General features: G+C 40.5%; 7 protein-coding genes across 14 annotated transcripts; 4 read left to right on the top strand and 3 right to left on the bottom strand.

The window, feature by feature from the left end:
* Positions 1–4,848: 4,848 nt before the first annotated feature.
* Positions 4,849–29,903, top strand: LOC148070447 (LIM domain and actin-binding protein 1-like). 5 transcript variants are annotated; one of them, XM_087800049.1, is made up of 10 exons: positions 4,849–4,905; positions 10,094–10,233; positions 10,735–10,780; positions 14,962–15,366; positions 16,464–16,518; positions 16,579–16,676; positions 17,667–17,748; positions 18,227–18,258; positions 18,328–18,461; positions 28,913–29,903. In XM_087800049.1, exons 2-10 carry the CDS (start codon positions 10,112–10,114, stop codon positions 29,802–29,804), a joined length of 1,866 nt encoding a protein of 621 aa, XP_087656175.1. In that variant the 5' UTR covers positions 4,849–4,905; positions 10,094–10,111; the 3' UTR covers positions 29,805–29,903. The 5 variants fall into 5 exon arrangements, with proteins under 5 accessions (XP_087656175.1, XP_087656172.1, XP_087656174.1 ...); XM_087800046.1 differs by lacking the exon at positions 28,913–29,903 and adding an exon at positions 23,004–24,221; XM_087800048.1 differs by lacking the exon at positions 28,913–29,903 and adding an exon at positions 23,004–24,221 and having other exon boundaries at positions 17,670–17,748.
* A 90-nt stretch (positions 29,904–29,993) lies between these two features.
* spryd3 (SPRY domain containing 3) lies at positions 29,994–40,643 on the bottom strand. Of its 2 annotated transcripts, none has more exons than XM_087800052.1 (11): positions 40,531–40,643; positions 39,720–39,866; positions 39,516–39,591; positions 37,276–37,400; positions 36,852–36,984; positions 36,502–36,690; positions 33,360–33,509; positions 31,497–31,554; positions 31,310–31,429; positions 31,112–31,239; positions 29,994–31,034 (listed from the first exon to the last, which is right to left on the bottom strand). In XM_087800052.1, exons 2-11 carry the CDS (start codon positions 39,845–39,847, stop codon positions 30,900–30,902), a joined length of 1,242 nt encoding a protein of 413 aa, XP_087656178.1. In that variant the 5' UTR covers positions 39,848–39,866; positions 40,531–40,643; the 3' UTR covers positions 29,994–30,899. The 2 variants fall into 2 exon arrangements, with proteins under 2 accessions (XP_087656178.1, XP_087656179.1); XM_087800053.1 differs by lacking the exon at positions 40,531–40,643 and adding an exon at positions 40,498–40,519.
* A 1,780-nt stretch (positions 40,644–42,423) lies between these two features.
* LOC148070449 (phosphatidylinositol 5-phosphate 4-kinase type-2 gamma-like) lies at positions 42,424–48,682 on the top strand. The gene is made up of 10 exons (XM_087800564.1): positions 42,424–42,570; positions 42,651–42,748; positions 43,402–43,498; positions 43,815–43,952; positions 45,205–45,351; positions 45,769–45,807; positions 47,904–48,017; positions 48,079–48,328; positions 48,398–48,501; positions 48,602–48,682. Exons 1-10 carry the CDS (start codon positions 42,424–42,426, stop codon positions 48,680–48,682), a joined length of 1,215 nt encoding a protein of 404 aa, XP_087656690.1.
* A 4,248-nt stretch (positions 48,683–52,930) lies between these two features.
* Positions 52,931–74,539, bottom strand: LOC148070450 (arf-GAP with GTPase, ANK repeat and PH domain-containing protein 1-like). Of its 2 annotated transcripts, none has more exons than XM_087800569.1 (20): positions 73,792–74,539; positions 72,202–73,399; positions 63,561–63,619; positions 63,394–63,481; positions 63,248–63,333; positions 63,036–63,177; positions 62,098–62,232; positions 61,890–62,011; positions 60,202–60,357; positions 59,195–59,278; positions 59,008–59,112; positions 58,781–58,940; positions 57,356–57,484; positions 56,914–57,051; positions 56,776–56,835; positions 56,100–56,251; positions 55,850–55,940; positions 55,517–55,739; positions 55,154–55,457; positions 52,931–54,175 (listed from the first exon to the last, which is right to left on the bottom strand). In XM_087800569.1, the coding sequence occupies exons 2-20, from the start codon at positions 73,313–73,315 to the stop codon at positions 53,894–53,896; spliced, it is 3,630 nt and encodes a 1,209-aa protein (XP_087656695.1). In that variant the 5' UTR covers positions 73,316–73,399; positions 73,792–74,539; the 3' UTR covers positions 52,931–53,893. The 2 variants fall into 2 exon arrangements, with proteins under 2 accessions (XP_087656695.1, XP_087656694.1); XM_087800568.1 differs by having other exon boundaries at positions 59,195–59,281.
* Positions 74,540–78,111: 3,572 nt separating this feature from the next.
* Positions 78,112–85,579, bottom strand: cdk4 (cyclin dependent kinase 4). Its single transcript, XM_087800666.1, has 8 exons — positions 85,396–85,579; positions 81,302–81,521; positions 81,096–81,231; positions 80,863–81,030; positions 79,638–79,747; positions 79,274–79,324; positions 79,075–79,210; positions 78,112–78,695 (listed from the first exon to the last, which is right to left on the bottom strand). Exons 2-8 carry the CDS (start codon positions 81,517–81,519, stop codon positions 78,600–78,602), a joined length of 915 nt encoding a protein of 304 aa, XP_087656792.1. The 5' UTR covers positions 81,520–81,521; positions 85,396–85,579; the 3' UTR covers positions 78,112–78,599.
* Positions 85,580–87,253: 1,674 nt separating this feature from the next.
* mettl1 (methyltransferase 1, tRNA methylguanosine) lies at positions 87,254–98,965 on the top strand. Of its 2 annotated transcripts, XM_087800668.1 has the most exons (8): positions 87,254–87,369; positions 88,537–88,609; positions 89,810–89,905; positions 90,569–90,684; positions 90,752–90,936; positions 95,376–95,489; positions 97,070–97,171; positions 98,162–98,965. In XM_087800668.1, exons 3-8 carry the CDS (start codon positions 89,826–89,828, stop codon positions 98,276–98,278), a joined length of 714 nt encoding a protein of 237 aa, XP_087656794.1. In that variant the 5' UTR covers positions 87,254–87,369; positions 88,537–88,609; positions 89,810–89,825; the 3' UTR covers positions 98,279–98,965. The 2 variants fall into 2 exon arrangements, with proteins under 2 accessions (XP_087656794.1, XP_087656793.1); XM_087800667.1 differs by lacking the exons at positions 87,254–87,369; positions 88,537–88,609 and having other exon boundaries at positions 89,720–89,905.
* Positions 98,966–108,935: 9,970 nt separating this feature from the next.
* On the top strand, positions 108,936–113,386 carry cyp27b1 (cytochrome P450, family 27, subfamily B, polypeptide 1). The gene is made up of 9 exons (XM_087800422.1): positions 108,936–109,136; positions 109,553–109,743; positions 109,859–110,049; positions 110,493–110,693; positions 111,045–111,208; positions 111,282–111,448; positions 111,521–111,602; positions 111,704–111,901; positions 112,566–113,386. Exons 1-9 carry the CDS (start codon positions 108,936–108,938, stop codon positions 112,677–112,679), a joined length of 1,509 nt encoding a protein of 502 aa, XP_087656548.1. The 3' UTR covers positions 112,680–113,386.
* The last annotated feature ends 3,817 nt before the right edge of the window (positions 113,387–117,203 follow it).

A 117,203-nucleotide genomic window follows, 5' to 3' on the forward strand; every position in this document is an offset into this window, starting at 1 on the left:
TAGTTTATTTTGATTGTTTGTGAGCGATGCTGATCATTGGGATAAAAACTATTAGTTCAATTGTGTTGTGAAGCCTTTAGTTCTTCCGCCATTGGCGTTGGAGTTCAGCTGATCAAAAACAACCGCAACCTAAAACTTTAATAATACCGTCAAAAGATAAACAATATCATATGAAACATGATGACTCGGTCCATATAAGTGTGTCAACTCAACATCGACGACCTGTTTTTTTTCCATAGTCAACGCTTTGCGGCCTTTATGTGATGACCAAATTCTTACCGTAGTTGTGTTGATAATGCTAACAGCAGCTAGCTGGCGCCCTCTGCACAGTTCAGCACAACAGCCTAACCTGCTCGTTTAGTGACGAACCATAGACCCAAACAAACTAATAAATCGCATTCGTTTACCAACGGTTATTGTATAGAGTGCTTTTTTTAGCATTATGTTTTCGGTAATCATACGCTTTGAGAGGCTAGCCTTCAGATAAAGACGTTCGTGATGGCCGTCGAGTGCCTCCCCTCCCGACAATCGAGCTAACATTGCTAACACTGATGCTAACGCGTTAGCTTCCACATTTCGTGACCCTTTTTCCGGGGGTTTTTCCACTACTACAATGGACGCTAAAATGCTTTTTTTTTGCCCTGCGTTAACGGTTCACTACATCGCGTAGAAGTTCCCGAAGTGGTAGATATTTACCGTTTTTCCCTCAGTGGTCCAACGTTTGGTGGAGCATGTAGTTTACAAACACAGGAAACGCCACAGTGCGTTCTACACTCCCCCACACAGCAGCCGTACAGCCTCCTCAAGCGGAGACACAACGCTCATCTTCTCCCACTTGTTCCCGACTACACCCGGCGGTGGCCACGCGAATATTCCCAAAAACCCACTATATAACTATTGCAACATTGTATTTGAAGGGTAAAAAGGCTAGTAGTTTAGCAGTAGATCAAGACGAAGAAGGGAGCGACGATGAAAAAAAGGAGTGAACGCCGAGCATTAGCAGCAGTGGTTGCTATGGGGGCCGAATCTCTTTCTGATTGGTTGAATGACCGTAATGGTTGATCTCATTGATATGCAACAATACATGATCGTGTATTTTTTGCTTTTATTTGTGACAAAACATACAGTTGAGTCATCCATCAGACGTATTTAATAAATATATATTTTTCTGTGAAGTTACACATCAGGTGATATGTTATGATATCATCTGAGCTGTTCAATATTCATTATCATAACATCCAGTTCTTTATTTATTTCTCACGTTAGGGCCCTTTTCTTTGGGCGAGGAGGGCAGGGGACACCCTGAACAGGAGGACGCCAGTCTGCCGCAGGACACACAAAGACATACACAACCATATGAATCATTCGTCCTCAATCTCAATTTCACCGTTTTTAACTATTAGTGAAATAGGCAAATCTTCAATCTCAAGCAAATAGCAGAAATATATTTGCGTATAAAGTATAAATTGAAACTAAAACCTTTTTTTAAACATGTGGGCTGATGATAATACAATATTTGACACATTCTTTGGTGTCCCTCTCTAATAATAATAATAATATTTTTTATTTATATAGCGTTTTCAACCGTAGTTACAAAGTGCTTTACATAAAAGCAAACAAATACAGTAAAAAATGATAAAACACTGAAAAATAAAGCAGAGCAAAAGCCCATTGATAAACCCAAGGGTTATTTCTTCTTTTATTTGTGGAAACATACAGTTGAGCTATCCATCAGACATATTTAATAAATATATAGTTTTTTTTTCTGTGAAGTTACACATCAGGTGATATGTTATGATATCATCTGAGCTGTTCAATATTCATTATCATAACATCCAGTTCTTTATTTATTTCTCACATTAGGGCCTTTTATTTGGGCGAGGAGGGCAGGGGACACCCTGAACAGGAGGACGCCAGTCTGCCGCAGAACACACAAAGACAGACACAACCATAGGAATCATTCGTCTTCAATCTCAATTTCCCAGTTTTTAACTATTAGTGAAATAGGCAAATCAGTTATTCTCTCTCAGTCAATCTTTTTTTTGTTTTAAGATATTTGTTTATTGATTTTTTTTTTTACATAAACAACCAGTACAGCTCAACGGTGTAAATGGTATGATACACAGACAAAATAAAAAATATGAAAGAAGAGATGTCCATCAGAAGAAGGGAAATAACATTTTTGCGGCTGTAAAAATAAAAGTATATATATATATCCACAGACACTCAAACATATACAGTATGTTCATAAAAAATAAGGTAAGGTAAGGTAAGGTAAAACTTTATTGATTGTTTTTTGATTACATTTTTTTTTTCCAATAGCCAGCAATTTTTCATAAACAATACAAAATAATAAATAAAAATAAAATAAGAAGAAGAACATAAAGAGAAAGAACAAGATGACACAATCTAAGTCTAAAGATAAACACAAAGAACATAGGTCAAAGAAAAACAACAAAGACAAAGGATACAAAGACTAACATAGAACAGAACATCCAGATACTCTCACTCCACTCCTGCCCCCGAACTCAGAATTGTACAATTTAATAGCCCGAGGAATGAATGAGTCCCTGAGTCTATTTGTTTTGCACCTGGGTAGGAGCATTCATGCACTCATTCTACTTCTCTGCTCACTGATGATGAAATATGAAAAGATGTAAAGATACACACTTGTATAATTAACAGAAAAGACAAAAAATAAATAAAACAAAAAACACAAAATAAAAACAAAACATGTCTGGTCCGCACATACACACACATCCCACCCCACATCCTGTAGATAATGGCATTGTCAATCTAAACAAGCATTTATGCTAAACTATTCTCTTCAATCTTAAGCAAATAGCAGAAATATATTTGCGTAGAAAGTATAAATTGAAACTAAAACTTTTTGGCTGATGATAATACAATATTTAACACATTCTTTGGTGTCCCTCTCTAATAATAATAATAATCATTTTTATTTATATAGCTCTTTTTCAACCGTAGTTACATAGTGCTTTAAATAAAAGCAAACAAATACAGTAAAAAATGATAAAACACTGAAAAATAAAGCACAGTAAAAGCCCATTGATAAACTTAAGGGTTAAGACATCTCAACCAGTCTTGGATAGAATGAACTGCTCATCTTAGCTCTATATTAAGAAATGAAACCACTTTTAGATGTGTTGAATGGATAAGATAAATAGATAGATAAATAGAACTTTATTCATCCCTCAGGACGTCTCCTTCGGGAAATTGTTTTTCCAAATAGCACATAGCAATACAGATGATAATTCATAAAAATAAAAATAAGAACAAGAACAAAGTTTCTATAAAAATAAAGTACAAGATGACGCAATCTAGACAAATAACAAAGACAAAGGATACAAAGGTTAACATGGAATAGAATGTCATGATACTTTATACTTTCGCTCCACTCCTGCCCCCAAACTCAGAATTGTACAATCTAATAGCACGAGGAATGAATGAGTCCCTGAGTCTATTAGTTTTGCATCTGGGGAGGAGCATTCAAGCTCCATCTGCTTCTTTGCTCACTGATGAAAGTGCTGAGAGGATGACTGTCATCATCCATGATGGACAGTAGTTTGTCCAGAGATCTCCTCTCAGCAACTGTCACCAGTAAGTCCAGCTTTAACCACAGAGCCAGCCCTTCTGATCAACCTGTCCAACCTGTCCAACCTGTTGACACTCCTCTTGGACACATTTCCACCCCAACACACCACAGCATAGAACACTGGCCACCACAGACTGGTAGAACATGCAGAGGAGCTTCCTGCAGATGTTAAATGACCGGCGCCTCCTCAGAAAGTACAGTCTACTCTGAACTTTCTTTTACACAAGGTCTGTGTTGCAGGACCAGTTTACTGTCCAGCCACACACCAAGGTACTTATAGTTGTCAACTATCTCCACCTCATAACCTCTAATGGACACTGGATGTGGTTTTGTCCTGGACCTCCTGAAGTCCAAGACCATCTCCTTGGTCTTTGAGGTGTTCAGCTGCAAGTGGGTTCCTCTCACTCCAGTCCACAAAGTCACATATCAGACTCCTTTACTCGTCTTCGCTGTTGTCCCTGATGCATCCAACAATGGCAGTGTCATTTAAAATAATCTACAGAAGAGCATACGACCTTTAACCCCAGCTCGGGCTCTGAGGTCTGTGGATCAGAATCTACTGATGGTTCCTCGCACATGGTTCAGGACCAGAGGAGAGAAATCCTTGCAGACTGTTGCTCCTAAGCTTTGGAACGATCTTTCTCTCTCTCTGTGTTTGATGATCTACTGACTCCTTCAAGAAACATCTTAAGACGTTTTTATTTGTTCAGGCTTTTCCTTGATTTTCTGGAACTCCTGTTATGTTATCAGTTTTATCTTGACCTTTAAAGTATAAACTTTATTGAGTATTGTTTTGATTGTTTAAGCGCTTTGTGACCCTGGTCTGGAAAAGCGCTATATAAATAAAAATTACTTACTTACTTACTTAACTAACAGTATATCTTTTCCAGTGATAATGTGTCAGTTATTGATCCAGAATCACCAGAATCATATAATAATGTTACTATGTTTGTGGAAGGATGAAAACTGTATTTTTCTTCCAAGTAATGTTATCAATCCTTTTCTCGGGAAACTAAAAAACTTCCCTATAAAATACTATAAAATACCTGACTATCTCAAAAACAGACGATTCTGCAGGTACACATATAACTCCCGAGCGTCGGGGGAATTCCAGTATGAAGGTGTTCGACTGCTGGCGAGGGAAGTTAAGCACGTGACCATGTCCAGCCAATGGCGGGCGGATCTCGCCAAGTCCCGCCTCCTCCGGGCCACACCGGGCGGCGTCTGGCTGGCGAGTGTCAGGTGTCTTCTGGTTTACCTGAGAAGAGGTTCCAAGGAAGTACGCACAGGTAAGACATGCCTTAAAACACGATGATTAAGTTTCTAAAAACACGTCAATTATTCATTGGCGAAAATAAACGGGAGTTATTTATCAGTAGAAAGCGCCGAATATCGTTTGTAGCCTTGTTACAGATGTTTATTATTCGAATAGGATATGCGGTATTATATCTCCGATTTTCTCCGTAATATGCCGAGTTTAAACGAGCTCAACTCTTCCGGAATCGTTAACCCAGTACGTTAATGAATCATAAGTTACAAAACTATATCTTACACGCCTGTTTGTTCGCTTGGCTGATGAAATAGTGACAGTTTTTTTCTTTACTCTTAAGTTTGTCCATCAGTATCAAGTGTATTTCGATTCATTTCAATTCATTGCCACTTCTTCTTACTGTCTCACTGCACCTTGTGTCAGACAGACTGCCGGGGTCAAAGGTTAGTAGGCTAACTGTATGAAAAGTGACAAGCTCTAACCCAACTTATGAAACGACTCTAAAAAGTTATTTCATTTACAAGAAATACATGAACATAGTAGATACACATAGAACATAATATGTGGAATATATTGTAAGATGACATGCCTCAGCTTATGTACATGAAAGAGTTGTTAAAAACTGCTGACGTATGATAAGATAAGATGATCTTATAATTCTCTCCTACGATAAAATTCCCTTTTTTTATTGAATTATTTTCTTACACTGCACCTTTCGGAGCATATAGTCCAAACATAATGTTTCAAAAAATGTGTCTGTTGCCAGTTGTTTGTCGTGCTATGTTGTTTAGAATTCTTTGGGAGAAATATTAATTTAAATACACAAAAAGTGAGTCTCGGGTTCAGTGGCTTCTCTACTTTAGATCTGAGTCATCATTGCTGGTTTTGTGGTTAAACCTGATACACGTTCAGGTGTTTACACATCACAGCAGATCAATAGACGACGACAACCAGTTTACCCGAAGGTATCTTAATCCACATCACAATGAAGTTTCAACAGTTACTCACAGAAAGGTAGATACATGAGCTAAAGACTATAAAACCAGGGCTACAGAGAAAATCATTTTATTTGATGATTTTTAGTAGTATAAGTGTACTGATGTAAACACCTGTGCTCTCCACAACAAGAAAGCTGCTTTAACGACAACAGGGCATCAGTCTTCCAGATCTATGGTCCACCTCAGGGCGTCTTCCATCCTGCTTCGTGATGTTGCTTGTGTTTTGTATTGTTTGTTGTGCTGTTGTATTGCTGTCATTCTGAGCTGTGCTAAAGGGCGCAGTCTAAAAATGCCTGTTTTTTTTCTTCACCTTCCCTCATCTGTTTTTTCCTGCTTTTCTTTCTTTCCAAGATTTCACCAAAGATGGCTGCCATGGTGATTACTGATTTTTTTTTAAAATATATAACGCAAAACAAAAATAATTTTGATAATACAGTGTGTGAATAATAGAATTGAGCAAATTTGGCAACTTTACTCAACTATGGGGGTAAAATCCAACAAGGCTGCATAAGTTAAGGACAAACTTTTTTATTTCAATATTCTTTTTCTTTCAATTATCTTAAAATGCATTTTTTTCAAATTGCTTGTATTGATGTAAATAATAAACATGAACACAAAAAGGGAGACGCATATACATCCGACACAGCAACATGAAATATTAAGAAGAAAAATAAAAATGTTCATAAAGCTCATTTCCAGCGGCTTACTATTTACCAAAGGTAAGTAAGTAAGGAGTAAGGTAAAACTTTATTGATCATTAAATTAAATTGTTTTTTTTCCAATAGCCAGCAATTTTTCATAAACAATACAAAGTAATAAATAAAAATAAAATAAGAAGAAGAACATAAAGACAAAGAACAAGATGACACAATCTAAGTCTAAAGATAAAAACAAAGAACATAGGTCAAAGAAAAACAACAAAGACAAAGGATACCAAGATTAACATGGAACAGAACAGATACTCTCGATCCACTCCTGATGAAAGCATGTATTTTTCTTTTTTGTCATGAATTCCATTAATGGTACCGTACAGTCTACACGTTCAGTGATAGAGGACTCGTATTAGTTCCTATTCCTTTGATTTCAAATGTTATTTCCAAATGTTTTAACCAAAATATATGTTAAACTTGATAGCACAATTAGCAGAATTGTGATTTATTCTGCACTGCAAATCATTTTATGTTGTTAAGTACTACTGTATATCCCTTAAAGGTCAACATGCCTAGTTAGCTTGTCATAACTTCTCTCCAGAAATGAGCCTGTTTCCTTCGTGTCCTACAGTCATAATACTTATAATAATATTACATTGCTCTTATATAGTACTTTTGGACAATAAAAGTCATGGAAGCCATTATTAATTTTTTTTTTTTTGGCAAATAGCTTTATTTTGGACTCACCCAAAAACTCCACCCATCATTCAAGCCTTTGCTTCTACGGCTTAACCAATTTGCGACTCCATCGTGACGTGGGAATATATCGAAACAAGTTGTTTTCAAAATTCTCGCCACACCTGACAGAGTTATATTTTATCATACAAGACCTGCGTAAAATACGTACTCGTCACTTTGACGCAATGACATACAGTAAAATGTACTGATGTGTAACTATTTGAGACCATTTTCTTTACCCTAAAAAACATTAATTAAAAGAATTTAACGGCATTAATGCCGTCTGATCATTCTCTACTCCAGGAGTGGCACGTTTTATTTGATTTTACAGGGATTTCCTTTAAGTATCACACAAGAACTGTGGATAAAACATGAAAATGTTATACAAAGTACAAATGAAAATAAGGAAAAAGATAATTAGAGTTAAAAGTAAATTGTCAATTAACTGTCAACATGATCAGTTTAATAGTTTAACTCTGACCTGTCCGTGTTGTCTTGACCCTTTAAGCATATATTTTATTGAGTAGTTTTCATTGTTTAAGCCCTTTGTGACCCTGGTCTGAAAAAAGCGCTCTACAAATATAAATTACTTACTTACTTACTCAGGAAGACTGCATCAATACAGACAAAGGGCTGAGTAGCGGTAATAATACAAACATCTGGAGCAGAGTTGGTGCTTGAAACTTGCTTAAATATTTTACAAAACAATGTGTATTTGATACTTTGATCTGATGCAGTGCTGCTACTTCTAGCTACATAGCAACACCAATAATTATGTCTGAGACAGGACATTTACTGGGAAGTGATGTAGTTTGTAGGGAATTACTATAATGTCTAGTGTGTCTTCAAAGTAATAAAGTGGTTCAGATGACACAATAACAAAGTAAATGTGCTTTTTAATCCAGAGATGTAAAACAAGAAGAGCTTACTAAGTGTTATAAAGCTTAAGTCAATTAAAGGAATCAAGTTAATGCAGCAGTCCGACAACAGCTCACCATGGCGTCATTTAGTACTGTCTAGAACCATTTCGTAAACATCCTCTCTCTGTTGTAATACAGATCAAGTTTGGGCCTGTTGGACTACAAGCTTCGTAAAGTACAGTTTCTGTCCTTGTGTATTGTGTCATGCTCAAGTATGTTCTGTCGAGCCCCACTCATCCTTCACAGAGGATGTTGCAAACTCTTTGCCTGGAGCTTTTTAAAGGCAAATAAGAACATTTTATTGGAATCTCAATATGACCAACATTTCAGTATCAATACCCAACAACTAACAGTAACTAACAGCGATACAAATGGAAGTTTAAAAATCCGGTTTGTGTTATTCAATTTTCCCTATCCCCCAGACTTCCTCAAACGATTTTTGATGTCACTACTGTAGATCTTGGTGGTGTGGATCAGCGAGGATTGCTCACTTTTGTTGTTCAGCTTAATGATTTATTCATGTGTCCACTTATCTCAACCTAAAGAATGCCTAATAACAATGGGGCTTCCTCGGTCACCCATCCTGGGTGGGTCCCACCTCTCACCTCTGCTACCGTGATTGTCACGGAACCTTGTCCAGGTGGATTGGTGTCGTCTGCTAATAGATCTAGTCACGTCACAAGATTTAACACCACTAACTTTCGTAAGCATCTAGAGAAGCATCACGACAAAAATATTAACAGAGAAAAAAGAAAGACAAAATGTAGTTAATTTTGCTGTTCTGTAGAGACGAGAGAAACTTTCAGTTGACTGCGTAAAAGTCAACAATAACAAAAGTTCTTGTCAACGTTTCGTTAAATTGAAACCTCACAAACTTCAGGACGATCAATGATGACAGAAAACTACATTTAACAAGTTCAGTTGCAGAAATTATTTTTAAATTGAAGAGCAAATTTTTGCCTGGTATGGACATCTGTCTCTACCTCCTGGGTATTTCTGTCCTGGTTGCACCTTTTTGAAGTTCTGACAATTGACTCACCAGTCTCTGTGGCATATTGATTTAAGCATTCAGCCTCCTCATTCAAAATGGGCTCCTTCATCTTGCCCATCTCGTGATTCTTTAGAATCATCTAAAAAAATCACTGTTGCTCATTGGTCTCAGTGATGCAGTGGGTATGGATTCTATCACTGCATTTATATTGGCTAGAATATCTGGAGGTACTTCACTTATCTCTGCTAGTTGGTGTTGACAGGCGCTCATCTTAGCCTTTATATTTTCTCCAAAAGGGGGCTGGACGTTCTAGCATGGTATCTGATCACTGGTAGGGCATAGTTAATAATTGCCCTGACCTTGTTTCTGCCGTTGAGTTGACTCTTAAGGACCTGCCTTTCTCACCTGAGGTAACTAGAAGTTGCCACTTTTTAGTAACCCTAAAAAGTATGTGCGTGGGATGTACTTTACATCAACTAAATGATCCTTGCATTCGCATTGGATATGATCTCCGGAGGTACTTCACTACTTGCTGTCGGGGTTCACAGGTGCTCATATTAGCCAATGCTGGTGTGAGGGAACCAAACTTAATCCTTTTAGAAGAATTCCAACAGAGCCATGTTTGCATCTTGTGTACATTGCCTTCTCTATCTTGTTCCTCTAGTCCATTATGCCTCACCGCTGGTTCCTCAGAATTTGACGAAGACCCAGATTACCTGGGCGACCTCTCAGAGGACCCACACTGGAAGTGTGGAAGATGTAATTTGACTCACCTAATGCCCTTAGAATGCCCACTACGCTATTCAGCTATCAGAAACCGCACATTTACAAACCAGGAAACTTGGGAAAGCTCAGAGGTTTGTTTGTGACTATTTGTTTTGACATGTTCCTTGTGCTTGTGCAACAACAGGAGTCCACTACGACAAAGATGGAAAGCGGTCCTTTCAACCGGCGGGGCTGGGCGACACAGTCTTTACGCGTCACTGCCAAAGAGATTTCACTGGTGGGCGTCAAAGGAAGAAGCAATGCCATTGCCGAGCGCTTCTCCAAGTGAGTCGCATGAATGTCTCTCCAACTTGGTTGAAAGTGAACAAATCAAACTGTACCTTCAAGGGAATATAAGTCTGCTAGGAAAGCACCTAGAGAGTGGACTCCTCTGCCAAGGAGCTAATTTGACAGCTTACCGGTTAAACCAGAGCAGGAAATGATATATGTTGGAGAATCAAAGCTAAAAGTCTTAGTTTAAAACTTTCATACAACTGTTGAATATTGAAGAAAGAGGAACTAAAGATAAATTTAATCAGAAAAAGAAGACCATATTTGGGTCATCAAGATGAACAAATTAACGATTTCAAACTTGAGTCTACAGACCAACAAAAACCTGTTGTAATAAATTCATTAAATTGGATCATTTGTGGAAGGAAAGACGACACAGTTAAAGTTCACAAACTCAACCAGAACCAGCACTGCATATGTAATCATAAATCGTACAATAATAATGGTACAAACTAAAGTTTCAGCTCTAACAAGAGACGTTTCGGCCCTTTCCAGGTACCAGAAGGCTGCAGAGGACTCGAGTGCAGAAAAGAAAAAAGGAGTAAGTACTTTCTTAAAGTCGCTTGAAAGTTACAGGAATGTTTAAAAATGATTAAAAAAAAAAAAATCTTCGTCATAAAAGTCATATTTTCAATTGTTAAGTTAGAGCTCTTTCTTTGTGCCAGCCTCGCCTTTATGAATGGATAGATGTTTACAGGCTGCTTAATACATCTGTCCTCTAACAGGCTTGCTACTCTAAATTTGTCAAATTGATACAACGGAAACCATGAGAGGCTTTTACGCACACACACCAACGCACACGCACACACGCACACACCCACACACACCCACACACACGCACACACAAATCAATGTATTTTCCGGTATGAAGAAATAATAAATATTCATAAAAATAAAGAGAGTTTGCAACAAAGCTATATGAGTTGAATCAGAAATAAACAGTAAAAAATATAGAATGTTTAGTATTGACATGTATTTGTACTTGATCAGTTTTATAGATACACATCAATAGTTGAAGGGCTGCGTTCTGACTCGAGTCCACTTTTATTTGTTCTTAAAGAAGTTTGTATTTACTGTATGTTATTTGATAATTGACTGAATTCATTGGCTATCATATCCTGACCTACTCTTGTACAATGTGTGGTTGATGGATGTTGCTACTTTAATTCTTCTAGCAGGGCTCAAGAGGAAGCATTGGTTATTTCTTGTCATTCATTTGTAATTCTCTCAACACTGTTACACATATTTATGATGTATCACTTCTTGTCTGAAGCGGTGTCTCACATGAAGGTATCCAACACGGTCATGTTTGTCAAAATTACAGTTATTTTGCTAATTCTTATTTATTCTTATTAAACTGATTAAAGGTTTACAGTCCTTCATACTCAATAACACGCACGTCTCGCCCGTGCTAAGGACACACTGTCTGGATAAAATGTTTTGTCCTGGGACCTCATTGGTCACTTGTTGCTGTAATCCTCCTTGAGTGTAATCTCCCTGCAATTGTCTGTGCGGCCCCGACACAAGGAAATCTCCTTTGTCTCTGGTAAGACTACTAAAGTTACCCTGAGGGGAATTAGGTGGATAACTGATCGGCTCATATCATGAAGACTCTGAAGGTAAAGTTTGTGTCTGCACTCTGCAAAGAGTGTTTGCTTCATCATGTGTTATTTGCAAGAGGCAGAAGGGCGGAAAGCTTGTTCTGTCATTGTTTAATGTTCCCACGATTGATGACAGACAGCCTTTATTGTGATGCCAGCTGAGGTGTGAGAGGTGAGTCAAAGAAATCTGAAACATCTACAGGCCTCCACGGGGTATCTTCAAAAAGTCTTGTATTTATGACTTGAAAATGTAATATAAATGAATAATATGCTTGACCTACATTTTATTTTCCATAATGGTAGTTTATCTGAGCAGCATAGTGGCATTAATGAATAGAACACGTGACACTTGTATGGTCCTTTCTCTTACAATGATAATCTTCAGTATCATATTTTGTTTGCTCTCACAATGAACCTTAAGAAAACGTCTGTATGACAGTATGCAGTGAAATTGAATGGGTGTGCATGTCTGACCAGCAGCACGGTTTCAAGTCATTTCTAAATGTGATTGATTTAAAATGTGTGTACTTGCTGGTCACAAGCAGTCCAACTTTGCCAACAGATGGTATTTGGGTGATTAACAAGAAAAATACAATTCATTACAAAGATTAACTTTCATGTTTCTTAAATCAACTCAATTAATCTAATTATTAAAATTATTATTTTGATGCTACATTTCGGTTTTTGTAAAAATTACATTTTTTTTTATGTACAGATCATGTCTGCAGTTCTACATGCCACACTTTAATGTCTAAATGTTCTTTCTGCTACAGAAACACTGTTTATTTTCAAGTGGAACTAGGCGATATCACTAAAACCCATGCCTAATGTCTTATTGGCACCATTAAAAAATTAAAAACTCACTGTTTGTTTAAAATCACGTGGTGTCAGCCTGTGGGAAATTTTGACATCTTTCAAACCAGATGTTTTTTGTTTATTTCCTGACTTATCTCTCTTTCTAAATGTGAGTTCTTCTCCTAGAGCAGGTCAGAATTCTCGTTGCAGAGTTTTGTATTAACTGCAGGCATGACTGCACCTTCCTGTTATGGTTTTACTATTTATTTCCCTACTTGTTTCTGTGAAAAACCTTGAAAGTGGTGCTTGAATTTCAAGATCTTATTATTATTTTGACACAGTCTTGCTAACCTTTTAGCCTAAGCAATTTGTTAAACCACCAATAAGTCTACGTGACTTTCAGTGAGATCATAAGGTTGACATATAGTCAACAAACAGTTAATTTCTTCAACATGTACCATTTCCTGCTCTGGTTTATGGGTATTCTGGCTTTGTCCTGATGTTAAAGGGGTTGGACTAACGAGTCGCTTTAGTCTGGCCGTGAACATCTGGGAGAACTTTCTCTCCCTCAGTGGCTGTCAGGACAAGCCTGCTGAGGAGGACACACAAGTGGACTCGCTTCTCTTGGTGCGTTGGATTAATTCCGGTATTTCCTTTCATTCACAGAGGTGACATTCTTTTGTCTCTTTTTTTGCTCCAATACAATCATGTCTGTGTTCAATTCTTGCTACAAAAGCTGTCATTGTGTCACAGAGTTTTGTTCACCCTTGGACTGTTGTCATTTTGGCTTGTTTCTTTTTCTGTATGTGAAGAAAATAGGCCAGAGTTGTTGATGTGAACACATTATATGATGGGTTTATTTTTCAGATTTCTATTTAGATCATAACTTTTCTTGAAGCTTCACTAAATTGTCACTTTGTTCACTGAAACTGTTTAACTGACATGTCCAGATCCCCTTTTAATTTGTCATTCCTCTTTTTTGTGTGAATTAAGGAAGTGTTTTCTGTACACACGGCAGTCATAATGGTCGTTCTATTGTTCTGTTCTTGTCATGAATGGTCAAGAGGAACGTCCTCTGGGTCTCTAGAAGTGATGAGGTTGTTGGAATGTTGCATAAATATCTGCCTGCAGGCTCAAACTGGGCAGCGGCCACAATCACAACCAGCTTTAAACAGCTGTTAAGATCATCTCGGCCAAGACTAGACTCGTTCAAATCTTCCAGCTCTGTGCTGTCTTTACGAGTTATGGTTTAAACAAAGTAAGAAGTGAAGATCAATTTTTCCTTTTTAAAATACAAAAATTTGGAATATTCATAGACTTTGAAGACTTCCCCTTGGCCTTCCTGTGCCGAGTAGTCGCTCCAAAAATTTAAAATAAATGCATAAAAATGTGTTACTGGATGCTTAATCCGCCTCTAAGTACTCTTTACTGCAACTGTACCTGAAATATTGTCTCCGTTAAATCTGAGATGATTTTAACACAATCATAAAAATGCAATTTTCCAATAACAAACTGCTGTTCTGACAGTATCTGCTACTTTAGAAAAATACAACAACCTCTAAGGACAGTAGAGAAGTTACAAAATTGCAAAAAAGTACATATAATGCCAAGATTTTACCTGTGGAAAAAGATGTTCCTTTATTTGGCTGCAGAGCTAAATTAGTTCATCACCCCTGAGTTAGAGAAAAATGGCAGTAATGTAAATTTGGTTAAAATATTAAGTGAAAATGTGAACGATCTGAAAAAAGTCAAGATAAAAATGGTACACAAATGTTAAGAATATGTGGAGAATAGTGTTATGGTAAAGCTGTAGAAGACAGCAATGTTCCAGGAGTGTTTACATGAGTTTAAATGACAGTTTGAGCAGATCTTACACATTCAAGATGTCTCTTTCTTGCTTTACACAATCTGAATGTTGATCTACTTGGTTGTTTCTGGCTATTAAATCGTTAATACGTCCAGAGTTGTTGAGCAAGACTGTGATCTTGAAATCGTGCTGTGACTCACCAGAAGTAAGTGAAGTGAAAGATATAAGGCGTGGTGGGATGTGGTCAGCTTTTCAGATGTGAGTTCTGAACCAGCTGAAGCTTTGTTGTTTTAATCGGAACCTGTGGTAACTGTGGCACCGTCTGAGATGAACGTGTGAACAAGATGACTATTGGTCACTGGTCTATGAGCGCAGCAGCTTACATCATGCCTATCTCAAATCATAGAGCAGGCCACATAAAATGACTTGTCGGGTCTTATTTGGCCCCGGGATTTTACAGTAAACCAAGTTTACACAAGTGTATAGCTTTTCATGATTTCTTGTCTTTCTGTCCAACAGTCCTTTGAGGGACCTGCAGCCCTCATGAAGTCCAACAACTTAAGTGCTCTGAAGAAGCGCTGGGAGCAGGCAGGAACCCCTGAGCAAGGCAAGCCAGTCGTGCTCCCGTCTCCTGCCTACTCTAGGGGTCGGGGTCCACCTCCGGCCTTGGCCAGACATGTGTCCAACAGTGAGCATCCCTTGCCAATAAAGAGTCCAGGTCTGCCCCCCGTCAAGGAGGTTCCTGCTCAGACCAACGGCGTCCAGCAGCACTCTGCAGACCGAGAGGTGCTGAGTCAGAGAAATAGCCTGGAAAAGCCGGAAAAGCAAGGTCCACTGAGTCCAAGCGCATCCTATGAAAAACCCAAAGTTCCTATGAACAACCTGAGGATGAGGTTTGAGAGTACGGAGGAAGAAACCGGAAGGGTGAGAACATGTTTTTTTGGGCACACATAAACGGGCTCCACCAATAATGGTTAGAATATATAAATGTAATATTCCCCGTCCCTCATACTTATTTATAAGCTCTCAAGTGTTTCATTTAAAAGTCCAGAAGTCTGAGTTAAGGAAAACATGGTTCTACCATCTTACAAAAATAGAGATACACGTGAATGTAGTGAAATGTTTCATGGTGGAAACTTTGATAAGCTAACACTTGGATGTGGTTCCATGAATGGATTCTGGTCCTCGGACTCTCCCTCCTGTCTGAACCACGCGCCTCTCTCTTCTCTCTCCTACTGCAACTCAGGAATGTTCCCACATTCCTCACTTTCATTCTTCAGACCACCTTTATCTCTTCACCCCTCTTTGTTTCTCACTCTGACAAGCTCCAAAATTACATGAAAAAAAGGAGGATCTCACTTTGGAAATGCCCAATTCTTGGACAGAAAATGAGGAGAGAAAAATCATCTTCTTTTTAGTCGGTTTCGTTAGACAGTTGGAGTATGACTTTTAGCAGCTGTTGTGCAGTAGAGTGATACTTGAGCTGTTTTTTAGTGATGAGGGCTTGTTGTGAACTGCACACACAGATTCCTGCGGTCATGTTGATCTGCATTGATAAATGATGGATCATTTCCTGTTGAATAACCTTGTCTGAGATCAAACGGTAAACTTGAGTGTTTAGTGAAGACGTGGGGGATTAAGTAATAAAATAGTTAATGTGTAGCTCAGAGACTGTCCCTAGTAGTGTTCAATTATTGTTTGACCTAGAGAAGAATGCTTGGTGAATGAGTGCAGACACGCAGATCAAAGCAAGTGTCCAAGAACGACACGGAAATAAACTCTAAACGATGGAACAATCCTGAGCTAGAGATTCTAATAAAGTAGAAAAATTCAATTAATCTCGGGTATTGCTTTAGTTCAGCAGACCATAAGTCATTTACACTTCACGCTCGCCCAGTCTGGCAGAACGCTAATGTTAAATATAGAGTATTGTGCGATAGAATGACAGGAAAGCAGTAAAAAGTGAGTAAGCGCCGATAATACTGAGCTTACGATAATAATCTTCACGGTCATCTCTCCAGGCTGGCCGGGCGATAACTCGCAGCACTTCCTCTGACGACACGGAGCCACCACATGGTAATAAACTCACACACTCGCGTAAAAACGACAAACCTAAACTGAAAACCTTCTCTTCAGGTCCTGCAGTGTCCGGCAGGGCTCTGGACAAAATGTTGCTGAAGGATAAGATGGCAAAGTACCAGGCGGCCGTTTCCAAACAAGCAACTACCCAAGCTGTGAGTCTTTCTTCATATGTTGAACTTGAGAGCAGCAGACAATCGGTCTATCGGTCAGGAGTAAGATTGACGTTTGAATGGCGAATGGATCCATTATGTCAGAGGTGGAGGGCGAGGTGACTGTGAATGTGTTTATCTTCACATGTTGTATTGTATACGTTTCAGTTTTTTAATCATAGTGCTAAATGTGGACAAAACTGAAACTCTGGTTATTGCTCCTGATGATAAGGTTCCAGGGTTGAGTCAGTACTTGGGTGACTTAGGTCAGTCTGTCAAACTGAGCCTGAGAAACCTGGGTGTTCTATTTGACAAGGACATGTCTCTAGTTCAACACTGAAGGAAACTGAACAGAAACTGTTTCTTGAACTGAGAAAAATCTCTAAACTTAGGAAAATTATGTCACAACATGATCTGGAGCTTGTAATCCATGCGTTTGTGTCTTCTCGTTAAGACTATTGTAACAGTTTATTTCCATGTCTAAACAAGAAGGAGCTGTCTATCCTGCAGTTGATACCAAACTCTGCAGCAAGAATTTTTACCCGCTGTAGTAGAAGAACTCACATTCCCCAGATCCTTTAAACTCTTCACTGGCTGCCAGTTTCTTTCAGGATCCATTTTAAAATTACTTTCAGATCTATTCATGTTCAGACTCCTCCTTACATCAGTGATCTGATCCAGCCTTACACCCCAGCTCGGGCTCTGAGGCCTTCCAGGCTGTTGCTCCTAAACTTTGGAATGATCTTCCTCTCCCTCTGTATTTGATGGATCTACTGACTCCTTCAAGAAACATCTTAAGACATTCTCATTTGTGCAGACTTTCCCCTGATTTTCTAGGACTCCTGTGTTCGTCTTGTGTCTTTGCCTTTGAAGTATATATTTTATCTCTGATGGACACTGGACGTGTATTGGTTTTGATTGTTAAAGCGCTTTGTGACCCTGACCTAGAAAGGCACTTTACAAATAAATTTTACTTACTTACTTTTTTCTCAGCAGGTTGTGACTCCAGACATGGCACCGACCAAAGCAAGCCGTCCTGCGAGCCTTAATCACACCCCTCCAGCCAACTCTACCAGTGAGTAATTAAACGTTACATTAAATGGTCTGACGCAGTTTCAAAGTGTAGGCGTGTGGTGTTCATTCATGTATATATCTTTAATAATTGTTTTACACCACATTCCCATCAAAACAAACCTAATAAAAGCTGAATTTGTGCAAACTCTGCGTATATGCAGTCATGTGAAAGGGATTAGAGGAGTCGGGGATTAGCAGTGACTCCTCTGTGTAGCATGTGACTAATAAGCAGAAATTAAAACATGCCTAAAAGCACTGTGTTCGTCAATACAATATCATTATCTAAGTGTTTGATGTCAATGAAGGATTCTCTCTGACGGCTTGAAATAAATAATTTGAGGCTAAAAGAAGCCTTTAATGTTTATTAACTGGACAGTGAATACAGTTTCAAGACATTCAACGATTTGTCATTCCATTAATGGCAAAACTAGAATTTGAGCTGCAGCAGAATAACTGAAGTTTTGTTTTTCATGTTTCAGGCGATGGTGCTGAGCGGCCCAAAGCTTCCCGCGTGAGTTAACACGGAGTCGGCTTTCTTCATCCACGTTCAGGACTAACACATTTTTTCTGTCATTCTCAGATTTTCTGTCCCCCGGTGAAGGAGTCGTGCGTGGGCTGTAAGAAGACGGTTTATCCCCTGGAGAGGCTGGTGGCCCTCAAGCAGATCTACCACAAGAGCTGCTTCCGCTGCGTCCACTGCAGCACCAAGTTAAGGTTGGTTGAGTTTCCAATTGAAACACGCTCATGACGACATATTTGGCTGAGCTTTAATTCTAGCTCCGCAGCGCACGTCATCATTAGCAAACACATATTTACTCTAACTGCCATTTGAACGAGGCCACTGTCAACAGTGGTGTGATGGTAAATATTGCTCCACCTTGTGCACATTCTGGTAAAATAATTATTAGATAATGTGACACGGATGTCATCAATCCCAGAAGTCTTCACCTCCAAGGGACTCGTTGTATAAACATAGCAGGGCATGATAATAGCTGGCTGGAGGAGGAGTGAAGACCATTATTATTTCATAATGGACTGCGCTCTCGTAACCTCTGGTGCCCAGATTTCAGACGGGGGAGAACTTTATAAAGTAATAAGTTCAAAACATGGTCATAATGAAAAACCTACTGCATCTTGGAGAGGAAGACTTCAACATTTAACATTGCTGAATGAAAATATGACTTAAGCTATGCACTATTTAAAATATTTAACATATTAGCACTTTTGTTAACTTATTTGTATTTATACTTTATATACATTAATTATTATATGCAATATTTATGTTATTTATTATTCTGTTTATACTATATTGCGCTATTTTTAACTTATTCATATTTATATTAATATTTTTTATATTCATCTCACTGCTGTGTTTTCAGTGCAATGTCAATAAAAGAAAGTCCAAAATCTAAAACATTTGAAACGTGTGAATCAGGAGAGTTGGATTTCACAATAGTTGACCTTTAGTGTTTTAAGCAGAAACTATTTTAGTTTCCTGGATGTAACTCCAGTTCTATTAGTACAAGCCCTGGATTCAAATTAACGACAACAACATTCACTTTCAAGTGATGTAATTGTCTATAATTGTTTTACCTGTCCAGCGTTACTCACTGAGGGATTTTCAACGCGCCAATGTCAAAGTGCAGGATGTGTTATAACCAAAATAGCAAAAGGAGGCGCTGTTGCCTCATTTTACTTAATAAATTTGTTTAATAATAGCACATATCAGTTTATTTTCAATGTTTATTTTTATTCATCACAATGAGGGGATGAAGAGAAAAATGAAAAGATGAGTTAAAGAGAGAAAACAAAAATGTTGATGATGGATACATATAACTTTATTGATCCCTCTGGAGGTCTCCTTCGGGAAATTGTTTTTCCAATTAGCACACAGCAACACGGATGATGGATTTAAAAATAAAAATAAGAACAAGAACAAAGTTTCTATAAAAGGAAAGTACAAGATGACACAATCTTAAGTCTAAACTCCTGTGTTGTTCTCAGTATTATCTTGATCTTTAAAGTGTATATACTTTTTTACTTTTTTTTACTATTTTGTTTGTTTAAGCGCTTTGTGACCCTGGTCTGGAAAAGCGCTATATAAATAAATATTACTTACTTACTTACTTAAAGATAAAGAACATAGATCACAATATGTAATCATTTTCCCACCCCAACACACCACAGCATAGAACAGGACACACATTTAAGAATGGAGGTTTTCTATCAAAACGACATAAAGAACAAACATCATAGATCAGTTAGTTCACCCCCCCTTTTTAATCATGATGATGGTGAGACACTGCGATTCACCTCAAGAACACACTCGAATTGTATTTTATATAATAAAAGAGTTAAAAGATTCCAAAGAAATGTCACTCAACTGTGTTGTTAGTTCCTTGAAATAAAGGATCCAAGACGATACTCTTAATGATTACATAATCTTATTTAGAGATTACTGTTCGGATACAAATTGTTTGCCTGCATAGTGTTCTACAGCGCCATCTGCTGGGGACACGGCGCCATCTTCTCCTAATGTAGAGACATTACTTATAATCAATACTAACGTTTTAAAACAAATAACGAATTAGTTAGCCGTTGGAAACATTAATTAATCCTCTTAAAATATTGTAACTTTTCGTCCTCCTCACAATGACCAGACGATTGTCTTGCACAGGTCGCTTCTTTTATTTGCAGTACTTTACAGAAAGGGTTATTGTTTTGGCCACAACCCACGCCGCTCGTTCTCAACACCAAATGTTGTAAGCAAACTCTCTTCAACAACACCTGCGCATGCGCACACACCCAACTTCTTAAAGTGCCCCGCAACATAACTTAACACAACAAGTCAGGATCGTTGCCCCCCCAACAGTTAGTTTCTCGACCCCGAGGAAACGATTAAGTCTCTAAAGCGAGGAGGCAGCTGACGATGCCTTCTAGGCCGCTTGGATCTGGCCGAGGGACTAGGAGTCTCAACAGTCTGGGGGTCCGAGCTGCTCTGGGTAACTGTTGGTTCACTCTGGGGCCCCCTATCCACAGCAGCAGGTAGTTTCACTGAACGTTCCCCCTGAAAGGAGGGCTGCAATTGTCCCCTGTACTGAGCCAGTCTGTCTCTGTGTAGGACCACCTTCCTGCCTTTAGGGGGTAACTGCACTCCATAAACTACCTCCCCAACCCTCTCTAAGACTCTGCAAGGACCAACCCAGTGACTGTCCAATTTGGGGCACCGACCCTTCTTTCTTCTGGGACTGAAAACCCACACAAGCTCGTCAGAACAGAAATGTCTCCCTTTAGTGGTCAGGTCATAGTTTGTCTTTTGGCGTATTCCTGCCTTCTTCAACTGGTTTCTTGCAAACGTAGGAGCCTTCTCCATACGGTCCTGCAGTTTCCGGGCGTAGTCAGGACCGGGTGCTGCAACTGGTGTCTCTGGTGGCACCCCGAATGCCAGTTCTGCCGGTGTCCTCAGCTCTCTACCCAGCATCAGCAGTGCCGGTGTGCAAGCTGTGGAATCCTGTACAGCAGAATGGTAGGCTAAGAGGACGAGAGGTAGGTGCACATCCCAGTCACGCTGATGCTCCGCAGTAAGAATGGCCAGCTGCTGAGCCAGAGTCCTGTTGAACCTTTCCACAAGGCCATCACTCTGGGGGTGCAGGGGCGTACTACGAGTTTTTTGTATCCCCAGGCGTTTGCACATGGCAGCAAATGCCCGGGAATCGAAATTTCTACCCTGATCACTGTGTAACGTGGCTGCAGTCCCAAATCGGCTAAACATGCCTTCTACCAAGGCGTAGGCCACTTGGTGAAATAGTCCATCGCTGCTAGGACATAGCGGTCGCCTCGTTCAGAGCGGGGAAAGGGGCCCATCACCACCGCAGAGGCCCATGGGCTATAGGTTCAATAATCCCAGCCTCCAGCATCTGCTCCAACTCCTTGTCAGGAGCTTCCTGGTGGGCCAAAGGAAGTCGCTGTGGTCGCACCTTGATTGGTCTTGCATCCCCTTTGTCGATATAGTGCTCTACCAAGTGCGTCAACCTGACCTCACAGTCATTTAGAGCAAAAATGTCTTTAAATTCCAACAGCACCTGCCACAGTCTATCCTGCTGAACTTAGACAAACCCTCGCAGTTCAATGCCCAGATTTACCTCACTGCTGTGATCCGCTCATCGTCCTTAAGATCGAATGGGGTTCTCATTTTAGCAGAAACGGCAGTGTTGGCTGTGTGTGGGTGGCTGTTCTCTGGGCTACTGTCTCCCCACTTACAGAGGCCCTTGGCCGTTTTCCTGCTGTGAAGCGAACCTGGGGCATTGTCTGAGCAGATGTCCAGGTTGTCCACACCCCCAGCAGTTCTGTAGCCGGCGGCGGGGACGCAGAGTAGAACCTCCAGCCTGCAGAGCCGCTGCTTGGATCACTTCCTGCTGCCATTCTCGGTCCTCCATCCCTCTGCCAGGCACTGCCAGCATTCTCAATGATGTTGACCCATTCTTCTCATCAAAATCTCTGCTTAGCATCTCTCTCTCCACAGCTAATTCCAGAGCTTCATTCAGCGTGGCAGGACGAGTGAGAAGCGTGTGGATCCGCAGTTCTTTAGGACTGAGAGCCTGCAGGAACTGATCTCCTGCAGGAACTGATCTCTTTCTGTACTGCTGGCGGCATGACATCATAGGCGTGCTTGCACAAGTACTCAATGTCACTTGCAAGGATGGGGAGGGGTTCACCAGGTCGTCTGCGTCTGTTATGAAACTCCGAACGCAGGAGGACTGACTGTCCATGTTGTCCAAACCGCCTCTGTAGCGCCCCCACTAGGGCCCAGTAGTCGCCTCTTTCCTCACGACTCAGCAGCAGCAGCTTCTTCTGAGAGTTGTAATACAGCGTCTCTTATCTGTCGAGCTTGGTTCCGTTGTCTCGCATCAACGTCCATCTCCTCTCTCTCACTCTTCACTTTCCTGTACATACTGGCGGCGTTCAATGTACGTTAGTGAAGTTCGTTGCTAATAGCCATTAGGTTCCCCTCAGGAGCAGGTTCGAATAAGTAGGTTCTGACACCAATGTAAGGTTTGGTCCTCCTCACAATGACCAGACGATTGTCCTTCACAGATCGCTTCTTTTATTTGCAGTACTTTACAGAAAGGGTTATTGTTTTGGCCACAACAACTGAACACAAGTCAGGATCGTTACAATATGTTTACTCATGAGGTATGCATGAGAATATGTTTTAACTTATCAAAATCACGTGACTCTTCTGTTTTCTGCCTCCAGTCTAGGGAACTATGCCTCCCTGCACGGCGGCGTCTACTGCAAACCTCACTTCAGTCAACTGTTCAAAGCCAAAGGGAATTACGACGAAGGCTTCGGTCATCGACCCCACAAGGAGCTGTGGGAGCCACGAGCTGACGGAGAGGACGGAGAGGACGGAGAGGAGGTGGTGAAGACCAGGTCCGAGCCAGAGAAACTGGCAGTTATGAAACAGCCCACCAATCTTCCCTCAACCAAAGCCCCCATCCCCTCTCAAGAACCCTCCACCCCAGTGAAGGTCACAGACATCACTGCCAAACTGGAGACCAGAGTGCAGGGGGAGAAGTCTTTGGAGAAACCTGACACTCGCAGACTGAGGGTGGCATGGCCTCCGACCTCCAATGACGAGAGGAGCCCTGCTCCGGGAGATCTGAGTCCGGTGGCAGAGAGTGTTCCCTCAGTCCGAGCCTGGAAGGCCAAGTGGCCCCCGGGGGACGAAGTCTTGCCGTCTTCCTTCCAGAGCCCAGACAGAGCAGAACTGAAAAGTCTGAGGAGAAGCTCCTCACTCAAGGAGCGCAGTCGACCATTCACCTTGATAGCTAGGCCGACCCCTGCTACAGGCCTGGGGGCCCGTGAGCCTCGTCGCCCTCTCAAGCTGGAGTGGAGAGCATCCGTGGATGAAGAACCAACCACAGAGGAGAAATCCACCAACGCTGATAAACAAACCAAAAGGAAGGAGCAAAGGAGCGAAGCCATTGTGGAAAACGTCTCTGCGTACAAAAAGGCGGTGGAAGAAGGTTCTCTCAGAAGCCCCTCCCCGGATATCTACAGCTCTCCTTCTCCTCCTCCGCAGCCGGAACAGAAGCGTGCCTCCCAAGACGTGGGCTTCTGGGAGCAAGACAAGGAAGGCAGCGATGCCGAGGGGATGAGCGCCGAGGACATCATCAAGAGGAACCGCTACTACGAGGACGACTCCGACTCCTAAACTGTCGTCCAACTCTTCTTTCACGCTACTTTGTAAACATAGATCCATATGTGCCGTTTGTTGCAATAGCTGCCTTCATTATTTAACCGTCGAACAAGAGTGGAGTGAAGGCCTTGTTCATTTCTGTTCTTCTCTCTATGTACTGGCCTGTAAATGATCATTCCGCCACCAGCAGGAAGTGTGCCCTGTGGTCAACATGTAAGGCACACCCCTGGTGTCCAAATAACAAGTTGAATAAACTGATTAATATTTTACAATTTGCTGATGAGTAGAGTTGTTCTTTACCTTCGCAAACATGTCCTCCCTTTTTTGAATGCAATTAGCAAACTTTGAGTGACTTTTATTAGCTTCATGTTGAATTTTGAAGTTTGAGTTTGTGCTTGTGCGCCACATGCAATGACATGGTAGGCGGTATTAGGCTCCCCGGGATCGACTTGCACATGTAAATGAGTGACTTTAACACAAACATGGGTTTCGAACACATCTTAAGACCACATGTAAAATAATCCACACAGAAATGTTCAAATATAAATCACCTTTATTAGTGTAAACTTTACATCTTATTGTACATTTTACAACCCAGACCTTAGGTTGACTCTAAATCACAAACTTTTTTGGCAAAGCTTGAAAATGTAATTGACGACAACAAAACATGGGAAGAGGGTACAGAATGGCTAAAGTAAAAAAGAAAAAAGCAGCATTGATCATTACAATTAGTCTTTAAACAGCTTTTGGATACATCTGGAAACTTCTCAACACCTTCACCGACCCTCCGAGTCCATGGCAAATCCCAGTGAGGCACTTTGGTCATGGGATGATTTATCATGCTCTTTAACACCACCCGATATTCTTATAGCAGGTTTATATTTGAGTGAAATTTTTGTGTCGGAAGCCCTCTAACTGCTTCGATATTAGTTTATCCTTGAGGCCCCGCCTCATCTCTGAGAAAGCTTAATGAACTCGCCACCCAGCTGGGTTCAGTCCACTTCCTATAAAGGAAACACCCGCCGCACTTCCTCCAACTGAAAACTCAGCAAGAAAGGCGGCTGCTGGGCAACGAGGTTAGAGGGATTCGCACCAATTAGTAGAACCTGAGATTATGAAGATAACTCAGGGGTTCTACTTCATATTGGTGCTACGCCCTCTAACCGCTTCGCTATTGATTTATACCCAAGTCGAAGCCCGACGGGATCAATGTACCCCCAGCTAGACGCCGCTCCTGACAGCAGCATTACTAGGGCCCCACCGGCCCAGGATCCAAATCAATCGGGGCCTCGGGGGAATGGAATCGCTCAAAAACAGTATGAGCTACTAATCCAGTTGCCATGTCGAGGAGATAGGCTCTAGCGAAGGCTGAGGTGGATGCCCAAGAGGCTTCCAAGACAACACCCTGCAAAAGAGCCACTGAAACTGCCACACCACGGGTGAAATGTGCCCCTAATTCGCTAGGAGCAGATCCACCCGCTGCCTGGTAGGCCTGGATAATGGCCGATCTCACCCAATGAGAGACCTCTAAGGGAAGACCGGCTCACCAGGCCAACATCTACCGTGACAAAGAATAGGGCATCAGAGCGGCCGAATGAGGTCAGGCGCCGCAAAACAAAACCCGCACAGGACACAGGTGAAGACGATCTTGACCCGGTTCCAAGTGTGGCGGCGGTTGGAAGGCCCGCAGTGTGAGAGTTGTTGCCCGGAAGGACCTGAACCTTCGGACGATGGAATGCTGGGATCGGACGCATTCCCCCTAGTGGGGGGCAATCAGAGGCCCTGTGGGAGAATCAAATGTCTATTTAAGGTTCTCCTTTTTGGCGTAGAGGTCCGCCACTGTGTGACCGAACCAAGACCACATCTTTGCAGCCACGACTCGGACAGACCCCATTCGTCCTGGACAGCCCCCTTTGACAGTCTGTCTGCTACTACATTCAGAGCACCCGGGACATGCTGAGCTCTGAGAGAGAGCAGGTGACGGTCTGCCCACAGCCAAATCTTCTTGCCACACTCAGATGGGCTGGGGATCTGACTCCACCCTGGCGATTCACGTAACCGGTGGAGCTGTCTGATAGCACTAGGACGTTGGACTGTGACAGTTGGGGAGAGAGAGGTGAAGCAGGACGTTGTGAATTGCTTTCAACACTAGCCAGTTGAAGTACACCGGTCTGTTACAGACACTGCTGACTTAAGTCTGACCTGAGGTGCCTCCCCAACCTGTCAGGGATGAGTCTGTGAACACGTGTGTAGTGTAATATATGACACAACCTAACGGAACTCTCCTTCTGAGGTTGGTTAGAGAGTTCCAAAAAACTTGATGTCCTGCAAAACCAAAGCGGCAAGGTTCACTTTTCGACCTCCGTCCCGCTTAAGGTCTAGCGTGAGACGACCAAACCATCTCTGGAGCTCCCTCATATGCAGCAAGCCCAGCCGCACTGCCGTGTGAGCTGCTGCCACGAGCCCCAGGAGGGACATAACAGCACCTGCTGCCGTCCTTCTTTCTTCATGACGGCAAGCTTCCAGCAACTTTGTTGTCAGTCGGAGAATGGGCTGGATATTCGGGTCCGTATCCTTCCTCCCTGTTCAGCAGTACCCCCAGGTAAACTAACTGCTGGACTGGAGTCAGAGCGCTCTTGCTGAGGTTCACCATGAACCCCAGGTTGGCAAATGTGCACTGGAACCCATGTGCTCTTATTGGTTCCAGTGCCGCCTCCACACACTTGGTGAAGGTCCTGGGTGCCAGAGAGTAGCCGAATAGCTACAGTAAATAGCTGACCCACTCCCTGTTCCGCCACTCCAGAGACAAACGCGGGGTTGACGGTCAACTGGAGCGCATAGCCCCGCCTGATTACTTCCCTCTGCAATCTGGAATGAAGTAAAACCAGGCGACTCCAAGCCGAATAATGTTCCGTCATGACGAACTTTGGGTTGTCCTCCGGCCCGCCCCCGGCATTGTCATAGGGTGGGCCGTTGACGAAAGGGCATCACAAGAGTCGCATCTCCATCTCCTGAACCAACAGCGCATGTACTAGAGCTGGATTCACTAGAACCCCCACTCTCATATATAAAAAACAGCTCTGTGGGAGAAACGCGCAAGCGCGCGTGAGAAACCTCAAATGCGTCTTGCATGTACCCTCTTCCCCCCGGAAGTCTCCCCAGCTCCCCGAGCACTCCTTGGTGTCATCGGAGCTGACAAAACCCGATATGTGGAGGGATGTGCTGGAGACTATACCAAGAGCTGATGTGAGTTCAGAACAGATCGCGCGCAAGTCTGCACCGCATCACTCACCGCATCCAGTACATTCTCAAGCTCTGCTGGCGGTCCTGACCTGCTCGCTTGTGAGATCCGACTGGCACACACCTCTCCAACTGCCTGACCAGCAGATCTTTCTCTATGCAACTCTCCTTCCTCCTCCCTCATATGCAGCAAGCCCAGCCGCACTGCCGTGTGAGCTGCTGCCACGAGCCCCAGGAGGGACATAACAGCGCCTGCTGCCGTCCTTCTGTCTTCATGACGGCGAGCTTCCAGCAACTGTGTTGTCAGTCGGAGAATGGGCTGGATACTCGTGTCTAGGAGGCACGCATATCCTTCCTCCCTGTTCAGCAATACCCCCAGGTAAACTAACTGCTGGACTGGAGTCAGAGCGCTCTTGCTGAGGGTTCACCATGAACCCCAGGTTGGAAAAATGGCTCAACATCTTCTGTGTGTGAGCCTGACTTTCTGCCTCTGACCTGGCAAGGATCAACAAGTCGCCAAATAGGTCTGATCCTCACCCCATTCGTCTCATTGGTTCCAGTGCCGCCTCCACACACTTGGTGAAGGTCCCGGGTGCCAGAGAGTAGCCGAACGGGAGTCGAGTGTATTGACACACTCGATCCTCGAGGGTTAGATGCAAGTACTTCTGATCTCTCGACTATCAGAACGTGAAAGTACGCGTCGGTCAGGTCGATAGATGTCATCCAATCTCCTGGACTTACATCTGTCAGCAGTCGTTTTACCGTCAACATACGACACGGGCGGGTGGCTATAAACCTGTTCAAAAAGCTGACACACTTGCTGTTCCGCCACTCCAGAGACAAATGCGGGGTTGACGGTCAACTGGAGCGCATAGCCCCGCCTGATTACTGCCGCCAAACGTGACACCATCCATGGTGCCTGGATTTTTTGACAACGCTGTGAGGGAAGGAACAACCTCCGGTTAACGCTGCAGGAGGGGCCATGTGGTTACAAGAGATACTTACCTGGATCGCTCTCGCATACCTCATGGCCGACTCCATGCAGCGTGCCAGTCGTCCTCCTCGTCGCGGTCTGTTCACGATAGAGGGACGACTCGGCTCGACTCATCAGGGCCCAACAACCTTTTTCTTGTCATCACGTTGGAACGTGAGCTTGTCGAGTGCACCGCACAGGACTGCCATGTTGTTTGTTTTTCTTAAACAACATTGCATTAACCTGTCTTGATCATAATCATGATCCCGTCACTGTCAAAAGCCGTGGGAAGTGCTCGGCAGGCCACATAATCAGTCATCGTGTGATTTGGGCCTAGGCTAACGAAGCAGACATGTGTGTCTCCCTCCTTCAGGGAGTCTTAGCACTTCATGCACAAACATTTGTTCAATTCAATATTTATCCACACTCTATTGGTGTCTAATTGATATTTACTGTAAGAAAATTTAAGTATAGAGTATATTATATAATCTTATTTAGAGATTACTGTTCGTATACAAATTGTTTGCCTGCATAGTGTTCTACAGCGCCATCTGCTGGGGACACGGCGCCACCTGCTCCTAATGTAGGGACATTACTAATCAATACTATAATAGAACGTTTTAAAAATTTTTTTATTAGTTTGCCTTTGGAAACATTTCTTAATCATCTTAAAACACCTTTACTCATGAGGTCTGCATGAGATTATGTTTAAACTTAGCAAAATCACGTGACTCTGTTTTCTGCCTCCAGTTTAGGGAACTATGCCTCCCTGCACGGCAGCGTCTACTGCAAACCTCACTTCAGTAAGCTGTTCAAAGCCAAAGGGAATTACGACGAAGGCTTCGGTCATCGACCCCACAAGGAGCTTTGGGAGCCACGAGCTGACGGAGAGGACGGAGAGGAGGTGGTGAAAACCAGGTCCAAGCCAGAGAAACTGGCAGTTATGAAACAGCCCACCAATCTTCCCTCAACCCAAGCCCCCGTCCCCTCTGAAGAACCTTCCAGCCCAGTGATGGTCACAGACATCACTGCCAAACTGGAGACCAGAGTGCAGGGCGAGAAGTCTTTGGAAAAACCTGAGACTCGTAGACTGAGGGTGGCATGGCCTCCGACCTCCAATGATGAGAGGCGCCCTGCTTCGGGAGATCTGAGTCCGGTGGCAGAGAGTGTTCCCTCAGTCCGAGCCTGGAAGGCCAAATGGCCCCCGGGGGACGAAGTCTTGCCATCTTCCTTCCAGAGCCCAGACAGAGCAGAAGTGAAAAGTCTGAGGAGAAGCTCCTCAGTCAAGGAGCGCAGTCGACCATTCACCTTGATAGCTAGGCCGACCCCTGCTACAGGCCTCCTACTACTACTACTACTACTACTACTACCTGCTACTGTTCCTGCTCCTGCTCCTGCCCGCGAGTCTCGTCGCCCTCTCAAGCTGGAGTGCAGAGCGTCCGTTGATGAAGCGCAAACCAAAGACGAGAAATCTACCAACGCTGATAAGCAAACCAAAAGGAAGGAGCAAAGGAGTGAAGCCATTGTGGAAAACGTCTCTGCGTACAAAAAGGTGGTGGAAGTAGGTTCTCTCAGAAGCCCCTCCACGGATATCTACAGCTACCCTTCTCCTCCGCAGCTGGAAAAGAAGCGTGCCTCCTAAGACGTGGGCTTCTGGGAGCAAGAAAAGGAAGGCAGCGATGAAGAGGGGATGAGCGCCGAGGACATCATCAAGAAGAACCGCTACTACGAGGACGACTCCGACTCCTATGTAAATGAGTGACTTTCAACAGAAACATGGGTTTCGAACACATCTTAAGACCACATATAAAAAATAATCCACGCAGAAATGTTCAAATATAAATCACCTTTATTAGTGTAAACTTTACATCTTATTGTACATTTTACAACCCAGACCTTGGGTTGACTTTAAATCACAAACAGGGGTTTATCTTGGAGCACAAATGTCAAATAACGTCCTGTGTTTTCTTTTTCTTTTTTGGCAAAGCTTGAAAATGTAATTGACGACAACAAAACATGGGAAGAGGGTACATAATGGCTGAAGTAAAAAAGAAAAAAGCAGCATTGATCATTACAATAAGTCTTTAAACAGCTTTTGGATACATCTGGAAACTCTTCTCAACACCTTCACCGACCCTCCGAGTCCATGGCGAACCCAGTGAGGCACTTTGGTCATGGGATGATTTATCATGCTCTTTAACACCACCCGATATTAATATAGCAGGTTTATATTCGAGTGACATATCTGTGAAATTATTAAGTGTCAATTTAAAGAATCAAGTGCCACAAATGATTTCACACATACCTGAGAGCAGCAGTGTTCTGTATGGCTTTATCTAAATTAAACTTGAACAATAACTTGTTTCCTCCACTCTGTCGTCCCTTTTTAAAACCAAAATAAAGTTCTGAATTAAATTTCATTGTTTTGTCTCAGCTTTACGTTTTCCTTTTTAAGGTGGATATCTTTGTTTGCAGAGCTGCTGGCAGCGACACTCCCCTCCCCCTCCACCAGGTGTCAGTAAAGAGGAAACTGCCATGTTTTTAAACGGCAATTCCACTGCTCACGAAAACGTCCGACAAATTATCTTTTTATGATTGTCAAAAATGTAAATGTTTACATGTTAAGGTAGCACTTTGGCACATGTAAATAGAGCTTTGATTAGAAACACGCCTCTCAAACATTCCTATGGTGATCATGTTTCAAGTATTCAAGGATCAAGAACGCTTGCTGGAGTCTTCAGCCACTCAGAGGATGCAGGTCCACCCTCACCTTCTCCCCGGTGCTCATCATTCCAATAGTGGGGAAGAAGCCGCCCGCCGGCACAGCCACTTCCCTCCGACCGACCACCTTTCCATTCCTGGTGAAGAACACCTGTGCAACCACAAGGGGGCGAGTGTGAGTAAACCCTGGGTACCGAACGGTAATCATTTTTTTCAACTTAATCTCACCATCACTTTGGTCGTTTCCATGTCTTCCCCGTCGTCCTCGTCCTCTTCATCCTCGTAGTTTGCATACAATTCGTTCTGAACTTGAACAGGCTTCGGACTGGGGTCAAGGTCGAAGTCTTCTGGCTCGTCTGGTAAGACACACACAAACATGGGAGTCTCCAGCTCAGGACGACCGAGTGTCAATGCAACAATCCTCACCTCCCGCCTCCAGACTGTAGTCACGTGGAAACATGATCCCGCATCCGATGACGTCTCCTTCAAAGCACCGAGGTCCAAAGGCATCACCGACACCACTGCCTTGAAACAACTTGCCGTCGTCTACGGAGAGGGTTTTGTCTTTAGAAACAGCTGAAGATTTGGGTACAGGTTCTGTACAGTGGCTCACCTGCATGATACGCAATGGAACCTCTGCTCCAGCCTGGATGTCTGTTTTTAGGATAATCCTGCAACAATGAAGAGACCATGAGACTTTCATAGACCTACACATTGACCCTACATTACGCTTACGCGTAAAACCCCCAAAGAAAAGATTTAATAACAAGCTGGGAGCTAAAAAAAAGGCATATACACATATTTACGCACGTTTTGAGGATGAAATACATGGCAGGGAGGGGACATTAAAGCATTTACTTGAATGAAATGAAACGGAAATTATCTTTCCTGTTCGGTTTTATTTTGTTTTGTTACTTCCTGCCCTGCCCTGTGTTTTGCTGACAGTTGGTGGAAGGTGTTTGGCAGTCGTCTTATGCATTACCAACAGCCTTACTTACACGCTGGTTTTTCTTCAGGACAGCATAAGCTCGTGACTGGCAGTTTTCTCATCAACGTTTTTTGTCAATCCGTATTTTCACTTTTGTGTTTTTCCCTCAGTGGATTGTGTGCTTTGCTTCTACTCCGTATGGAACTCCTCCGTTAGTGTTTTCTGAATGAAATACAATGTCTGTGCTGAATAAATAATTAAATGTCGAGGACTTGCCGCCATCTTGTGGACATTTTGCCACACTTGTTTTCGTTGTTGTGCTTTGTATTCAATTATTTACTTTTGTAAATGTCTTTGATCTTTATTAGTAAATAATTAGTATTAGTCTTCATTATTATTCCGCTCCTGGGTCTCCTTGTTTAATAATTCATGACAGACACTTTTTTATTCAACGATGAAAAACAAAACTAGAAGCTAAATGCAACTGAATACGTTTTCACGTGTTAATCTCTAAAACTATCAATTCAAATAGTTTTCAGTGCGTTGTCACAGCAGCAAGTTCACAGGAAAAATATGTAATCATTTATAAATACAGTGCACATATAAAACAAATAATAAAAAAGAATGAAATAAAATTAATAACAAAAAAAGAAATGCGTAAATATACAGTAGTGTACTGATCAACATACTAAGAAAGACTAAAAAAAGCCATTCAAAGTACAGAGTTGAAACACTGAGAAAAACATTCATGTGAATCAGTTTAAAAACTCATAACTTGTAGTTTTGTATAAATTATTTACGTTAGGTAGATTTGTACCTGGTTTATTGCTGTCAAGACAACTCATTGCCATTGTTCAAGTTAATTAAAAAAAAAAAAGTCTGCTGGGGGGTCTAAAGCTAGTTGAAAGTCAAAATGACAGATAAGAGATAAGATTAAGAGCAGTATAATATCTTAACCTAATGTTGAAATATCATTAAAGGTAAAAGGATTTTGATATCTGTGGTCCATTAGATCCCACTGCATGTGCTGGTCATATACAAAGCTATAACTCTTTACCTACTGAAATAAAAAAAATCTAACCAGTGTGAAGCTCTGCAAAGACATGGATCCGACACCAAAACCTTTAAGAATGGGGCAGGATACTGAGCTTTCCCACCCAGTTGAAAAAAAATAAAATTCCATGTAACATTGCAAGAGGTGTAACAAAGGCTGCAGTGGTCAACCTGCAATGGTCAAAAACAACAAAAAAAAACAACCAAAAAAACCCAAAATAGAACCAAGATCGGTTAAAGCTAAGAATGCGATATAATCACATTATTACAGAAACACACATTGCATTGGAAAACAGATGTAGGGGTTAAGAGAGACAATATTTATTCTGTTAACAATTTTTTCCCTTAAGGCCAGCCATCAAGAATACTGGAAAAAAAGTGAGCCCGCCTCTAGGAAGGGCAGACTTGTCAGACACCACTATTTGTCAACACCGTTTATCTATGACCATGAACATCTGTGACATGAAGAAAACTTATTTAAATGGAGGATCTTACTCTTCGTGCCAGTCCCAGAGCGATGTAGCACTTCTCACCAGCATCCGTTATCTCCAGCTCATAGTAGTGGAAGCGGGTGTTGAGGGGGCGGATGGCCTGAGCCAGGCCCACGTCCTCGATGCCCTTCCCTTTTCCAACGTACTCCAGAAGCTGAGGAGACAAATACAGTCGTGTTTGTTATAAAATGTGCACTTGTAGCCTCTAAACTTCATTTAATGTGCATTCTTTTTTTTACCCCTAGCTTGTAGAATTTACTAAACACAATTTTAGTTTTACGTGTGATTGAGGATTTGTGATGTTTTATATCGCTGCTGTGAGCAGTGAATTAAGACATTTGTTCACTTTACTAAAAGGTTTTTCTATAGTAGACAATTTGAAATACATCCAAAATCTAGTTTTTAATAAGTGGAATGGTAAATATATTTAATTTAGAGACTTGTACTTTTAATTTGCTATGATACAAATAGCAACTTGTGTGGAAAAACTTCCTTTTAAAAGCTCAAGAAGAGCCAGATTTGGTGTGTTCGTCTGAGAAAGAATGAAAAATAAAACTGTCTCGAAACGGATCAATTGCTTGACAACACCAGTGTAAAAAAAAACAAAAAAAAACCCCACATTTTTTTGTGTAGTTTTTGTTAAATACTGTGATCCTTTTTCAATGCAAATGAATGTAGGCAATGACTCGAATTAGCAAAGTTTTTTTCCTTACAATTTAAAAGATCTCCAACCAGAGAGAAGAGCATATTTTATTCACACTATTAGGGATGTAAGAAGAGATGAAAGTAGGCCACACTGTCCTAGTTTCTCAGCTCGTGCAGAGTTGCCACCTGAGCGAGATTAGACATAAAAATTGACAGTATGAACACCAGATCTCAACTGATGATCGAGGGTCACTGAAACAAGAGATGTGTAAGAACTTCCTTCCTTGGAAATAAGTGAACACAAGGAGACACATCATGGAATAAGAATTTCCTTTCAATTAATCGAATTTAATTTCAACGTTTAAATAAACAATTAACTGCTTGTTAAAATCATATGCAATTTTTAGGGAACATTTACAAACTCTAAATGCAGCAAAGTGAAATCAAACCTTTACAACTTCGGTCCAAATGTTAAGCCGCTGATATTTTAGTTTGAGGCTTAAGTCATGTTCAAAATACTATCACAGCGAGGAACAAACTAACTGCTCCACATCAAATTCAATAATTATACCTTGTGCAAAATTGAAGCGCAGCCATCTGGGCTAAAGGAGGACTTTCATGCTGCCTTCCAAAAAGAGAGGTATAGCAGGATGTACGAGCATCGCTTTCACAGAGACACAGTGGCAACAGTATGATTTACAATAAAACACATGATCAGGGAGACATGTCTCTCGGGTTCTTATAGTGTTATCTTTTTTCAGATGATCTTTTTTCATTCAACCATTATTTTGTGCTGGTTCAAGTCAACATGTTGAGGGATCTGAATTTCAAAAGTCCAACCCTTGTTCAGAATGTTCTCCCAACTGTACAATAAATGTCAGTTAATTGACATATTACTAGCAAATTATTTTGATTTGGCTGCTTGAAAGGATAAGATTTATTCAACACAAATGTAGGTTTTACAAGCAAGTCAACCTGAAGCGTTACCTTTCCTAGCCTTGCAAGTTATATCTGTGAGAATCTAACCTTAAGTTTGACTGCAAGCTTCATGATCAAAATGAAGTGCTGCAAAAATGATGAGCCATGACTTCAGCCTAAAGCTCACCATCACTTATGCTGCTCTGTGATCGTTTAACTAGACACTTCCCTTTATAAAAACTTTTAGAATTTTAATATTTTAGCTCATTATCGCCTCTTTCATTGATATACGCGTTGTATATACAGTGGCGTGTGAATTTGTTAGAATTTATCCGAGTCATGTCCTGTTGTAACAGTAGCAATGGTTGATTGTTATCATGATTTATATTTATTTTCTCTTTGTCAACAGTCACAGAAGCAACTGTGGGCACGATTTACAGGCTCTTCTCACCGTCATTAGTCGGGGGGCGGATTCACAGGAGAGAGTCTGGATTTTTTTGTGAGCACAAGAAATGACGGTGCATCTCTCCTCTCTACTGGCATTGGAAGTTCACACCATCAGCATAAAACAAAATAAATATCGACCTCTTATGTCTATCAATGTTTAAACCATTTTTTTCATTGCCCAGCTATCTTAAGGTAACAGGTGTGGCTTCTTATGCAAGGTTCTAGGGCAGGGGTTGGCAATTAAAATTCACATTAAATTCTGTGAATTTTGTTAGGGTCCGTCGAGCAAAAAGAAAGACAAGAAAATCCCTAAAAAAAAAAGGACACTCGTCCTGAGGCCATGACATTTACTAAGCTAAATAGGCTGCACCTTTATTCTTGTATATATGCAAGTTTTTTTTCAAAACGTTTCTTCAACTAACTTTAAAAACATATTTAGAGGGATTAATATATACTAAAAAAATTACACACAAAAAGGAGGGGAAAAGTAAATTAGTGTTGTAATGTGAAAATGTAAATGAATAATAAAATACAAAATACAGTTTTAATGCATTAGAATCATTTAAACATGCTCATACTTTGACATTACGAGGGCCGCATAAATACAGTCAAAGGGCCGCATGTGGCCCTTTGCCTGGGTCTGTTCTAGGGTCTTTAAAACTTAAAAAAAAAACTCTTAAAGTGATCGTGTGATCAAAATTAAAACTTCAGTCATGTCGTCTAAGGGTTGGGAGTAATGGGAAAAAGTATTTACGGGAGTTTGCCGTTTTTTGGCACCCTAAGTAATGCCGGTGCTGTAATGACTGCCTCCCACAAAGATCTAATGAAGTTGAGCCATTTTAAATAAATTGCAGCTATTTTGAATAAGCAGTATAGTGTGCAAATAAAAAAAAGATCCGCAAAATAGCAAGAATGTGGCTGGTTTTTATTAGTCTAGATCTTCTTTTTTTTTACAATTTTGTTAGTATTGAAACACGTCCCTAAATGTCACACCAACATTTTCTTTATCAAATACACTATATATCTGATGGTTTTGATAACATGAGAGTGGTGAGAATAAAAGCTTGATGGAGGCTGGTTAGTCCCCAATGAAGGTTCAGGTACCAAACGATTTATATCACCAGTGTCTTACTAACCGTGCCGGTCACTTGAACACCATGCAGTCGAGCCCAGTCCTCTTCGTGCGTGTCTACGATCATCTGTCCATCATCTTTATCCATGCCCCATTCAGCATTGAGGTCCAGCAGCACCTCTTCACCCAAAGAGTGCATCCCCACAGCCGGGAAGAGAGTTTCAGGCAAGGCTGGTATTTCCACAGAGCCCACCTGCAAACACGATCACTTATGATATATAAACGATATGTTGTTTCTGAATTATTAACCGTTGGGCACAATTTGATTTGAATCGCATCTTCATTTAGTCTTGGTATTCCCTGAACCTACAGTCTAGTGAGTTGAAGTAAAAAGAGAGTTACATTAACACTTACTTCTTTGCCGTTTTTGGTAAAAAACACAACTAGTTGTCCATCGTCGGAGTCCAGGGATATTCCACAACCTATCCTGTCACCTCTGCAGCATTTTGCACCAAACTGCTGTCCGACGATGTTCCCATTATACAGCCTTAACAAGGAGAAACAGGAAAAGGTCAATTGTGAACAGAACAAACTGTTGGAGATTCTAAATGATAGCAGTAAACCAATGAAACACTTCCAACGTATTTTAGTCAAAACGCTCATTGACATTTCATCGTTTAGCATGACAACAATTAAGTTAATGAGCTCTTCATTTGCATTAAATATCATCAAAATAGAGTTCAACATTTCAATCACAAAGTTTTGGTGGAGATTTGTGTACAATGCATCTCTTCCGTTGATGGTAGTCAATGGAAAACATCCGACACGGTTTACCTACTTTCCATCATCAGCATGAAAAGCCACCGAATTCGGGAGCCACCCTGGCTGATGGTCCAGTCTATAGTTGTGAGGCACCAGACCGACAGCGATCGTCCCTCGCACTCCCGTATCGACGATGGTCACCTTAAGGAACACACATTAAAAGTCATGAGAGAAGTTTTTAAACCCTTTTTTGCCCCCCACGATGAGATTTAATGACTTGCACACACTTTGGCGTTTTGCTTTTGGGTTTACGCTGGTATTTCAGAATACCATCCATCCATCCAGTATGTATTTGTACATTAGATAATGGGTCAAACCCAGAACTTGAAACTGGCTTCTAACATTGTTATCACAACTGACATCATCCCCAGGGAGTCAACACACATCTGACAAATTCAGAAAAAGAGGAAACTTGAGCTTTTTTCCACCTGAACTCAACGCTGCTTATGAGGTCTGAGAGTGAGAGTTTCTCTCCAGCGAGAACATACCATACAGACAGCTTGTCAATATTTATCAAATATGTATAGTCAACACTTGCCACTTCAAAATGACTTGGAATGAATTGGAGTCAGGTTAATCGTAGCTTGAAGATGACATCAAAGATTTAAACACGTTTGTTTGACTGGCAGGAGACCTTGAGGCAGTTACATGACACGTTTTAAAGGCCGTCTCTCCAGTCTGACATGGAACACCTCTGCGTTCTCTCAAAGTAAGTAAGTAATTTATATTTGTATAGCGCTTTTCCAGACCAGGGTCACAAAGAGCTTCAACAATCAAAACAATACCCAACAAAATATTACTTTAAAGGTCAAGACAACACAGAGACCAACACAGGAATCTCAGAAAATCAAGCAAAAGCACAAATAATATTGTATTGAGATGTTTCTTGAAGGAGTCAGTAGATCCATCAAACACAGAGGGAGAGGAAGATCGTTCCAAAGCTTAGGAGCAACAGCCTGGAAGGATTTCTCTCCTCTGGTCCTGAACCGTATGTGAAGAACCATCAGCAGATTCTGATCCACAGACCTAAGAGCCCGAGCTGGGGTGTAAGGCTGGATCAGATCACTGATGTAAGGAGGAGCCTGACCGTGAATAGATCTGAAAGTAAGAACCAGAATTTTAAAGTTGATCCTGAAAGAAACTGGCAGCCAGTGAAGAGTTTTAAGGATCGGTGAAATGTGAGTTCTTCTACTAGAGCGGGTCAGAACTCTAGCTGAGGCTCAGTTACTGTAGATCCAAAGAGCAGTAGAGCTGGATGTCATCCGCAAAAATGTGATAAGAAACATCAGGAAATCTCTGAATGATTTTACCCAGGGGAATCAAGTACAGCAAAAACAATAAAGGACCCAGAACAGAACCTTGAGGGACTCCACACAACAGATCCACCGATTAAGACATCATCTGATCGCCAGATACACTGATACTGCCCCCAGAAAGGTATGACGAGAACCACTTTAACACAGACCCAGACAGTCCCACTTCATCCCTCAGTCTTCTCAGCAGGATCTGGTGATCATCTGAGTCAAAGGCTGAGGACAGATCCAAGAGAACCAGAACAGTGAATTGACCCGAATCAGCTGACATCATGATGTCACTGGACACTTTCAGTAAAGCTGTCTCCGTAGAGTGATGTTTGCCGAAGCCAGATTGAAAGGCATGTTTAAATGCATTGGGAAAAACCCCTGTGGAAAGGGAGAGGTTCACCATAGTGGTAACCCAGGGCCTAATTATATCAAATACTTTGATAAAGATCCTACAAGGAAGGACGTCGGACAAGCAAGAGGAAGGTTTCATCTTGTACACCAGAGCTGAAATATCACCCAGAGATACAGCACTGAAGGAAGACCACGAGAGGGGGGGTGACAGCAGGGGTTCCACACAAAGGGGGAGAGATTTTTTCTTTGATCAATTTAATTTTGTCAATGAAAAATTCAACAATGCATTGCTGTCAGCTTCACAGAAGACAGGCGTGATTTAAGGAGCAGGAGACACGAGAGAATTGATTGTGTCAAACAACACTTTTTTCTTATTTGCTGCTACAAGTTTCCTGAGCTGCGAGAACTTTCTGGGGAGCGGAAAGTCATGACCTCTTCGCTCCAGCCTCTTCTCCTTCCACACACCGACACAGAATTATGATATAAAGCCCAAAATATATGAACAAAAGGTTACAAAACATCCTGCCGATTTAATTCAGTTATTATATCTCAGCTTTGCTAATTACTGAATAACAAATAAAATGGGTTGATAATAGCTGACCTCAAAATAGCGGTTTCGTTTCGAGAATGGCCTTGCTGCTACAAAACATCCAACTTCATCCGAGTTTCCATGATACCTGAAAAAAAGAAGGGTATAATAAATGAGTTAGAAATATTCATTGAAAGTCTTCCCTCTCTTAAACCAAGATTTCTCTTTTTGATTTATTTTTGAGCTCAAACTGTTTCTGTTTCTCTCCAGAATTACCTGAGACAGTCGCCATCTCTCAATATTCTTTTGATCCGATCCCGGTATCTCACTGCTCGGACATCACGAATTTCTCGTATTCGTCTCCTCCAGTTCAGAAAGCGATAGTGAAGATTTATGTCTTCCATGTTGGAAAATCATCCCAATCTGAAACAGAGAAATGTAAATAAATAACCAACTTCTATAGGCAGCAGCATTAGGTGGGAAAAACAGCTTGACGTGAATGTTATAAGTGTTATTAGTATCAGGGTAACTGAGAAAAATTCTGGTAAATGACGTATATAATGAAGAGAAAAACGCTTTCAGGGAACTGACTCACTTTTCCTCACTTAAGAAGTGACATTTCACGTCCTGCTTAAGATCAACGCGTTCATATATCTTACGTCTGTGAGGAAGTTGAGTCACAGTGACTCATGTCGTTTACAAATAATACTTTTTAAGTTTAAGTTTAAAGTTCAACCAAGTCCAGTACTCGTGACAACACCACATACACAGGTGCGAATGACAAAAAGATACAACAAAAAAAAGAAACGTCAGTAAAACCCCCCAAAAACGAGCAGTGGAGTTGAGGTCACAGCAGGTCTACCTATGGAAGTGAAGTCTAGGGTGTTTACGTGTGACTCTCCAAGATGTCGTCATGACAAGCGATCCCACAAAAACTCAAGCGCCGAAGTTCCCCCGGACACACAGACCGGATCGTGTCGGCTCGGCTAGCTGCTCTTCAGGACAACTTTAACATGAGCGTGACACGGCGAAACACGACAAACTCTAGGTTTACCGTGACATCTTTCGACCCCGAGCATTTCCTTACTGTCAGAGTCGATGTAACGCGAGGCTCTTCGGCGTTTTATTCCAAATAGAAGAAGAGGTGAAGTCGCTCTCTATGCGTTCAACCTGCGCAGCCGGAAGTTCCGCCTCCTCAGCCAATGCTACGGCTGTGTTTAACCGGTGCACTGCCGGATGTTAGTGAGCGCGTGCGTTCACTTCGCTCGTATCAAAATAAAAATATATAATAAACAATTTTATTAGAACAATATTTTAGCAATATATTAGAACATTTAAAATAAGGATTTAAATATATATTTTAAAAAATGATTTGTTATTTGATATTACCTGTGTTGTAGGCAACAATGGATTCTTTTGTGGTACATATACTGTTGTTAACTGTAAAACAAATAACTATCTCAATTCACTGGATGAAAATAAACTCGCCAACATTGGATCAATGGAAACAGAAGCTAAAGCACCAGATGGACAAAAAAGACTGCCTAACTGCAACTTAAAGTCCCTTTGTTTGAAAAAAAAGATGGTCTCCTGTCATTTAATATTACGGCCAAGAACTGGTTGGTTGTTGAGCAATTACTGTAGTAATAGCAGTGTAATACAATTGTGATTTGTTTTTGTGGATTTGTTTTACTTCTCTTCCTCTTCACCCCTTCTTTTGTTTCAGTTCTGAAGAAGTAAAAGTATACTTCAGATGCATAATCTGAATACAGGTTAGGTAAGGTACTGTCGAACTGAATGTTTAGCTCTATCTTAATTTGTCTCAAGGTAAAGGTTGTTGATGTGTTTTCCTTTTTGTTTTTATTTTGTTTTTTTTCGTATCCTTTTTTCCCCTTTCTTTTTGATTTGCCTTTGTATTACTGTGTTTCTTGTATCTACCTGATGGGTGACTTGAATATGAGTACCTTGTTGTATGTATAATACATATTATGGATATGTCATCTATGATTGATGTGAATTGACAATAAACAAGTTTATAAAAAAAAAATACATTAAATTGATTTAAATAGTGTTAATGATCCGGACAGCACACCCATAGAAAGAGTCCTTGAACCGAGATGTTTTTGGTCTGTACGTAAGTAAGTCATTTATATATTTGTACAACAAACAATACGCAGTTAAAAAACACATGCTTTACAAATACATAGGTCTTGACATACTTCTTGAAAGGAGTCAGTAGATTCCATTAAACTGTATCGATCTCAGTCTCCTGCCGGAAGGAAGCGTTAATTGTAATTCATTTAATTCCAAATATAATTTGTCAACATGTCAAATGGATCAAAAATATTCTGTATAAATAAAATATAGAAGTTGTCACTCTATGACTTTTAAAGCATGTTAACAAAATAATGCATTAAAAAAACAAAAGAAAAAAAGCAAGAGTTTATATCGTTTCTCTTTTTCAGTATAGAATATTCTACGCTAAGCTGTAGTGGGATTTGAAAAAAAAGTAAAGAAAACTTTTCTTCTAGCTACTCTTTAATAATTTGATCAACCCTTCTATCCCATGAACGCAATGTAATATTTAATTTTTCATCACTTAATTTAAGAAACGAAGCAGACACACTTGTGTTTTATATTTTAGTGTGGTAGACATATATATTTTAAAGCAGTTTGGTGGCCATGTGTGCGGTCATGTGGTTATAATAATATCAATAACAATGTGACGTAGTGCTACGACAATCTAGTAATGTTACGCACGTTCCTGAATGTCTAGTTACATGATAAATGTGCTGTACCCCAATATTTCTACTTTCAGCAACCGATTTTGACGCAGTACCTCTGCTAGTTGCGTACTTTACGCAGAGCGCGCGCGCACTGAGTGGGAGGTGTTGACGCGCCAACAGAAGCCGCAGAACATTTTTCTCTGTCAACCTTTCACTGATCCTCTCACAGAAGAACCTACAGGGATAAGGAACCCATGTCTTCCACCGGGGCCTCCATCCCTGTCCGCTCCCGGACCCACAAGAGAAAAACCAAGAAGGAACACTTCGTGCACCAGAAGGGGAAGGTGTTCCGAGCCAGCGAGCCGGTGGTCAGCGTCCTCATCTGGGGGGTCAATCACTCGGTGGGTATGTGAGATGATGGAGGTGATGCGTGTGCGTGTGCGTGTGGTTTTTCATTGAGTGTTGGTGTGATCGTGCGCAGATCACTGACCTGTCCCAGGTGCCTGCGCCGGTGATGTTGCTTCCAGACGACTTCCGAGCCAGCACCAAGATCAAAGTCAACAACCATCTCTTCAACAAGTACTTCCATGACTCAAACTGTCTTAAACTCATGTGAATCATAATTGTGAAGTAAGAAGAAGCTTTAAAAAACGTTTCCAGTCGAACTTTCTATATGAACAAAGTGCAGAAAACTGAGTGGCCATCAATAATCCTTTAATCCATCCAGGAATGCAGGTCATGCAATGACTTTAAAACAAGCAGAATGAGAACAATAAAATATCCTTCTGTGGTTGACCAGTGGAACCTTTTTACGTTTTAGATTTGAAGTTGAATCGCTGTGATGGCTTGTGACAAGACTACAAGAAGACATGGAGACGTAAAAAATAGAATATATAATAATTGACAATTTATGCTTTTTTTTTTAATCACATATTTATTTTAAATAAATACTCGTTTCCATCATAATGAAAAGTCTATGACATCTTTTTTGAAATGTGAGCTGTATTTTTAATATGTATTTATTTTCTATTTATTATATAGTAATTACAGTTTGTCAATAATCATTTGTCAGTTTGTTTAATTTTATATAAATAGTAAAGTTGTGTTTCGCATGCTCATGTGTTTGCATTCATAAATCTTAGGATTTTTAACTGTTATATTTTTAATGTGTAACACAAAATGCAACATTCAGTTGTACGCAGAGCTTGTATTCAAACCATTCTGATTCACAGGGAGAAGCTTCCCGGACAGTTTAAGTTTAAAGAATATTGTCCACAAGTCTTCAGGAACCTGAGAGAACGCTTCGGCATCGAAGATCAAGACTACCGGGTGAAGTCCACACACACACGTAGACACACTGGCGCACACACACATACACACGTACAGAGGTCACATGTTTCCCAGTCAAATATCAACGCTCTGTTCTCAATTTGAATACCTCTCGAGCTGATCAAAAGTGCTGGAGATCCTATTATGGCGACAATATGTTTTTCTCTTTTTAACGTCTGTTTTCAGGCTGTGACTGGGGCTTCTGTCTGAGATTTGCATGACTTTGATTTTGTGGGGAGAAGTGCTTTGCATTTTGAAAAGAGAACACAAATGATGTGATGAAGGGTGCGGGGTTATGACTCATGTATGTTTGCAGGTGTCCCTGGCTCATAGTCCAGCACTCAAAGCCGAGGAGGGCCTGCTGCTGACCTCCTACGACCACACACTGGTGCTGAAAGAAATCTCCGGTGAAGAAGTTGAAGAGATGCACAACATACTGTCTGAGTACCACCAGGTAGGAGTGGTAATGTTCACCAGCACATGTCGTATTGCAGCCCTGTTAAGCCTTGAGTTATCTCGGGGTCAAGAAGACCCGAAGGCCCGAAAACATATGTGTTTGTGGTATCCCTTGTGTTGTCTGTGGGCCAAAGGTAAACGACTTTCCTGGCTTCCGTAAAACATATGCAGTGGCAGATTTCGTTGACCTTGACCCATTTTAATGCCTTATCATGGTTTCAGTTGATTTTTTCCTTTATGGAAAAAAAAAAGTCAAAATCTATGAAAAGCAGTATTGGACAAATCTTAAATGACACACATCCCAACCCAGATAGCCACATTGAATTAACATGGAAACATTGTCAGGCAAGATTGATATCTGATATTGTAACAACACTAAAAGTCTTATGGAAGTAGATCAGTGGCATCAGAATATTGAATGGCTGAATTAACATTTTACATTTTTTAAATCTTGTGTCTTTTAAGCATTGAATTATTTTTTTAAATTATTGGATGAATTATTGATGTATTGTTGGTTTATTGAATAATTAAATTAAATAATTAGAAAAGTGAAAAATTGAATTTGAGTGTATCGAACAATTTAATTTAATATTTTGAATATTGAAAGTTACAATTTGTCTTCATTGAATTATTTGATTTAATTATTTGAATATTAAAAGGTACAATTTGTTTTATTATAATACAATTACAATTGAATTAAGCATTTATAAAAGGAATGCATTTAAAAAAAAAATGAAATTTACATTTTCAATATTTTTTAACCCTTGTGTTATCTCATGGTCAAGGTGACCCCAAGGCACTTTGACCCTGCACTTTGATAACGCAAGGGGTTCAATATTCTTTTAATATTTCTGAAGCCCCTTAAATTCAAGCTAAATGAGTTATAATAGTTGTTATAATAGTGAAACAACCAGACCATTATGGTATGATCCAGTCAACTTTTAACTCCGTCCGTCCGTCCGTCCGTCCGTCCGTCCATCCATCCATCCATCCATCCATCCATCCATCCATCCATCCATCCATCCATCCATCCATCCATCCATCCATCCATCCATCCATCCATCCATCCATCCATCCATCCATCCATCCAGCCGTCTGTCTGTCTGTCTATCTATCTATTTTGATGGACAGCTCGTGTGTGCTGTTGATCGATGTCAGGAGGGATCATTCACGCAGACATCATCAGACACAATGAAGCTGGTGAGACGCTTCGACGTCCCTAATCATCTGTTGTTGTTCTTGGCCCGCAGCACATTGTCACCTGTCACGGCAGCACGCTGCTCCCTCAGTTCTTGGCCATGTACAGGGTCACGGTAGAGACCGAGGACACCTACCTGCTGGTGATGAGGAACACTTTCAGTCACAGATTGCAGGTCCACTGGAAATACGATCTCAAGGTAGAGCTAGCTTGTTAGTACTCACTTTCTGTTTAGTTTAATGGAGTTATTCTTCATTATATGTGGGAATAAACACAAATAAACCAGCAAACACAAGGTGCATGCAAAAGCAAGAAAGAAATGATAGATAACAAAGAAAATATTCAAACTCCTTAGCTTCATGTCTCTGTATCGCTCGTCGTGGTGAAGAAAGAGTTAAGCTAAAAGACAAGGTTCTCTATTTACCAGTCCATCTACGATCCTACTCTTAAATACGGGGATCAAGGATGTCTATGATAGGCATTTCCAACTCGAAGGAGAAATTGGGACCGGCCTGGTACATGTGAGAGAAGATGGATGGATGAAAAAACATATTTGTAATGATTATTTATGCGTTGACATAACTTATAACTGTGAGCTTTGGTTCTCCTCCGGCAGGGTTCTCTGGTTTCTCGGGAAGCAAGTTGTAAGGAGAAGGTAAGAACCGATCACTTCGCTCTGCCCAAATACAGAATCAAACTGGCTCTCATCTGTGAAAATATCCAAGGTCTTGTAAAAGAAGAAGAAAAGGACTGACATTAAATGAGCTTAATGAAATTGGCTACAAATGCATATACACATTTACCTTCACATGGACCTGAAGTGGTATGCTACAGTTTAAACTGAAATAATGTTGAATTAAAGATTAAGGATCTGAGCCCAATCCCATTACCCCCTTTAACCCTCATAAACCCTAGAGCTCAACCCTCAATCTTACTTTCCCTCAAGTATTGAGGGAAACTTGGCGACTTGGAAATGGGTCACCCCTTAAAATCATTCATGTCATCAGTATTCGTCCAAAACCATTGATGTGAAATGACAAAATGACAAAATGACAAAATGTTTGGCAACAATGGAACAGGAAACACTGTTGATGTCACCGATGTTCATCGGAGAATAATTTTTTCGTTGTAGGGACATATTTCTGGATCAAAAGCAGGTACATAGAATATACCCGAAACACGTATTGTTGTAGGTTAGCTTACCCAGCCGACATGGTAACATGATGAATTCATATTAGCATTTTAATGTTAAAACACTAACAGTTTGTCATACTTTTGCCAGTCTGGTGTTCCACTTTTTTAAACTGCCTCAATAATAACAAGAAATAACTAAGTCTATGGAAGAATAGTGGGAAGTATGTTTGCAATCATTATTTGATTTCTAATAGAAATGTTTGGGAATCAAAACTAGGGCAGCAGTATACCAAGGGAAGTCCTAAAAAATCTTATTTTTACACTTGCCCATCAACCCTCAACTTTTGAGAGTTGGAACAGCACGAGCACATGAGAATGGTGGTTGAAGGGGATAAATGAGATTGGGCTAATGTTTACGTTTCTGCACTGAGGCAAATGTGATTTAAGTCTCGCAGATATCAGATTCAGTACACAACAGAAACATAAATTGGATCTCTCTGATGGATCCACTGTGTCTGTGACCCAGATATCAAGTCGAGACAAGACTCAATGGAGTTATGATCACAGACTCTCCTTTCATTTATAATGTAAATGACAAGATTGAGATCCTTGTGGAAACAATGTTTTTTACAAAGATGAGTGGAAATTAGTTCCTTTGAGAAGGAGAAACAACTTGAATCCTTTGTCAGTTATAAACTCAACATTAAAATAGTCATAAAACTTAAGAATCCCCTCTGTGGTGGAAGAGACTTTTCCAGGGTGGCCCATGTTCCTTAGCTCATTTGGTTTCTACTGGGAAGCAGTACCAGAAATAAACGGGGGGGGATTAATTAATGTCTTCATTAAGCTTTCGCTATCTTATTGATGAGTCCTGTGAGGCGTCTGAGACTGAGCCAACCTTGACACTATACACGTTTTTACAACATCGTTCACAAATGCTCTGAAAGTAATCCATTAATTAATTATGTAAACTGTTATTATAAAGATACTGGCTCAGTAAAAAGTTTCTCATATCTTCCAATCCAAAGTTGTGTTTTGTAAATAAACAAACTTGTCCAAACAATCTTTGATCCCTATAAAACAACGTTTACTTTAATTTTGTGTTTTTTCGATTAATTTGCATTTTTGATACGTGGCATGCCTCAAAACATCATCACTTCACGTTTGTGAATACTGTAATTCGATCTAATCTGTGATCGTTTGTTATGTCTGGTTGCTGACGGAGTTAGAGAGGCCAGTGCGCATGCTCGTGTTAATACTGTACTGTATTGACACACTGGTCTCCAATCACCAGCAGGCCTCAGCATGTTGGCCACGTCCGCCTGATAGCTTCCACCAATGTCCACGCCCTCTTCTACACATCCTGAGAGGAGAGGAGAAACCACAGCAGTCCCAGGCACAATAGAAAAGAAAAATAAACACACATTTACAAACAACCTTCTTGTAAGGGAAAGTGCAGTCTTCTTCGCTTTTAACTGTGAAATTTGAGAAATCTAAAACATAGTTTCACCAAGTTTACACCAACAAAAGGTGTGAATGAGAAGCTAAAATCCATCAAAATAAGTAGGTTTTCCAGTGCAAATGTTGTTCTAGATGATAATGAATCTGTATTTTCAGGAAAAAGAACTTCCGACCTTTAAGGATGTCGACTTCAGGAACAACATGCAGAAGGTCTATGTGAGTGATGAGGAGAAGGAGAGGTTCATGGACAACCTGAGCAGAGACCTCCAGGTGAATCATGGCAAAAATCTTTAATTTATGTTTTGCGTATTAATTTTTTTTTCTGGTGCAGTTCTTAGTGCGCATGAGGATCATGGACTACAGTCTTCTCCTGGGGATCCACGATGTGTGTCGGGCCGAGAGGGAGGAGGCAGACGAGAACCTCGAGTTGTCTTGCGATGAAGAAGAAGAGGACGAAGGCAGCCCGCCTCCTGGTTCCGCCTCACCAGAGGGAATAGCTGGCTACATGAACTCCTTTAAACCCTTTGGTCCTGGGGAGTTCGACCCATACGTGGACGTGTACGCCATTCAGAGTGCTGTCGGTGAGACGGGTTTATGAGCTGGAGCCCCTCCATTTCAATTCTCCAGAAATCTAAAGTGTCATCAAACAGGCGCACCACAGAGGGAAGTGTATTTCATGGGTCTGATCGATGTGCTGACGCAATACGATGCAAAGAAGAAAGCGGCTCACGCTGCCAAAGCTGTCAAACATGGGGTGAGAAAAAAGATTCTAAACTCATTGGCATTACTAAATTCTATCCGATTGTTTGTCGCCCATGAATGTCTTATGTTTTATAAATTTCTCATTTCTGCAGGCCGGCGCGGAGATCTCAACCGTCCACCCGGAGCAGTACGCAAAACGTTTTAAAGAGTTCATCACCAACATATTTGCTTAGATTTGTTCACGTTAGCCAAACAGGACTTAATTGCCTAACACTGCCACTATTGATAATCAATCAGAAATATTTGAACAGTAATCCAAATAATAACAAAAAAAATGTACTTAAAATGTTAATATAACCATTGTGTTAAATATTGTATTAAATTATTCAGTAAATTTGAATAAATCTACGACTATGGCGATCATTGCAGCAGTCGACTTCACCCTGGTAGTGTTCAGGGGCTGGAAATGAAGGTTCCAGAATGACAAGGCAGTAGCTGCAACAGAGGCAGACGGGGGACATCAGTAGCAGAGCAGTTCATGGATGTGGTGAAGGAATGCAGAGAAGATCACAGTTCCAGAATAACTGCAGTAGACAGGCGGGTCAATGATGGGCCAGATGAATATTTGTGATGGCGCGCTCTGGGGCAGGTTATTTCTGCCCACACAACTGTGGACCCTGTGACCTCAGCAACCCATTACTGTAATTGGTCTGATACTTGGTCTGGTACTTGGTCACACTGCTCCCCCGCTCTTGGCATGACTCTCGGCCCAGCTTCTAGTCGGGACGGGCTGGCCGTGTGTGGTCTGCTTCTGCTGTAGGGACCTGCTGTCAGCTCCCTGTCCCCTGGCTATTTCGCTGGCTGTCCTGGAACAGTTGGCTCTCCAGCTCCCCATCCTAGCACCTGGCCATGGTGCCTCCCCTGTCCGTCGCCATCTCCGTGTGCTGCTGTGGGCTGCCTGAGGCTAAGCTGCATTTGCGTCAGTGTTTGGGGGTATGACTGTGGTTTATCTGCCTGTGGGGGCCTGGATTCCCTCGTGCTGTTGCTGCTATTGGGCCAGGTTCCTGCCATGCTGGTTGTGGTCAACTGATTTGGTTAGGGATGGCATAGCTTCCCAGTGTCACTCGGCCTCTGGGCTTCTTGCCTCGCCTGCAAATGGCTACAAGGGGCACTTCCGGGTCTGTGTAGTGTAGACATATACACAAACAAACACAACTTTCTGTTGTGTTCCTGTGTATTATATACATTTACAATTGGCCTAATCAGTTGGGAAGGAGACTGCCTGCCTAGAGCCTGGTCCTTTAAAGGTTTCTGTGTCCAAGAAGAAGTTTTTCCTTGCCACAGGTGGTGTGGTCACATGCTCTTGGCAGTGTAGCTGTATAGATCAGGTTTAAACTAACAATGTTAATAATGAAGTATGAGTCCTCACGTTCAATCTTTGTAAAATAATACTTAAAAATAACAAGATTTCTCACTTGCCCCCAAAAAAGGAAGGTTATGAGGCTTAGCTTAAAAGTGATGAAAACCAGTTGTTTGACAGTAGACACCTCAACACAATATGATCACAATTGTATTTTTCCTTTGTCTCTTTGTTACTGGTGAAGATAAGTTAATTTAAAAAAAAGAGCAATCTTTTGAACCTGACATGCAGAGGATGAGTGGCACATGCCAAGCATTTAGAAAGATTGCAAATATAACGGCCCAACACCTAGCAGCGGTGTTGATGCAAATGATATTCCTTGGCCTGATTCCAAGCCAGTGTTCAGTGTCTGCACAAATCAAAGTAGAAACTCCAAAACATCATCAAGGATATCCAGACACTTGTCTATCCTGACACTGAGTGCTAAACAAGCAGCAGCTGAAGTTTCAGCGGCACAAGAGGTTATAAGAATCATTGATGCTCAACATCGACAAGAAGAAGAAATTCAAAGACTAGAGGTGGAGGACAAAACCTTAAAGGCTCAGAGAGAACAAGAGGAGATAGAAATAAAGTTTATTACAGAAAGTACAAATTGAAAAATTAAGCTGGAATGGAAAGGGGAACAACTGGAAAGACTAGAAGAATTAAAAAGTATTTTCAGAATCTTTAAACCAATCTCCCAAACTTGACCGATTAAGTAAACCTTTCTTTCACCACAAGCTGCACTCACTGAATCTTCACCTGCTCCTCTTGCCTTGCGGACTCAAGCTGACATTGAAGCAAATGTTTGATGACCTTGTGAGAGCACTGGCTGAAGCAATCTCCAGATTCCAACAGAATTCCAATCGTAGAACCTAAGGTCTTTAGAGGGGGAGCATTGAAGTATAACGATTGTAAACTTTCTTTCAGTACTGATTGATCCCAAAAACTTAAAAAAAGAAAAGCTTTTCTTTTTACGAAAGTATGTATCTGGTCAAACAAAGAGGGCCAAGTACATTTCCTTGTTGGTACAGGGACGTCAGGTGGCCTGAGACATACTTGAAGACAGATTTGGTAACCTTTGGTAACCTTAACCTTTTCATAGTTGCCAAGTTGTATCGTGACAGTATAAATTCATTGCACTTGTCTTCAAAGACTACAAACACTCAATGATTGGGGGAGAACCAAAAGATTGCTGCCAAGTTTCCAGAATGGTTAATTCGTCAATTATATTCTAACGTTCACTAATAATACAGGTGAGAAAACAAGTTTCACGATACTCTATATCACTGTCACAAGATCTGTCACATCTCCAATGCTTGTGCATCTAAAGACATTTGTGACTTGTGTAGAAAATATACAACATGTTTACACCAAGATTGTTTAAATTAAGATCAAGAGGAGAACTAGCAAGAAAAATTAGATGACAAAGTGGAAAATAAAGACCAAAAGCCTGAATCACATGAAACACATGTGGCTCAAATGGAATTGTTGGCCTCACAATACGTCATCTATTCTTCCAGTTTATGTCTTTACAACACAGAAACAAAAAAGGTTTTAGCGTATTCTCTATTGGAGAGTCAGAGCAACACAACCTGCATTGTGGAGGATGCAGGACTGTGTGCTCAAAGAGAGCTGGCCAAACTCAAAGTGTCTACAATAACCTCCAGAACTAAGGTAATAAACAGCCACAGGGTTAATGGACTGCAAGTTAGAGGAGGTCACATCTAACACCAAAATCAAACTCCCAACAACGTGCACAAGATACTATACACATACAAACAGATCTCATAGATCGACCAGCTGATCCTGGACGCATTTGGAACACATGGAAAGTAAAATGTCCTCTGAGATGCAAAGAAGGATTGCTTAACTGTTCCCAGGCCTTGCAACCAAGGGAAGTCATCACTGGCCCTGAAGACCAGTCGGCACAAAGATCCTTATTATGCACAAGCACCATTGGATACAGCAACACAGACATTGATCAATATCAAGAGTGAAATTGATGTAATTAGAAAGAGAGCAATACCAACTACCACAACGTCTGCTAGATCCCAGAGGTGAATGAAGAAGCCTCAATGTCAAAGCACGATAAGTTTTTAACAAAAACAAAAGAAGGTATCAAAGAAATGCCAAATGGGCATTACGTTGCATACGGAAAACACTTTGAGTTGACCATCCCTCCCATGGTCTCACCACAACAGAATGTGTCTGTCTTACAGAGCCTAAGCTCTTAAGCAAGAAGGAAGTTCCTGAAGAAAAAGAAGATAAGGTGGGAGAGCCTTGTAATGTAGATCCAGAAAAAAAGATAACACATGATTGCACAGGTAAAAAGAGATCTCAAGAGATGTAAGGGCTGGAGCAAGATCAAAGGGTTTTGCAAGGACAGTGAAAGTTCTCCATCCCAGATACACCTTCAACTAACAAAGAAACCCAAGTTTTTCAGAAGGAAGCAGAACAATTCAGAAGAAAAAAATCAAGTGAAAAAAACTCGTTCTTGGATAGTCATGGCATCGTGAGAGTGGCAGGCAGATCGACACAAGCATCAATCCATCCCCATGTCAAACATCCAGCAGTGTCTCCAAAAAGACACCACACCAGACAGTCAAGGTACCAGCACAACTAAGCCAGTTTATTTAGAAAGGTCCATACACAAAACATCGCTATTGCTTGAGGCTGAGTAAAGGTGTTCTAGAAATAGTATAGGCATAAGTACTATTAACTATGTTCAATTCCTTAAGATTCACAGGTTGTCTGTATGGTGTGAGTGTAAATGAAATCATTTTGAATGCTTTTTTTTTTTTTTTTAAATCTTAATTAGGGCACACAATTGAATAGACATCTGACCCAATACACCTAACTAATTCTGATAGGACTTACTTAAATTATGGCGACAACATTTTATTGACATTTTCGTTAACACCAAAGAGTTCGTAATTATTTTTCTAATAGCGTATTGTTGAAAAACATATCACAGTATTAAAATTTAAAAAACTCTATAGGAAAATGGTCTTACTGAAAAAAAAAAAAACGAAACAACTTGGTGGCATCAGATCTGTAGGCCATAAAGAATCTCTAAAGGTGACAGAAATAATATTTATTGGCCCTGACACTCCACAGAAACATGGAGGGAACACAGCTCTAGATAACACAGGTAACATCGGAACCTTAAACAATCTTTCTTTTATACATTCAGTCATTATCAAGGCATTTCTTTTTGCTCATGAACATGTCAACAGCTTCAAGTCTGCAGAAACCTATCCACACATATATAGTGATAATGTCACACACAGTGATACAAGCAAAACATCATAGAAATGTCAGTCTTCGGCATCAGATCGCAGTTTAAAAAGGAGCATGAAGCTTTCAATCTCACAGTTACCTTTTGAGGCAGAACCAACAATACAAACCATACAATAACATTCATTAAATCGTAGCACTTAAAATTATTGTGATAATTATAGTATCTTTACCTTCTCTTCAATATACCACTTGTTTTATTTTCCTAAAAAACAGCAACAGTAAATCTTTTTTAAATAATCAACATATGCAATATTTTCTATGGACAGCTTGCTAGAGCTTGGTTGTGTTTAAACATGAGACACTCTATTTTAACAAAGTTAAAAACTGACATGAAGCAGATGAACATCAGTCGTATATAATATAATAAACTTATTGCAGTTCCTGAGCCTTTGATGCTCAGAAAAGCGTTCTTTTTTTTCCAGAAAATGTATTCGATGATTGGAGAATTAATAATAACTCATGTGAATGACGAGTCATACCAGCTGCTACTCATCACTATCCAGCAGAGCCGCGTCTGAGAGTTCATTTTTTAAACTCTACATAAAAAGCGTTGGTAGGAAAACATATATTTTTGTTTTGGTTGGACCATCGCCACTGGGTGTTAGACCCTTCTGCCACATCTCTTTAGGCTTCAGAAGTGCAACGTCAACAGTTAGATAGACAGACTTTATTAATCCCTCTGGAGATCTCCTTCGGGATCCAGTTCAAGCGCTACCAGTCCGATAAACCAGCCGACACAGGATTACGACACGGCTCTTCTAGAAGTGCTGTAGCTCAAGCTGGTGCCACCGCTCTTGTGGGAGATCTTCATGGTGGAGGATATGGTCAAGCTCGGCACCATGGCGACGGGGAAGCTGGACATCGATGCTGAGGCGAAGCCCACTGTGGTGGCATTGGAGGGGACCGGGTCGTTTGGGCATCCGTGCTGAAGCAAGATGTCGATGCACTCTTGACAGCCAGCTAGACGAGCCAGGGTCAGGCCTGTCTGTCCTTGAGTGTCGCGATATCGCACATCAAAGCCATACTGAGAAGAAGAGAGTGAAACGATCATCTCAAGTAACTTTACATACACAGAATTTAATCAGTGAGGAAAATCAGATGCATTTCCCTTGTTTGGCTTTGAACCTATCCTCTCCCCGTAATGACAAACAGTCATATTCTTAGAAATTAGTATTGCATTCCACTGCTAAAACAGTACTTTTGAAATGCTGCCTAAAGAAGATAAGCTCCCTTTGTCCAATGTTTCCTTCAAAATAAAAGTATAATTTTAAAGTACACGTCCATTCTTTCTTCCTACAATCTTTCTTTGTTACATCCTGTTAAAACGATGTTACATTCTGTTATTATTATCCCAAGTTATAACAATAATAGGGAGAGTTCAGGTGCAGAGAGAGACTTTTCAAAATATGTCAAATGTCAGTACTTCACCTACAAGGTTTCATTACGAAAAAAAAGGGATTTGTTTTTTATTTATTTCAAATTAGGCTCTTTGAAGGGGAATGCAATTTTTGAATTCTGTCGGGTTTTTTAATGAGAAATTCAGCAGTAATAGTGGCAACATTTCAGCAAAGTGAGCTCTTTTAAGACACTTTTATTTGTGCAGGCTTTTCCTTGATTTTCTTAGACTCCTGTGTTTCCTGTGCCTTGGTGTTGCCCTGACCTTTTAGCATATATTTTATGGAGTATTGTTTTGATTGTTTAAGCGCTTTGTGACCCTGGTCTGGAAAAGCGCTCTACAAATATAAATTACTTAATTACTTACTCTATTTCGCTTGGTTACCAATCTACCCGAAGTATTCCTGTGAACATGTTGAAGTCAAGGTTCTCAATATGTGACAATGTTTGCTTTGGTGGTTGCGCTCACGGGTTGACTTTGGGGGAATAGTTCTCCTGACACTAGCGACAAAACAAGATGAGTCACAACCTCAACCTCGCATTTGTATTTACAGCGGGTCTGAAGAAAAGCCAGGCAACAAATGACACAAAATCAAAATATACGCACCCAAACCAGAAGCTGCGTCATCACCACGTCACCCTGCTGGCAGGCGGCATGCAAAGCGGAGCCCGGCAGCCGCAGTGCTAACAGAGACCTGGACGAGAGTGCGAAGCTAACAGGGGCGTTGATATCCTCCTTGGAACAGTGGGCCAACAGAAGCAGCAGTTTGGGGAGGTTGTGATCCATTACCGCTATCAAAAGGCGGCCGGACAGGGTAAGATCTGGACCCTCGTTTGGAGTGGGAGGAGGCAGCGGTGCCACAAAGAGTTTCTGCTCGTACTTAGCCCTGATCCAGGACTCACGCTCCTCCCTGAGGTCAAACAAGTGTTTTAAACCTTTTCTACAAAGAGACGCTCTGAGGGTTGTTACCTTGTAGCATCCGGGGTGGGTTTGCGGTGAACAAGGGCACGAGCCTCCCATATACTGTTGACGAGGTGGTTGCCGATGGCGCTCAGAACCAAGGTGAGCTCTCGAGGCAGATCGTCCAAATCCAGGGAACGGACGCGTGACACGTGAGTTCCCAGATTTCTGTGGATCCCTGAGCACTCAATACAAATGAGAGCTCCGAGGTTCAGACTGGCCCAGGTGGGATCTTGTACAGGAATAGAAAACAAAAGTCAGGCATTCAGTTGCAGAAGCAACTTTCCTGTTTCAAGACAAAAAAATAATGTTTAAATAAAGTTAATTAGGTGCAGTACTCACTTGGCGCATCGCAGTCAACACAGAAGTTGTTGCCCTTTGCGTTACGAATCGCCTGCAGAGCCACAGCCTCACTTTGGCTGTTCTTTCGAGCCTAAAAAGGAGAAACGACACAACACGGCCTCAAAAGTTAGACACCAAATGATGCCAACATTGAGGAGGCAATTTATCATAACAGACTGCCAGACTGCATGTGTGTGTGTTAATGCATGTGTGTGTCTGTGTGTGTGAGTGTGTATGCTTTGTGCCATGCCTTGTTTTTGCTGCTCTCACACAGCTGCAGACTGGCCAGGATCTGGCTCTCGATAGCCTGAACCCAAGAGTCCCTCTCCTCTAGACTGGGGGCTTCAAAATGCCACGTCTGTCCCGTGCTCGACACCACGAAAAAGTCATAATTATCCTCATCTGTGTGCAGAGGAGCAGAAAAACTCAACCGTATGCAGAGGTTTCAGTAAAAAGGCGTCATGAAGAACTTAAAATCATCTGCATTCATCAGGGCTGTTTGAAATTCACAACAGTGTGCGATTGATGCAAGATGCAGTAAATCCCTCATCATGACCATGTTTGGAAGTTATTACTTTAGAAGGTTCTCCCCCGTCTGAAATCTTAGTGAATAAGAGGTTATGAGAGCGTAGCCCATTATGAAGTAATAATGGTCTTCACTCCTCCAGCCAGCTATAATGGAGACTTCTGGTATTGATGACACTGTTATTCTCCAGGTAAACTATGCATTTTCAGTGGGCATTCATAAGCATATTTTCTGATGTAAATATTCCAATGAAAAGAGAGTTCTGTACAAACAGACACATACTGATGAGAACAATAGAGTCCAACATCTATTTAAGACACACTTGAATCAACACATTAGTTGCCCTTTAATGTACTTCAGCATCATTCATCCTTGCAATAACCAATAACCAATAACAGACCTGTCTTGCTGACATTCCGTAAGCTGCCGAAGGTTTTCAGCTTCCACATCTTTCTCTTCGCTGCATTGAACAATGAAGCACATTAACGCATTAGAAATGTATAACTTTTCAAAAATATTCACAGACAGTTTCAATCACCTTCAGCTTGAACGATCGTTGCATCTCCTTTCTGGTTGATGTTCTTCTTCCGACGTTGCTTTTTCCTGTCGGCCAATGGGGAGGCGGAGCCAACCTCTTTGGTGGAGGAGGAGCTGGACACGCCTTCGAATGCTGAGTCTGGGGGAAAAAGAAGAGAGATATGGATGATGAGAGGAGGAAATGAGGTGGTCCTAAAGTTTCTTTTTACTACTGGGGCTTGGGGTGTGGCTAATTTTGGCAGGAAATAAATAATCTTTCATGCAAGTATTTCGATTATAATATGCCCTGTTAAAGTTCCATTTTGGGAAGGGGATGATACAAACATTGTTACATTTTTTTTGTCTTAAAAAACATATATTTTCTTGAAAAAGTCTTGATCGCTTCAATGGGTGAAAATTAACAAATGGGGCCATAAAGGACACGAACGGAAGTTTCCTCTCACCAACACTCTGAGTATTGTTGGACAGTGTCGATGCACATCGCTGGACTCCTCGGCTGGTCATTCTGTACAGTGGAGCTCCCATTCCCTCCATATCTTCCACCTGCAGGAGGCCACTGGCACTGACCGGCACTGAAGCCATAAGGCAGATATTTTCTGTTAAAACAGTTTATTGCAACACAGCCAGAGTCAAATATGTATTACATTTTATTACGTTATACTTCAAAGCAAAAATTCTGCTCAACTTTCTGCTGGAGGTTCTTTGGAACTACAAGGATGGACCTTTTCCATCTTTTAGAACTGCTTCAAAGTGACTCCATGTTGGAAAAAATACGTGCTAATGATTCTTACTTATATAGCACTTTCTCTTTTTTTTCAGACCTCAACACACTTGAAACTAAGTCAACCTTTCAAGCATACAATCATACACTGATGGCAGTAGGCTGCGATGCAGCGCCAGGTCACCATCAGGAGTGTCTTGCGCAATAATATCTGAAACTAGGACTGATGTCACAACCTCTGACCAAGTCAGGGAAATAGAGATGTGTATGAAACAAGATGTGGTGGCCAGAGAAGAATCTAGGAAATAAAATTGTCAACAATATTTACAAATAAAACAACTAACATTAGGTATGAACCAGAATGATGATTTCCAAAGTGCATGTGTTATACAATAGCTCTGCTGAAACATTTATAATTATAAGGATTATTCAAAAGATTTTGGAGCTCCTGTGTTGTTGTCTTTCTATGTCCAATAACAACAGTTAATACTATGTTGAGCAACAAATGATTAACTATGTTTATTAGAATTCTGACCTGCTGTAGTAGAAGAACTCACATTTCCCCGACTCTTAAAACTCTTTATTGGCTCCCAGTTTCTTTCAGGATCAATTTTAAAATTCTGATTCTTACTTTCAGAACTATTCATGGTCAGACTTCTCTTTACATCAGTGATCTGATCCAGCCTTACACCCCAGCTCGGGCTCTGAGGTCTGTGGATCAGAATCTACTGAAGGTTCCTGAACACGCTTGCGGACCAGAGGAGAGAAATCCTTCCAGGCTCCAGACTATCTCTCTGTGTTTGATGGATCTACTGGCTCCTTCAAGAAACATCTTAAGACATTTTTATTTGTGCTTTTCTGGGACTCCTGTGTTTGTCTTATATGTCTTCACCATTGTTTTTGATTGGTAAAGCCCTTTTGACCCTGGTCTAGAAAGGCGCTTTACAAATAACCTTTACTTCAATTTACTTTAACACTGTTGTTGTACATATGCATAAAACTTCCTAATTAAAGTGAAGTTTCCAATGGGTTAGTTGAAGTCCTGAAGTGTCCTAATAGTTATTACAGGAAAGCATAGTAACAGTTCAACTCTAGATTGAAACGAAGTGAGAGCTTTGCCGTTTAACACGAGTTGTTAAAATCTGACCCAGACTGGCTCCTTCAGAGCCCTGCACGTCTTTGATCCGTCCGTTCAGGCCCGCTGGAGGCCCGCAGGCTGGCACAGCTCTCGGTGGCCTCTTTCCCGGCACCTTGACTGTCACTCTCAGCAGGTCCATCTCCTTCCCCGTAGCATTCAACATGTAGTCCTGCCAACATCAACACGCAGCTGTCACCAGCGACTCCCGCAGGAACCACTGACATCAATCTACTTACGTTCACGCTGGAGTAGTACGACAGGATGCCGTTGCTGGAGAGGGTGACATACTTCTTCTTCCACTCTTTGTTGAGTGAGCTGCCGCTGCGCTTCAGCAAAATCCCCTGGTGGCGAAAAGGAACAAAATGTGCGTTTGATGATGAAACCCCCGACAATATGGCGGATCACATCAGAAGGACGTTGTACCTGCTTGATGGGGATGGAGCGTCCACTCCCGAGGTCGCCTTTGCACTCGTCACTCCGCCTGTTGGAGTCACTGCCTCTCCGGGCCTGCTGGACCAAGATAGAGTAAAGTGTGATGTAAAGTGGTAGAGCACTGACGAGGTTCATATCTCTGCCAACAGAGCCTTTCAAATCTGGAGAGTAGTGCAATGGAATTCAACACTGCTATATGTAGTGATAGAGACCTGTCAGTCATTGACAAGTGACCTCACCCTCATGACTGAAGACCATAAGTGGAGTGTCAAAATGATCTTGGCTCAGGGGCCAAATTGAGAAAAATCTATTAGTAGGTGGACCATAACTGTAAAATCATGGTGGAATAAATGGAAAAACAACAAAAAGGTTTGCCATTGTTATAATTTTGCCTCTTCTCAAACATTATAGCTACAGAGTTTATATTCTTTCAGCATAGAAACATACATATTTCTTATTCGATTGTGAGAAGAAATCAAAACACTGGGCACTCTGAGAGACATATAGATAAGGTAAGGTAAGGTAAGGTAAAACTTTATTGATATTGAAATTGTTTTTTTTCCAATAGCCAATACATACAGCAATTTTTTATAAAAAATCAAAAATAAATCAAAATAAAATAAGAACAAGAACTATAAGAGAAAGAACAAGATGATACAATCTAAGTCTAAAGATAAAGATAAAGAACATAGATCAAAGAAAAACAACAAAGAGAAAGGATACAAAGACTAACACAGAACAGAACATCCAGATACTTTCACTCCACTCCTGCCCCTGAACTCAGAATTGTACAATTTAATAGCCCGAGGAATGAATGAATCCTTGAGTCTATTTGTTTTGCACCTGGGTAGGAGCATTTGTGAACTCATTCTGCTTCTCCGTCACTCGTTATCCTCGTTATAGAGATATATAGATCAAGTATTGCTCCTGTCTCAGGTGGTCTTGACTCCCAATTCCAGCCGTTAGACTTTACAATCTTTTACAATCATTCCATTTACCGCAAAACGTGTGTTGCGTCTCCTGGTGCTGACAGATCCCGGCGTGGTGCCGACCAGTTTCTCCCCTTTGGCGTTCCTGCTGATGTCTTTGTGGCTGATGACAGGCGTGGAGGGAAGCGACGAGGAGTAGTCGCTGCTCTGCCCGCCATTGCTGACCTGTCGGGCGACAGGATGATGGAGAGTGATGATGGAGCGACCAGGTGATTAAGATAGGAGAGGATAAGACTTGTATTGATCCCCTGGGTGGAGACAGTGAGGGTTTAACAGATGCATGAAGAGCTCAGACTGCAGAACAATGTCGGTCAGATTAACAGCTGAGAGAGCTGGAGAGGTCAAACGGACTCCCGAGTCAAATCCAGCAGAGTGAAAGAAAGGATTAAGTCTTCCCACTGCTCTATTAGCACGTTCAAATTAGGATCCAACATTTTGCTCCCCAAACAACATTTTAATGTCATTTAATGAAGCTTCCAAGAGTGATGAAATGACAGCTGGTCCAACAGTGACAACGAAGCAGAGCCAGCTGGTGCACCGATGCCAGTAGCCGCTCGTTTTGCGCTCTGAATCTCCATCTTCATTTCAATCAGAATAAACACAGCCAGTTGAGCCTCGGCAGGTGTTGAAAATCATTCACATCATCAGCCATGTTTGGCGTAAGTCTCTGTCATCGATCAGGTGTGAATCAAGCACTCGCTGAAGTTGAATAAATCCTCCTCGTGTCGCATCCCATATTGCACGGACTAAATATCTGATGCCGTATCGCAGAAAAAACAACTGCAGAACTGAGAAATATCTTTCATCTTTGATGGTCCAGGGCCATGCCATGCTCCCGTTATTGTCGCCTAGCAACACCACCCTGCACATGTCCATCATACACAGGAAAGACAGAAAAATCAGCAGCAGCTTCAAGGATTCATCTGAAAATGTGCTGCATGAATGAATATTGCAAGACTTCCCTTTTATATATTAAAAATAAATGGTGGTTTTATTTGCACACAACTTGTGAATTTGTGCTCATTACATGCTAGCATGAGATGAAGCGTGAGGATTAGTTCACCATCGATGCAAGAGTCCTGAGTTTGAGTCTGATTCAGAGAAGCACAACTTTAGTGTGTTGAGATTAGCATTAGCTTATCCATGTCAATTGGCTTTGTTCTTTTCTCACTCAAACAATTCATTCGTAGATAGATGGTAGCTCAAGGATTCAGGTCAGCAACGACGATGCTACGTGAAGGGGCCTACATATGTCAAATTCATGGCCCTGGAAAATAGTTTGATGACAGTGTCTGCTAAAGAAGGACAGACAATGAAAGATCACTATTATAAAATGGGATTAATACTCAATGTTTATCAATATATTGTTTGACATTATGAACCACTCAGAGAGAGAAAAAGGGTCTGTGTCTGACTCCTGGTCATCACCATCTTCAAGTGCTTTTATAAGATGGTTTTATTTAAGAAAATAACTTTATTTCATATTTGTTTGTATTAATGTTTTACCTATTAAAGAGTTGTATTAACCCTTTGACTCTTATTTAATTCATTTTTTATTTCCAGTAAAGTGCACTTCCTAATTCACATGGTGTGTCAACAATCCTCATTATGTGTGTGTATGTGATTGTGTGCATTGTTGCCGTGTTCCGAGGAAGAGACTAAACTGTGTTTTAACACTGCAGACTCGAAGTCTGTACCTGTCCTGGAAAGATGCCGGACACTGGGGTGGAACCTCCGGAGTGACTGGGCGAGTTGGGAAGAGACTTACAGGAAGCCAATAGAGCAGCTTGTTTCTTGGCCGTCATGATCTTCTGAGCGGCTGCCAAAAAAAAAAACACGAACACAACAAATTTTCCTTTAGAAAGTCACAGATATCCATGTTTTGCCTGCGACGGTGACACGCACCATCGTTGAAGACTCGGTTCACGTTCAAGCCGTAGGTGGCGCAGGTTTCGTAGTAGGTGCAGCGGCGCACGTCTGAGCAGAGCTGCCTGGCTCTGACATCGTCGATGACCCGCGGGTTACTGCTGCTGATCTTATCTGCACAACGATAACACTGTCATTGATCCACAATTTGACTGTTTGAATTCAATCTTTAGACCCAAGTAAAATTATCTAAATAATATTTTACTATTTATATCATTTTTCAAAGTATATTTAAAACACCTATATATATTTTAATTCATCTATTGTGTTTATAACCAGATTACATATTAATTGGCTATCATTAAAGTACATCAACACTCAGATAAATACAATTAAAATAAAACATTCAATAAACTGAATAGAAAATTAACTTAATTGTAGATCAGTAAAATGATCCGCTTGCCTCAGACGAATAAACCATCAACATGAGGAAACTTTAGAAAACATGAAATATGAATTATCAATTTAATCTGTCCAACATTTTTGCTTGTTTGCTCTGCTAACTGAGTCGTATTCATACTTTAGACTAAATATCTCATGACAGTATTTCTATTCAGTAAATGTTGATTCTTATTATTTACTGGGTTGCTTTTATGTTGCATTGTTTTTGAGGTGATATGTTTCTGTCAATATTGGCTTTTTAAAAGCCACAATATTAGGACTAATAAGGCTCACTCCAACCACATTAAAATCCTGATGGTTTGTTATTTGTTTTTAAACACAATCCTCAGAGCGAGGTTCAAAGTAAAGATCATCACTAGTTGATGATTCTTGTATCGTTGCTGTGAAAATCAGCAGCTTTGCCAGTATTGAGCTAAGAAGCTGCGGAATCACATTGTGTTATTCTTTTCACTCAGCAAAATTGTTAATTCATTTAAGGCTTTCTTTTGTGAGAAAAAAAAAGGTTGGTGCCCTACCTTGCGTGCCCACCACAATGAAAGAAATCTCCTTAATGGGCCGGTGGACGGCGAGCTGGTGGTAGTGTTTGTAAACTTCCAAGAAACTGGCCTCGTTTTCCAAACTGAAGACCAAAACAACTGCGTCCACCCAACTTGCAAACTGAGGAGACGCCAGGAAAAGATGGCGTGAACACCAGAGATGAGTGACAGCGAGTTCAATCCCATCTCACCTGAGCGCTCGGGAGTTCCGTCTCTTCCTGGATGATCAACAGGTGACTCTGTCCATCGATCAGGACGTCTTTGATGTACTGGCGTCCTGGAAAAAAAAAAACCACAAGTAAGGCCTGGAACTATTCAGAAGAGAGTGAGAACCGACCTTCAATGTTCTCCACGGCCAGGTAACTGCCGGTCAGGTGTCTGTGGACCAGAGCGGACTTCCCACTGCAAGGACCTCCCAGAACACCCTGAAGAAAACATTAAGTGTATCTTATTAAGAGAATCCATCTTGAAATGTCACTTTTAGTAAAAAAAAAAAAATTTTACCAGGTGAAGCTCTTGGACAGCTTGGCTGAGGGGCCACTCTTGACTGCTGGTGCACATCACTGAAACACACATGGAGATGCAAACATGTAGCTGAGAAGCTTCAAAAATCCATTTTAGTTTAGTTTTTTATCGGAACGGTATTCATTCAACATACAGTACTTGTTTTTATGGTCACTTTTTATGGACTTTTGTTATTGTCACGTTCCAGTAAAACATTTTATATACACCCACACATATATATATACTGAATATATATATATATATATATATATATATATATATATACAGTATATATATATATATATATATATTAAAAGGGGGGAAAAGGTAAAAAACGTACTGAGTGAAAAACAATAACAAAAGACTTGGTTTGAAATTTGCAAGTTCCAGTACAATTCATATGAATATTTAGTCTTTTCTATTTTTTTTTTATTCATTTTTTACTTTCAATATTTATGCTAAATGAAAATGTTAATACTTGGAATGCTTTTTTCTATTTATCTCGATTTTTGGATGGGATATTTTACATGTGGTAAGATTTCCCAATTTCCTGAATGAGATCTATGGGGGATTAATAAAGTTTGTTTGTTCGTTAAAAATAAAAAAAATAAAATAAAAAACAATATTTTCGTATCTGTGTTTTCTTTTGTCATAAAAAAAATTATTTCTGATATGTTTGTTTGAGCTTTTTTTTTTATCTCTAATATCTAAACTATTAACACAAAGGGAAACCATATATCCATTCATGTTATGTAGACCATAGTCACCTTCAGGAGCATCAGGAGTTGTAGTATTTTGTTGATTACAATTTCATTCACTTTATACTTGACAAGAAATGATTTATGAGAAATATTAATCAACTCATCACATTTAAATATCAAAGGTCGGACAGAGAAATTGTATTTTGTATCTTGGAAGTGATGTATTTGGTATTATGGGACGCTTCAAGCTGATGAAACCATTGTGGGGTTGAACAGTGTTGCCAAATGAATGTGATCCATTTCATGTGTCATGTGTTCCGCTGTGGTAACTCGTTTACAGGAAGGTAAATAAAAGATATTTCACGGAGAAAACATTAACTGCAGTAAAAAGGTAGGTACCATTCCTGTACTGTGTTTATCTTCATCAAAAGCATGCGCTGTAGATGAGGACAGGGTGTTAATATATTTTTTTAATCCCATTATGCTGTGTGTCGTGTTGATAAATAGCTGTTGTAGCGACGCTCCTGCTCATGGGTTAGTTGTAACTCTAATGATCCTCCAGCTGCTCGGATTCATTCCATGATTCTGTCGCTTTATTAGTTTTCTCATCCGAGTTGACACTGATGAGGCTGAAATAGATGAGGGCTGGTCAGGGAGACTCAGACGAGATACTTGATGCTCCTGAGTTGGCGTCATCAGCGTCTTTTCTAAATGACTCAAATCTGAGAGTCAACAGAGAAGCTCCTTAATCTATCTTGGAGAGGAAGACTTCAACATTTACAACATGAGTGAGTCAGTAGAGTTGGGTTTTCACTTTAGTTGCCCTTTAACATGATGAATGCCATTTAATTGTCATTAATTCAAAATATTCAGTATGAACATCTGACGATAAAAATCCCCCAAAAAATAAAAATAATAATTACATGCTGCACTATGTAAATAGGTAAATTTTAAATTGTAATTGCGTTTATTTTTAATAGGATATTGCAAATGTCTGATGTGCACAGTGTACCATAACAATTTCCATATTAGTGGATCCCCTCCACTAATAATGGCATTCACTCAAAATTCTGATTCTGCAAAAGGAAAATTATGAGGAAAATCCTCAGAATAAAATGCAAAAACTTAATACATTACAAACTAAACTCTTTTTAATGTTTAATTTAGCAAATGACTAAGGATTAGCATCGAGGATCTTTGCCCAAGGGTCACACTGGTTACCCAGCAAGTAATTGCCGCTACTCAGTGAAATGTCAACATACAGAGTTCTGGACATATTCTTTGACTTAAGTGTCCTGATGTTGAATTGTGGGATGAAACCTGAAGGCCTAAAGGAAGCACACTGAATCACATTTATGATTTATCTACACAATCATCCTCCGCTCTCATGTCTGATCTTTATTTTTAACCAGCACAATGGAAAAAAAACGACAAATCTTGTGAGTCAAAGAAGGCAATTAGTGGCTTGAAATGCAAATGATACGAGTATTTTTGGCACATGCGCTCTACATGAAAGTCAAACTATTAAAAATGTATTGTGTTAACTTTTCAGTTTAAATTTATATCGAACAAAAAATAAACTACTAAAGGTTCAAACTGTAAGAATCAGGTTTGTAGTCGAGCAATAACTGAATAAGATCGAGCACATAAGTCCAAGTTTCTATTAGTAATTGTAATTTAAATTTGTTCAGGATATTAACCCTAATATTTATTTTGCCCCATATGAAGGATTCATCATATTAATTTCTTCTTTCAGGTGAAAATGTAAAAACTATGTTCAAGTTTGAGATACAAAATTATGATTAAATAAGAACGAATGGACACATTTTTGTCACAAGTTTGTCTTTAAGGTGCGAGGCTGGTTGTGGGTCATTTTATTTCCTATCACACTGCACATCTGTTTCAGGGGAACACTGCGGGGACACGGGTGAACAGGGAAGCCTCCCTTGGGACAAAGAATTTAACCTTAAACTGTCAGAGTGCTGCCCTCCTACATCCGGGTTATCCACATAGCCACAACAAGCATCCCTCTCACGGCTTACTGTTGCCATGGAAACTGCATTTTCCAGAAGCCTCCTAGTGTCTATAGCATGCTCCTGCGGCGACACGATTATGGCCACCTGTTTACGTGAGAGGACATCGGATCGATGAGCTGTTTTTGTCTCTGAATTGCCACGGGGTCGTCCATCCTTCATTAGAATACTAATGATGCAATGTTTAAATTAGGGGGTTCATGCCATCATTGATTCCCACTAATATAGTGTCGCCGAATGAAAGGGCTCCATTCGGCGGCTGCTCCACGCAGGATGTGGCAGTTCCCCCCTATGCCACAACACAGCTCTGTGTATCCCAAAATTAATTATTCATGTCCCGCTTACTCGTGACAAATTATTCTGAGCCTAACTCTGATCCCTCGCTCCCTGTCAAAGATAATCATTTTGGAATATTTAGAATGAAATCAAAGCTAAAGCTACGTTTTTGAAAATAGCGTCATGAACAGGAATAATACGTTGAGTTGTTGCCGCTAATTTCATAAATGTTTCAATAAAGTCTCCAAGCACATACTGTGATTTAACAATGTTTTTGTGTAGAACTGAAGAGAGAAACAACAGCTGAATTCAAAGGCGAATATGTTTGACAACAAACTTTCTTGGTTAATCAATTCAAATGAGGAATCAGTATTTTAAAGACGATGTTATGCCATGTTAAGCTCACTATGTTAACTTAAACTTGTTTTCTTTTTCTTCCAAGATTGCTCCAGATTTGCCATCAAATTTTGCTGCGTTATGGTTTCTTTATTTGTTTCATCTAAGCTGTCGAGGAAAGTCAGCATTGAATGTCAGGTTTTTTACGCAATGCTCTCGGGAGCTACAGTGGTTAGTGTGGCAGACTTCAGAAAAGGTAGAGGGTTCATTTCTGGTCTGATAGGATTGAATCTACCGATCTTTCTTGTTGAATTGCTGGGATCTGTTTTTACTTTCTCCACTATAGTCTTACTTCAACTGTAAAGTGTCTTGAGATAACTTTTTTTTATGATAAGACACTTTAAATAAAATTGAATTGAATCTTTGACCCTGAAGTACTGGAAATGAGTGGATTATTATGCGTCTCTTCTCAAGTGTTTTTAATTGATCTTATCTTGAGTAATTGCCCAAATCCCTAAAGCAGATACTCAAATTGTCAAAGGTTGGTTCATAACTTCAATGTGAATAAAATCATTTCACAACTATCTTTGTGGAGTTTCCTCATGTACAGGTATACTGCAATTTGGCCAAATTTTAAGGTCCTCATTTGACCCGATTGACACTTTTATATCAGGGATTCATTATTCCCAATTTCAATCCCAATCATAACACAAGGGCTGCACAATATATCGAAAAAATATCGATATCGGCTGTTGGCAAGTGCGATATACACATCGAAAAATGTGCGATAATTTATCATTTTTTATGTATAAATCAAGCATTTGTTAAATGAGCACTTCGACCAATCAATGTCACGTTCTGTAAAGTTATCAATTTGTACTTCTATGTCTCGTTGTTGTTTACGTCTCGGTTTGTGACTCGGTTGCTAAGGCGACGCGTCTTGCCGGCATGCTGACTTGGCGCGGCTCAGTATATACACGGAAGAAAGACTAACTTATGAGCACTAGTTGTTTCCTTTTAAGATTGTTAGCGTCAGGTCATTTATAAACTGTTATGTGTTACGTGTACAAGGAGGAGGGATTTATTGTTGATTTGGTGATATCGCGATGCGGCGGCGGCTCCTCTCTGATGTCGCTCAGTTTTGCGGGAAAACAATATAACCACATAACACCATTGAAAAAAGGCAAATTGATGAATGACCGAACTTCTATTTTATTGGCCTTACCCTGGACTCACACCAGTGTTGCTCTCAACTAGGTTTACATCCGAAGTGCACCTCTGCAGATCATTCGGGCAGGAATAATAATCAAATCTCCAAAACACAATACTATTGGCAGACCTTAAATCACACATTCTATAACATAAACATCCGTCACGCGAGGCCAGGTGCAACAAGAGACTTTAAAAAGAGAGTGTCATTTATATCCTGTGTTGCATCCAGGTGACACAACTAGAGTGACATAAATGAATAAAGCGTGAATAGCGAAAGACCAGCACAAGGTTGGTTATCCTGAGTTATCCTTTTTGGAGTTATAGTAAAAAAAAAAAATTAAAGTTCTTTTTGATTTAGTGAACAGCGCTCAATGGCGCTCATCTTTATCTTTTTTCGAAAAGACACGCTTAAAAAGTACTTCAAGCTCTCACCGTGATTTCCGCTAATGGCAAAACACTTTAGAGTGTAAGCTGAATGAGATGGTAAATAATTATGGGTGGTGACTTTAATCAAGTTTGGGATTTGAATCTGTAAAACTCCCTGTAAAACTATAAATGTATTACGTCAGATGTGGGAGGGCTTGGGCCTGGTTGATATCTGGCGTTTACTTAATCCAATGTCGAGGGAATATACTTACTACTCTCCACCTCATGGTTCTTTTTCCAGAATCAACTATAAACTCATCTCAAACAAATTAGCATCGTCCTCAGTTTTCCTGTAGCATTGGAAGCATCCACATTACCGATCATGTCCATGTTAGACTTAGACTTAGACTTAGACTGCACTTTATTGATCCCTTTGAGATGACACTCTCAGGGAAATTTCTGTTATAGTAAGTCTTATTCCGCTTAATAAAAGTATCAGAGTGCAGCGCTGGAGAATGAACTCAAGCCTTCTATTAGATGCTGACTTCAAAGAGCCGTTCAGAGAATACATTTCCATCTACAAAGAAACCAATATTCTGACATATTCATCTAAAAGTGTTGGATGGGAAGCTTTGAAAGCTTTTCTTACATTATACAATATGTACCTTTTAAGAAAAAACAGAGCATAACTAGGTTGGCAGATTTAAAAAAAAAAAACTAAGACAGAGGAATTGCATAACAATTATGTCACTCCATCCTCAGAGAGCCAAAGACTCATATTTAGAGTCAAACAAAAGCAATTTGAAGAGGCGGATGAAGCAGGGAAACGGTGAGAGGGGACAGTTACTAACAAATACAAAATATGAATTCAGAGTTCAAATCTTCTATTCACAATTATATAAATCTGAGCTATTTACAAATAATGATAAAATAGTATAATTTCTTGATAGCCCTAATATACCCACCTTGCCAAAATCACACTGTAACTTACTAGATGCTCCTATTACCATGGGAGGGATAGTTGAAGTCATCAAAAGCTTTCAATCTGGTAAAGCCCCTTGCTTTGATGGACGTACACCAGAGATTTACAAATGCTAGGAGCCAGCCACTCTTCTTTTGGAGGTTTATGTGGACGCATATGAAACAGGTATCCTACCTCCAGCAATGACAGAGACAATAATTACTGTCTTAAAAACTTGTAAAAACCCAACTGACTTTCAAAACTATAGACACATCTCTCTATTAGGGTATGAATTAAAAAGTCCTTTCAAAATGACTTGGCAATAGGTTAAAGTGATTAATGCTCTTATTCACCCTGATCAGGTGGACTTTTTGCCCTGACAAAGCTCCACAGATAGTCTCAGAGGTTTTATGGACATAATGTGGGCTGTCCGGGATGATAAATCACCAATTGCTGCTATCTCATTGGATAAAAGCCCCTTGATAGAGTCAAATGTCATTTTCTCAATTCATTTGGCTTTAGTGATCGGTTATCACACGGATAGGGCTTCTATATGCACACCTGAGAGCTGCAGTTCTGACTAACAGGCTGATGTCTCCATGGTTTAAATTGGGGCGGGGTACTCAGCAGGGGGACACAGTATCCCCGGGTCTTTTGGCTCTAGCTCTTGAGCGTCTTGCAATATCCATCCAAGATGAACCCTTAATTTCAGGTATCAAAATTGGTCTCTCAGTTAATAAACTTATGTTATGCAGACGATATCCTTATATTCATCCCAGAACCACTGCTCTCTTTGCCAGCATTATACAAGGTCATAGACACATTCGGCACAATTCCTCATGTCGAGGCTTCAATACAAGATGGACATTAAAGACGAGCACCTCGCAGTTATTTATGTTTTTAAGTGTGTCATTTTAGACGAAGATGAACACAACAAGTTCCAGTAGCTACATGCGCTAACATTTTCGCTTATAACTCTAAAAAGGACTATTCTGAAAATAATCCCAACACAAAAAGCTTTTTGCCACAAATTCTATCCATACACGTCTGCATGAGCTCCTTCTACTGCATGTGAAGATGAAACCATGTTTACATAAACTTAAACAACAATAGTTTTCATGATTGGTTCAGTTGATCTTTTTACTTTAAGAGCAACAAGCATCGTCGCCTCTTATCATCCGGTCATAGGCTCTGTTATTGACATGTCACCAAGGCAAGTCAAACAGAGACAAGGTTCTGAGCCTGACATGGAACAGTACCAGGGGGATCTACAAAGGCACTCGATGATCGCAGAAGAAGTGAAGGTTCCAGCAGGAGAAGTAAAGATGTAGTATTCACTAATAAGTAATGAAAAACACCACTAAGATTTGACTCATAAACTATAAACCTACCCTGAAGAAATAAAGAGACTCAAAGATCATATTGTATCTTACAAATCAATCAATCCAAATTACATTTTACCCACTTGGTATCTAAATGCTCTCCTTGGCTGCATATTAAACTTCAACCAAACAGTGAATAAAAGCGAAGGGGAAAATTCCTCTGGTGATCGGTTGAAGACTGTGATTTCATTAAAGTAGCACTTATGACTGTAGTTTTCATTGTTAGCCAAGCAAAGAGGCCCAGAAAACAGGACGAAAGATAGACTGGTGAAAAGAGAGCTTTGTCTCTCGGCTTAGCTCTTTCTTCACAATGACAGGAGATACAGAGAACTCATGACTGACCCTCTGCACCTTGCAACTCCGTCATAATTTGTGAATAGAACTGGTTATAAAAGGCAATCGCTGGTCAAACCCTGACTGTGCAGGAATCTGACCCATGGTAAGATATGTGGACCAGCTCCCTAAATAAGACAAACGGTATATTTTTATATGTATATGTTTTATATGAAGGATAACACCTCAAGATTTTGCTTTTGTGTTATTAACTCTTTTGTGTTTGTTGAACACAAACTGCCAAAAAAGATGCAGCGTCATTGCTCTCGCCTATAACTGTGTTATCATATAAGTGTGATCAATTTTACACAATTGCATTTTCTTTTCTATTTGTAATACATTTACAAGACTAGTATATTGTTTTTAATTATGTATGTCAACTTGTTACAAGCTTGTATAAAGGGATTATAAATTGTGAAAAACATGATCTTAAAAGTAATTACTTCAACACAGTATATGGTAATTCAAATATTGTTTAAAAAATACAATTACAAGACAGTGTTCCTACTTGACTTAAAGCTGTTCAGCAATTAGAAAAAACATTAATAAACCTTGTTATAGGTTGACATACATGATACATACATAATCAATCGTCAATGACTTCTTTATAAAGTATTAAAATGTCTAAAGAATGTTCTCTGAACACATATATTGCCTGTGTTTTAAAACAGTTCATGTATTCCATTGAAGACTGTGAGTGCAGTCGAAGAAGCCACACTTCAATATACAAAAGAAAACAAGCCTTAAGAGCCCACTTTTTTTTATTTGCTGTAAGAGAAATGTTCTTCTGTGAATTTTATTAGAGAAAAACACGTTTACTTAACTCAGGGGTCAAAAGGCACATTAAATAACAAGTTATTTGGTTTCAGCCCAGATGAGATAGTTAATGGTCCTGGTGGAACAACTTAGGTTGTGATATAAATATTGTGAGCATATTTCTGGATTTAATAATAGATGTAGAGTTTTGCAGAAGGTGACCTACCGCCTCGATCTAAATAACTTGAATGTGCTTCAGTCTGTGCAGATTTTGTAGGAACTTACCTTCCTCTTCACTGGAGCCTCTCTCCAGCGCCGGGTAAAGAGGCGGCGGGGTGCTGACAGGAGGGGGCGCAGGGGAACTTTTGGTGAAAATTCCACTGATGAATTTAAGCATTTTTCGGTCCTTGACAGGGGCTCTCTGGATCGTTTCTCCATCTTTGGCCTTCTTCATATCCTCAAATGAAGACTGTAGGTCGGTGTTGTCCAGAGTACGATTTGTCTCCTTCCTTAGACCTCTTGACAGGTCAGTCGGTGTCAGGGCAATCTTAAATCTGTCCCCCGGAGGGACATCCCGAGTCATGATGCCTGAAAATCCTCCACTACTGGGAACTCCAGGACGTATAAGTGTTCCTCTGCCTTCACTGTCGGCCCACGACGCCCGGTAGGGCCCGAGAGTTGTAGCTGCCGTCAGAGGGGACTGGTCCCCCAAACGATTATCCTTCCTGTCCAAGGTCTTGGCCGAGTGGTACAAGTTTGCATTGCCCTCTCTGCTGTCCCTCCAGCAAGCACTGTTGGCTCCTGAGTGTGACCTCATCATGACCTCTGGCCTCACAATGGCCTGGGAGGGGACAGAAAAGGGGAGGCTGCTGCGAGATCGTCCATATAGCTCGTTTTCACCCTTAAGGAAGTGCATGGGCGGCTCTCTGTACAGCTCGGTCTTTGGGCGCGAGGCTTCAGAGCGAGGTCCTTCTCTGCGCACCGTCCCCTCGAAGCTTGTCCCTCCATAGACTTTCATCATCTGCTTCATGGGCTGATGCATATACGACGTGTCCTTCCCCTTGCTCACCAACATGCAGTCCTTCTGTATTATTTCACGAGCCAGCTCCAGAGCTTCCCTCCTCTCTGAAGCCCCCTGTTTCTCCTTCGGGCTGCCATATTTGATGAGCACCTGTTCCACTTCCTCTTCAATTATAAGCTGCCTTTCCTCCTCCCTTTCAGCCTCCCCTCTGTCCTCTTCATACCTATCCTCCTCCCTCTCGGGGCTCCCTTCCCCCTCAGGAAGGGGCTCTTTCCCAACCTGGTCTTCCTCAGCATCCTCTGGCACGGCTTCAACCTTCACCAGAGTGAGGGAGATGAGGTAGGTGGTACGTTTTGGTGGGTTGCCTGTATCGCTCATTGGTACAAAGAACCTCAATATAGGAGTCTCTGAACTTTGACCTGGCCAGACTGTTGATCTTCAGTCATGACAGCTGGGAGACGGCTGGGGAAGAGAAGATACATGAGACCAGCATCCTTATATTCATTCACTAATTACTCTCTACAGGTCAAACAAACTACTACTTATATCTGATCCTGTGATGGAAGACTAGACTGATATCTTTTTTGGAACACCGATAATCCTCACCCATGCAGCCCACTACTACTGCTTGCTAGCACTCCATTCATTAGCATCTCTCCTCCAGACATCCATTTAGGACAAATCTGGCAAATAAAACATGCGTGTTGATGAATAATCAACAGTGTCTTGCTGATGTATTAGCCTTAGCACAAGGAATTATGCAACAGTCGACAAATCCATTTGTTGCTGAGGACCAACATTCATGCAAGCAAACTGTGTCCACCTAGTGTCAGCGAGAGACGCTCAGAACATACCTGTTTTTTCCAGATGAATCTTCTTCCCATTGATGTTCACGTTAAGAAATCCCATTCATTGCAAACGGCACGTCAAACAAAAGGAAGAAGAACAGTCCACGGGAAGGCAGGGAAAGCGAGAGTTAAAAAAGGAGAAATCATTCACTTGTCACGGAGCGTCACGCTGCTGGAGCCTACGTTCGACAATGTCATGCGTGAAATTATATAATCACAGAGCGGGGTCACAGAGATGCAGACATCTGTTGTCATGTACCCACAAAAAAAAAAGAAAAAGGAGGATCTGGTTGCGAAATTATCCCGGCGGAACCTCCCGCTGCCTTGCTCCTTCCTGTAGGTAGCAGCTCTTCTTAGTCACCGCATCCCTTCCTCCTAGTGCCTCATCCAATTAGCAAGTCAATAAAATGTGTCTGCGAGGCTGAGGAAGCCCACCAGCTCACCACAGCCCCTCCCTACCCTCTTTTCCTGCCTCCTTTTTGCTTTGCAGCCTTCGTGTCTAACCCCCTCAGAAACAGCTAGACAGCGGTTATCCTGCTGCACAGCCGCTGGATGCTGCGCCGGTAACCAAGCAGGGAATCAGAGGCTTGCGGTGAGCTTGTGGCGGTCCTTATCCTCGTCCATCAGATTCTTATCAATGCCGACACAACAAAAGGGACGGAATGGAGGCGGAAGAAAAAATCCAGCTCTGCTCCTCCAAGTGTTTTCTGCTCCGTCGCCAGCTCTGTCTCTCCTCTATCCTTCTGAAGCAATTTATGATGGGCTCTCTCGCCCACCCCCCTCTCCCTCAGCATCACCCTATTCATGAAAGTGATCAACGCCGAAAGATCAACAGCTCCGTGACGCTCTTTAGCCTATGATGAGCAGAAATTCATGACCTTTAAACCTTGAAGATACATTAGACATGGTCACTTTTAAATAGAAATCCATGTCTTTTGTTAAATAATCCTAGATTTGGAAACAATCTGAACAATTCAAGAACGTGTTTAAAGGAGAAGAACCAGAAAAACCAATAGCAGAAGATGATGAATGGGGCTTCAATGACAGAATCAAAGAGATTACAGTAAACAAACCAACAATAGGCGAAGTCAAAGAAGCAATAAAAAGACTGCCGAATAGTAAGGCACCAGGAATCGCCCCCATCATGACCGAATTATTAAAAGCTGATGTAGAGTTCTCAGCCACAAAGGTACACACATTTTTAGGGAAAGTATGGAACCATGAAAAGATCCAAACAAACTGGATGAAAGGGCTTATCATCAAACTAGCAAAGAAAGGAAACCTCAAAGAATGTAAGAACTCTAGAGACATAACTACTTTCTGTTGTAGGAAAGATACTTGGCAGGATTATTGTAGACCGTATAAGAAATGGAATTGACTGCTGCATGAGAAAGGAACAAGAAGGGTACAGAACAGGAAGGGGAACAACAGAGCAAGTCTTCATACTACGAAAATCATAGAACATAGAATGGAATCCCAGACAAGATAGTCTGAATGGTCAGAACGTTTTATGAAGACTTCCAATGTGCATTAGAAGATCAGGGAAAAATATGTGAGTGGTTTGATATTAGAATATGTCGGGATTCTTATTCTTGATTGTGATGGATCGGATCATGAGAAGAACAGTTATACAGGGAAAATGGAATTAGATAGAAGCTAACACAAAAACTGGACGACTTAGACTTCGCAGATGACATAGTGTTACTCTCCTCTTCAAAACAACACATTCAGAATAAAACAACAAGGATGGATGAAGAAGCCAGACAAGCAGAACTTAAGATCAACACACAAAAAACAAAAACAATGAGGATCAACGCAAGAAACCAAGAATTCAGATCAGTGGCCAAGACATCGAAGAGTTAGTGCAGTTCCTTTACCTGGGAGAAACGTTTTGTAAAGAGTGAGGTGGAATGAAGGATCTGAAGAATAGACTGTCAAAATCAAGTGGTGCTTTCATCAGACTCAAGAAGATCTGGAGCTCCAACAGCATCAATAGAAGAACAAAGCTAAGACTCTACAAAACGCTAGTGTTGCCAGTCTTGTTATACGGATGTGAAACATGGAAAATAAAAAAAAGAGACAACAAAGCAGTTGATGTATTCAATAATAGATGCCTACGCCGAATACTGGGTATACAGAACTTCTCATGAAACTAAATTTAAAAAAAACATGAAGAGGAATAACTGAATTAGACAGTTTCAACATATTATTAACCAAGGAAACAATCATCACAAAATAGAGTTAACAAGGTCATACATTAAAGAGCAACTAATGTGTTGATTTAAGTGTTTATTAAATTGATCTTGGACCTCTATTGTACTCATCAGTATATGCCTCTTTGTACAAAGCTCTATATTAATTTAAATATTCATATTTGAAAATGCGCTTAAGCCCCGCCCACTGAAAACACCATTTTTCCGGATATTACATTTTGTTAACCATATCCACACCCACTGTGCTGTAATTGTTGAAGCAGGTAACAAACCTTGATATTAGACCAATGAGTGCTGGATGGATCCAGGTTAGCATGTTAGCAAGCGAAAGTGATGTATGCCAAAAGTAAAACAGCCTTCCAACAAGCAGGGGAAGATGAGCGTTTCCTACCTGATTATTTTGTTCAGCTGCATGCATATGGAGTGAGATTACTGCCAACCGAGTGTGTCTTGGTTGTTGTACACTCAAAACCATTTCTTTTGCGCAAAAACACTTTTCTGCGCGCCCAACCAGTCATACACACGCTCAACTTCACTGCTGCGTGCTCAACATTTTTCGGAAAAAAGACAATATTATTTTCAGTAAACTTTCCTTGAGTAGGCTTACATTTTAGCATACACAGGCATTTTAACGGAGCATTTGATGCCATTTGCACTATATTTATTATTTAATATGTAATATTCAAGCATCTCAACATTATTTAATGTTTAGGTAACACCTCACTAAATGAACAAAACTTATTTTCTTTTAATGAACTAGCTTAAGATTAGTTGCAGCAAGACTAGCTCCCTGTGATTGTTGGAGAAGTCCAGCCAATGGCAGCAGAAGGCTTCAAGCAGCAGGTCTCTGATTGTCTACCTTCGTGGCAGACATCTAACTTGCATTTATGTCAAGCGAGCTAGACTCCTGTTGTGAGGAGACAAATGTTGAGTGCGCAGCAGTGAAGTTGAGCGCTTGTATGACAGCTAGAGCGCGTGCGTGTGATATGTTGAACGCACGTGTGACTGGTTAAGCGTGCGTATGACTGGTTGGGCACATGTGTATGACTGGTTGGCCACATGTGTATGACTGGTTGAATGCGCAGCAAAGTGATTTTGCGCAACAAGAAAAGGGTTTTGAGTGTACAAAAACCAAGACACACTCACTCAAACCAGTGGCAGTAATCTCACTCCATAGTAGTGGTTATTAGCTGATATCTAATTAATCCAGCGCCGATTTTTAAAGCTACATCTTCATACATTTTATAACAATTACGCATTGCGTATTGAGATTTGAAACGTATATCCCTGAATTATTTTCGAGTAGAATAAACTTTAAATTATTTGAACCTCACATATAAAAAGAATGTAGTGATTTAACTCTAGTTAATTGAAATAAAAAACATTTAGACTTATAAAATAAGGTCAAGTTTTTGCTTCGATTTGGATTTGAACCAAAACCTGCCTGGTATAAAACATTTGACTCCACTTTGTTTTACAGTACTGTGTGTCCCAAAGGGAAATAAATATTTAATTTTCATGTTAGAATATGAAGTTAATTGAAAGCTATTAAGGTTTAATAAGATTTTGAGTATTATAGTAAAATAATATGTTTTCCAGGAACAGCTACTTGACTGTCAAAGTTAAAGCGCAACTATTGTGTTGATTTGATTTTAAAGAGGAACCATTTAGCACCACATGTTCCCGTAATATTTTCTGTTGCATTAACCTTCATTACGTCAATAAGTAGAACAGAAACGGTGCTTCCCAACCACAATACCTGACCAGGAACACTTGTTCTGAGCTAAAGTAAGAGGGGAAACTCCACTCAAAAAAGATAGTCATTGTTAAATGTTTGGTATGTTTGGTAATATTTTATGCGTTATGTTTTGCCGTCACCCTTCCGGACAGTTGGGTATAAACGCGTGGCCTTGCTCTGATGCCTAGACTTTTGAGAAAACAGAAAACTGCGTTTGAGATTTAAGGCAGTGAGTTTTCATTTTAGATTTTATTTTGGGCTAAATCACAAATGAGCAAGATTGAACAAGTGACAGTTTCTTCTCCTAAGATATTTATGTCCGGTGGCTCTGCTTTTATCTCACCACTTGTAAAACTGAACAAAAAGACGTGCGACTTTGACAGTGACTCGAGGTTTATTTATATTCTCGATGGTTTGAGCACATTAAAGAGTCGATACATGAAACAAACACACATCCAGACTTCTAAAAACAGACACTGACTTCTCTCTTATTGTGTTTTCTGCTCTCTTTGCTTAATACTACAGCTGGTGGCAGAGGTTTCAACTTTTAAAAAAATGAATCAGCTTTTATGAAGACTTTCTTTCCTCGTTCAGCTGAGACGAACATTTCACGAGACTGCTTGTGTGCAAGTTAAATACTTGCTGAGACTAATGACTGCATACATTTGAAGCTACAAACATTGGTCCTGTGGGATGAACTGGCAGTGATTTTCAAGTCTGTTTTTTTTTTTTTTTTTGCACTCTGTCATGCAGCAGAAGCTGCAACATATCAGTGTACGACATCTCGTGTAAAGTGATACACACAGTGAAGGTCATAGATTAAGGTCAGCTCCAAAACGAGACGCTGCATTTCCTCCATCGTTTCAGCTATTTGTCGGAGCCTTTTCCTCGTGGAAATATGCATCATTTAGAGCATTCAGTGCAGATATTCTCTTGAAGGGGTCAAATGTCATCATTTTCTGTGGAAGGCAGACATGCGGGAGATGAGAGCAGCCAAGTTTAACACCGTATAAGTGAGTTTGTAAAACAAGCAGTCAACAATAACCATCTTTGAAAAGAACAAGTGCACGATAAGTATTCTATTCTACTACTGGAATTTAGCTTTAGGCATCTGTAAAAACCTCTTCAATTTAATTTATTTTCCATTTTGTTTCTTATGTTGGGAGTCAAGCTTATTACACCTTCAATATCGTCACTGATCCAGAGCGGAGCAGGTACTTATAGTAGTAGTAATAGTATCTGCTCCGGCGTACCGTGCTGGTGGTAACGCAACACAAACCGCCTAGAGTTGATTCGAGTACATTATAGTGGAGTAGACAGATAATCCGAGGGACTCACCAGAAGCAGCTGCGCCCCCTGCTCGTCGATATCGGGCACAAAGTCTGCCACTGGCCGGCGTGAGACAGGGGGGAAATTCTTTCTGGAGAGTGTAACGTCAGTCGGCCATTCCTCCTCTAGCGGCAAACCGGTGAACCTGATAATACACGACTCGTGAGGATGTGACGTTTGGAGTGATGTGGCCTGAATCAGAACTTACTCAAATATTTTTCCCAGTTGGTCGACTTCTGATTCTCCACAAAACAATGGCCTGAAATAGAAAGTTTGTGTTTTAGGCCAAGACCTTTCAGCATTTTGGGTTCGTTTCGGACCCATGTAATTCAACAGCATCGCCACTAGAGGTTGCAACACGATTGACGCCATGTTTGAAAATCGGAAACATTTTAGCAATACAGAAAGATCTATAATTCATAAACAAATGGAAATAAATGTAAGAATAAAAATGTTAAAAATGAAATAAATATACATAATTCATATTTTTAAGATATGAATGTCCTTTTGTTTATGACAGTAGTATCTTCATATTAATATAAAAATTGTAATTTTTTTTTTAATCGACTCACTTGCGTCTGAACATCTCTGCGAAAATGCAGCCGGTGCTCCAGATGTCCACTGGGGTGGCATAGCTGGACTGCAATAGCACCTCTGGAGGTCTATACCACAGCGTCACTACCTGAAGAAAATATATTCAATTAAATATTTGATACACTTCAAGGTCAAGCAGAATTTCACCCAATTACTGAGTGCAGAAATCTAAGGTGAGCAATGCTGATGGATTAAACATTTGTACAACATGTCGTAATGAACATTTATAGATATTTACAAAATAAAAAAGTGATTTTCCAGAAAAATGCTTTATGAATTTCTTCTTTTCAATATTGATGTCTTATCGTCATATTAATTGCTTGATGACATTGTAATGCTTATATTGACCACAATAAATTGTAGGAACATTTATCGGAGCACAATATATTTCCAAATCTCTGAAAAAAAATACTCCTAACTTAATCTTGACTTCAACCTTTTTGTTTATTGTTCAGGGATTTTTTTTTTTTTTTGCATTAGCCACAGTAAGATACATTATTTTGAGGAACTAAACCTTGACTAAACTAAATAGGCTCCATAAAAAGAGGACACTGCGATGTGGAGTTGAATTGTGGCACTTGAAGTGTTGAGTGTTTTCTACGTGCTTTCAACTCAGATTTTTATAGGGCAACTAATGTGAAAAACCAACTCTCCTGACTCACTCACACGTTGTAAATGTTGAAGTCTTCCTCTCCAACATGCAGTCACTCATCATGATGATGCTCCATTTAAAAGTTATAACTTCATAAAGATCTTCCTTGAGTGAAGTCTCGCAGAACGAGAAGTAACAAGAACGAAGTCCATTATTATAAAGCTCTGCTTCTTTCTGGACAACAACTTAAACTGTGTCAAGAAGAATCAATGATTGGAATGCAGGTCATAGTTTAAAACCTGATGCCTTCTCTTGAAATACATTTTCTGTTAATATTCTTATATTCTATATTGTATTTTTAGATCATCGTTTAAACCATTTGATCTCCACATACCTAAAGCCTTTACAAGGTTAATTTGGACAAATTCTTTCATTTATACATTACGATTTATTATCTTTTACCGTTTTATTTTAAATAGCTAGAACTTTATTTTTATTCATATTATTATCTTTAATCAGTAAATCCAACAAAACATCCTATCTTAAGAAAACACACACTTGATGTTAACCATCTGTATCTAGACAATAACTGGGGGTAACATTGGTCTCACCACAGGCGTCAGAGCCATATGACAGCTGTAGATGCGAGCGAGTCCGAAGTCTGCGAGCTTCACTTGTCCTTTGCTGGTCACCAAGATGTTCTCCGGCTTCAGGTCTCTGTGTATGACACGGTTGGAGTGCAGGAAGGCGAGTCCACACAGCAGCTGCCTCATGAGGTCCTGCAATAAAAAGCATCGCTCACCAACTGGTCTGTTTCACACATGATCAACAAACTCATCCTCACCTTGATGTGGTGAGCACATAAACCAGTCTCCGGGGCTTTTTCTAGATACGTCTTCAGGTCTTGGTCCACGTGTTCAAATACAAGCGTGACTTTGGTCTCCTGGTCCGACCTCTGCGTGGCACAGACGTCCATGAGCCTGTTGAAGCAACGTAACAACGTGTGAGGACCACAACCACAAGCCTCATTGGGGGCCTCATCTGACATACCGGACCACGTTCGGGTGGTCGAACTGCTCCAGCCGCTTCAGGAGGGCGACTTCTCGGACCGTTGAGATGGGGAGTCCGTTCTGGTCGGTCTGGACCCTGACGCTCTTCAGGGCCACAAACTTTCCACTTTCCATGTCGCGAGCTTTGTAGACGGTCCCATACGCACCCCCTCCGATCTCGGCGACCCGCTCGTACTGGACGCTGGCGCCCTGAACCATGACTGAAAACACAAGTGGATCATTGACACATGAGATTTGGGCTTTCTGGAGTACATATTTACAGAGCCAGAACACGAAGATGGGTTCTTATGAAAGTTCTATGTGACCATGTCACCTTGTGGTGAGACATTCAAGTTGGATGAACAATGAGTAATTCACTGATCAATAACCCACAATCTGACAAGGGCTGGTCCATCACAAGATTTAGACACATCACATATCCACTATTATTTTCCATTATGATATTCATTTTTTATACACCCTTTACCAGTGTTTGTGGCATACTTCTTCAGAAGACGTTTTTAAGTGGGGACTCATTTCACTGCGGCACCTCAGTTGCACTTGATTGACGACTGATGAATTAGAATGGACACGTTTGAAGTGCTATACTTGATTTTTGCAAATTGGTTGAGATTGGAGCCCATCCCAGTTTCTTCAGGGCGAGAGGCAGTTATTTGACTGTAAAAACTATTTTTAATAAACTGTTTAAATTTTGTTTTTGCCTCGAGCTCTATATATACACACCTGCCGTTTTGTTATTATTTGGGGCAACTTGTCGACTCACCCTATAAAACGTACATTGACATAATAATAACAGTATGATGAAGGGAGGTTGCAATGTAGTGAGGTTTTATCTAGTTACTGTAATTTTATTTAAATATTTGGTGACCAACAGCCACCAGGGGTTCCCTCTTAAAATAAACCAAAAAATGTGACAGACACGGGAAAAGATTATGCGCTGAAGAAGACACTAACTTTTGCGCATCACACACACCTTCATGACCCGGATGCGCGCCATAGGCATAATATTTGGCTCAAAAACAGGCTCCTTCGGTAACGACAGCGTGTCCAAGAAGGCTCGGCCTGAGGTGAGATGTTTTTACGAACGTATATCTGCACTACCCATTCTTGTTTGTGTGGTATTACCCAGAAATAGACACATTCTTGAGAGGGAGAAATCCACTCCGAGCGGTCGCACAGCAGTAACACGCACTACATTAAACAAAGTTAATGCCTTCATTAACAAAGTACTTTGAAAAGAGATGTCTGGAGTCACTACGGTTTTTTTGTAACAATAAAAACCTGAGGCTTGTAGCCAGGTGTGCTTCATAGTCTCAAAATGATGGTTAAATTTTGTTTGAGCCACACTCTGGGGTTGTATGCAAGTAATTAAAGGTTATTTATAAAGCGCTTTTCCAGACCAGTGTCATAAAGCCCTTTTACAATAAAAAAAACAATACACATTTAAAATATATACTTTTAAAGATTAAAGACACATAAGACAAACACAGGAGTTCCAGAAAATCAGGGAAAAGCCTGCACAAATAAAAATGTCTTAAGATGTTTCTTGAAGGAGTCAGTAGATCATCAAACACAGAGAGAGAGGAAGATCGTTCCAAAGCTTAGGAGCAACAGTCTGGAAGGATTTCTCTCCTCTGGTCCTGAACCGTGTTCAGGAACCATAAGTAGATTCTGATCCACAGACCTCAGAGCCCGAGCTGGGATGCAAGTCTGGATCAGATCACTGATGTAAGGAGGAGTCTGACCATGAATAAAAAAAAAAAATTAAAAAAAATTAAAAAAAAGAATAGATCTGAAAGTAAGAACCAGAATTTTAAAATTGATCTTGAAAGAAACTGGCAGCCAGTGAAGAGTTTTAAGGATTGGGGGAATGTGAGTTCTTCTACTAGAGCAGGTCAGAATTCTCGCTGCAGAGTTTTGACAAAAACGCATGGATTACAAGCTCCAGGTTGTGTTGTGACATCATTTTCCTAAGTTTAGAGATTTTTCTCAGTTGAAGGAAACAGTTTTTGGTCAGTTTCCCGCAGTGTTGAACTAGAGACATGTCTTTGTCAAATACAACACCCAGGTTTCTCAGGCTCAGTTTGACAGTTGTGGCTATAATGGGCACATCCATAGGAAATAGACAAATGGCACTTTCCTCCAAATTGTCCCCAAGTTGTCTTTATAAAAATCCAACCTTTTTTACAGAGCAATGTTTATCAAGAGAATCTGTTTCACCAGCTGCAAACTCAAGCTAAAACATGACAACCCTTGAAAAAAAAAAAAAAGTCAAGAGCGGGTTTAGAGCCTGCGACGAACGAGGTCCCTCATTAAGAGTCAAAGAGATGTAGTGGGCAGAACACTGGCAAACATGCCATTATGCAGGCTCGTCTGACCCCCAGTTTAAAACATTGTTTCCGTTTTAATCCTTTGACGCCAAAACCAAATGTTGAATGCATTTATTTTAAGACCCAAGACATTGAAACAAAGTTGACTTGACCATCACACTATTCAAATATTATAAACAACTATTTTTTTGTACCATAGGAGATACACTATGAGTTACAAAAAGGTCAAAGCAGGAATAAAAAGGCAGACATGATTGCAGTGTTTGCACTATTGTTTACGCTGTACGTGTAAATTGAAACTTTTTTAATGTATTTGCAAAGAATGTTTACATGCCTTCAAGTTTTATTTTATGTTTTGTAAATTAAAGCTTAATTTAAGTAACTAAATAAACCTTCTTCATTTTACTTCAATGTATGCTTCTTTTTATTTTAACAATGTCATTGTAATATTATTTATTGTATTAGAGGGGGAAAAGAAATTCTTGAATTGCGATATTAATGCCATATTTTTTTCTTCCATCTCAAAATGTAGCCTCGTGCACGCGGGTGCAGGCGCCGGTACTGTAGGGAGGGTCCGGGGGTTTTAGATTAGGAAAATGATGCGACACGTTTGGAGAAAACCATCACTTATAACGCTCAGTCTCACGGGACTTGCATCGGTTTCCCGCGAAACGGAGCGACATCAGAGAGGAGCCGCCGGCGCATCACAATGTCACCAAATAAATAATGAATCCCACCTCCTTGTTCACACACACATAATGGTATATATATGACCTGATGCTAACAGCTTAGCTCATTAGCATACTACTGGACTGACTGGTTTACACTTGTTTGAAAGTTCCGCAATCTTATAAGAACGCTGAAAACAACTGAGACCAGATGAAAAGTACTTAGAATATGTTGCTTTAACCAAGGGGGTTGAAAGAGATGGGTGACTGGATCACTCGTGTTTGAGCACTCATAAGTTAGTCTTACTTCCGTGCATATACTTAAACGCGCCAAGTCAGCGCGCCAGCAGGAGGCGTCGCCATAGCAACCGAGCCCAGCCAGCTGTGCCTCACAGCTAACGGTCAGAGCGAGACGTAAACGACAACCAGACATAGAAGTACAAATTGATAGAACATGACACGGATTGGTCAAAGTGCGCATTTAAAGTTGCGCCTGATTGGCCGAAGTGCTCATTTGAGGAATGCTTGATTTATACAATGAAAATAATAAATATAGATAAATGTTTTTGATATGCATATCGCACATGCACATATCGATATTTTTTATATATCTAGTGTATACCTTTCTTTTTTTTACTTATATATAGTGGCTGCAAAAGGAACTATTGTATGGTTCAAGCAAGGCACCTTGTTTCCCTAATGGGAGGGCCGGCTCTGCTGACCCGGGTCCCTCCAACAGGAAATACGTTCATCAACCTCCCCCGACTTCCTTGGTCAGTTTATTATTGTCCAGCAATAGAAGCGACATCCGACAGTTCGGTCCTCACTCCAGGTCCCGGAGCGAGGGCGGGGAGCAGCAGACAGATGGACTCCGTGTGTCCGGACACGTGGTAAGAGTCCTGCACGGAGCTCTTTGTCAATTAAAACAGGGCCAGACAGAGAAGTACCGAACAGGCCACGCGGGCGATCCTTGCTCGCATTGGTCACTGACGTGGCGGCGACTCACGCGCACGCGGACACGACTCACTTCAGCCCCCCAGTATGAGGAATAGCTCGAGAACTTTGGCCCATCTTACCTCCGAAAGGTGTTGGTTCTGAGGCAGGTAAACTTCCTGTGCACTTCAAAAGAATGACATGGTCCAAGTGCCGCGGGGTCGAATCCGAGAGAACCCTGGGGTCGCAGCTCCGGGACCTGGTTCTAAAAAAACTCCGGCGCAGTTGGATCTGAACAAGCGCTTCTTTTCCTCCAGACTCTCAACAGTTTTTTTGGGGTTTGTCGCTTCCTGTTGCTTCGCTGGAGGAGGAGCTTCAACTGTCTCTCATTATTATGTTGAATACTAACTTTGATTTAAGTAAAGATGCTGTTTCAACTCTTGTTGTTCCTCCTTTTCGTCACATTATTATTACTTGGATTCATTTTGACTCCTTAATTTAAGTGTTAATGTTTAATAACAAATAATGATCCATTGGTCTGAAATCCTATTTTAATGCAATTAAATACAATAAAAAAGGTACAGATTAATAAAAGGTAAATAATAAGTAAGTAAGTATTTTTTATTTGTACAGCGCTTTTCCAGACCAGGGTCACAAAGCGCTTAAACAATCAAAACAATATTCAATAAAGTATATACTTTAAAGGGCAAGATAAAACTGATAACACAACAGGAGTTCCCGTAAGGATTCCGTTATATTTACCTTTTTCTTTTAAATAATCATACTTATAAAATGCATAATTTAATCAGAATTTTTTTTTAGTTAGTATATTAAATAACAAAGGACCATTATGACATGTTTTTTAAATAACCCTTTCACAAAACACTGTGCTTTTTATTCTTTAAAATCTAATATAATATATTTATATATATTTTTTAATTCAGTCGTCATCATCATTATTCAAAAAAATATATATATTGGTGTCATTCAATACAAGAGATGCAAGATTCAGTTGTTGTTGTTTTTTAAAGCAAAACTCTCTAAATATGTTCACAATAACCGGGCAACTTTGTTGAATTTCTTTTTCACATTAAGTTTCAGAAATGTTGAAATAATAATTCATTATTTAATATGATAAAGCTTTCTCCTAAGCCCACTTATTCAATTCCCTCTAAGTGGGACAGACAGTATTTGGATGTATTGTCTCCTGCCATGGGGCTGATGTTGAAAAGCCATTTTGTAACATATGAAATCCTGGTCCGCTCCATCATTATTGATTGGGTCTGAATTGAACAAAGAAGGGTCTTGTTTATGTTCTTGAGACCGTTTGGTGATGTCCCAATGTCACATGTTTCCAAGGACCAGAGAAGGTAAACAGGGACTTTCCTCAAGTAACATCAACCAGAAAGTGACACAAATAGAGAATTGTTCTCTTTTTGTAAACAAAGGTTCATGCAGTAATGTATCTCACGCTCATAAGTGGAGAAGTTGCAGTGGAAGAAGGAACTTGAGAGATGATGAGAATCGATGATGTCAACCACACCAGTGATGGTTTGTCAAAGGTGTTGTTTCTCCTCTTCAGTATGTTTTATACTATGTCATGTATGCGGATGTAAATGCAATATATAAATCACCAATTCAACAAATATCACAATGAGCTTTGGGTTTTGGCACAAAAATGAACATTCAGTTATAACTTTGCTTTGTATCTCATAAACTCGCCTCCAGTTGCAGGAAGTCTCCTTTATTTTAACTAACGCTGCTCAGTCAAGCTGCTCTTCATGGGAGTTTAATTAAAGACATTTCCTTCCTGCTGTAAATTTGCATTTTTTAGAATGGTTCTAATGGTTCTGTTGACTAGATACTAGTGTGCGAGAACATGTCTTAATATCCCAGTTTAGGTGTAATCACATTCTGTCTCTGCAGGGTTTAAAAAAAAAAAGGTAAATAATACATTTATTCTCAATGCCGTTTCAACATTTTCCCTCTAGAGGGAGTCGTTGAGTCCATGTGGCTGTGCTGGCTCGGTTCGCTGCAGTCACCAGTGCTGTTTGAGAGAGGGTCCTGGCCTCTTTAACTACCAGGTCCTGGCCACCAGCACCGAGACCCTATTGCAGGTGATCTGCTCGAATGTTAACAGGTCTTGTTCTGCAGCACTCTGTGTTGTCGTTTGATTCATTGAATCACAAACACACACACACTCATCTCATACATGTACACACATCTATACACAGCACTGTATATATTATATACATATAATATATAATATTTAAATGAATCCATGTATACGCCTTTTACTGTAAAAGGTCTGTTTTGTGAAGTAGCCTGCAGTATTACTGACCATAACATGTATCACTAGAAGCTGCAGGCATGCATCGTCCGGCACAGCTGAGGAGTCAAATGTATAGTTTAATGTTACTTTTAATAACTGTTGCAGTCAAAGATGAGATTATATTTATTTATTTTACCTAAATGTGGGGTAGATGTTCTTTAAAACATTGAGCATGCTACATTTTAAAAACAGTCTGTCACGACTTTCCTCAAATCCCAGTTGAGTTTTTTTTATTTTTTTTAAACGTTTTAAAGTAGGATAAAATAATCAAACTCAATAAAAGAAATTAAATAATAATCTCAGTTCAAAGTCTTTCTATTTATCAATTGGAAAGAAAGTACTTGCGTAATCCTTCCCCCTGAACTGACCACATGTTAATTGATCACATTGATTGTTTGCTGACCTTCTCCGACAGACGCCACTAAGAGAAACACTTGAATATCTATGGATTATAGGTGTGCGGACACAGCACCTGCTTATGTCAACAACGTTTTCAGATTATTAACAAAACAAACAGGTGAACATGTGAAGAATGTTTGTGGTTTTAGCTTAAATTGCTTTTTTTTTGTGAAGCTTTAACCTAGTTGGTTGCTTCTCCATTTTTATGACCGAAAATTAGTAAGTAAGTGAGTAAGTCTTTTTTTTTTTGCTTTTCTAGACCAGGGTCACAAAGCGCTTAAACAATCAAAACGATATTCAATAAAGTATATACTTTAAAGGGCAAGAAAACACTGATAACAAAACACAAGTTCCAGAAAATCAAGGAAAAGCCTGAACAAATAAAGAACATATTGTCTTGCATAAAAAGTTTGACTGGTTCTTGTTCATAAAATGTCTTCATCAGGTTCAGTGTTTGAAACAGTTTTAGTTATATTAGTGATGCGTTGAGTCAAACAATATGGTTTCTATTAATGCTCTTGTCACCTTATTTTCTGCACTTGTGTTTCTTCAGGACTCGTCATTCATGAAGTTCTTCTGTGGACTGAAGATTCAAGTGGTGGCAGGCAGTGAAGCAGCAGAGGAAGGTAGTGAACTATGACAAGACAAAGTCTTGCGCTCCAGCAGTAAAACAGTGGAGGAGAGGAAGTCCCTGCACATCATAAATGTTAATCTAAACACTCGCCATGTCCCAACTTTTACTTGCTTATACCATTGCACACATGCTGGGTCAGCTGAGAACCAACAACCTCTGTTGCAACAACAGTGAGATGGTGAGGATGGTAACCACCATCTGGGCAAAACATTTCACCCACCTAAACTTTTAATAACAGTCTAAGGTGGACATGACAAGTTGCGTTCTCGACCAATTTCGTCGTTCTTCACCATGAAAAGCGAATTCAATTTGATAATTTCATTTTTTTTTCAGTCGCTTACAAGCATTTACTTGTTCTAAATTTGTTGTAAATGTGAATGGTATGGCCACAAAAGACCAATGCTGTGCCAATTGGGTTAAGAGTTTAGAAGTAGAAGTATCTGATGAGTGAACTCTTCTTAGCGACAAAAAAAACTGTAAGACGATTGCGTTGCTTCTAACCCCAAATGTAACAAAATAAACGCAAATTGAATGTTTCTCACTTTTTATAAAGTATGTAAATAATAATATAAAGCATATTTTAGTTTTCTCTTTCAAGTTTACTTTTAAATAATAAAACATGTGTCTATAATTTAAGCCAATTGTAGTTTAATTATTCTAAAATAAAAGAGGAAATTACTGTTTTACACTTCAAGAATACATCATTTTAAAATGTGAAAGGTGTATTGAATAAAAAAGAAAGACAATTTGATTATTGCAATCAAAGAGTATAAGAAAACATTTCTTGGTAAAATGTTGTGTGATAACAAACTTGTAACAATGTTTCCTTACGATTAATATTACCAACTGGAATTCTTATTTCACTTTTAAACGGACCCATATGTAGAAATAATTGTGGAACGAGCAACAGTGCATAGTTTGTTTTTATTCCAATTATAAAGCAGCTTTTGTTGACTTTCTTGACATGGCATCTTCCCAAAACGAAGTCTTAAAACTCTTAAAAATAAAAACGAAATTTGGGTTCGCTCGTGACGTCATTTTAATGCGACAACCCCTGATGCGGCGAATCTCTGACTGTGGCGTATAAACTGTGCGACCGGTGTGTAGTAAACTTCCTGGAGCCAAACGTGTTCATCGATGGTCTTAAAGTTGCGAGTTTTCATTGTATTACTGCAGTTTTACTTTGATCTAGTTCCTCAAACGTCAACATGACTGCAACGATGCCACAGAAGCGCTACTACCGACAAAGAGCGCATTCTAACCCGATGGCACATCATTCGTTTGACTAGTAAGTGTTGAACATTTCTACACGTTCCATCATCACTCCCTGCTTTTCATCCACTTTTTACATTTTTACTGAACCCAAGTTTGACATTTGTTTATTTTCTGCACAAGACAACTCCCTGTGGAACACGCTGTTAAACGTATACATATTACATCTGTAAAAATGGTTGAGACACAATAAAACAACATATTGGTGTATAACTAATAAGAAAGACTGGGATTTAAACTATTTTTTGTATTATAGAAGAAGTTTGTGAGATATTTGATGTCTTTGAAAAATGTTTTTCTCTAGTCTGTGGTTGTTATTGCTTCTCATGCGCATATTTTCTTTAAAAAGAAAATACATTTTCCTTTAATTAGCAAATGACAACCTGTCAACATTTGCTTTTCAATCTGAATTTGTACATTAAAATATTCAGAAATTAGTTTTTATACGCAGCAAACAGTGGGAAGAGAAAATATCATTATTTAAGTAAGTCATTTTTATTTATATAGCGCTTTTCCAGACCAGTCAAGTTCCATTAATACACATATCTAAATTATAAGTGTTCATTATACAATTATGGTCTTTTTCTTATTTTGCTGTCTAGGAAATGTTATTAAATGATTTTTGATGGTTTCAATAGATGGAACATTAACTTGCATTGTCCGCGGTTTCTTTCCTCAGCCCGGTTTGTCCCGACAAAATGGACTGGTTCAAGTTGTACCCTGAATTCTTCGCTGAAAAGGGAAAACCTCAAGTGGAGTTTGCAGACATTGGCTGTGGCTACGGAGGTCTCTTAGGTTGGTATATCAAAGCATCTAACCTGCTCCTAAAACATGTATTCACTTAATTGTTTTCCCCCTGAAGTGGAGCTCTCTTCACTTTTTCCAGATAAGCTCATGTTGGGTTTGGAAATTCGAGTGAAGGTTTCCGACTACGTGCAGGACCGGATCAAGTCGCTGCGAGAATCTGAACCAGGAAGTTACCAGAACATTGCCTGTCTCCGCAGCAATGCGATGAAATACCTCCCAAATTTCTTCAATAAAGGCCAGGTGAGTTAAATGACTCATTGAGTTGATGTCTTGGTCAATTATACGTTTCAATCAAACTTCATACTGATTTTAAATCATTGCTTAGGCCTTGTACTCCAAACCTCTCTTGTGTCCGCCTAAGAAAATTCTCCACAATACTTCTGACTATCTAGGACAAAAAACTTTAAACTGTAACTCAAATAAAGACTTGTCTCAATCAAGCAAAAACATCCTTAAATCACATCTCTTTTTGTACCAGGATTAAGAAGTAGAGTTAAAGGTGTCCAGGAAACTTGGCTTAAGGGGGTATTGCTTTATTTGTATATCATTGATGGCGCTATTGTATCCGTTAGTTATAGTTGTCACTGAGTGGATGGAAAAACCTTGAATGTGGTACTGACCTCCAAGACGGTCGGGTATCAAAGATCCGTCTTGCTGGTTCGATTCCGAGTCCTGCTGCAAGTGCCAAGGTGGTAAGAGAGTTGAGCCTTAACCTTCACACTCAAAATAATTACTCCCCCATGTTTAACATATGGATTACATTCATTTACGGGGATTGTTTATAAATCCAGGATTTTCCAACAATGGGGTCATTGACAGACACTTAAGGCACCAGCTGAGGGCGGGCCAGTGTTTTATCCCCTCCAATCTTTCCAATTAGCCGCCATAAGCTATGACTTTGCACCTGATCTCACAGTGGACTTATTGTGCCAGGGTCAAATTAATTCTGCGACACAAAAGGCTCACCTTAGATGGCCAAAGAGGGGTAGCATTTTTTTCTCCTTGTCTTGATGGCGTGTGTTGGGTGATGTTTCCGTCTGGATCAAAATAAGTTTGACCTGAAAAGACCTCATGAACTTGGGCTATTCGGCACTCGATTTAATTGAAATTTGATGTAAAATATGAAGACGATATTTTTGTCCTGATTTGTTTTTAATTGGATATTTTTTAATACAATTAATGTATTTGCTTTTGACCCCATGTATTCGTTAAGTATGTAAGCTTTATTTGTAAAGTTTCTCTGAACCTTTGTTTACTGTTGAGCCAATTAATTAGCAAAGTGTCTTAAGCACCAACCAGCTTAAAGAAACTAATCTCATGCATTAGCTGATGCAGATCATTTTTGTTAGTCGCATATTTGCAGCAACTGAAAGCATCTCAAGGTGTTTGTAGGATTGTGGTTTTCTTTTGTGTTTGTGGTAATTCTATGTTTACTGGCTCCTGCTGGTGAACTTATTTGGATTCTTAAAAAGCCTAGCCTAAATTAGCTTGTAGCTAACATTAGCATGTAGCTGGTTCGCATTTTGTTTTGTTGATGAACATGAGAGATGGGACGAATCTTAACCCAGTTAAACGGCTTATTTCGCTGATGACTCTTTTAGTGGATTTTACCTTGAATGAGTTTACTGTGTGGAAGAACCATTTACATCCACAACGACCTGGCGTCTCTTCATGCTAGTCACCATTTTGCAAACTCCGGCTGCACATCTGGAGGACACGACGTATGGCACTGAAGTTTGGACTTCTTTGTGAGATTCAGTAAGATAAAAAGGATTAAAAAACAAACGATGGATTAAGCTGTTTGACTGGGAAGAAATATTTGTCACATTTTAAAAGGGCACAACTCGGATACTTGCTCACCCCACAAATGCATGTTTCTTACAATTGTGGCACCATTTATAAGGGGAATAAATAGGCTTTCGAAAAACATAAGAATCATTTTCCAGGAGAATGTTACAAAAGATTAAATAATCTACCAACATAAATCTCATTACTTTTTGTGTTTATATTTATTTCCAATCTAGCTGTATTTGTCTTTGTTATGTTCTGTCTGTATTATTAATATAAATAAATTCAATCTTGATAAATACTGATTTTGGATGCTGTACAAAAGGGCTTTGCTGTAGTTAATTTAATAGTTGTATTTCATCCAGGCCTAACTGATTTTGTAACTGTTTTGACCATAAGTCTGACTTTGACATTGTTCAAACAATCTTAATTATCTATTTGTATGTCCTCTTTCAACAAATGCATCAGATTCCATTATGTTTGCCCTTATTATTGGCCCCTGAATAATCGTTGACATTATTACCCTCTGGTCCCTTTCTAAATGTAAAACACTGACATCTTTATAGGTCACCACATCAACATGACATACTTTGATTTAGAGCCATACGGTCGATCACATAAAATAATCCTACTGTCCTATTCCTATTATCAATTTGAGGGTTGAGACTTCTTTATTGTTAATGTTAAACTTTATTTATTTATTATTTTTTATTTTATTTATTAGTTATAAAAAAACAAATCCTTTAATTTAAATGGTATTTAACATTTTTCTCCTCAGTTCGGAAATGTTTAAGAAGCCATCATCACTTTATTTCCTCACTTCATAAGTCCTGACAAACATTTTAAAGTCGTGCTGGGTCTCTATGACCAAGCGCACGACATTTTAATTTTTTTATTCAACTGGCGCCAGACATTTCAAAACACAAGACAGCTTAATCCAAGCCAGGGAGGTCCAGGGGCCACCAACAGTTTCAACCAGATGAAGCTTTAGTTCAGTTGGCATAAAATAATTTCAGGCCTGGGAACCTTGACTGTTTTAAACATTCTCGCCTGTCTGTTACTTGAAACTGTCGCCAGAACTTGGTCTTAATGTGTGATTCATTCCTCCTGGTACAGGACCTCAGTTTTACATATCGTTTTTTTTCTTTCAAAAGACACTTCTGTCTGACTATCTCACGTCTACTAATTCGAATGATGACGCATCTACAACTAGAATTCCTTTATCATAGATTATAGCCATGACAAGGCTACTATTAAAAGCTGATAAAGACCTGTCCAATCCAGCAAACTAACGTGCCTTTTCACTGATCTATACAGATATCAAAATCCTTAGCAAGGTGTTTTTGAGTATAACATTTCATCATGACTCTAATAGATCCAGATCAAAAGGGCTTCATCAAAGATCCTCTGAAAAAAGCTAGAAATTAATTCAGAGGACTGTAAATCTCCTCAAAAGTAAAGTAACTCTGACACTAGATGCTGAAAATGTGTTTGAGGACAAGCAATTCTAATGAACTTGGTCAACCTTATTAGTTATTTGGGTTTGGGGAATCATTTAAAGGCTGGATTAGATGGCCACAATCGCCGTAAAATAATGGGTAACACGATGGCAACGTCCAGCTGTGTCCTGTTTCCATTCTCTTTTCATTGAACCTCATGCAGCATCAATCAGGGAAAGTGAAAAGTTAAAGGCATCCCAACTAGGGAACCCCGAGAGAGTTTTAGCCAACATCAACAACACAAGAATAAGACTAACTACATGATATAAACACGCTGGACTTGAAGCTATAAACTTTGAACTCACTAATCGTAACCAGCTAAAATATCTATCCCAGTGGCTAAATGATCTGTAGTCTGACTCATCATTGCTTGACACAGAAGTCAAGCTCTCTGTAACAACTTTCAGTGTAGACTGTAAACTGCATGTGCCCTGGATATTTACCTGGAATACTTTAAGATTCTGCCACAATAGAGTGTAAAATACAGACTTATTTAATTCTCTTCGAGACTTCAATACAAGATGGATATTACAGGAGAGCAGTATGGAGATATTTGGATGTTTTTTATCATCTTTTTGGGGGAAGATGAACCTGAGCTCGAGCCCTATATAAAATGTATGTACATTTTTCGATACTCTTAAAAGGAACAGATTACTCATAAAATAATCCAAACCTTGAGTTGACATGAAGATGAGTAGAAAATTAGTGAAGTTTAAATCTTGGGTGAACTATCACTTTAAAGGTCTCTGATTTTAAATCACGGATCAGAGTTTGCATGAGTGCCGAGTCACACAAACATGACATATGGTTTCTATTTGTTCTTTTGACTGGATAGAAGAGTCAGTGGTTGCTTTCAATTAAAAGTGTTGATAATTGTCGTCCGTGTGTAAGTGGTATTTTCATTTTCTCTGGTTTTATTTCCTCCTCAATATGTTCTATGACCTGGAACTATATAATAAAAAAAATAGAACACATTTAAGATTTTTCCATCTTCCATCAACAGTGCACGGCCCACGAGGTGCCGACGGTCATTATCCCCACATCATCCAGTCCGTACCTGACGCTATTTATTTAAACTAATAAAAAGTCTCTGGGATTGTTTTTAATGTATCAGCCAGATGAGTATCAATGGAGCCGCACGGTATCAAAGACACGGGGAACTTTATTGAAGAAAAGAAACTCTAGAAGGGAAATTGCAGTTTTTGAAAACCACAGCGTTTTCACCCCCAACCACAATTGATTCTGTGAGACTCTGTTTTGTGTGGTGACATTCATTATTTTAATTGGATAAAAATGTTGTTTTCGTAGAATACATGTGGGGAGGTGGCGCTGTTGAGAGATATAGGCTGCTTAGTTCACTTTCTTTTCTTTTTTTTCCTCCCCATCTTTTAGCTCAGTAAGATGTTCTTTCTGTTTCCGGACCCGCATTTCAAGAAAACCAAGCACAAGTGGAGAATCATTAGTTCCACACTACTGGCAGAATACGCATACACGCTAAGAATCGGGGTAAGTATGATGGTCATTGAGATTGTTTTATTTACTTTGAGCAACACATTATGAATAAGACTTTAATCGGAGAAACTAACACTGTATGCATGTGCACTAAAATTAGGCGCCACTTTTTTACATGACACATTTTTGGTGATCACTTACTTGAACCTGTTGGGTAGTCATTCACATTCTTGTGGATATGATCGGCCACTTTTGACTGCAGAACCTCATTGAAGGTTCACTGAGAGAAGTAATAACTATGAGTTGTCAACATTGTATGTGAAGAATTATTTGGTACTAACGACTGAACACTAAAAATGGAAATCGCGAGAAAAAAACAACTCTTTTAATGGAGAGCCTGGTTCCAACTTCAAGCCCATCTTTCTAAGGTCGCCCTCTTCTCGTCTGGCCACATTATTCTGCTAAAATCTGTCTTCATGTGCTTTTGAGCCCATTGCAGACGTTTTTTCTCTTTGTTCCTTTCTTCGAGGGGGACAGGTTTGCGCTTGTTCCTCAATCTAGAAAAACCTTGGTTTGTGCCTAAATTAAAATAAGAACACTTCTCTGTTATTTTCCACCATGTCGGATCAGCATCTCGACATGTAAGTTGGTCCATATATGGTCGATGTAGAGTTTTATACTCATATTTGCTTCAATAAAGGCTTATCGATGTATCACGAGCCACACGCTAATTTCTTTTTGGAAAAAATGTGGTCTTTCTCTGAAAAATAAAATGCATTTCACAAGGAAATTATACAATTCATTTGACTTCTTTCTGTAAGGCCTGTTTTCAATTCCCTCATGAACCCCTACAGGGAACCATTAGCATGAAAAATATTCCTTGATTTTTCTGGAACTCCTGTGTTGTTCTCAGTTTTATCTTAACCTTTAAAGTATATACTTTATTGAGTATTGTTTTGATTGTTTAAGCGCTTTGTGACCACGGTCTGGAAAATCGCTATTTAATACAAATTACTTACTTACTTATATTCGTTAGGAAGCAGCTTCAACGGGAAACAAAAGTTGATGTAGAATTGGGGATTAAGCAGAAAAGTGACTCAATTTCATTTGTATCTGAAGATTTCTGTGAAGCTCCTCGTCGTAAATGTAGGTACTTTATCAGCTGATTGCATCATTGCGTGACTGAATCTATGATTTCACTGAAATTGATTGAGTAAACCTGCCGATCAGTTCTTACATGCTGCTGCCTGTTGCAGCCATGACGAGACTCGCCCTCTCACAACTTAGGGGGGGTTTTGCAAGGCCATTCAGGGTAGGCATTGAGCAAGTGGCATGGAAGACCGTCCAAAGATTTGTGTACCTGAACACTTCCATGTGTACACAGATGAAAAGCTGTCATTCTGGCTGACTGGCAGGGCGAAAAAAATAATGTTTCCAGTCTAGTTGTGTTGAAATATGTGCCAATGTAGTTTTTCCCTGAATCGCGCGTTCTAGTAATGTTATCTGCTGATCTTCTGAGTAAACTGCGGTGACGGCGGCGAGCGACCTTTGTGTGTCCCGTCTGAGTTATTTTTACATTCCAGATGAGACTTTATTCTGGGGCTGACCTGCCAATGCTTGCCTGTTCCTGACAGGGTTTTGTCTACACCATCACTGATGTGGAGGAAGTGCACCTGTGGATGGTCAAGCACTTCACAGAACACCCACTGTTCAAACGTGTGCAAGACGAAGAACTGGTAAGTCGACCCTTGAACACCTCCAAATATGAGGAAAACCTTGATTTTTCTTTGGATTTCTTCTTTGAACCTTATCACTTGAAAACCCAACGTTAACTACTAAAGACCAAAGAAATAAAAAGCCTGCACAAATAAAAAGGACTTAAGATGTTTCTTGTTCCTGAAAGGATTTCTCTCCTCTGGTCCAGAAGCGTGTTCAGGAACCATCAGTAGATTCTGATCCTCAGAGCCTGAGTTGGGGTGTAAGGCTGGATCAGATCACTGATGTAAGGAGGAGCCTGACCATGAATAGATCTGAAATTAAGAACTATAATTTTAAAATTGATCCTGAAAGAAACTGGCAGCCAGTGAAGAGTTTTTAGCATCCGGGAAATTTGAGTTCTTCTACTAGAGCAGGTCAGAATTCTCACTGCAGAGTTTTGTATTAACAGCAGGCGAGACAGCTTCTTCTTGTTTAGACACGAAAATAAACTATAAGAATAGTCCAAATGAGAAGATACAAACAAACATAGATTATAAGCTCCAAATCGTGTTGTAACATTATGTTCCCAAGTTTAGAGATTTATCTCGGTTGAAGAAAACGGTTTTAAGTGCACTGCAACTTCATATAGTTACTCCGCAACTACTCCAACAACGATCAAGTTAATCTGGACTTCAGGGCTCCAAAGCAGGACCAAAAACTTGAATTTCTAGGGACTGTAAATTCCACACATTCAAACGCCACTGCAATTGGGCAGAAACTTGTCCCTCATTGAACCCTGACTCCATCCCTTGTATCAAAGGACTAAAGAAACTTATCCACAAGTGCCACACTTGGATCAATTAGCTACATTTATTATCAAATCTACATGTCAAATGGCATTCATACTAGTGTGAACATGGTAATCACGTAATTTTTAAAATATTAAAAAATGTTATAGTAAATGTTATAGAAATCTGGAGTTGATGATAGAACCTGTTTAATGTTCATAATTCTATTCTGTGTTTCAGGTTGATGATGTCATTATTAGTCGACTGGGCACTTGTACAGAAGAAGGCAAGAAAGTGAAAAGAAATGGAGGAAAGAATTTTCTTGCTGTTTTTAGGCGGATTGATGATTTAAATTAGGTTTAAAAGATGCTTCTTCATCAAGATGAATGTTCTGATTCTACCGACATGTGCAAATCTTATTCCTTTCTTGTATTTTTTATCTAAATGATGTTGGAAACATAATTCAAGCGGAAATTGCCTCAATTGTTCATTTGGTTTCATTTAGTGATTTTAAAAGTGGGATTTATTTATTTTTATCAGACATACAATATTGTTTAACCTGTGCTAAAGACACTATATTGCAGGAAAAGGATTGACATTTTTGTCTCCTGCTCATATTCGGGAGAACTTGTTTGGAACTGGAGGATCCTTTTGGTTAAAGTTGGGAATTGTTTGTCCGTTCCCTCTTGATCCAACCTTGAATAAGCAGGATGAATTTAAAACTGGATCTACTCACGGATGTTTCCATTAAAATCATTGTCAGTATACAGTTGTTTGTAAATATGTACACAATGCACAGTCCCTGATCATTCTTTTGATACATGTGCTGTATTGGGAACATATTTGACTTCCATCACACCATCAAATTGCGCTTTAATTAAATGCTGTGTCAAGGTTTTGCTTTTTAATCATTTGAAAGTTTGTTGCATCTGGACATCGGATTGTAACGAAGGCGAAAGTGTTTTTTTTCTCGGTGTATTTTTAACTGTCAACCTTTGTTGCCTGTACATCATTAAAACGGCAGTGATTTATTCCCCTCTGAATAAAGACCCTACGCGAAGCCATGGGACTTATCGTGAGAAAATATTTCATGTGGGTTTGCTGCTCCAGACTCTACCTATTATATAAAAGCCACACAATGCAATGTACGCCATCCTGGAGGTTTATAGGTACTCTCATTGTGTTGTCAAACCTTTGATATTGTACCTGTGCCTAAAAATGGGAAACGTCAAAACCTTGTAGATTATTTTAATCTAAGCAACATCTAAGGCAATGGCAACCAACTTTGTTCGTGTTATGTTCTGTAAGCATGTCAACATTTTGGTCAAGAGTGGAAATGGGGTTCCCTGACCTGAACCGACTCCTGAGGACATCATCCTGGTGTCCTTTTCGCCCGGGCCCCCCCCGCGGGTACCTCCATACAACGAGAGGAGAGGAACAAGGCAGGAGGGCCCGTCACACAAACACTGACGTCACCGTTATCCCCGCCAGACAGATTTCCAGATTGTCCTGGCTGAGGCTATGCGGTCCACTGTCCGCATGGCTCGACAGAACATTAAGAAAGGGGTACGCGTTGCAATTCTGCCGTCAACCACCGTCTTATAACGGGATATTAAAAACAACGTGTCGGTCTCAAGAGGACATGACATGTTTACAGAGAGAACTGTTGGATCTCCTCCAGAAAGGAGAAGGGTTTCTTTTCCCAGTACTCCCAGTTTCCAAATAAATCAGGCGGGATGAGACCAATCCTTTTCCAATTCTTATGTAGCGCAGAGACCTTTTCGAATGTTGACAGACAACTGCTGGAGTGTGTCAGACAAGACGATTGGAAGACATCAATAGATCTGACAGATGCTTATTTTCACGTAACGATCATTCCTGGTCACAGAAAATATCGTATAATATATGTTTCGTCGTAGGGGACGAGGTTTTCGAGTACACTCGCCTGCTGTTCAGGTACTCTCTGGCTCCGAGGACGTTCTCCAAGTGCGTGGAAAAGGCATTGGAGCCAAGAGGTGTCCGAATATTGACATATTTGGACGATTGGTTAATCCTTGCATCCTCTCGAAAAGAGGTGCAGGATCAGACTGCCCTGGTCTTAAGTCGCATACGGCAATTGGGGTTTCTGGTCAACATGATGAAAAGCATGTTAGAACCAGGTCAACAAATGTCTTACCTCGGTCTGCGTCTAGACTCCAGAACTATGACAGCTCGGGTGTCAGACGAGAGAAGAGTGTCGTTACTGCACCAGTTGGACAAGGTTCGAAAAACCTTGTCTCTGCCAGCCAGAGACATAATGTCACGACTGGGTCTTACGGCAGCGACTCACCATGTGGTCAGACTGGGCTTGTTAAATATGACGCGTCTTCAACGGTGGTTTGGGCGTCTCCGAATTCATCCAGTTCGAGACAAGTACCACATGTTGACTGTTCCTGCCCTCACTATGAAGGACGTGGTCTTCTGGGACTCTCCCGACCGACTCCAGAGAGAAGTCAGATTGGATTGGGCGGGACCTGTGTACAGGACAGTGTTGGAGGAGTCTGGTCAAACACACCAAAACACATAAATTACCTAGAACTGCTAGCGGTTCAAAAGGTCCTCCACCATTTTGATCCTCAATTAGAAGAGAGACGTGTGATGGTGCGATCAGACAACTCCACAACAGTGGCGTATCTGAACAGGCAGGGAGGAGTGAGGTCACCGGGTCTACACCGTGTGGCAGCCTCCATTCTGAGTATGGCCAACAGGTATGTTTTGTCCCTGTGAGCTCGACACATTCCGGGTTTGTTGAATGTGGATGCGGATCAAATGTCTCGAGGGGGAGCTCTCCCCACATATAACGTCACAGATCTGGCGCCGGTTCGGGAGACCAGTCGCGGACCTGCCTCCAGGGAGAAAAAAAGTGTCCCCTTTGGTTTTCACTAAAGTTCACGGACCACAGACCACCTCTGGTGGTGGATGCTCTGGCCCATCTGTTGTGGCCCAGGGGTCTGATGTATGCTTTCCAGTGAGACTCATGCTACTTTTCTTACACATATTGAGTTCAGCATCTTACTGTGTTAGTAGTAGCACCAGAGAGCCCAGGAGCCAGATGGTTTCTGGACCAGGCTCAGCTGACAGTGGGGGAGCCATGTGCAGAGCTGGTGCAGGAAGAAAGGATTGATACCTTCTTCATGTCCAGTCTCGGAGATCTTGCTGTTCCTACAGGAGTTACTGGACAAGGGTCGTGCCACATCTACGTTGACAGTTTGCTCGTCAGCCATGACTGTAGAAGGTTCTTGGTCGTTTTACGACCAGAAGTCCTCCCTTGGTAAAGCGTTTTCTTCTGGGTGCTCGTAGGTTTAGACCCCCTACTTGTCAGATGGTCCCACAATGGGACTTTCAAAAGGTTCTTCAGGGCCTAGCTGGAGGTCCCTTTGAGCCTTTCAACAAGATAGCTTTAGAGCTACTTTCGGTTTAGACCTTTGTGCCCTTTCTGTGGACCCCGCTTACCTCTCCTTTGGCGAGGCAGAGGAGTCTGTTAGATTAAGTCCTAATCCTTGCTTCTGCCCGAAGGTCATTACATCTTCTTTTAGGTCAAGGACGATTTATTTAAGGGCTTTTTCTCCGCCACAGGCGATGGCATCCACTGTGTCCAGTACGAGCTGTGGCCTGTTATGTTAGACGCACAAATAGTTAACGTAAATCCAATCAGCTGTTTGTCTGTTACAGGCCAAAAAAAGCTGGGGCTGATGTATCCTCTCACCGTTTTGCTCATTGGACTTTTAGTACTATTCTCAAATCATATGAGGCAGCGGAACACCGTTTCCCTGATAGCCTGAGAGACCACTCGACCAAGGGCATAGCGTCTTCGTCCGCCCTGTTCAGGGGCGTGACGGCTGAAGATGTCTGTCAAGCTGCATCGTGGTCATCTACGGCCACGTTTTTACGCTTTTATTTACGTGACATGACTGCTGGTTCTCTGTCTCACCCAGTTTTGGAGACGGTACCTGGCAGAACCTCATCTACAACAGAGTCAGGTTAGGTGGGATGGATTTTCTTTTCTTGGGAACGGAGTGAAGATCTCTGCCCTCTAGCCCTCTTATTGTTTGCCCAGCTGGGTCATCTCACTGTCATTGAGTTTCCAAAGGAAGACGAATGGTGGGAGCAGAGGGCCTATATAAGGGGGCGGGCCCTTCCCCCCCAGTTGGGCGAAAAGTAGATTAAATTTATTCAGGTGTGGAGGCAGAAGCCTCAAGGGATAAACCAATAGCGAAGCCCGTTAGAGGGCTTCACATGTACTAATAGAACTGGAGTTACATCCAGGTAACTAATATCTTAACATGGTTAACAACAAAGCAAAATTGAAGGCAAAATAAAGCAATAATGATAAAATTGTCGTCATCTTCAAAGCTGTAACAAAGGGATGTCCACAGGAAACTAAAAGAATGTTCATCATAATCCTCAGCATTGCACCTCAAAGGCTTGGTTCAGTGGAGAAGTTTGCTTCTACAAAACAGTACTTTAATAACCGCAGTGCCGAAAAGGTTTCTCAGCTAAGACAGGAACTCCGAGACCTGAACTACGTGGTGTCCTGAGGGAGGCGCTGCTGACAAGTGGCCGAGAAGAGGGGCACAAGGAAACAGGGCTAAGGAGAGATGTGCCTTATTTCTAGCCAACATTTTTGGGTTTACCAAACAGCTGCCAGGCCTGAAGCGTATCTCACATGCTTGACAGAGGAGGGTAAACATCTATCTTCACAACACCTACAGCGATGCAGCCCGGGAGGAGGACCTTAATGAATGCAGAGACCTGATCAAACCACCTGTGTCAGCCATTGACTTTAGATGACAAAGTTCCCATTTGGAACTTAACACTGACCAGAATCACGGGTGCCAGGGTGCCTTGAACCCAATGGCGTGGTGACAGAAACTGATCACCTAGCTGCACATTGGTTGGACCTAGCCAACGTGTACGGTAAGCTAGTGGAGGTTGCATTGGTGGCAATCACTTCGCAAACACACTTGTGATGATCCATCCAAGCTTAAAAACAGCATCAATTGATTACTGACCAAGGATCTCTTACACGCGCTCCTTGATTAAGTTCCTCAAACAAATCATCTTAATTTGTTGCTGCTGTCGTCATCGCAACCTTAACTTCTCGCTGCAGTCACTGACTGCTGTCTTGGCTTTAATTGAGGATTATGTTTTTCAAAATGGATTATAGCTGCGATTAATCTCCTTTACATTTGCCCCCATTTAACCCAGGTTGATGGAAAACTGAAAAAACGCAGGCTGAGAATGGCTCTTCTAGAAAACGGGCCCATGTCAACATGTATCGAGCAAACCATGAATGGAAATAAAGTGTATATACTGTATTTATTTTTATCACTAGCATGTTTAAACAAATTCTAAATTCTGTCATTTCTTGCGGGTTCATTGTCAACGGCGCCTGGAATCTCAGTGTCTATCCTCGATTTATTTACATGATTCTTTACTTTAATCAAACAATTTTCAACTGATTATCTTTTCTGTTTTTATTTGTTAAATTAAATTTATCTCTCTTGGTTAAACCTTTCTTTTTGCTTCACACTTAATTGTGGGATTTATATAATATGAATGTTATCTTTGTCATGTGAAGGGCTTATTTAAAGTAGGTTCATGAAAGCTTCAGTGGAAATTTGACTTTTACCAAAGAAGATTTATTTTAACTTTCAAAGCATTTCTTCCACCACAGGCCTCTTTCTCACTTTAATCGAGGTGACGTTCCTGCTCTTTGGAAAAATTCTCTTGATTATATTGACGGCCGAAGAAAAATGAGCCTTTGACGATAGAAGCAGAAATAGTAATCTGGCTTTCATAAGTAGGATTAATAACTTGTAATGTATGTGTGTGCTGGCGCTGGTGGGTCTGCTCAATGTAAACAACACGTCCAGTCCGAGCCAAGCACATTTTTAGGATGAATGAACAAACACCTGAGTCACATTTGTTTCTCTGCAATCTTGTTGCACAATTAAGTGAGAAGGCAGACAAAGAGTCGTGTCCTCTGTCTGTCCTTATCTTCCATTTAAAACTGCGTATCAACACATGGTGGAGGAACGAAGTGAAGAGGCACTTGCACCACCAGCGCAATGGACGGACATCCCAGAGCGTCCCAGACATCTGGTGTCCAGATGTTCTGCTTTGCTGCAGATACACTGCAACACACTCAAGCAATCCTTCTCAACTAGCTTTGGGACGCACCATCCTGAAGTCATCAGAAATCAAAATGAAAACTTCATTGAGTTATAATTTCAAAAAACAACCAAAGATATAAAACATGGCGTTATAAGTTACTTACCATAAGTTATTAGTATAGGAGAAGAGTATCGTGTCTGGAATTCTGAACCCAGTTGGATCAACTGCTGTATATTTTGAGTGCAGTGTTTTTCAGGGCTTATACAGTTCTGATTAAATCAAAATGTTTGTTCTACTGGTTGACATTGTTGTTTGAACTGAGTGGATTCTCTTAACATCATCATCTCTTAACATTAAAGGGAAACTATATGTTGATTTAACAGTCTCTTGGACCTCTATTGTACTCCGTATGTGTCTGTTTGTACAAAACTCTATTATTTAAATATTTACATTGAAAATGTGCTTAAGCCCCGCCCACTGAAAACACAAGCTAACCTATCTCGTTTACCATAAACACACTCACTCTGCTGTGATTGGTCAAGCATAGAGGTTTGTCACCACACGTCATCAATCCAGGAAGTCCCCACCTCCAAGAGACTGGAGTGAAGCCATTATTACGTCATAATGAACTCCGCTCTAGTAACCTCTTGTTCGCTGAGAGTTTAGGGGGAGAACTTTATATATTTAAGTAATAAGTTCAGACATGGTCAGGATAACTGACTTCTTGGAGTGGGGTTTTCCTTGTAAAGTTGACCTTTAGGCTCTACCTAGAAAGCAAAAACTTTTACTTTCATAACAATATTATGGTGATACAAACAATGTCACAGACAGGCTGCAAATATGATCATAAGAGGGATTCACCCTTGCACAATCCAGAGGACCCAGTTTGGATCCAGAGATACAAATCGTAATTTAGTTTAGCCTGGTTCACATTAAGCCTGGTTGAGCCATCATAAGTTGAATACTTGAAGGTTTTTAGATAAACTTGAACTCAATTGTTGCTTGCTTTGCCTGCATCCTATCTTCTGGTGTATCCTCGCCCCACAGTGTAGTGTTTTGGTTTTGTCCTCAATTAGATTTCTTAGAGTTGTACAATGTCTAAGCAAAGAGTTTTGAATTTGGGTAATAACTACTGCCACTGCAGGAGCTATTGATTTATGCTGCCGTCCAGGCATGTGTGAGTGTTTGTGTAACGCAAGTGTGTACGTGTGGTGTATGTGTCTCTGTGTGTGTTTGTGTGTGTTGAAAGGACCATTGCTGAGGCCAGCCGAGCAAGCAGTCTGCAGCCATGAACCTTAACACACTAGTCTGGAGTGAAGTAGCCTCTCTTTGGGCACAGTGCCAGTGCAGTGAAGGAAAATACCTCTCCAGCTCCTCTGCATTGATCTGCAACTGGGCCACGTCCGTTCATACCGCCCTACATCACAAACAGCCCTTTTCTTCCATAAGACATCTGACTATATTCCCTTAAACAAAATGAATCGTCCATAGCGGGCAAAGATGAATGAAAAACTCCTGATTTTCTTCAAAAAGCGATGGTAAAGTCAGTGTTAGGAATATAGTGCCGAAAAAGCACTTGTGCCTCATGTAAAAGTGCATTCATAACCTCGTCAATACATGTATTGACGGTTTGTATTGATTGGATGTGACCTTTTTTAAAAATGCTGTTGATGTGTTCATGTAAATTACAGGGGTCAATGTTTATCTTTCAGACAGATAAGTAGTCATCCTCCTCTTAGGAACTTCTGTTTCGGACATATACACGTGTACGGACATGTTTGATCTTCGCCTTCACGACCGTACAACTTGACACAGTTTTTAATCAAATGAACAAAAGCCAATCAATTTTGTGACTCTCTATTGTTGTACCACGAGATATTTAAGGGCGTTTGTACAGTACGAGACATGTGAGTCACTCATCCTTCCACATGAGGCTGTGGTCAAGTGTTTCTATTGATTTTATCGCTGATGGTTGTGAAACGTTTATCAGGTGATAAAAGTCAAAGTTGCACCTGCAGCAGTAGATTTCTTTCTTCGTCTATCATCAGAAATGATGCGTGCGCTGATAAAAGGCCGCCTGTAGGGAAGCACATTCTAAATGTGGACAAAACTGAAACTCTGGTTAATGCTCCTTATGATAAGGTTCCAGGGTTGAGTCAGTACTTGGGTGACTTAGGTCAGTCTGTCAAACTGAGCCTGAGAAACCTGGGTGTTGTATTTGACAAAGACATTCATCTGGTTCAACACTGCAGAAAACTGACCAGAAACTGTTTCCTTCAACTAAGAAAAATCTCTAAACTTAGGAAAATGTTGTGACAGCATGATCTGGATCTTATAATCCATGCGTTTGTGTCTTCTTGCCTGGACTATTGCAACAGTTTGTTTTCATGTCTTAACAAGGAGGAGCTTCCTCACCTCCGGTAATACAAAACTCTTCAGCTAGTATTCTGACCCGCTCTAGTAGAAGAACTCACATTTCCCTGATCCTTAAAACTCTTCACTGGCTGCCAGTTTCTTTCAGGATCAACTTTAAAATTCTGGTTCTTACTTTCAGAACTATTCATGGTCAGGCTCCTCCTTACATCAGTGATCTGATCCAGCCTTACACCCCAGCTCGGGCGCTGAGGTCTGTGGATCAGAATCTACTGATGGTTCCACGCACACGGTTCAGGACCAGAGGAGAGAAATCCTTCCAGACTGTTGCTCCTAAGCTTTGGAACGATCTTCCTCTCTCTTTGATGATCTACTGACTCCTTTAAGAAACATCTTAAGATGTTTTTATTTATTCAGGCTTTTCCTTGATTTTCTGGAACTCCTGTTGTGTTATCAGTTTTATCTTGACCTTTAAAGTATATACTTTATTGAATATTGTTTTGATTGTTTAAGCGCTTCGTGACCCTGGTCTGGAAAAGCGCTATATAAATAAAAATTACTTACTTACTTACTTACTATCATCATCATCTTTTTCCTAAATAAATGTTTTGTTGATGGTCTCAAACATGTGACCAAAAAGATCAAAAACAGAATAAATCCATAAAAGGCCAAAAATTATTTTCCACAGAACTGTATACGGAAAGGTGTTTGATTCAAAGTGTATAGTTGTGTAATACACAAATATATATACTGTATATATACATACAAATGTACTGTTAATATTGAGGACAAGATGAAAACCAATACGTAATGCTTGGCACGGACCTCAGTGAGCTTCTGGGCTCCTTTTCAAACCCACATTTATTTTTCTCACACCTTCAGGCCTCATTTATTAATATTCACTCCTATGGGATGGAAGAATTCTGGCTTGAATGTTGTCATCATAGCTTATAATTTGATTCAATATACAGCCCATATAAGCGCGAAGGATGGCTATTAGTCTTATGTTACCTATCCTCCTATACAAACATCACAAAAGGCAGCAGGAGTGTTTCACTCATGCTTTATTGAATCATGGAAAAGAGGGAAAAAAGCCGTCGCTCTGCTCCTTCCATTAGGAGCTCATTACGGCAAAGCTGCCATTACCAGTCAGTCTTCTGTGTTTCTGTGAAAGCGGATGACCTAAGACTTCAGCTCAGAGCACACAGGGGGTGAAGCCAGGGTTACCTAACAGTCCGCACACATGGTTCTTTGGTCAACTTTCACTCAAATCAGGTCAGGATTTGCTCGCTACCTTTCAAAACTGACCAACTCAGCAATATAGAGATTGGGAGATTGTACAACAAAATCCATTCTTTTTTCCTCACCCCCAATGTTTGGCTTTCTTAAACACGATTGGCTCATTTTGTGTTACTTTTGAACCGATCACCGATCTGAGTGTTCCAATCCTTAGAGGTTTGGCTTTCCTCCCTAACAGCTTTAAGCTTCCGCTGGGATTTGAGCCAGTCTTTCTACGAAACAAGGCCCAATTTTTTTTAACAAGCCATTGACATTCTGCAAGACAAATATGACCTTCGTCACAAATGTTTTAGCCTTATCCTTGTGTTCTGACCCTTTTCTTAGAAATGCGGAATCTTTTCGACCCTCAGAACAAGATTCCCTTAGTCTGACACATAGTTTAAATATTTAAATTCATGTCACAGAGAATGTTTTACTGTTAAAATTCCCAAATTGTTATATGAGAAATAAAGCTATTTAATGTGAGATTTGCTATACAAAATAATTATTTAAATCTTCAGAACATACAAAAAAAAAAAAAACGGGTTACGGGCCGGTACATTTAGGGGCACAATTGTCTGACTCTCCAGTAAGAGGACACCATCACATGCAAAATGTTGTGCCGTGTTTGATGAAATGTGATGTTTTCTGCGTCTCATGGTCAACATTTTAAAGTGTACATTATTTCAGAAGATTGATCAGTCCGTGCGACTGTGGAGCTACTTTCCCTTCCATTTTAACTGCACTGCACACTTTAAACTCTGCACTTGAAGCCAGAGTATTTAAAAAGGATACTTTCAGAATGGTTATCACTAATAATACGTGTTGCGATGTCTGTTTTTCAACTTCTCTTATGAGCTTAAAGCAGAACATTCGTACTTAAAGTTTTATACAAATCCACAAGTTCGTGTTTAGCCCCGAATATGTCGGTCTAGAGAGCAAAGTACTTTAAGAGTGGAGGGGGGTGTGGGGGGTCATGTATTCGTTCTCCTGCAGCTCCACGTGTTGCCACTCGGGGATGGTCCGGATTCCGCTCTCTGATTGGACACACCTTTCTGTCCATCCGAGCCCTTGAGAGGGGCGGGACCGAACGTCACTCATTGGCCCAGAATGAGTGAGTTTTGGGGCTTTTCTCGGCGGGTTCGAGTTGCAAGGTCTGGTGATATAAATAGAGCAGGATGGAGGCGAGAGGCGACAGTGTGGAAAGATGCTGCAACAAGCGCTCCGAGTGTCCGGCAGAAGCGCCTCTCCTCTGCTCAAGCGGATGGAGAAGTGGCTCGAGAGCGCAGCGAGGGGCCCCGAGGGGACCGTCCTCAGGACCATGGACCAGATGCCTGGACCTTCAATGGTCCGCTTCGCCTGGGACTTGTTCGTCAGAGGAGGGATGTCCAACCTCCATCAGCTGCAGGTCAGTTGTCACCGGAGCTTCAGGCAGGTTGATCGCAGCAGGGGGTCCCCGATTATTATTTTTTTTAAATTTTAACGTAAACTAACGTCGTTTTTGTTACTTATCTGACATATTTGGTTACAATCTTCTGAAGATCAGAGTAAACATGTAAAACGGATGTGAAAGCATATAATCAGTTTTATTTATGACTTTTGTTCCATGTTAATTCATATTTTTGGGGGGGTCTTTCCCTTTTTTTATTCTAGTATTTCTTGTCCAAGGAATAAGGACACTGGACATAAAGTACAAAAATATAAACATAGCACAGAAGCTTTTATTCACCAAATAGTCACTGATGGCCTGAAATCATGTCAAATTGTGCAGGTGCATCTGATGCTGTGTTCATGTCACATTTAGATTGTTTCTTTTTGTTATAGATGAATGGCCTGCAGAAGTACGGCCCCATGTGGAAAGCGAGGTTCGGTTCGATCCTGACGGTCCATGTGGCGAATCCAGCTCTTATCGAGCAGGTCATGAGACAGGAAGGTCAACACCCTATGCGCTCAGACAGTTCCTCCTGGAAGGACTACAGGAAGCTCAGAGGGCAGCACTATGGACTCCTGACATCGTAAGGTCATATTTATTACAGAATAATTAATCAGAAGCTTCTGAGTCTGAGTCCATTTCATCTTGATCCAAGACGTGTGCACAGTTGGCCTGAAAAGTGTGATTGATGTGTACAGTGAGGGAGAGGAGTGGCAGGCTGTGCGAAGTCTCTTGGGGAAGCACATGCTGCGGCCCAAGGCCGTGGAAGCCTACGATCAAACCCTGAATGCTGTGGTCACCGATCTCATAAGCAAACTCCGCCTCTGCAGAACACCTGAAGGCCTCATCACGGACATTTCCAATGAGTTCTACTACTTTGGCCTGGAGGGTGAGTTTCAGCTAGAGTCGAGGGGAGTCGTGGATCGCACTCTGGATAAGTTTGGTTATCAGAATCAGATTTTAGTCAGACAGTAAAAATGAAAAAATGAATACCTGCTAGACCTACAAAAGAAATGTACCTCCAACTCCAACGTAATGTAGCATTGATAAACTTTTGTCTTATCTTAAACCTACAAATGTGAACTTTAATAACTTCAGTAACCTAATGATGGTTACAAACAGCAGATAACTGTCAGATACATATGTACAGCAAGAATACGGGCCAAGAGTTAAATGAGTCCCATAAGTCACACATTTCCCAGGTGTGCAGCAACATATAGCTAACTTTTCTTCCAAACCAAGCTGATCCACAACTTCCATCATTCCTTGTTGTCCATACTTGAGCTGTCTATGTGAGTTTTAACAATATTTCTTGCTTTGTCTCCTCCACAGGTATTTCTTCAGTGCTCTTTGAATCAAGACTTGGTTGTCTGGATCCCGTTGTTCCTGAGGAAACAAAGAATTTCATCAATTCCATCAACAACATGTTTAGAATGACGCTTCCGACGATGGGGATGCCCCGATGGATGCATCAGCTCTTCCCGAAACCCTGGAACCAATTCTGCAAGAGCTGGGACTACATATTTAACTTTGGTATGTGTTTGTGTATTACGTTTTCTCCCTCTTCACCTTTTTATGTATTACTTTCACAGTCAATTTGTTACATTTTCAAGCTAATTCCATACCTTGAATGTGTCAATCTCAAGGGCGGGGGGGCCGATATTACATGTGTCCAGCAAACACTTAAGTTACTGTAAAGGGCTTATCAGAAAGTAAGAAGTGTGCGTGAATGAAGTTGTGTTTTGTGTTTGTAAAAGAGTAATTGTCCATTAAAGTGCCCAAAAGTATGACCATGGCTTGGTTGAGTGAACTTTTTCTACCTTTAACTGCGTGTATAATCAGCACTGCTGGAGTATTGATTCCATATCTTCTCTACATCTGCAGCAAAGGTCCATATTGACCAACGTCTAACCGAGGAAGCAGAGAAAATGGATCGTGGCGAGGAAGTGCAGGGCCGCTATCTCACCTACTTCCTGTCAAAGACGGAGCTGCCAATGAAGACGGTGTACAGCAATGTCACGGAACTGCTGCTGGCAGGAGTTGACACTGTGAGCTTCCAGCATCCGCTTGCTACCATCAAACTTCAGCCCATAAATGAATGATTTTATTTTCTACCGTCAGATATCCAGCACAATGTCCTGGTCGTTGTATGAGCTCTCCCGCCACGCCGAGCTCCAGGCGTCAATCCGAGAAGAAGTTTTAAACGTGTTAGATGGTCGACGTATTCCCAACGCTGCAGATGTTACACAAATGCCTCTGCTCAAGGCCACTGTCAAAGAAGTACTGAGGTGAGGATTTCATGCATACGCTGTCTAGATCATTCTGTGAATAGCAGATGCACTAAACATAGTTTTCTCCAGATTGTATCCCGTCATTCCTGCGAACGGAAGAGTTAACACGGAAAGAGACATCCAGGTCGGAGACTACCTTTTACCTAAAAATGTAAGTCACAGTAGATGGTGAAGTTACTCCCGCGGCCTTCTGAAGTGTAATTTACATACAATTAAAAAACACAGGCCTGACTGTAACATCTCTCCTCCCAGACCATGATTACTCTCTGCCAATTTGCAACATCACGAGATCCTGCAGTGTTTCCAAATCCAGACCAGTTCCAGCCACAGCGCTGGCTAAATAAGGACCAGACGCATCACCCCTACGCCTCTCTTCCCTTTGGAGTGGGAAAACGCAGCTGCATTGGGCGACGCATTGCAGAGCTAGAGCTCTACCTCTGTCTCGCCAGGGTGAGTACTGAGTACTGAGTACACTCTGCCACTCCCGTTAGTTGCTTTAACTTTTGGAGATTTACTTGTTTTAGTCATGGTTCAGTATATTAGTCGTAGGCGTCCCAATGTCGCTGAAAATCAGTTTTCAAGGGAAACAAATTCACTATTGTGTCTTCTTTTTTTTTTATCCTAAAAAACTCTTATTTCAATAAATCAATATTCCTTCTTCGTTTTCCTTGTCATTGTGCAACACCCTTTCAGGGTCGCATGCATCACGCTTATGCATATATGACCATCAGTATTCATCCATGACCTAGACACATCTTTTGATGACGTCGTCGATGTTGAGCTGTTACTGCGAGTCACACTTTACTATCAAATTTATTAGAAAGTGTCCAGGGATGACAGTGTTTAGTGCAGATCTAGGGTCAGTGATACTTACTACATCAACACCAACTAGATAATAATCTGCATGAATCTTTAATGAAGCTCTTGTTTTGATTCTGTTTTCAGAAAATATATGTTAGGTCAGTATAATAAAGGTTATAAATAAAGGAACTCAGACATAAATGTAGTTTTGAAAGCATTTCTAGTGTGTCAAACAGTGCACTCAAATAAAGAATATCAGGATGACTTTCATAAGTATTCCTTTAACGTTGTCATCTCTTTGCTCTTTTTCTAGATTCTTATCGAGTTTGACGTCAGGCCAGATCCCGTTGGAGTTAATGTGAAACCCATGACAAGAACAGTTCTAGTTCCTAATAATGTCATTAACCTGCAATTTATTGAACGCTGACCCACTTTTCCGGTCCTGATTCAATCAACGCAAGCCCTTCTACCAACCAGGAAACATCGGAACTGTGATACTCACTGGATTATGTCCAAACATAATTCTGGCCGGGGGGGGGGGGGGGGATTGGGGTCCAACAGGCTCAAAAGCCTTCTTGTATTGTTTGTCGTGGCTGCAGGTGACACAACATGAGGATATAGAAACACTCAAAATCCTGCGTCTACACATGTATTGCTTATTTGCACAACAAGGAGCAGAAAGACTCTTTTAGTTATATTCTAGCAATTGTTTTTTTGAAGAGATTTAAGTGCAACTGGGCCAAATATTCAAAATACTTTTGTGATCGCGCGACATATTCTTGGTGTGAGAAAGAGAATCTTGTTAATGATTCATGACTTTGGAAAAGGCTGACTAATTACGTTTATTAAGCCTTGCTTGAATCTTTTTTTTACTTTTGTAGCATCACAATAAATATGTAAGTATGATTATTAGTAATCCTATTTTTAATGTTTTAAGAAAAACCCAGTTTAAAAAGTATTTTGATAACAAAACCTTTGGAAACTAAAGGCCAGTTTTCTAACAGAAATACCTTTTTACATCTCTTATTTTTCTGCACTGTACGCCAGGTTTTTATAAAATATGTTAATGTAACACTTTATGTCATCATTTCTATGTTCAAGGGTTGTTGTAATCTTGTGTATTCTAACCTAATAAAAAAGGATGTCTTTTAATGGTCTCAGTTGTCACTTGCATCATGTGATATCATGTGAAAAATCGTCAAATTAATAACAAATAAATCTAATTCTGAGATCATGGTCCTCAGTTAGATCTATCGTGGTAAAGAAAGAGCTGAGCCGAAAGACCTTTCATTGTCCCGGTCCATCTATGGTCCTACTCTCATTTATGGTCAACATTTTTAATAATATCCCTCCCTCTGGAGGTGTGCCAGCCATGTCTAAGTGGGGAGAGCGATCAAGGCAGACTCAGGAAACCTTGGAGGGACTATGTCTCCTGCTAGACTGTTTGTGTAAGTATGCTTGTGTGGTATCATTGTGTACCAAGTCACTGCCAATCCTCCTACTCCGGGCTTACATCTTAAGCCTTCTCTCCTGCTCCATAACCAGCAAGAGTCTCCCCCCATCCTAAAAGTCGATGTCTTTCTCTCCTTCCCCGTTATAACATGGGCTGTGATTCCTTTACAATAAACCTTGACTGAAAGTGCCATGTCTGCCATCCTACACCCTGCAGTGACCATGAATACCACACTCTTTCTTTTAAAGTCCTGTTACCACCTTTGCTCCCATGTGACCGTAAGTTGGATGAGGGTTTTCTTCTGCTCATTCTGACCACAGTACTACAGCTGGTATCAGGGTTGTCTGAAGAATCTAGCGGAACCCTCAGCATTTCTTCCAGGTAGATGTTCATTTCACATGGTTGGGGATTGCGTGGTTCTTCTCCTGGGCCCCACTTGTGCAAGTTGTGGTTGGTAGTGAATTAGACACTGATCTCAGCAGAAAAGAAATGGGAAAAGGGTCCAGTCCGTGCAGGTGATGTTCCTCTTGGTAATGTCCCATTTGATCAGAGTTCCTTAATGAGTTAGATCCATGGCCCTTGACCTTCTCCTGATTCTGTACTGTCCTGAATCATGCTCATCCATCACTTATTCCTGCCTTTCCCCATGGTTCCAAGGCCCTGTCTTCCTATGCGCTTCAATGCTGCTGTGCAGCTTCAGTATAATCTTAGCTTGTGCATTATATGAATTAGCTTCCCACTAGCATCTTTTTTTTTATAGTAATGCCTGCATGTCTGACCCGTTTAACCTGGGAGTCTCTGTATGTTATTGCGACTGTTCTTTGCTTCTTTGTATTCCTCAACGGCCCCTATTGTTCGTCCTTTGCACTTCTTCCACACATGTCACTGGAACCTCAAAACTCTTTTCCTTGGCTTAAAGTTAATTCTGGCCCAAGTTTCCATGTGGTCGAGAGAAGTTATCTGCCGGCTCGCCCCTACATGGGTCGTGGTCGTCACAGTGAGGTCGTCATGAAACATCTTATTAGTGGCTGCCAGATGCCTTGCTCCATTTCTGGACCAGCTTTCTTTTCGCAGATGTTATCAAGAGGTTGATTTCCATTAAGAGGGGATCCAAGATTCAACATAGTCTTTATTGTCATTATTAAGTAAAAAATGCCTAATAACTACATTTTGTTGACACTTGCTCGCATTAAAACATTTTTTTAAGTGTGAATAAAGAGCTTTTTAACTTCCATCGATTGTGCAGCCAGTTAGGAGTTATTTTTCCAGGCTTTGCCACTGTGTTGTGAAATAGGCTATGGTTGAATTGTAGTTGGATTGCGCCAAACTAGCTGGTGATCATTCCCCCAATGCAGTGGTGCCCAACCTTTTCCAACTCAGGGCCCTCTTTTAAGTCTCAAAAGCCTTTGCGGCCCACCTCCGACCCCATAAATATGAAGGCATTATAATGCGTTCTCAGACCTTTTTTTTGAAGATTGAACATAAAGGACTGAAAATGTTATCCTTAATAAACACATTATTATGTGTATTTTTATTTTTTATATTATAACATCCACCTTCCCACAAAAAAATGATACTATATTGGAAACGATTTTGCGGCTCACTTGCCATACCTTCGCGGCCCACCAGGGGGACGCGGCCCACAGGTTCGGAATCACCACCTGAATGTGCTTATGGGATTTGATAGTGGTCTAATGCTATATGGATGAGCAAGCGTTGAACTGTTGTGTATTCCAAACATCCTACATTTAGCTGGGAGATGGTTCTGAACTGGTCAATCAGACTGCTTACCAAAAACGTTAAATTAAGGAAAATCTCAGGAAAACTGTATCATAACACAATCTGTAGCTAATAATCTATGCGTTTGTATCTTTTGGTTTGAACTCCTTCAACAGCTTATTTTCATGTCTAAACAAGAAGGAGCTGTCTCACCTGCAGTTAATACAAAAGCGAGAATTCTGACCTGCTCTAGTAGAAGAACTCACATTTCCCCGATCCTTAAAACTCTTCACTGGCTGCCAGTTTCTTTCAGGATCAATTTTAAATTCTGGTTCTTACTTTCAGATCTATTCATGGTCAGGCTCCTCCTTACATCAGTGATCATTCCAGCCTTACACCACAGCTCGGGCTCTGAGGTCTGTGTTTAATGGAGTCTTCTGACCTCTTCAAGAAGCATCTTAAGACCTCTTGGGGCTGCTATGTTTGTCACCTTGTTGCCTTGACCTTTCTATGTTTTAATATTTGTATATATTTATAACTTAGCATTGTTTTGTTGTTAACACGCTTTTTGACCATGGTCTGTAAAAAGCACTTTACAAATAAAGATGACTTACTTACTAAAATGTTACCTTTCTTTTGGACTGCCTTCTTCCTGCACAAGGGAATTGTGCCCTTTCTCCTTCTCTCCGAAGGATTATTGGACATTTATTTTATACATAGTAGAGAAGACAGCTTGGTCCAAGGCAGACGTTTTGGGCTTTAAAGCATTTTTCTAAAGCTCATTAAGTGTAAGCGTCTAGTAAATTACCTGAAATGTGATGTTTAGAGATAAGTAAACTAAGGTCAGATCTCAAAACTGACCTTGTGAGTTATATATAATGATTTGAAATATTTGTCTTTTTTCATATTGCTAATGAGGCAAAAATGATCCTGATCATATACATAGGCGCCTCACAGTCTACGCTATTGATTTGGCTTGTGTTAGGAATGTACCTTTGAAACAGGAAAAGGGTAACACAGCTAGTTCTGAAACGCTATAATTCGAACACAGTTAAAGCCAAGATTATAGTTAAGACAGATTTAATGATCTTTAAAAAAAACTTTATTAGCTCAACACACAGCAACAGCTACATCTGTACAGTGTGTCCTGACTTGGCTCATATTAAAGTTTGGAAAGTGAAACCAGTCATAAAACTGCTCATAAAAGGACCAGATATGACGTAGAGTGCATTACAATGGTGTTTACATTGTAGGTACACTTAATGAAATAAAAAATCCAACATTTAATCAATGACACGTGTGTTTCATTATAGGAATACTGTATATTTGAATTGGATGCAATTAAGACCACCTGTTTATTGTTATACCACCATTTTATAACACCAGCATGCACAAGCATATATATACCAGATCTGTGAAGGCCATTAAATAGCAGTGTAGAGTAATATCCATAAGAAACCTCCATGTCCATTTAATATATTTTTCAAAATTCCAAAGATTTTTATTAATTTCAAAACGTCTGAAGTAGAAATGTTCAGCTTCAATGTCTTCGTAAATAAATCAAATGATTTTAATCATAAACAGATTACATAAAATGTATAAATCATTCAAATAAAAGTATATTCAATTCTACGATTTTACGACACCTGCATTTAATCAATTCAAACTAGACAGACATAGACACAAAGATATTACATTCAAACTTAATTTAATTATTTTACCTCAACAGGCTGTATATTTTTATCTGTTTAATAATAGAAAAGACATCAAGAAACAAGC

This window comes from Callionymus lyra, chromosome 10, assembly GCF_982586985.1.
Source record: "Callionymus lyra chromosome 10, fCalLyr1.hap1.1, whole genome shotgun sequence".
NCBI lineage: Eukaryota > Metazoa > Chordata > Actinopteri > Syngnathiformes > Callionymidae > Callionymus > Callionymus lyra.

Excerpts from the sequence above, each read along its gene's own strand:
- LOC148070447 (XM_087800046.1), top strand. The coding sequence starts at position 10,112 with ATGGAAAGCGGTCCTTTCAACCGGCGGGGCTGGGCGACACAGTCTTTA. Across the intron at positions 16,677-17,666 it reads AACAAGCAACTACCCAAGCT|CAGGTTGTGACTCCAGACAT; the intron begins GTGAGTCTTTCT and ends CTTTTTTCTCAG. Across the intron at positions 18,462-23,003 it reads CACTGCAGCACCAAGTTAAG|TCTAGGGAACTATGCCTCCC; the intron begins GTTGGTTGAGTT and ends TTCTGCCTCCAG.
- spryd3 (XM_087800052.1), bottom strand. The coding sequence starts at position 39,847 with ATGGAAGACATAAATCTTCACTATCGCTTTCTGAACTGGAGGAGACGA. Across the intron at positions 31,555-33,359 it reads CTCTGGGACTGGCACGAAGA|GATTATCCTAAAAACAGACA; the intron begins GTAAGATCCTCC and ends TCATTGTTGCAG. Across the intron at positions 31,240-31,309 it reads CTACAGTCTGGAGGCGGGAG|ACGAGCCAGAAGACTTCGAC; the intron begins GTGAGGATTGTT and ends GTGTCTTACCAG.
- LOC148070449 (XM_087800564.1), top strand. The coding sequence starts at position 42,424 with ATGTCTTCCACCGGGGCCTCCATCCCTGTCCGCTCCCGGACCCACAAG. Across the intron at positions 42,571-42,650 it reads TCTGGGGGGTCAATCACTCG|ATCACTGACCTGTCCCAGGT; the intron begins GTGGGTATGTGA and ends GATCGTGCGCAG. Across the intron at positions 45,808-47,903 it reads AAGCAAGTTGTAAGGAGAAG|GAAAAAGAACTTCCGACCTT; the intron begins GTAAGAACCGAT and ends CTGTATTTTCAG.
- mettl1 (XM_087800668.1), top strand. The coding sequence starts at position 89,826 with ATGACTGCAACGATGCCACAGAAGCGCTACTACCGACAAAGAGCGCAT. Across the intron at positions 89,906-90,568 it reads GCACATCATTCGTTTGACTA|CCCGGTTTGTCCCGACAAAA; the intron begins GTAAGTGTTGAA and ends TTCTTTCCTCAG. Across the intron at positions 97,172-98,161 it reads GTGTGCAAGACGAAGAACTG|GTTGATGATGTCATTATTAG; the intron begins GTAAGTCGACCC and ends TCTGTGTTTCAG.
- LOC148070450 (XM_087800568.1), bottom strand. The coding sequence starts at position 73,315 with ATGAGCGATACAGGCAACCCACCAAAACGTACCACCTACCTCATCTCC. Across the intron at positions 63,334-63,393 it reads GGCCGTGGAGAACATTGAAG|GACGCCAGTACATCAAAGAC; the intron begins GTCGGTTCTCAC and ends TTTTTTTTCCAG. Across the intron at positions 62,233-63,035 it reads CATTGTGGTGGGCACGCAAG|ATAAGATCAGCAGCAGTAAC; the intron begins GTAGGGCACCAA and ends ATCGTTGTGCAG.
- cyp27b1 (XM_087800422.1), top strand. The coding sequence starts at position 108,936 with ATGCTGCAACAAGCGCTCCGAGTGTCCGGCAGAAGCGCCTCTCCTCTG. Across the intron at positions 109,744-109,858 it reads CACTATGGACTCCTGACATC|TGAGGGAGAGGAGTGGCAGG; the intron begins GTAAGGTCATAT and ends TGATGTGTACAG. Across the intron at positions 111,449-111,520 it reads ACTGTCAAAGAAGTACTGAG|ATTGTATCCCGTCATTCCTG; the intron begins GTGAGGATTTCA and ends AGTTTTCTCCAG.
- cdk4 (XM_087800666.1), bottom strand. The coding sequence starts at position 81,519 with ATGGTTCAGGGCGCCAGCGTCCAGTACGAGCGGGTCGCCGAGATCGGA. Across the intron at positions 79,211-79,273 it reads CAACTGGGAAAAATATTTGA|GTTCACCGGTTTGCCGCTAG; the intron begins GTAAGTTCTGAT and ends GTGTATTATCAG. Across the intron at positions 78,696-79,074 it reads AGGGGGCGCAGCTGCTTCTG|AAAATGATGACATTTGACCC; the intron begins GTGAGTCCCTCG and ends TGCCTTCCACAG.